At 42.2% G+C, this 144,179-nt stretch overlaps 1 protein-coding gene across 1 annotated transcript; it reads right to left on the reverse strand.

Annotated features, from left to right (window-relative positions):
• Positions 1–11,398: 11,398 nt before the first annotated feature.
• THBS2 (thrombospondin 2) lies at positions 11,399–77,861 on the reverse strand. Its single transcript, XM_061624419.1, has 22 exons — positions 77,533–77,861; positions 71,314–71,388; positions 66,418–66,974; positions 60,631–60,715; positions 54,602–54,798; positions 52,643–52,786; positions 51,466–51,562; positions 50,108–50,278; positions 49,428–49,604; positions 45,869–46,042; positions 45,218–45,345; positions 44,923–45,075; positions 42,754–42,972; positions 41,136–41,243; positions 40,569–40,728; positions 33,160–33,278; positions 28,938–29,172; positions 24,018–24,245; positions 22,245–22,516; positions 18,700–18,797; positions 16,129–16,268; positions 11,399–14,905 (listed from the first exon to the last, which is right to left on the reverse strand). Exons 1-22 carry the CDS (start codon positions 77,828–77,830, stop codon positions 14,898–14,900), a joined length of 3,843 nt encoding a protein of 1,280 aa, XP_061480403.1. The 5' UTR covers positions 77,831–77,861; the 3' UTR covers positions 11,399–14,897.
• Between the last annotated feature and the right edge of the window lie 66,318 nt (positions 77,862–144,179).

Genomic DNA, 144,179 nt, shown 5'->3' on the forward strand with positions numbered 1-144,179 from the left:
CAGGCAGTTAAATATGCTGAGCACCACACATTCAGAATACTTGTTAAAGGTACACACAGAGCTGCCCCTAGTCTCAAAGAAGTACTGTAAGAGAGATCCAGAGCCAAACTGTGGTTAGTAAGTCCAAAGGTAATACAAGTCAGGATCATAAACCTCAGTTTATTTATTATTATAAATGATGATTTGCTTATTTGAGCAAACCATCGTTTAAACTCACCAGAGTTATCCCAAGTTTGTAACTCTTAATTAGTTTAAAAGTGGAAGTACAGTAGGGCCCCACTCATACGGCGGGTTATGTTCCGGACCCCCGCTGTAAAGCGAAAACCGCTGTAAAGCAGAACTCATTGAATAGAATGGCGCGCAACGCCTGAAAACCGCCGTAAAAACGGAACAAGCGCCATATGAATGGGACTTTAGTCTAATTGTGTCTAATTGAGACTGCTGTATTAGTGAAGCACTGTAAAGCGAAGTGCTGTAAAGCGGGGCCCTACTGTAAAAGTTTCCAATATCCTCCTTCTGGCCAAGCCAGAGGAGGAGAGGGTAATGGAGAGCATGTGGGCCCATGCCTCTTGTGTATTACGCTAAGCCATAGTTTAATATTACATCCAAAGAGGCTGTGAGGCTTTTTTTCCCTGGAAAAAAGCCTGTATCCATGCCTGTCTCTATTTCACCACTTTCAGTCTCACACCTTGTAAATACCATTCCAATTGCTATGGAGTTTTTTTCTTCTTACTTTTTTTGAACAGCCACAACCCACTCTTCCTTCAAGAAATCCAGTGGGAACCTATCCTGGGGGAGGCAGACTCCATCCAGGCACTGTCCTGCTTAGCTTTAATAAAGCAACCTATCCCTGCAACATCTTTCTCTTGCATAATTTCTACATGGAGCAGACATATAATCTCTTCCTTTTCTCCATTTTCGTTAATGATAGTATGGACTGGATTGCAATAAAGATGTCCTTTCTTTCCCCAAATTGTTACCTGTTTAGCATTTTGTGTGCATACCTTGTACACACAGATCCTGTCATGACCAAGGTCACTCAAAGAATCCTTAGAGAAGATGGGCTTGGACTAAATGTCCTTTACTTTCCAAATGAGCATATTTTCCACTAGACCGCACAAGGACCCATTTGGCATATAAATCCATCCAATATAGATCAATTGTCAGCTATCTACACTCAGAACAAGTTCCACACAGGAATGCAACTGACTCTAATAAGTGTTTGACATGTTAAAGATATCTGATATCGGAAATTTTGCTTTATAATCCCATAGCAGATTTTTCCCCCCATGGCTTGGCAAGGTATTTCAGACTTTGAGAATAATTGAAAAAGTGCTCAGCAAAAATAAAAAAGAAGCTCTGACAGAAGGAAAAGCACAGCTGTTTCATAAAAATACAAATGATTGGCAATTTTAAAGTGTTCCCTAATCTACATTTTAGCAGAATTTTCAAAGGAAAACATTCAAACAATATTTTATTAAAACCTTAAAAAAAATCTATAACAACTGTGTGTTTCCATTATCTCAAGCACAAAATACTTTTGTGAGGATTTAGCAAGATTTAACAACAAAACAAAACCCAAAGCAATTTTTATTATGTATTTATTTATATCATACCTTTTCTCCAAGGAGCTCAAGGTGGTGTACATGGTTCTTCCCCCCCACACAACAATCCTGTGAGGTAGGTTAGGTTGAGAGGCAGTGACTGGCCCAAGATCACCCAGTGAGCTTCATGGCTGAGTGGGGATTTGAATAGTCCAATACCCAAACCACTACATGAATAGCATGAAACTGAAAAGTTGGCCTACATCTACTTTGGACTTGTTATTTTGTTGTAATTTGTTTGGAGCACCTGAAATAGATATAAAAAGTGAGTGGCAGAGTAGAGTTTAAGATCCAAGAATTAACAGTAACAGGATCTATGCAAGGTATTTGTGTGTCCAGTCCTGGAATGGATGAAATCCATCACCTTTACCAAGAATGTTTACATTATCTTGCCATATTTCTATTACATTATGGCAAAATGTTTATAAACCATTAAAGCAGCCAAACCCAGTCGAATATAACATGTTACTTCAAATATTGCCTGAATGCTGTTTCTGAAATATTGTAGAAATGTTGATCCGTTATTTTCGGCTTGTGGGAAACCAACATATATCATAATAATACAGGACAGTCTTACCACCCTCTTAACAAATACTACAAATTCTTCTTTGCAATACTGAATACACTTACGTTCTTTGTGGCCTTCTGTTGGTAGTTTACAAGTTCCACTTAGGAAATTGGGAATTGTGTTTATTGTGGACAAGGTTGGGATATAGGCTGTGATGTGGATGTGCATAAACAATCTATGGGTGGAAGGTATACCCCTGTGCTCATTCCTCCCAATAGTTTTACTTCTTTGCTCTCATAAAACCGTCAGCTTTCCTGTTGCAGACCTGCCTGCTTTCCTAGAATTTCTCAGGAATATTCCCCAGTGCTGGCATTTATTGTTAAAATGGAATGCGTGCTACATTTGGTTATATACTGCAACAGCTTTTGTTCCTGGGGATTTGCTTTTGAATTACAGTGTGCTTTTGAATTATTGAAGGGAGCTCTGGTTTGCACCTACTTCTGAAATAAAGTCACCACGTGTGAAGCCCATATGATAGTTTGCAGGACTCTCGTTTTGAGAGATGAAACAGAAAACAATGCAATATTGTCTTCAAGGGCAGCCTGATGTGGGCAGCTGCACTTTTAATAGGAGTGAAGCCTTTTGCTTCCTGTGAGTGAGATTTGCTTTCTGTGAGTGAGATTTATGTCCACAAAGAACTTTAGCAAATCTGTAATTTTTCACTGAAGACAAGGGTCATCTGCAAGGGGATCACTCAAAACTACCAAACAGGGACATTTATATGCTTACACTGAACATTAAGATCCTGTCACCAGAGCTGTCCCATCGTTTGGTGCTGCTAGTTGCTATGGACTGAAGCTTCTCTTGCTTCTACCAAACCACTTTGCAAAGTATATGCCTGCTAGCTTCCTCCCAGTTTCCTCAGGGTGTTCCCCACCCATTTCAATTGCTGTGTTTTACAAGCTGAGGGGGTATTATGTGGATGATGCCTATTTCTATCACTCCATTCCATCTGAATCAGGAGAGGAGGTGTATGTACTAGATTGGTGCTTGGAAGCAGTGATGGGCTGGATGTGAGCCAATAAATTGAAGTTGAATCCTGTTAAGACAGAAGTGTGTTCTGAGTTCTCGGGTTGAAGAGGTAGGGAAGTGGCCTGTTCTGGAAAGGGTTGCACTCCCCTGGAAGAATCAGGTTCATACTTGGGTATATATCTGGATCCAACATTGGCACTGGAGGATCAGTTGGCCTTGGTGGCTAACAATGCCTATTTCCAGCCATGGCTGGTTTGACAGCTATGGCCCCTTTTGTACAGAGATGACTTGGCCTCTGTACTCCATGCTCTGGTAACTTCACAACTGGATTATTGCAACTCGCTCTATGTGAGGCTGCGCTTGAAGACTATTCAGAAACTTAAAGAGCTCATACAACAGCTGCACTCTGTGCCAGTTTGTTTCCAGGGCCAATTCAAGTATTTAAGGCAGACCCTCTTGGGTGTTAAGACTGGAAAAGGGGACCCTTTCGTAGAATTCCCTCCCCACATGTCCTCCTGATGTCCACTGGAGACTATTCTGCAGAACAGTCAGTGCCATTATTCCACAATTGTTTTTGCAGTTTTTAAAATGTAAATTATACAAAGTGTTGCTGTACTTCACAGATTCACAGAAACAGAAGCAAAAGAAAATAGTTTATTATAGGAAACTTCACTAAAATTTCAAAGTAAATCAAACATATTTAAAGTGACTATCTGAAATATATAACTGTCTTAATACCTCCCTGCTAAAAGAAGATAAGCACAGGACATGTCTTGTTTCTGTTATTTGGGCTGATTGCAGGTGTTGCAATCACTCACCATATGCTCAGAGGCACCTGTTACCAAATTCTTCCAAGCTACACAGGAAGTGGATTGGACTGTGAAAGACCAACCCATATTGTGTTTGCATTTTGACAACTTTGTAGGGCAGTACAATATCTCAGAGAGGAGGTCGGGTCTCCTGCTCCCCTGGTACATTCACCATAGTTGCTCAATTTCCCTGCTTTTTATAGTTTGATAGAAATATCTGTGGGCTATAGGTACATTCTTAAACCGCAAGGAGTTTTTGCCTATTAGTGAATAAAGTAACTAACCATTTTCACCTCCTTCAACTATTTTCACAACAGGCCTCTAAAGTAGGTTTCTAAATATGCAAATATTACAATTCTGCCTAATAGATTCTTATAGTGAGAGTTACTGTTTACATTGTGGATCTAATAAATTTCAGCTCCTCCTATGCACCTTTTTGGTTTGTACATAGGCAGAATGTATGCCAGGAAGAAAGGTTTTACTTTCAGTGTACTTTCTCAAAATGATTGCACAAACATTGAACACCTATATTCAAATCCCACTTCCCCATTCTTCAGACTTGATTGAGATCAATACTTGATTATCAGCTTGGACAGCTGTTTTATTTATTCAGACTTTAAGTATATCATTATGTAATTATCATTAATAATAATAATTAATAACAATAATAGCATTCATCTTTCACCACAAGGTCCCAGGGCAGATTACAACAATATTAAAATACAATATTAAAATCCGTTAAAACAATTTACAATTGGAAGAATAGGGTGGGTCCTAAAATATATAGCTGTCAGGTTTGAAAGCCCAGAGTAAAGAGGTATATATTCAGCATACTGCAAAAGCTATACAATGAAGGTGCCAGAGATATCTTTGTCACCCAAGGTGTTTTTTTTTTGCCTCTTAGTGAATTCCTCTGCTTTTTAATCTAAGACATAAGAAATGGGATCCTGTGCAAGTTTGCTGAGAATGGATTGATCATTTGCATGCTTATTAAGTTCAATGGAATTTATTCTCCTGCAATCATGCTTAGGATAGGTGAAACTGACCATGGGGGAGGAGGAGGGTGGGGAAGGAGAGGAGAAGGGAAGACAGGAGGAGGGGGGAGGAAGGGCAGAGGGAAGGAGGGGGATGGGAGCAGGCAAGAGGGGGAGGGGAGGAAGAGGGAAGGTTTGATCATTTGCATGTTTATTGAGTTCAGTGGGATTTACTCATGTGCTTAGAATAGGTGAAACTGACCACAGAGGAGGGAGGGAGGACTAGAGTGGGCAGGGAAGGAGGAAGAAGGAAGAGAGGGAGAGGAAGAAGGGAGGAGGAGGGGAAATTAGAGGAGAGGGGGAGGAGGGGGGAGAGGGAGAGGAAAGGCAGGTGTGATCATTTGCATGCTTATTGAGTTCAGTAGGATTTACTCCCATGCAATCATGCTTAGGATAGGTGAAACTGATCATGGGGGAGGAGGAGGGGAGAGGAGAGGGGAGGAGGAAGGAGGAGAGGGGAGGAGGAAGGGGAGAGGGAGATGAGATAGGAGGGAGGAAAGGAGGGCAGGTTTATTTGCATGCTTATTGAGTTAAGTGGGATTTACTTCTGTGCAATCAGGCTTAGGATGGGTGAAAATGACCTGGGGCAGAGGCAAGAAGAGGAGAGGAGAGGGAAGGGGGAGGGAAGGGGAGGAAAGGTAGGGGTAAGGAGGGGAAGGGGGAGGGGCAGATTGTGTGGGTGGGCACTGTGCAGAGAGAAAGCCCCTTTCCTTTCCAAAAGGAAAACATTATTAACAGTATCATTTTTCTGGCTTGTCCCCACCTTTTTATTTTACAGCAGGCACATGTAATCTCTCACCCAAATTTAAACCAAAGCTGTCCCTGGCCGTATCCACACCAGACATTTATTCCACTTTGGCTTCCCCCCAAGAATCCTGGGAAGTATGGTTTGTGAAGCATGCTGAGAGTTGTTAGGAGATGCCCTATTTCCGTCACAGAGCTACAATTTCCAGAAGAAGGGATGACTGTTATACCACTCTGCTCACTGGAGCTCTGTTAGGGGAATAGGAGTCTTCTTAACAACTCTCAGCACCCTTCACAAACTTCACTTCCCAGGATTCTTTGGGGAAAACCATGACTGTTTAAAGTGGACTAAATGTCTGGCATACATGTGGCCCCCTGATCAGCCAAGCCAAACAGGTGTTAGTCTGGCTTTAGAACACTGACAGTTGGTTCTTACTGAGCATTCCTGCATTGCCATAGACTCCAATGTTAAGTTTCTTAAATTAATTAAAAATTAGCCATTCATGTTTTGCACTGCAGAAGATGATGGTCAGAGTATGGGGCAAGGTCTGTAATAGGATTACAGATACTCTGTGAGCATGGCTGATTTTTAATCAATTTCAACAAATTATGAGACCACTGACAGAAAAAAGGCCAACAGGGGTCTGGATTTTTTTCTCTTGTTTAACCTGTTGAACTCTAGATTCTCTCTGAATGTTTTGTGTATCACCATGAAAACTTAGAGGTTGTTAAGCAAGTGTTTGTGAGTTCAGAACTATGTGTTTTGTAAGATTTTGTTTTGAAATGAGTTTATGGGAAGCATGAGAATGTCATGGGGGGTATTTTCAATTTAACATTGCGGAATGTGAAAAATCCACAGTAGCTATTGTATACAGCCACTCTCGTAGTTGTATAATAAACTTGCTTCCATTTACCAGTCTCACACTCACACCATACCAAGGCTAGCTGACAAGTTATTTCACACCACCAAGCTGTCACAGTTCTCTCGTGGCTATATAATATGTAGAAAGTGTGACAGAAATTTTCAATAGTAGTTCAGATTTTCTCTTTTTGTGTGATATGCTTGACAAATCCATATCTCAAAGTGAAACTATGAGTTGACAAGCAACTATATATATGCCAATTTGGCCAGCTCCACTACATTTGTTTCATAATGTAAACTTTCGCACAGTGAAATGAAAACAGATGTAGTGAAGAAAGAATCCATCACTCACGTTTCTTTAACATTGACCTTCAAGAATATATATTTAAGAATTGTGCACTGGCAAAAGAAGAGGCAAAAGTATTCTGTGAAGGCTGGGTTGTTCTATAATTCTGTCTTGATGCTCTCCAAAGTTTCATATGCTTTAACAACAAGGATTACGTGACACTAGATTTGCTGTCCAAATGACCTTTAAACCATTAAAAATTATGTAGGTTAGTGCTCTACAATCTCAGAGTATGTGAGCATGACTAATACTTGTTATAGATCCAGAATTATGTGGGCCAAACATTTGGACGTTAACCAATTTGGCTAGTATTTCCAATAGTAATACGTTATGCAATGCCAAGAAATGCATTACCATATTTAGAATATTGTACATTAAGAATAGTATGCTATGAAGTGTTTGCACTGTAAATTCCTATTAGCATTATCTTTAACTACACATTTGGATTTCTTAGGTGTCAATAGGAACAATGAAAAGCACAGAGCAGAAAAACAGACTAATGATTTCCAATGATGATATGTCAATAAATTGTTCCAATTTTCTCAGGCCCCTACACTTTGTGCCAGGATTTTTAACATAATCTTATTTAAGAAATTTCATTGTCTCAAACACAACATTAATGACTGTTTGTTTACATGTTAGGTATCAGTTTTGCTTCAGCTGTTGAGTATGCAAGTGACTCTTGGTAATATCTGGCACATTAATACCTGCATATTGAGTTCCAGTGGTTGGAAGGAGGTTGTTCATAGTAGAATGCTCATTCATTAAGCATGCAAATAACTGGATAAGTGTCCACTACTAGAAATTGTCAGGTGATCAGTCTAGGGATAATAAATGTAAATGTACATGATTACAATAAATGTAAGTTGGGGGAGTGCTTCAGCCCATAACCTATGTGCATTCATTAGAACTTCTAGAGAGTTCCACACATACCACTATGGATGGAGGGCACTACAGATTTTGTAATGTGCATACATCAAGAGGGGGAAGAAGCTTGATGTCCCCACTGAAGGTATGAAGACCCCAGAAAACAAACAGAAAAAAAATCAGGGAAAGTTTTTCCCCTTAAACATTTTGAATCAATTTAACAGGTCTAATAAGGTGCACTTGAGGGCCAGGGTCTCTATGATTATATGGTTAACTACATGAATTAAAAGGACCCATCAGTCATTTTATTACCTGGTTGTTCTTGGCAAGCAAGAACATTACCTGGCAAGCAAAAGTAGTAACAAATACTGGTTAAAAACCCTTTCCATACTCATCTGGAACTACCATGATAGGACAGTCAGGATATGCAAGGAAAGTAATACTATTTTCCTTAAAACACTAGAAAAATGTTACCAATGAAACCATTACCAGTATATTGTGACTAGTGATAGACCCATTGTTAAAAGCCTGCGCTATGAAAGAAATGAGATAAAGATATAGAAATATTTTGGAAAGTGAGAATGAGGATCAAGTAAGAGCAGCATTCAGAGGCTGCAGTTGCGGATCATGATTATTTTGGAAAGATCTCTGATCAGGGTTGCAACCTTGGCAAAGGATTTTATCCTCTTTAAACTTAAACTCCAAGCTTGGAATTTCAAAAAGAAATTCCCAGCCTTATGGCAAATATGAATCATCTGTATGTAGCTAAGCCTGGAAGCAATACCATAAAAGTGCAAATTAAAACACCATCATTGAAGGAAGGAGATCCCAATATGGAATTAATGGCTAACATGTAAACTAAGAACCCTGGATGCAGAGAAAGGTAAATCAGGGTTGCCCAAGAATAGTACCCTGTTAACTTCTATGCCTGGAAAAGAACAAAGAGTTGGTTTTGCAAGGCATTATCAATAACACAAAGGCTGGGAGGTCTCTCATGAGACAGTTTTAGACATCATAAGAGGCTGGATCAGGTCAGTGGCTCATCTAATCCAGCATCCTGTTCTCACAGTGGCCAACCAGATGTCGATGGGAAGTCCACAAACAGGACCTAAGGGCAACAGGACTCTCCCCTTCTGCAGTTTTCAGCAACTGGTATTGAAAAACATACGCCTCCAACAGTGGAGGCCAAGAATAGCTATCGTGGCTAGTAGCCATTGATAGCCTTATCCTCCATGAATTTGTCTAGTCTTCTTTTAAAGCCGTTTAAGCTGGTGGCCGTTACTGCCTCTTCTGGGAGCAAATGCATAGTTTTGTATTTCCTGAATCTTCCATCATCCGTCTTCATTTGATGTCCATTGGTTCTAGTGTTTTGAGCGGAAGAAAAACTTCTCTCTATCCACTTTCCATGCCATGCATAATTTTATATGCTTCTATCATGTTGCTTCTTACTTGCCTTTTCTCTAAACTAAAAAGACCCAAAGACCTTTCCTCATAGCAGAATTGTTTCATCCCATTGATCATTTTGGTTGCCTTTTCTGAACCTTTTCCAGCTCTACAATATCATTTTTGAGTTGAGGTTACCAGAACTGTACACAGTATTCCAAATTCAGTCACACCATAGATGTGTATAACAGCATTATAATATCAACAGTTTTATTTTCAACACTTTTCTTAATGATCCCTAGCATGGAATTTGTATTTTTCACATCTGCCACAAACTTGAGTCGACATCTTCACTGAGCTATCCGCTACAACCCCAAGGTCTCGTGCATGGTCAGCTACTGCCAATTCAGACTCCATGACCGTATATGTCCTGATGTGTATCACTTTATGCTTGTTTATACTGAATTGCATTTTCCAGTTTACTTCCCTTTCACTCTGTTTGGACAGGTCCTTTTGGAGCTCTTCACAATCCCCTTTTGTTGTAACCACCATGAACAATTTGGAATCATCAGCAAACATGGCCACCTCACTGCTCCCTCCTAACTCAAGTTGTTTATGAGTAAGTTAACATTAGGAAAGCTTAGATTCTGACAATTTTAGATAATGTTGACTTTTTAGAGGCTGTTCTTCCTTTGACACCTATGCAATCTGAGTAAGAACGGCAAAGATGTCAGGTCCTGGAAAATCATATCACAAATACCTTGGAAGCCTGTAGGCCTGGCATCCTAACCCTTTAGAGAATGGTAAACCCACAAGATTACTTTGAAGGCACATTTAATTTGGGGGAGGGGTTAGTTCATATATTTATATTCTGCAAGGTAGCTTGCAATAACCAAAACACAGGATATCATTTTTATTGCTGAAGTTGAACAAGACTGGTCCTGGGAGCAGGTTGGATGGGAGTCATCTGAGCTCTTTGCTGGAAATGTGGGTTATCAGTATGATCAGTCATCCCTGTGATGGTTCATGAAGAAATAGTTGTGGTATTGGCTGCGAGGTTTGTCAGGATCAATCAGGTCTCTGGCAGTTATTCCTTCTATGGTAGAGTAAAAAACAAAGTTCCTTCCAAAAGAAAATAACTCACTATGTGCTAAAAGGAAGTTGGTCTAGCGATGCCTTTGAGAAACCTTAACTCCTTGTTCTGCATTCATTTGCAGAAACTGCCGGTAGTCCAAGCTCAATGAGGCCCAGGCAGCCGAATTAGTCTCAGCTGTGACTCAACTCAACTTAATGGGGCAAGAATCATGCATTTTCCTGTTGTATACTTTCATTATATGCTGATGGTGAAATTGTTTTGTGATGTATGTCAGAACTAGTGGGTGGTAGCCAATTCCAGGTTAATCAACATCAGTTACAAGATTGTAAACTTTCCTGTGCCATGATAAGATTATTTTTTGGTAGTGCATTAACTATACTGTAGTGGACTGTGAGGTCTGGCTAAATGGATTCTTATAATTCTTTTCTTGTATGCAATCTTTCACACTGTGAACAACCAACATTAGTCATAGAAAGCAGGTAGAGTGATGCAGTGGACCTGTCCTCTTGACACCCGTCACTGCTGCTTATTGGGGTGGGGCAGGATGGGACTGCATGCATGCACCAGTGAGAGTACCGGATTGGCTCTGCCAGCGCACCCTCCACTGTCTCATCCTCACCATCATCTCATCCTGCCCTACCCCAGTAAACAGCAGCAACACCAGTCTCAGAAGCTCCTTGGCAGCATGCCAGCTGCTCCTGATACATCTAGGCATCAGTTCGAAAAGCTGGCCTAAGTTTAGTGAAGATATCCATGCACTATGCTGATGCTGACATCTACAACAATACATCTCTTAATTTTTTGAACATTAAAAAATAAAGGAAATCCTGTCCACCATGACTGTCTCCAGCACAAGTTCCATCAAAATTAGTGGGGTTCCACAAGAGGATAGTTGTGGCATTGGTCAATCCTCAGTGAATATACAAAAGGCTCAAGCTGAATTCTGTTCCTACCAATACTGGCTTAACAAAATTATATAGAGAATGCTTGGTTTCAATAATAGGAAAATTCCAAAAGATGGGCTTCTAGGGTTTCTTCTTCTTCTTCTTACATTAAGCTATGCAAAAGTAAAGAGAACACTTTCAATAAAACCTTTTTATAGTTTATTGTCTATTATTAAAATGTATAAAAAGGAGAATTTGAATAACTGAGGGACATTAAATGGTGAAATTCTATCCGTGCAAACAAATAAATAAGTTATTTACAGTCTTTGGCAAAACAAAATGTTAAGCTTTGTTGGTCTCTGCTCATATCCACACGTTCTTTCTCTCTCCCCCACTCTCTCTCACACACTCGCACATACAAAGGGAAAAGGAAACTGTCATAAATAATTTACATAGTATAGGCAAATATGGTACAATCTAAATATTAACATCTTAGTCCCATCACCGATGTCTTCTTTTTATTTGAAGGATACATAAACATTATTACATTAATGAAATTTCCCTCACTTCTTCTCTCTGGGACTAGGGGCTACACATTTAAAAACATTAAAAGCGTGAATTGCGAAAACACCCCCAACAAATTTATTTTAAAAAACAAACCTCATAAAGAAGGCTTTAAAAAGTTTGTTGATATGACAAAACTAAGAATGTGCAATAAAATCAGAAACACTGGATTCTTTATGAAGGTACGTAACATCAAATTCTATTTAAATGTTCATTTGAAAACAGCTGAACTGACATTTGGCTCACTATATCCTCAAACAAGGCAAGAGATTCTTACCCCAATCCCACAATTGGCTGTGGGTGTAGCAGCTGAGATGCATACATCCACATAAGCTGCCTCATTCGTTTTGATGCAGGGGTAGGGACAGCCCTGAGCTTGAATTGCATGCATGAAACTGCTCTGTCCATTATGTGAATGGAGCCACTCATGTGAAGGAATTCCATCCTCACAGTCCTTCTTCCACATCCATATCCCTGGCTGGATGGGAAATCTTGAATGTGATTCCCCAGCCTGGTCCAGCAGCCAGGGTTGCGGATGCACAGCTGAATATGTATGTTTAAACTGATTCCTACTTAGCAGCTGTTTGTGACAGGAGATGGATTCTGTCCTGTCTCTAGCCAAACAACCAATTGGTGGCTTTCCAGATTCCTTTCCACAGCTGTACACACACAGCCCTCATGCTGCACGTGCTCTTTCTTCAGTGTAGCAGAGTGCACAAAGGACCCAGGATCAAGGCCATTGTATTCTTCTCTTAGTAGAGCTCATCTGTGAATAAAACTACACCAGCAAGTATACCTCATGGGTAACGTTCATTCATCTTAAAAGAACAATAAAAAAGTGTTAAATATGTGCATACTATTGTATAATTGAATAACTGTTGTATCTGGTTAGGATAAAAGCTGACATACCTTCAGCGCTTTCTTCAGAAGGCCTATATACAGCAGACATACATCAAAATACAAAAATTGTGGGCAACACTAAATAACAAGGTTCCACTTAGAAGGTCTTGATGGTTACTTAATTATTTGGCAATTCAAAGCATTATCTTAATATATAATCACATATATAACATATCTACCAGTTGGGCCATTAAAGGCAACATGTAGCCATCTTTTTCGAGATCTTTCATTGCTAATGTGCTCTATAGCATGCTTTCAAATAAATTACTGGAGAACATACACATTACAATAATAAATAGCATCAATAGCCTTATAAATGGAACCATAATAGTAGATTTAGTTAATGGTAGCATTGCCACCTTATCAGAAACCCAGATCAAGGTTTGGGGTATCAAAGTGCTTGCTGCAACAGTGTCAGGAAAAATGCTTCACCTGGCCAGGAACTATTTTCATGGAAAACTCATGCACACAACCAGACAGCTCTTCAAAAATGGCTGTTCATCATGTAAATGCCATCGATCATGTAAATTAGTGCAAATTTAAGTGCTCACCATTGCTTATCTTCCTAGATAAAAGGGCTGATTATACACTTTATATGACAGCCACTTTTTCTGCTTTTCCACTCTGTGAGTTATAACCAGTTACGTTTTACTGTAGACTCACTGAAATGAATGAACCTAAGTTAGTCATGGACATTCATTAATTGCAGTGGGTCTACTCTGAATATGACTAATGGATATAACTGTGTATCTCCCAGTAAGCACCCATGCAATGCCTAAGGTGGGGAAAATGTTTCTAAACTCAGTGGCCAAGCACCTGGCATTTTCCCAGACAGCCATTCATAATATACCATATAGCATAAAATAAAATGTTAAGTGGGTCTTTGAGGCAAAGGGTGAATTCATATTGAAAAGGCGTCATCAGCCAAGTTGAACCCGTTTATAAAAAGGGGCATCTACAGGCTTTTGCTGACATCCACAGCACCTCTTTTTTCATTTATTCCAGAGCAGTCCTATTTAAAGTCAAAACAACAGTTGTAGAGTGGAGTAGCTGTAGAACAGAGCAGAGCTGTAACATAGGAAGCTGCCTTATACTGAGTCAAACCACTGGTTCATCTACATCAGTATTGTCTACACCGGTTGGCAGCTCTCCAGGGTTTCAAATGAGTCTTAACTAGTCCTACCTGGAGATGACAGGAACTGAACCTAGGATCTTTTATATGCAATGCATGTGCTTTACCATTGAGCTGCAGCATTTCCAACTATTCCTTTGGAATATGCACAAAACATTTCATGAGGTTGGGCTACTGATGTAGCTTCCCTCCTCCACGAATTATCTGTGAGTAGGATACTTGACTCCTGTCAGCCCCTACTTATGAGGTATCTTCAGAGTAGCCCTATACTAGAATGGATTCATTGATATCCACATGCACTGGATGAACAACTTTGAAATAACTGATGTTATGATCTGTATGTCTCATTGAGAATAATTCCAAATTCACTTCTATAGAATAGGATCAAATTTAAAATCTGAAGATTCCTTCTGGGTTGTCACATAGGATGTTAATCTGTGATTCAACTGTAAGTGTTTTCTCTGGAGCCTGCTGAAGTGCTGGTACAAGAGGGACATTATTTTAAATTTCAAGTGTATGGTTCATCTAAAAAGGTGTGAGAAATTTAATAACAATAAGTATATTGAGCCATCTTCCTATCTGGCTGTTGCCTTAGTTTTCCATGGCTTCTTAATGATCAGGATATTTATGGTTTGGTCTTTTTTAAATTTGCTGAGCTATATCTCCCAGACTTTGTATTAGCAAGGCCCAGCCCTGAACTGAGCAAGTAATGTGGGCTGAAGATGTGGTCTTATTTCTATCCACTTTCCCCCTATTGATGTAAGACTCCCCCCTCACATTCTTCCATATCTATATAAATACATTAAGTAATTACACTTTATATGTAAACGTCATTTATAAAACAAACAACCCTAAACAAATGGATGAACAAATGTGTCTGCCAAGTTTTCACTCTACACATCAACCTGTTTTTGCTTCAGTGGTGGGTTCAAAGCTCACATTTAGGCCCTATCAGTCCAAGCTCTGAGAAGGCACCGGGGCGTTGGGTTGGAGGGATCCCTCCTGGCAGCAGGGAGATACAGTGCCAGAAGGAGAGCTGAAAAGAGAGTGAGGGATTTGAAGTACCAGAATGTACAGAGGTGTCTAGTTGAATGCATCTACAGTACTTCGCTGGTTTTGCAGCAGCTTTTGCTCAGATATCTGCAACGAAAAGCAGCAATTGATTAGTACAAGTCCCACATTTGGACTGCATAGCAGTAATCATGGAAAATTAGGTTACTTGTGTTTTGTCATATTAAACTTATTTTTAGAATGCTTTTATCCTGTTTTTTTAAAAAAAAGACTCAAAGAAACAGACTACTATAATACAACAGAAATGCACAATAAAAATCAAGTTAAAACCTATGGGTGGCATTCAGTGCTAGTCTTACTCAATGTAGACCCATTGAAATTAATAGACATGAGTAACTTAGGTTCATTAATTTCAGTGGGTATATTCTGAATAGGATCTAGTTGAATACAACCCAATGTATTCTAATGGGCTGTTATTTATCACGTTTGCATTTTCCCCTCCGAATCAAGGAGTTCAGGGTGGCCTACATTGGGTTGTCTCATTATTCTTACAACAATCCTGTGGTGTAAGTTTGGCTAAGAGATTGTAACTTGCCCAAGGGATACACAACCAAAATTCCTTGTGCAGGAATTTGAGTCCAGGTCTCCCAAGTATGACACTCTAGTCACCCTGCCACATTTGGCTCATGGTGGTTGTGTTACTCTAGTCCTTCAGCAATGTTACTAGCAACAGATTATATGATTAATTAATGATTTGTGGAAATGCTTAGCCTTATGTCTTAGTCCACTTTTGTAACAGAACTCAGATATGAGGATTGGAGTGTATATAAATGCCAGTCTGCAAGTCAAGTTGCCTGTTGTGTGGAATCTGACTCTGCTCTGATGATGAAGCTTGCTCAAGCCTGACACTGGATATACAACCTCCCTAAGCATGTTTGTTGTTCAGAAGGCTGTTCTACTGACTTCACTGTAACTTACAATGTAAATACATATGATATTATATAAAGGCATTCAGAAGGTTGCTTCACACATGCATATTCATCACTTGATATTGCAAAAATCAGAAAATGACTAAGTTTGAATGAGTCATCTCGTGCCTAACAGCACAGGTAAAATTTTGCATCATTTGATGCCCCATCAAACATCCAGTACTTTCCAGTGGCATCAATTCACACATTCAGCTCAGCATTTTCAAGGGTATAGTGATGAACATGCAAGTATGAATCAGCACAATTTTGCATCCACTGCATCCCCTTCTGCAGACATTATAGGGCCAGAAAACCTCCACGCTGCCCTGTGCATTTGACAGCACAGCAATTATTAATGTTACTATTATTATTACATCAGCTTACCTCTGCATTCATACTTGAGGTCAGAGAAGTATACCATCTCTTGCGAAAAGACAAAAAGACCTAACCTCCCACCAGCATAGGTTTTGTCATAGATCGGTCCAGAATCTGCCATGACCTGCTTCCCTTCATACACCAAAACCCTATGAAGGAAGAACAAAATCTAGATTAGTTGTAGTGATTGAAATGATACACCATGTTTCCAGCTGCAAGAAAAATGGCTTTAAAGAAAAGCAAAGTAGCATTAAATTCCCACACAAGTTTTTAGGGAATATGACTGGTATGTGTATAACACACAACCTACTCCACAATTCCTCACATGAACCAACCACTAGCATATACAGCTCTTTTACTATTGCTGGTGGGAAACTAGTTTTATGGACACATTTGCAAAGGATTTCCCAGTTCTTAGTTAGACCAGCCAAGTACAATAGGGTGGACCTACACTGAGAAAGAATAATGTACATTTGATGCTGATTGTGTTTATAGATGAGTGAAGCTATGTTCGCACAGATGTTAGCTGTGAGATCTAGATATATAATTTAAGTCTGACTTATCCCTTTTTATCTCACCAATAGAAATATTTAAAATTTGGAATGTAAATCTATACAATTTATGGAATTTACTTATGCACATAAGTTAAAGAAACAATTGCATAGCCTTAATATCACATTGCAACCTGTGTAATCTCTGACAGATGTTATTAGGCGCTTCAGCTGAAAGTGCTAAATACTGCAAAATATATTCGCCAGTTGTTGGGTTTTTTTAAAAAAAATCCCCAAATCTCAGACAGTTAATAGTTGGCTTTTGCAATGAAAGAAGTGGTTTACACATTTCAAAGCTCTAGGTTCTGTCGAGACCATGATGATTAGGATTTGTTTGCTGCACTGCTTTCTCTTCTCCTCCAACATTAAGGGTTAGCACAGAAAAAGATAACTCTCAAAGAAGAGCTGATTTAATGTGAGAGAAACTCATGCATATATTGCTCCCACCAGAATACAGAATGGTAATGCCATGCCAGACTTTGACACCAACCCAGCCCCACTGAAAGGTAGCCATGATTAACTTAAGCATCATTTATTCCAACAGGGCATAAAGATAACAAATTTTCTTGGAATCTGTTCATCGGCATTGTGCATTGTGGGTGTAGTGTGACTCATGGGGATTGAATGCACATCAGAACACATGTGGTGTACATCTGACTCCTGAAAAATGTTCAGTTATTTGTAGAGTCAAATTAGAACCCAAAAGCTACATGAAATACAAAATATTAAAAGTGTAACGGTTCTGGATCAGCTATGCCATGAGCAGACAGAAGGCCTGCATCTGGCTACATGAAGAATGGACAGGTCTAGAGTATAACTTGGAGCAGTAGAGTGATGTCCCTCCATTTGGGTTTCTTATGAGGTATTACATTCTAGTTATATGGCTAATAGGTCATATATTATGGCCAGAATGCTTCTCCTACATCCTAAAACAACATAGCTAGGCCCAAGAGGGAGACTGGTATGCTGCATAGTTATATATGCATCCACATCTGCAACAGCTTTATTGAGGTCAGACCAATCTCCCTAGGTTCCCATCTTCAAAGATAGCCATTCTGGAGGGAAAAAACATAATAACTACACCAGGTTAAATGGCTTACCATGATATAGCAATGTCCCCTATAACTCATGACATTGCATCTGTGAGTGCCCTGCAAGTTATTTTGAACTGCCAGGATCTTTAACCTAGAGGCATTTTTTAAAAATGCAGACATAGCCTATGGACAGCCCTCCCCGGAGGGTTCTGTAGTAGTAAATAAGAGAATTATCTGGTTGAGTGTGCTCCATGTAAAAAGCACCCAGCATGAACAGATTTATTTGTTTATTTAATTTGTGAAGCACATGGTCCTCTACTTGTAATCAGAAGTGGTACATTCCACAAAGGCCTGTACTATATACTATTTCTTGAGAGCCTGAATTTGCCTAATGGACCCATGCAACTAAATTTCCTCATGGCCAGAATGTCCCGTTTTATTTATTTAATAAATGTATTAACCTGCAGCATTCTCATACAATGCCATATTAGCATGGCAATGCTGACATTGCATGTATCCTATGATAGGAAAATATGTTGTGAAAATAGGGTATTTCACCAAAATAATTTGTCTGAGTGAATCATTGTGTGCTTACATTTCTGTTAAGGCTGGCTTCATATGAACAATCAGTGGTAGCATCAAGTCTAAGGAAATATTTGGAGCTGCTTTAGTTTTAATTCTTAGTTCTAAGAGCAGAGGAAATAAATTCTTTCAACCTTCATTTTAGCTTTGTTTTGACATTTTTCTTTTTTCAAAGTTGCTTAATTCAGACAAACAGTCCATTTCCAAGAATTCTGAGGTATTATTTTTATGTAATAATGGCTTTGTTTATATGAGCCATTCAAAGGAAATTGAACACATCTGATGGGATGGAAAGCTGGGGAATCCTCCCAAATCTTCCAGTGCAGAAAGCTGCCATGAATGAAGTTACAAACCACTAAATAAAACCTCATTTATGATCAGATGGAAAAGCAATACCACAAGAAATGTCATACTTGATTAATCCAGTCTTAGGCCTGTGGATCAAATGCCACCTATAGGCAGTGTAATCTTTCCAGCCGATATTCTTGGGGTCATGCCATAAGGTACGCACCTGTGTAGAAGTAAAGAGAGAAAAAACACCCCCAGTGAATGTTTTGCAGTAACAGCTGGGAGAGATCTAATTCCTATAGCTATATTTTAGATCAAGAAACAAAAAAGGGGGAAAATCAATTTAAATATGCTGCTGTTAGTTTCTGTGTGTCCCACACAGTTTGGTCAGGTCAGTATGAGATGTTCATACTTTTGCAGCTTTACCAGCTAAACGCTGCTGTGATAGATACAGGAGCAGAGAGAGTTGCATATTATGGGGAGCCGTAAAGAGTGCACTGTGTCTTTCTACCCAAGGTAACCCTCTCATCAGAGAACCTGGATGTGGGAGGTCCTTTTGGCTCCCACAGCTAAAGTATTCTCCAGTGCAGTGCTTTTTCCTGTACAGAGCAAGTGGCAGCAGTATGGGAGAAAATGAGTGCACTCAGGGACACCAGTGAGATAGAAGCTAAACCTGGAGCTGGAGGCTTCTTGGTTGAGACAGATTTATTTATACCACCTGGAGCTCTATCACTTTGGCTTATAAAATGTAATGAGAGCCGCAAAAACTTAAACCTGCCCCATAATCTGCCTGGGCTCCATTCTTGGTAATTCTGAAGAGCTGTTACATGACACCCCTTACTTGGACATGACAGCTTCAAACCTGAGACCTTATACCAGGGGTGAGGAACTTTTTTCAGTGACAAATTCATCTCAGACATTTTTCAATTTATAAATCAGTTTCCAAGGCAGCATCAAATTAAAAATAAATACAAAAAATAAAACAGCAGAGTAGGTTAAAAATAAAGTGAAACGATAGCAGCAGCATTAAAGTTTTAAAGTTTTTTAGAAACTTGATGAGTAAATAAGAACTTCATTAAATACTTAAAAGTAATAAAATCTGATGCCAGGCAAGCCTCCCTGAAGAAAGAATTTCAGAAACGGTACCACAGTTCAGGAGGCCCTTTGATAGCAATCTGGGACTCTTCACTGGGTAAAGATTCATGTGGAAACAGAAAACCCTTCAGTGAGTTACCAGGCCCAATTCAAGATTGATTGATAGATTGATTAAATTTATATCCCGCTCTTCAGGGCCGGTTCCAAGGGGCGGCCAGGTGGGGCACTGGCCGAGGGCCCCTGAGGCTACAGGGCCCCTCCCTTCCGCGATTCGCGGCAGGATCGCTGCCGCGGATCGCAGGGTGAGAGCTTCGGGGCTTTGCCATTCCCCTCCTTAACTTACCTTGTTCTGCGGTTGCGCACACAGCGGTGCCCTTAAGAAAGATGGTGGCTGAAGTTTTCCTAAGGGGCTGAAGCCTCTGCTGCCATCTTGGCTGAAGGCATGCATGCGTGCTGTGTGCTTGCATCCCTGCCATGAACCAAGATGGCGGCAGAGGCTTCAGCTCCTTAGGGAAACCTCAGCCGCCATCTTTCGTAAGGGCACCACTGCGTGAGCAACTGCAGAACACAGTAAGTTAAGGAAGGGAATGGCGGAGTCCTGAAGCTCTCACCGTGTGCGAGTCGCGGAAGGGGAGTGCTGGGGCCTGGGGTAGGCCTTTGCCCAAGGGCTCCAGCGTGTCTGGGGCTGGCCCTGGGCGTGCGCATGCGTGTATGTGTGTGTGCGCACATGCATGCCAGGACCCAGGGCAAGCTGGTGCCCAAGGGCCCCGGCATGTTTGGGGCTGGCCCTGCAGCTCTTCCTCCCAGGTGGAGCCCAGGGCGGCAAACAAAAACACTAAAAACACTCTAAAACATCACAAAAACAGACTTTAAAATGTATTAAAACAAAGCATCTTTAAAAACCTGTTAAAACATATATATATATATATATATATATATATATTAAAAAACCTTTAAAAACATCTTAAAAAACAATTCCAACACATACACAGACTGGAATAAGGTCTCTGCTTAAAAGGTGCCGAAAATATAACAGAGATGGTACCTGTCTAATATTTAAGGGGAGGAATTCCGAAGGGTACAGGATGTTTCTTGTAGCATATAAAGGCCTAAATGACTTGGAAAACAAGTATCTAGAGGAGTGCTTTTCCCAGTATCAACCATTTCAGACCCTACGACTGGCAGATGAGGCCTTTTTGGTGGTGCCACCACTGGAGGCTGCCTTGTGCCACTGACCCATGATGGGGGTCTTTTCAGTGGCAGTTCTCCATTGGTCCCCTGGTGAGGTGCATCTGTCTCTGTCATTACTGACTTCCAGGAGGATTTTAAAAACGGTCCTGTTCACCCAGGCATTTCATGTCTGAAAGATGCTGTTTCCTGGCAACCCTGAAATCACTGGTTGATCGAATGTTTTTGATTGTTTTTACAACACCTTTAAAAAACTTTTTTTTAATTATTATTGATGAGTTTGCAGCCCTGGGCTCCTTCGGGAGGAAGGGCAGAATATAAATTCAACAAATAAATAATAAATAAATACCTGTGTGGCATAGTGATTAGAGTGTTGGTCTGCAACCTGGGAGACCAGAGTTCAAATTCTCACTCAGCCATGAAGCTTGCTGAGTGGCCTTGGGCCAGTCACAGTCTCTCAGCCTAACCTACCTTACAGGGCTGTTGTGATGATAAAATGAAGAGGGAGGGGAACCATGTATGCCACCTTGAGCTCCTTGGAGGAAAGGTGGGATAGAAATGTGAAAATAAATAAATGAATTTCCAGGCCCGAATCCATAAAGGTTCTACTCACCACCAAGCTATAACTCCTAAATAATTGCCAAATGAATATGTAGGGAATAAGGAACTTCTTGTCCAGAGGTGGCTAACTTGTGACTCTTCAGATGTTGCTGGACTACAATTCCCATCATCCCTGACCATTGTCCATTCTGGCTGAGGCTGATGGAATTGTGACTCCAACAACACCTGGAGAACCACAGGTTCCCCATCTCTGAACTAGTCCAAGCCACCATTTCATTAAGATTTCAATAAATGTACATGGTGATCCTATGGCTTGGCTTATTCTGCAGCAGCCAAGTAACGAGTGAAGAACAATCCCATGCTTATGGGGTCCATTGGTTTTGTTCCCTTCTCTGGAAATCCTTCTCTTTTGCCTGACTAAAAGGCAGCCAGTACATGTTTATGGTTTGACTGCTATTGGCCAATAAAGATGCATATGATATTGTCATGCAATTATGCAGTCGAGTTTCCCGCATTTGGGGAAATCGCAGGGGTCAGCACACCCGGATTTTGCTCCCAACAGAGTAACACAGTAGCACTTACTTGTTGCAATTATGCCACCAGAGCCTAGAAACAAAGGAACAGCATGGCAAGGACGTGAGCCTGGGACTAACACACTATGCTCTTTCAGTTCTGAATCATTGACTACATGCATTATTCATACGTTGATTGTTGTCGTGAAAAATAGGGCCAAAACCATGGTTTTCAATACTGCCAGCTCAATAATATGTTTGGGTAGGGACAATATTGACATCACTTTGCTGAATGGGACTTACAAACTTCTTACCTGTCCAGGTGTATTTCCTGTATGCCAGAGGGCATTTCTCAAATGTTCACCAGTGCCAGTGGTGGAGTTCACTACTTTAAGTGATACCCCTGAGTAACCATAAGCTCTGGTAGGCTTGTCCTCCCAATATGTCTGAGTAACTTGTTTCCACATCAGGACATAGAAGCGACTGCTGGACTGGTAGCCAAAGACAAAACCAGCATAGTCATCATCCCGGTCTGTGTTGACATAGAATGTACCACTGAAGTCAACAGAACTGAATTCATCATAACCTGAAGTAGGGTGGAAAATTGTAGGTGTTCAGTTTCCGTAAGTATTGCAGCTTGTTGAGAATTTTGGTGAAATGTTACTAACTTCACTGTAGAAACAATACCAATAACCTTGCAGGAAATGATGCTGCTCAGTCTAGCTTCTAGACTGTCCATTTGATATCAAACATGTGTCATTACTTTCTATCATTACATTATTTGATTTGGTAAATCCCTTATTTCCTAATGTGAACAAGCCACGCTATCAGGTGTTTTTGTTTCTTTGCTTTCTTTATTACTGCCCTTTCAGTTACTTTATACTTGCTCTAAAATGAATTCACTTTTGAAATAGGCATATTTATTAATCCAAATGCAGACCTCTGGATACAGTCAAGAGCCATCACATTTTTCAGTTCAGTTCTATGGCCATGAGGAATAAAACCTCAAAATATTTAAGATGGGGAGACTGACAACGGCAGAATGCTTTTGAAAAGGTCTTGAGGCCAAGAATAGACCATTCATTTACTACATGCAACACCAATGTTACGGAGTGCATCCAATAGCGTCCCACAGTCCAGTGCAGAAAGATAAGTACATTCCACCCAATCAATGCCTTTTTTTTAGCATCTGAGAATAGCAAAGCACATTCTTACATAGAATTCTTAATTATATTAATTATTATTCTGATTACATTAGAATCTTTGCGAACTGATAAAAACATTTTGATTGGGGTTGATATACAGAGAAATAATATTCACAATGAAATACTATAGATGCCTACGCAGAAGCAGTGCAGTGGGGCTTACTCCCAAGTAAGGAAGTCTAGGATAGCAATCTCAGTCTATTTGCAATTATTGTGGACCAAATTTTAGGAAGTGAGAAAGGTCTATAGGAATGTGGGAGGGGAGGATTTTTACCATTATTTTTATTTATCCGAAGATACAGGTAAAGAACATAAACACATTATCTCATTAATTATAAGAAAAATACAGTTATTTTATAATTTATTTATTTGTAAAGCTACAATGATAAGCATGTACTGTATATGTGGTGTTATTGTTAGCAAGCTTGTTGTTAGCAAGTTTCTCAGAAGCTATCAGTGCTTCTAACTTTTCCAAATCAATATTGGAATCAATATCTCAGAATATTAAGTTTATAAAGACTTTCTTAAATCAAACATAAACTGGCTCAAATACTTATGCTTTTTTTATTAGCAGTTTGTACAATATAATATATACAATATAATTTCCAGATAACAGTTAAGGGCACAATTGAGAGAACCATGTGACCATTTCCAAACATTCTGTCAGGCTCCAAGTTTGCACTCCCTAACCTACAGCCCCCAATATAATGCAATTCAGAGGAGTTTCAAGAACAGTTTATAATATGGTACCGGCATCTGTTCAAGGAATACAAATCCCACTGGTTGCATGGAAGCCCTTGTGGAAAAGCTAAACTTAATCCTGTAATTCTGTACATATTATAGTCAGGAGGACTACTACTGATTAATTCAAATTATACTCACCTACAGCTATGCCAGGGTCTGAGTTAGCTGTCTGTACCAGTTCTTTGCCCTGATGACGAATAACCCAGTTTGGGTCAATCTGAGCTGTTCCTTTAGGATCCAGGTGGACCATCTGAAACTTTCTGAAATCAGTTTCAGTAATGGCATCATTTTCAGGACACACATCATAAATATCTAGGACTTTGTCATTGTCAAAGTCATCTTTGCATATGTCACCTCGTCCATCACCTAAAATGTATATATTGAAACACACAAAACATAAATGGTTTTAACGTTATATTCACACTTCCCTCTTTCTGCAAAAAGAAGCAGCATTCCCCAGAAAGAATTATGGAAGCTTATAATGTACATCAAATGTTTCTCAGCATTGACATAAACATGCAGCATCCACGCCACCTTCTCTAGACATTGGAATCAACTGTAGGAGAAGAGGGGATACCGTGCTCTGTTCCAGGGAGTGGGTGAATAATACCTGAGCCATTTTTACTATACCTAAGTGGGTGTAGTGTTTTAGAATGCACCTCTAGAGCAGCCTTTTTCAACCAGTGTGCCTCCAGATGTTGTTGGACCACAACTCCCATCAGCCTCAGCCAGCATTGCCAATGGTTAGGAAAGATGGAAGTTATGGTCCCACAACATCTGGAGGCACGCTGGTTGGGAAAGTCTGCTCCAGAGACACAAGCAGGCTGGTCAATTAGATGGCCATTATCTCATTCATAGAATTTTAGAGTTATACGGGACCTTCTAGGTCTCTAGTCCCACCTCCTGCACAACATGGAGTCTGCACTGCAGGATAGCATCTCCATCTGATGGCCATTCAGCTTCTGCTTGAAAGCCTTCAGCAAAGGAAAGCTCACTACCTCCCCAAGACAATCTGTTCCACTGTTGAATTTCATCACTGTACTGCTAGGATGTTTGCACTTCACCTTTGAAAACTCTTCCTACTCAAGCCATTGGGGCTTGCTTTCTGATGGGAACTGCATGTACCCCATGTGCAGACAGAGCAGTGTGATATGTATATTGTGATGCAGCTCTAGAAACTTTTTCTGCACAAAGTCTTCCATTAGTGCTCATGCAACAATAGCGCACCTGTGATGTGGCTGTGAAGGACAGGCCTAGGTTCCGCCCTTTTCTGTCATTGGCCAGTCCTGCCATTGGAATGTTGAAAAGGGGGAGAGTGTTAAAAGGGGACTGTTTGGTCAGTTAAGGAGTTGATGAATTTGGGGTTTTAAAAGACACACAGAGAGAGACAGTTAATTGGGTGCTGGATGAGAGTAGATTAATATAGAGACATTGAGAAACAGAGTTCAGGGAAAGGTGAAGAACTATAATAGTGGCTTCTCCAGCCACTGCAGCACTGTGATGAGAAATGTCCTTAGCAACATTTGATTTTCCATACAATTATTAAAAGGAGACCTCTTTCAGAGTCTGGACATGTGGCATCCCAGTCTGAGCTAAATGTGATGTAAAATATCTTATAATTAAAATCTATAATATCTCAGCAGCATGTGAAGGGAAATATCAGTTGATGAGAAAAACAAATGACTCCGTCATATCCTAACAAGCCCTGAGTACCACAATATTAAAAAGGAACTTTGGAATATTTCAATTCCATTTTATCTCCATGTCATCACATGCCTTCAGCAATGTTCTGTCACAAATATTAAGATTGTGACCATGTCACATCTGTATCAAATGAGTAAAGAAGGCATTAAAGTAAATCATGTAGAAATAGCTCTTGGGCACTCTTTGTTTATGGGGGAAGTGTGTGTGTGTGAGTGAGTGAGTGAGTGAGTGAGTGAGTGAGTGAGTGAGTGAGTGAGAGAGAGAGAGAGAGAGAGAGAGAGAGAGAGAGAGAGAGCGCACGCACACAGCGATGAGCTATGGGGAAAATAAGCATTCTTCTAACCTTGGAATGTGGCTATAATGAAATCTTGGTTGATTAATGTGGCATTTAAGACAGAGCTATGCAAGTGAATAGAAGATGCAACCACCAAGTCTGTTATAGAGAAGTCCTGTTGTTGGCAGTGTGGTAAATACTTTGGGAGCTGTGCCTCAGAATGTAATATTTATAGTGGTTTGAGTTAAAGAGTTATTTGAGTTGAAGAACAGCAGACATTATAAAGTAGATCCCAAAGTAACAAAACTGAACTGGCAAATCCCATTCCAAAAGTACTTAATTTTTTAAAAAAGGCACACACACGCACATTCTGTGGCATTTTCCCGAAGCTTTTTTCTTTCCTAGGAAAATGCAATTCATGTGTTTTTAAATTATATTTGTAACCCACCCAGGGATAAGATGATGAAGGGTGAACTTCTTAAAAATTAATAACAAATAAATGTTTGATTTTCTTGTCCCCTCTGGCTTTTCAAACCTCTCTCTCCAATCATGAGGACCAGAAACTTGCTTTTAAAAAGAGAGAATAAGATCCTCAGCCAATTATATACAAGTCAGTTATTGTTGTGAGTCTACATTAATTTATCTTATCAGTAGAGACCCATGCCACATGCTTCAGAGGCATGTTTCCTTAGAACACTGTCTCTTCACTCTAATCTTCTTCTATTCTAATCTTCAAGGACAGACCTTGTTATGAAACAGACAAAACCCTTAAAAAATACAGACAGAAAGAGTCAAGCATCTCAGATGCTTTTTGTACTTCATCTCTGTGAGAAAATGGCTCCACATTCCATAAAGTGGCTGGCTGGCTGGCTGACAGCCAAGCTGAACTCCAAATTCTGACCAGCTGTATACTTCTGAATGTGTTTCTCTTAACACTTAAGGGGGGAAAGTGGGTGTTCCCAGTTTTGTTCTCTCTGCCAACATCAAAAGGAGCAATTTCTTTGTCCAAATGAGTTTTTAATTATTCACTGCGTATGTTGCTTAAGTTTCCTGTGATGCTGATTTGTGACAAGGCTGTTTTTTATTCAAGAAATTTAGAAAGCATCTGCACTATCAGCCATGTCCATAGGTTCTTTGGAGGTCTGCTATCTCATAAATAGTTGCTCAGGTCACAAAACAAAAGTACCATTCTGGTTTATTTCTTGAGCCTTAACAATGGAGACAAATGAAGTCAGATACCCTATGGGTATCTGCCACAGAACAGCTAAGCGACAAGAAATCTATCTCCACCTGCTCCATGTGATTGGAATCACATGGGCAAAGCAGGTAAGTGGGTAGGATCTGCTGGGAAGTTAAATTGAGAGCCAATGTTGTGTAATGGTTAGTGTTATCAGCACTGTCAGATGAGGAGCAAGGAGACCCACATCCACACCATACATGTAAAGCATTCTTATACCACTTCAACAGTCACAGCTTCCCCCAAAGAATCCTGGGAAGCTTGTTTAGGTGCCAAGAGTTGTTATGAGCCCTCTGCTCCCCTCACAAAGCAACAATTCCCAGAATGGCTGAACAATCCATTCTTCTTCCCGGAGGAGTCTGGGAGTTGTGTGAGGAGAATAAGGAGTCTCATAACAACTCCCAGCACCCTTAACAAATTACAGATCCCAGGATTCTCTGGGGGAAGCCATGACTGTTAAAGTGGTATAATAGCATTTTAAATGTATGGTGCAGATGTGGCCGCAGATTCAAATTCCCCATTCAGCCATGAAGTTTGCTGGGTGACCTTGTGCCAGCAGGGGAAAAAGTATAAAAAACCAAAGTTTTATTGCCTTATTTTTAGCCAACAGAGGGACTGGGTCACTCATTTTCAAAGCACTACTTTCAAATTATTATAAGCTATTTAGTGTGATCACTCCAGTCAGCATACCCATATGAAAATTTCAGCAAAAGGATGAATTTATATGTACCTTTGAGGTAACCAATACTGAATGTTCTCATGCATCATTTGTCTCCCTTAAATACTGTGCTCAATCTATAATTCTTTGCAGAAGTTATTAATCCTAATTTCCTTCCTTAGTTTCTTCTCAAAGTATATTTTAAGAAGATATCTCATAAACAACCCATAAGGATTTCCCCCCATTATTGTCAAATTCCAGTACAAAGGTATACTCATAACAGCAATCATGCCCCTACTGCTTGATAACCTACAGAATCAGCTTGCTAATGCCAAAATATTGGAAGAGTACTCATTTAGCAAGATATTGCATCATTTTCATTAAAAGATTTTGGTACATCATTAAAAGAAGACCTCATGTGAACTCTCCAGGACTGAGAACAATTTGAGCACTGGATGCAGTACTACAGGAACATCCACAGCTATGGGTGAACACACCTAATGAGACTCATTTGTGATATAAACAAGTCAAATTTGGGTTGGCTTTCCAACACATAGACTCAGCCAGTAGTGGTTGGTTTGGTAGGGCTGCACCACTCACCTGACCTCCTTCTGGAGGAGTCATTGCTACATACCAGGACAGAGAAGGATGTGAGGTGGTGGTGAGGTTGGCACAGTGCAAATGTGCCAGCTGAGCCAATCTGGCACTCATGCATCATGCTGCAAATGCCACCACCTCACCCTCTCTATCCTAGAGGGAGGTCAGAGGAGTGATGCACACTGGGACGAGTGTGGAGTGAGAGAATCTTCATCATATGCATGAAGCAGGCTATAGCCAACAAAAGCTTATGCCATAATACATTTGTTAGTCTTTAAGGTGCCCACAACTCTTCATTGTTTTTGCTGTAAAAGACCAATATGGCTTCTCGCTGGAAATAATTACCTCTGTGAAATGGCCCAGATTTTGCATGTGAAAAACAAGATGGAGCTCTGCTGCTGGGCACTGTTCTTCGCAGACACCAGTGGTGGGGTGGCAGCACTTAACTGACCTTCCATTACTGGCATCACTGCAGCTTACTGGGGAGGGGGAGGGGGTGATGCGGTCAGCACAGTGCAAATGCATCAATAGACTGCCTCATTCCCTCCCCTTCTACTGGCAGACTCTGTTGCTGTGAAATAGTCTTACCATCAGAATCCTTCTGGTCAGGGTTGAATGTGAGTCGGCAGTTATCCCGGTCATCTGGGATACCATCATTGTCGTCGTCAGGGTCACAAGCATCCCCTTTACCATCCTTGTCATGATCAGCCTGATTGGAATTGGAAATGTAAGGACAGTTGTCTTTGTTATTCTGGTGACCATCTTCATCTATGTCTTCATTGTTGTCACACTGGTCACCAACCAGATCATTGTCCACATCAGTCTAAAGGGGGGAAAGGAAAAAAAGATTGGAAATGTTGCAATAGTAAGCTGAAAAAAGAGTGGGAGGGGCAGGGACACCATAATCACATTGTTAGCTGTTCCCTTCAGTGTATGTTGATGAAGGAATCCTGTTTTGTAAATCATGCATAGGGTTGGATCAGGTAACCTCCAAGGTACCTTCCAATTCTATGATGCTAATGCTTCTCTTAGTCCAAAGTATCCATCTGCAGAGGAGGCTCCCAATGCATCTCTGTAGAATCCTCTGCTTCAGTATTATCTCCTCCTAATCAATCTCTGCTTGAGGAGCATGATTCTGCGTTATCTCTGCATTGGATGCAATTCATTCAGTCCCTGTGCTAAAATGCAGAAGAAGAGAAATGTTCCCAGAGGAAGCTGACTGTCATATTTTTTAACAAATCATTGCTCTAAACTTTCCCCCTTCAAATCAGGAGGGACTTTAAAGCAGTGACTCATGCAAGAGATCCCACAGGGGTGGTCTCCTCTGAGTAGTTCCTATCCTTATATGGCCTAAAAGCAAACAGGTATAAGCATGCAGCATCTCTCCAATTCCGATGGATGAAGGAAGTGTGTCTTTTATCAGACATTTGGGAAACACCATTTTAAAGTTATCTCTTGCACAGAGCAGAGGTTGTATAAGCCCAATTGCTTGGCAGTGGCTCTGCTCCTACTTAGCGGATCGTCGCCAGAAGGTAGTGCTTGGGGAACATTGCTCGATTCCCTGGACTCTCCATTGTGGAGTCCCACAGGGATCGGTTCTGTCCCCCATGCTCTTTAACATCTACATGCAGCCTCTGGGTGCGGTCATCAGGAGTTTTGGAGTGCGTTGCCATCAGTACGCTGATGACACGCAACTCTACTTCTCCTTTTCACCTTCTTCAGGTGAGGCTGTTGATGTGCTGAACAGTTGCCTGACCGCGATAATGGACTGGATGAGAGCTAATAAACTGAAACTCAATCCAGACAAGACTGAGACACTGTTGGTGAGCTCTCTCTCTGCCCAGATGGTGGATGCTCATCCTGTTCTAGATGGGGTTACACTCCCCTTGAAGGAACAGGTTCGGAGTTTGGGTGTCCTTTTTGATCATTCCTTGTCGCTTGAGGCTCAAGTGGCCTCGGTGGCACAGAACGCGTTTTACGATCTTCGGTTAGTAGCCCAACTACGCCCCTATCTGGACAGTGACGATCTCGCCTCAGTTGTTCACGCTCTGGTAACTTCTAGATTGGATTACTGTAATGCTCTCTACGTAGGGCTGCCCTTGAAGACAGTTCGGAAACTTCAGCTAGTGCAAAACGCGGCAGCCAGGTTGCTGATGAGGACCAATCAATCCGCGCATATAACACCTGTCCTGGCCCGCTTGCACTGGCTACCAATTTGTTTCCAGGCCAGATTCAAGGTGTTGGTTTTTACCTATAAAGCCTTACACGGTGTGGGACCGCAATACCTTGTGGAACGCCTCTCCCGCTATGAACCTACCCGTCCACTTCGTTCAGTAGCTAAGGCCCTCCTCCGGGTACCAAATCATCAAGATGCCCGGAGGATTATTACTAGATCCAGGGCCTTTTCTGTAGTGGCCCCCGAATTGTGGAACAGCTTACCAGAGGAGATACGCTGGATACCAGAGGAGATACGCCTACGGTACTTTCTTTTAGGCGCCAGGTTAAGACCTGGCTATGCTCCCAGGCATTTTAATGTTTAATGTTAACGTTTAATGTTTCATGTTTAATGTTCTGGTTTTAAAATCTTGCTGCTATTTGTTATTGATTTTGTTGTAATGCTGTATTTTAACTTTGTACACCGCCCAGAGAGCTATCAGCTACGGGCAGTTTATAAATGAAATGAAATAAATAAATAAAAACTGGATCATTGGGATGGGTGGTGGTGAAATGCATAATGAGGTTTAAAAAGACAAACACTTTTAATTCATACAATTAACTGGAAAAAAAGTTAACATTCTAAATGTAGTGACAGCTCAGAACTAATTCATTCAGGACTGAGGCTTTTTTTTTGCATCTGCTTTCATAGTGTAAACATTTGGCATCTGCTCCACAGTATCCATTAAGAGGAATGCAAGATGAAAATGCAATGTAGGCATTTTAATGAATGAAACTGGTGCCAACACACAGGAAGACCTTTGACGTCCTCAACAAATCTCAGTTCCAGTCTTAGGTCCCTTTGTAAGATTTTACAGATGAGGAAAGTGGTGCTGCTCTCGTGAGAAACTCTTCCTGCCAAGGCAACATTCTTATGGTATGAGTGGCTGCTACTGACCTCAGCTGCGCTCAGGGTTTTTATGTGTATATATGAGCCCTGAGAAGGCGAAGGCAATAACTTTGCACAATTAGAAATTCCAGACCATTCATCCAAATCAAAGACAAAAATTTGCTTTGAAAACTTGGAAAGTTGCTTTTTTTTTTTTTTAATAACCTGGGCATTCAGTTTACCTCAAACCATACAGTTTGCCACTAACATTTGCCTTTAATATAGTCATGCATCCTGTGACTGAACAGAACCATCTCACTTCTATGTAAACTAGGCGGTTTCTTCCCTTCCCGAATAGAATTACAAATAAGTATAGAACGCAACATTTCTGTAACGCAAGGCTGGAAAGCCCACTGTGGTCTGGGAGTTATGTTACCAATTTTAAAGTGCCTGGTGAGCCAAATAGAAACACACACACACAAACTCTCCCACAGACACCCATTTGTTTTGTTTTATTTATATGCTCAGAAATCTCATGCATTCCCTGCCTTCCCCTGCATTGGCACCACCTTAGTGAGAAACTAGTTTAGTGGAAGCAGAGGGCAGAGAGAGTTTGCTTCAGCCACTTTGTTAGCCACAAAGGTGTCACTACCCTGAAAAGTCATAAAACAGACTTCTTCTCTACCCCTCCTGGGCTGGACCTACCATTAGGCAAGGATAGCAAATGGGAAGGCATGGTTCATGGACATATTATGCAGCCACCTTGCTGAAGCTAAGTAGGTCTGGGTCTGGTCAGGGCTTGGATGGAGACTGCCTGGGCACCCCAGGTAAGTCACCTTGAGTTCCATGATGGAAGAAAGGTAGTATATAAATGTACTAAGTAAACATGATCAATTGCTTAGTTTATATTATATCTTTAGTGCCACAGGAGATGCCATTTGTATTTTTTGTCATAGACACCCAACAGTTTTGGGCTGTCTCTGACCCCTCTCATAATATTGTCCTACCAGGGAGTACAAGCTTTCGTAAACCACAAGAGCTTTGCAAAAATAGCAGATGTTTGCAGAACAGAAAATGTGTGGTCAAAACTCTAAAGCTAGAGGTAAAGAAGATTCACACACTAAAAAGAGTGAACTGGGAATAAAACTACTTCTGCTATACTTGCCCACTTAGGGCTGATTCACACACGCAAGTACTCAAGGCCACAGTCCTATTACACCCTTATGTGGGAGTAAATGGGTCTTCTGAGTAGACATGCATAGGCTTAGAACTGAACATATGAGCTGCCTCCATGGGGAAATATTTCAGGAGGGGGAGGTTCTGTGGAATCTCCATATGTGATGTTGGGTGTATGATTTCACTTATATAAGTGAAATCATGTGGCAGATGCTGAATAATGAACATGCATGTGTGAATCCACACTCAATGCAAAAGACTACCTGGTAGGAAGAGGGATGGAAGATTGTTCATGAACAAAAGTCCTCATTTCCTGTCACTTTCCTACATCTTCAAAGGATTTCCCCCAGTAAGCAGATAATGGGAATACTGAGTACCTCTGCAACAGCAAAACCTTTTTTACCCTTGAATTCAGCCAGGTGTGAATTTAGATCTTGAAAAGGGGAAGGGGCAGCAAGCTTTCCTAAAATAAAGCAGCCTTTTAACTATAATAGTCTGTCTCACCTCTACAGTGGGTGAAGACAGAGGTTCTTTAACGCTATTGTAAAATCCTTCCATTCAACTCCCATATAGTAGTGCTAGTTCACTTACTTGGTCAGGATTGTGCACCAGCGGGCAGTTATCACAGTGATCACCAACTCCATCCCCATCTGTATCTATTTGGTCTGTGTTGTAGACATATGGGCAATTATCTCGTTCATTGAAAACATCTGCCAGGAGGAAAAAGCAATACTAATGAAGCCGTATGTTCAGCTTCCACTTGCATGAAGCAACATCCACCAGTTTTCGAGAAACTAGCGTAGCCATTAATGGAAATTTCCCCCATGTTGATCTCAGAAGAATCCCGTGAAGTAAGGAAGAGCCCATGCTCACCCAAAGAGCTTTATGGCCAATTTGGGGTCCAACCCTGATCTCTCCATGCCAGTGGCACACATAATATATTGAAGTGATGCTTGTTAACTAGGGCACGTTTGCCTTTCCATGCCTCTCCTAAGTTACAATCCCCTTATAAAAGGTTACAAATACTGTAATGTCTGTAGGTTTGTGCTATCTTGTTCCATGCAGGGCTAAATACCTTTAGGATGACACCTCAGTGAGACATTCCTTAGTTCCGCCCTGTGATGATCCCTCTCTGCCCAGCTCTCTGCCACACAGAAAGCTTTGTCTGACATGTTAACTGGTTTTGGCGAAAAGGTAAGACTAGAACCAGCTTGTTTCATGGCACATGCATTGGTGACCTATCAGATTCCATTCTCAATAGAAGGTGCTTGTTTTTTCCAGACCTTTCAAGTCCTCCACAGACTAAGTACAACAATGCTTAAATGACCCTCTATATGACAAGTAAATCTGGTCAGCCAGGTGATGTAATAAGTAAGTCTGATGACGGCCCTTTCATAGTTTCAGTGTCTTTTCGGTGCCTGCTAAAGATGTTCCTCTTTCAACAAGCCTTCCAAAATGAAGATATTTATCCCAGTTGATATGAATTGATTTTGCTGTTGTATTAAGCTGTTTATATATACTTTTTAAAAACATTTTATATATGCAATTGTTTATATGCATGTTTATTATATTGCAAATCACTTCAAGATGCCTCATGGAAACCTATTCAAACAATAACAATAACAATAACAATAATATAGAACTTCTTCTCAATTAGGCCTGCCAGATCCCTGTCCTTTAAGCTTTTGAAACAACATAAAACACACTTATTTATTTATGACAAGGTCCTCTAGGTGATTCAAGCAATAAAATAACTTTTTTAAGTTGGAAATATTAAGAATGCGTATTTTACAGCCACAAGAGTGACTGTAAAATGTTACATTGAAAATACCCCCATGACATTCTGCTACTTCCCATAAACTCATTTCAAAACAAAACCTTACAAAATTCATAGCACTTAACTCAAAAACGCTTATTTAACAACCTCTAAGTTTTCATGGAGATACACAAGACACCCAGAGAGAATCTAGAGCTCAAAACAAGAAAAAAAATCCAGACCGCTGTTGGACTTTTTTGTCAGTGGTCTCATAATTTGTTAAAATTAATTAATAATCAGCCATGTTCACAGAGTATCTGTAATCCTATTACTGACCTTGCCCAATACTCTGAACTTCATCTTATGCAGTTTAAAAGTTAAAAAAAAAATGCCTGGCTGATTTTTAATTAATTTAAGAAAATTAACATTGGAATCTATGATAGCAAGGCATTCTTAGTAAGAACCAACTGTCAGTGTTCTAAAAGCCAGACTCACAGATTATCTGACTTGGCTAATCACGTGGCCACACCCACGGTGACATTTATTTTACTTTCAACAGTCATGGCTTCTCCCAAATAATTCTGGGAAGTGTAGCTTGTGAAGGGTGCTGAGAGTTTTTAGGAGACTCCTATTCCCCTGACAGAGCTCCAGTGGCCAGAGTGGTTTAACGATCAGCCCCGCTTCTGGGGATGGTAGCTCTGTGAGGGGACTAGGGCCTCTCATAGAATCATAGAATAGTAGAGTTGGAAGGGGCCTATAAGGCCATCAAGTCCAACCTCCTGTTCAATGCAGGAATCCAAATCAAAGCATCCCCGACAGATGGCTGTCCAGCTGCCTCTTGAATGCCTCCAGTGTCGGAGAGCCCACTACCTCTCTAGGTAATTGATTCCATTGTCGTATGGCTCTAACAGTTAGGAAGTTTTTCCTGATGTGCAGTCAAAATCTGGCTTCCTGCAACTTGAGCCCATTATTCCATGTCCTGCAATCGAGAAGAGATTCCGGCCCTCCTCTGTGTGACAACCTTTCATGTACTTGAAGAGTGCTATCTAATCTCCCCTCAGTCTTCTCTTCTCCAGGCTAAATATGCCTCTCCTAGAAACTCTTAGCACTTCACCAACTACACTTCCCAGGATTCTTTGGAGGATGCCATGACTGTTTAAAGTGGAATAAAGGTCTGGTGTGGATGTGGCCAGGGACAGCTTTGGTTTAAATTTGGGTGAGAGACCACATGTGCCTCTTGTAGAATAAAAACATGGGGGAAACCCTGAAATACAATGATATGGTTCACAAAGGTTTCTTTTTGGAAAGGAAAGGGGCTTTCCTTCTACCCAGTGACTACCCACCCAACCTTCTCCCCTCCCTCCCCTCCTACTCCCTCTACCCTCCCCCTTCCTCCCTCCCCCTCCCCTTCCTAAGCATGATTGTACAGAAGTAAATCCCATTGATCTCAAAAAGCATACAAATGATCATACCTGCTCTCCCCTCCTCCCTCTCCCCTCCCTTTCTCCTTTCCTATCCCCTCCCCCTTCTCCTCCTCCCCCATGGTCAGTTTCACCTATCCTAAGCATGACTGCATGGGAGTAAATACCATTGAACTCAATAAGCATGCAAATGACCAGACCTGACTTTCCCCTCCCCTCCCCCTCCCCTTCTCCCTCCTTCCCCTCACCTCTCCTGTCCTCTCCTCCCCCTTCTTCCTCCCCTCCCCCTCTTCCTTCTTCCTCCTCCCCTGACCACTCCCCTCCCTCCCTCTTCTTCTCCTCCCCATGGTCAGTTAGCATGATTTCATGGGAGTAAATCCCACTGAACTCCATAAGCATGCAAATGATCAAACCTCCCCTCCCTCCTCCTCCTCCCCTGCCCTCCCTCCTCTTCCCCTCCCCCATGGTCAGTTTCACCTATCCTAAGTATGACTGCAGGGGAGTAAATCCCACTGAACTCAATAAGCATGTAAATGATCAATCCATTCTCAGCAAACTTGCACAGGATCCCATTTCTTACCTCCCGGATTAAAAAGCAGAGAAATTCACTAATGGGGGGGGGAAACCCTTGCTGTTTAAGAATGTATCTATAGCCAACAGATATTTATCTCAAACTTTTAAAAGCAGGGAAATTGGGCAACTATAGTGAATGCACCAGGGAAGCAGAAGACCTGACCTCCTCTCTGAGATGCTGTACTGCCCTACAAATTTGTCAAAATGCAAACACAATTTGGGTTGTTCTTTCACAGTCCAATCCACTTCTGTAGCTTGGAAGAATTTGGTAACATGTGCCTCTGAGCATATGGTATAGGGGGTGAAGGGAGGGGAGGAAGATAGAGAGCTTTGCAAAATCCAAGCTTATATCTCTAGCTTATCTTTGGGATAAGGAGCTGAGAAGGGGATATCATTTGCAACTGAAAAGTCTAGCTTGTAATCAGAGGGAAGGATTTCATCAGCAATCTGCAGTCCCACTGCTTTGGGGGAGGGAACAGTTTTGCCAGAGCAAGACTTTAAGCTTAAGGAAGATACCAGGATAGGGAGGGAGAGGGTGAAGGGAGAGATCCATTGTGACTGACAGAAAGAACAATAATTTATATGGAAAGTGAGACCTTTTTACTTCTTCCTACTCAAAAATCCTTGGACCTATCTATTTGCAATTTAGCATATTTACCAAGGGTCACTGCTCTTATGTCTGCAATTTTCAGACCAATTGCTCACAAAACACCAAAGGAGATAAGTGAACCCTTTATTACCACCCAAAAACTGTAACCACTTCTCTTACAAGAAAACCACTGCAGCTATCCTGAAATCTGGAAGTAGTCAAGTTCTCAGAACCTCAGCTTTGTCTGCAAATTTTATCAGATTCGGCCCCTATTTTAAAAAAGTTATAGATTTAAGGGGGAAATGTTAAAGGTGTCTAACACAAAAGCCCCTGGACCTATTCGTCTGCCATCTGAGAAACTTTATCCAGGCTCGAGGGGCTAGTCTGCATGCAAATTCCATTCACTTTTGTGAAAGGGGGGGGACAGCTATCTTTTAAAAATTCCTAGTAGTGAATGGGGGAAGCAACAAAGTAGATTCAGATGGACCTTGAGTCAAATAGGGCAGCTTATGAAGCACCTTGGACGGAGGCGGGCTGTTTCCCAAAGTGCCAAATTGAACCTTGTTTGTGCACACCGCTAGTATATTTTTATTATTTGAACTCTATGTGAACAGTTGACTGGGCACTCAACAAATGTTCTAAATGAATAAAATAAAATAGAATAACTTTTACTATGAAATGTATCCCCTGAGCTGACTTGAGGTTTATATGGTTTTGTTTTAGATTTCAGCTTTAATGTTTAGTAATAAAAGTTTTAGCTGATTCTTACAATATTTCCAAGAGAAGAAAAAAACAATTCCAGGAATTTTGGTTTATTTATTTTTAAAATTTGATATGTATCTTCATAGTAAGCTGCCTTGGAAATTTAAAGAAGATAGGTGATAAATGTCTAAATAAATAACTATGAGTTATTTATAAAAACTGTACTATGGAAAACCTTCAAAAGTTTTAGGGAGCTACTGATATACATACCCAACATTATACACATTTATTGAATCAAATCCAAGGTGTAACAGTGTTTTCTTTTCTGGGACTCCACTGCCAGGAAATGCAACAGTAACATCCCTTCTAAGGACATTGATGCTTCTGCTTCTAAGTCATGCCAAAATCCACAAACACAGAGGCATTCCAAAAACACCAAAGGTATTTGGATTGTACATATATATATATATAGAATACTGGGCTACCGTTCAGGTCAGTTTTGCCAGTTTAATAACCTGAAATGTTGGTACTCAATTTTTTTTCCCCTGCCAGAGCCAGAAGTGTAACTTGGTATCCTTATTACTCTAGCATTCAAAAGAAATTTCACTTCTTCTCCCAAGGCACTTTGGCAAACACGTTGGGTGAAGACATTTGATTTGGCTGGGACTTCAAGTGTGGCTCTTCATGCAGACATATTCAACATAAATAATAACCAAAGACTATGGGCACTGGTAGACCATAATTATATTTTCATTCCCTGTGAAATTAATATAGCAAATGAATATGATATTCTTAAACAACACCTCTGCCACTATAAGCTCATTAAGATCTTGTTTAGAATCCGTTCTGTTCCAGAATTCTTTTGAGGACTTGGCAAGGACTCTACTGTAGTGACCCCCACCTCCTCCAACACTGGAATTATTTGTCCTGTAAACTTCACCAGAGCCTACATTTTATGTACACTGCTTAGGTATGATTATTATTAAGAAGTTTATACAGGTTCTTCAACAAATAAATCTGCAGGCTTTTATAAAATTATGTAAAATGTTCTTGTTGCTTTTTTTCTTTTTGAGGCTATATGGTGAGTTGGCTGGTTTTATGTACAAATGGAATTGAGTTTAGCATATTATTTTTCTAAGGACTATTTCTGAAGAATATGTTATCATTTTAATGACATTTTGCATTTTGCAGTTCCTTTTCCTTAGCTACCTTAGGTAATAGCAAATTAAAAATTCCTGAGTAAATAAAAAAATCAGTCTAAAAATCTGGAGGGAGAGTTTTAAAGTAAGAAATAATATCTAGATAACTGGTTTAACACAAATGAATAAAAGTAAAATAAGGGCACAGCCCCACTTTTAAACCCCATTTATTTTTATGAAAATGATTTAGACACATGCTTAAATCTTCCATTGAAATTAATGTATGGATTTGGCAGTACTGTGTCTTAGGAAACTTTAATACATGTGGTGAACTTTTCAGACACAGAAAAGATAACACTTACCAGGAAAAAGTGCCTCCCAGCAAGGAGTGTGAGAAGAATATGCTACAGTTATCACTTGTAAGCTATTGCCATTGTTCCAGTCTCAGGAGGATTATGTGCCTGTAGCACTACTGAACTAGAAACTATGGACATAAATTCAATGTACCAGGGGTGGACAACCTGCAACCTCTAAACCCTTGTGCAAGCAATCAGTTCAGACTTATCACAAGAGTGATCTATTCCCAGTAGCTTACTGGGCAAGGAGGAAGGAGGGTACATAAAGAGAAGATGTGTCAGAAACAGAGAGAGAGAGGGGGGGGGGATGGTACAAAGAAAGAGGGAAAGGGTGATCTCACCCACTTTTGGATAAGGCCATATGAGACCACTGATAGATTACCCACAACAGAATGTGGCCCTAAAAAAAAAAAGACTCCCCACTCAGCTATGCCTCCCAATAATCATTAAATGAGGGTGCAGTCTATCTTCTCTATATTGCTTTAAAAGTGATGTGTGTTCAGATGTGAACGCCCAGTCACATTCTTGTGATATTAGTCACACATTGGATTGGGGCCTCTATAATATGGCCCAAGGAGCACATAGTGTCTGCATTCTCAACAAGCACAACATTATATTTGCAAAAGAGTCACAATGGGTTGTATTCAATGCTGCCTTTCTGTTCATGGAAGGAGTCCTTCCATTCATAAAAAGCTCTTTGAGCTAATGGAGTCTTCCATGAACAGAAGTAGGGGAGGGGATTTTTAGTGATTTCCCAGCAATCCCTTGTGCCCCCAAAAACCTGCTCTGCTCAGGGGAAGAGGGAATTTGCAAAAAAAAGTGGCTTCTGTGAACAGAAGGGGAGGCAATGTCATTAGTTGTATTGCCTCATTAGTAATTTCCACCCAAAGCATTCATTTGTTACTGGCCATATCCACAACATACATTTATTCCACTATTATTCCACTTCAGACAGTCATTGTGTCTCCCAAAGAATCCTGGGAAGTGTAGTTTAAGGGTCCTGAGAGATATTAGGTGACCCGTATTCTCCTCACAGACCTGCAGTTCTCAGAGTTCTCTGGGAAGAGGGTCTGACTGTTAAACTACTTGGAATTGTAGCTTTGTCAGGGGAATAGGACTCTCCTAACAATTCTCAGCATCCTTCACAAACTACATTTTCCAGGATTCTTTGGGGGAATCCATGGCTGTTTAAAATGGAATAATAGTGGAATAAATGCATGGTGTGAATGTGGCCACTGTAACAGAAACTCTTAAGAATGGACAATAAGCCATCTAAGTTTGAAGACAGTGGTCATAAACAAGAGAATTGGGGACACTAACATCACATGGAAATTAATTACATATGGACACATCTAACTTCTGGATTCACAAGGGAGAGACCTAAGTATGGAATAGCAACTTATTCTGAACCAGCTGCTACAGTGCTGAATAAAAACAAATGTATGAGAATGAATAAGAATATACCATCTCCATCAATATCCACCGCACATGCATCACCCTCTCCATTATTATCGGTGTCAATCTGAGCAGGATTATGTATATAGGGGCAATTATCACAACGGTCACCAACTTCATCCTTGTCATAATCAAATTGACGGGGGTTAAAAAGAAGGGGACAGTTGTCCTAAAAGGAGAAACAAGATTAAAGAAAAAATATGTGTAAGCATAGTTCAGAGGCTATTATTACATTCCCAGTTAAGATTTTCCCTTTCTGTAAACCAAATCAAATTATGAACCATGTTGCTATTGGGATTTCCAAATGGTCTCATCATGATGCCAGTAATAATAACTCAATAACATCCCTTCCAATACTATATTGTACAATTCAATAAAACAGCTGTAACTGGCCAAGACACAATGTCCAGCGACATCTGTAAATAATAGTGTGGCAGCCCAAACAGTACAGTTTAAATCCTAATATCAGACAACAGGCTTAGAGAAATGAGGGCACATCAAATACATCAACTTCTTAATGGTGTTCATATTTCTTTCTTTCAAAAAGAAGAGGATGGCTTCACGAAAACAGCTTACTTTATCATCCTCAACACCATCATTGTCATCATCCTCATCACAGGCATCACCCTTTCCATCTTTATCAAAGTCTTCTTGTCCAGAATTAGGCAGAAGAGGACAGTTATCCTGTAAAACAGACGAGTTTTATTTATTTATTTATTATTTGATTTCTATCCCATCCTTCCTCCCAGCAGGAGCTCAGGGGGCAAACAAAAGCACTAAAACACTTTAAAACATTATAAAAACAGACTTTAAAATACATTGAAACAAAGCAACTTTAAAAACATTGGCACACAAGATTGGCATACACTTCTATTGCACAAGCTGATAAGAATTTCAAACTTTGATGAAATGTTTATATGCCCTTCAAGAGACTAAAATACAGCACTGTGCAAGATCAAATTGAGAATACTGAAGCCTTTTCTAAAGTAAAAAAAATGGAAAGGTATTCAATTAATTTTCACACCCTTTTTAGGTGGTAATGGAAGGCAGCCTTTGTTTGTGTTGGATGATATTGCTAACTTGGAATGATATCTGATGGTGGTTACCACCTGATCTTTGTGCTTGATTTTTTTAAAGGAAGACATTTAACCTTTATTAAATTCATGTATGTACTGCAAAAATAAAAGGTCTTGCTTTTGGGAAGAACCTCTTCTAAATGGATTCTTCAGCATGTTAGTTGTTGTTGTTTTTAATGAAAGCAGATCTTAAGTATTGCTCCTTGAATCAGATGAAGTATGTCCTGATGAGAGGAACTAAAAAAGAAATATGAACTATAACTGCTGAGTTGGCTGCATTAACAAATGAGCAGATATCAACCAGGCTGAAGGAATTCAACGTCTGAATTGTATGCTCAGTTAAAGTCTAGTATTCTCTTTCTATTCATAGAACACAAAAGAGAGAAAATCATTCCTAATTCCATTCACTAGTCTTGTAAAGTCACACCCAGCTTTCAAATTGCAACCATTTCTCATAGCCCCAGAAGTTTAAAGTAAAGCACAAAAACCTTGTCTGTTTTGGGGAAATCAAGTTTCAGTTCAGTTGATGTTGGGTTGTGATATACTTTGGTATTACATTGTTTTTGGCTTTATTGCTTTGATAAAGGTTCTCCTTGACACTTGTTCATTTGCTATAAGTTGGTTATTTGGCTAACTTGTTGAGAGGGTGAGTTATCAGTGACCAGACTGACGCATGCTGTATGATGAGGGATGATGTGATAGGTGGCAGAAGTACCATCATTGCATGAATTCCAGAAAACTTGCATTCTGTGTTCAGTTATTTCAGTGGAGTGGCCCCCTAGTGAATTTTACAATTCACCAGACAAGCCTATGATTCTTACCAAATCTGGTTCCAGCAATTCTTGGGTGTCTTACGTCTCTTTTTGGTTCATAAGAAGAATATAAGTTTTGTAGACTAGGAACCAAGAAAGGATAAATTCTCTAGTTAAGATACCTACCAGCGTTTTGGGAATTTTTATCCAAAGATAATAAGGAAAACCAGGGAAATATTTTTATTTTATTTAGCAGTTTTTATATCTATTTGACCTAACTAATTGTTCAGGAAGAGCCATTTCTTGGAGGCTATCAAGGGATGTTTCATTAAGTCATTAATGGCATTTCCATTATTCCTTACTTACTTTTGTGCAGTGATAAGTAGCATTGGCAGCACAGACCAGGTTATTATTGGGCCACCCATCCAGATCAGAATCTTCACCACAGATGAATCCATCGCCAGCATAGCCTGTCCTACATTCACACTTGTACATGGGGTCACTGAAATGCCCCAGGTAGATGCATTCTGCTGACCTATGACAGTTGTGTGTTTTGTCATTGCAAGGATTGGCAGGTTCACATACCTGAAAAAAAAAATCAAATCAATCATTTAGACCATGCTTCGGTAATAACCTGAAGGTACCCCAGATTGGGGGTTAGACTAATCATTAGGCTCAGTAAATTGCAACACAGGATCCCAGCTAAACTGGGGAAGGAGGCTGCTTTGAGGCAGTGTATCCCTTTTCTTCTTTTAAATAAATGTAATGTGAGCTGCAGGCAAACATAGTTATTTATTATGTATTTGTTTGGATGTCATTCTCATCATAGCAGGATACAATACTTGAAAAGGAGAAGCACAATACAGTCTGCAGATTTTAAGAACAGGGCAATATATGTTGGCTGGGGCCAGAAAAATCTGCAGGATCTACAGCACGATCTGCAGGTGGAAATGATTATTTATTAAATTGATATCCTGCCCTTCCTCCCAGAAGGAGCCCAGGGCAGCAAATTATAATAGCAAATAAAGTAAAGAGATGCTTCAGATGACAAGACCTAGTCACTTCTATGTAGTGATGGATCAGTCATTCAAAACAAACTTGGAATTCAACTAAGTTGACCAAAATGTCTTTTTTTTTTTTGAAGCCTCACTTTGAAAAGTTTTTCAGTACCTGTAGTCAAGCACACTACATTCCTATGGCACACAAGCCATCCAAAGCTTCTGACTAATAAGAAGGGTAGATAAACAGAGGTTTTAGCTTCCCATAATATTGTTGAGCTTTGGGCCACACATCCTCTAAATAGGCCCATATGTAAAAACCTTTCATTAAAATCCTGGCCAAAAACTGAAGGAACATTTGCTTACTGAATGAGCTAATAAGCTATGCACATTTGTCAGTGCATCATTATGAATAATCCTTCATCTAAATAAAGAATGACCTTAAGCAGAATTACATCTTCACAAATTTCTCTCACATCTCCAGACTTCTGGATGTCATTAACTAACATAAATCTACTCCACCCATTTCCTTTGCAGCAATTTTAGGACGTAGCACCCAACAAGCTAGTTAATGGCCTTTAGAGGCAGCCTAATGGACTGATTTCCTTTCTCCAAGTCCTGACTGGTACTTCTGTATTGCTATTGTTTTGACTGACAAATTTGCTTGAACGGTTTAATCTTAATCGATGTTACATTTGGACTTCATTAACTGCATTAACCAGAAAACAGAGAACTATGAAGAGACTGAGTAAAATCCAAGGGAACTATTTCTTTTAATGAAATTTAATCTCTCTGTATCATCTTCTCATGAATATTGGATAAAGATCTTTCAAAAATTAGCTATTTCAGACAGGTATCTGAATATGTTAAACAGTTTCACAAATATCCATTATATTAATTGTGTTGGTTCCCAAGAGCAATGCATTAAGAATTACTAGTAATGAAGAACATGCAGCTCAAGGGTTAACGTAAGAACAGGCTTGCTAGATCAGACAAAAGACCCTTCGAGCCCAGCCTCCTGTTCTCAAAGTGTCCAACTGAAGGCCCATGCAAAACCCAAACAGAACAGCACTCTTCCCACTTGCAATTCCCAGCAAATGGTATGCAGACAGAAGCATACTACCTCTGTCATGACTAGTAGCCTTTCCATCTATTTGTCTAATCCCATTTACAATCATCCAGGTTGATGGCCATCACTGCATCTCGCACTGTGTGAAGTAAGCACTTTTGCATGGCCCTTTTCATTTGGTCCTAATCCATTTTTAAGACCCAGTACTTTTGAAATTCCTTTTTTCCCCATAAAGAAATGACTTTCAAGATCAATTTCTCAAGTTTGTTGGTTTAGAATGTTGCACTCCAAAACCAGGGGGTACATTTTAAACATTAAATTTTACACTTGTTAATTGCAAGATACTTTAGGACAATGAAGTCTTTAGGATTGATACGTCATCATTCTCTTTATGCCATATTTTTGTAACAGATGTATCACATTTTCCATCCAGTTACTGGCCACTGGCCTTCTTTCAACAGCACTTACTTGTTTTTCTTTCTTGGCAAACTCTAGGCCCACCCCATAAGGCTGACTTCCTTTGTAGCGGGGAGGGCATGGCAAGCAGTGGAATCCTGGATTTGTGTTTACACAACGGTGGTTCTGATTTAACTTAAAGCAAACGTCTGGCACTACCGCACACTGAAAAAAATGAAAACAAAAATACATACAAGCAGAAAGAAGTATTGAGTTATCTCACTGAGAAATTTTCAGCAAAGTCAGCTAAGTAGTTCCATGGGTGGGGTCAAAGTAGTATTTCTGCACAAATTGAACCCTCGTCTACCTCATCAAGGTCCTCACAGAATGTTCCATTTCCAAGGTAACCAGCAGGACATGTACCACAGGACCAAGAACCATCTGGGTAGCTGTTGCATTCTGCTCCAGGAAAGCAAGGATTTGACAAACATCCATCTGCCAAAGCAGGACAGAAGAGCATTAGTTGTGGCAATACTGTGCTAATCTCTTTATCTGGATAAAGAGGGAACAAAATAGTCTCACATCATTTACACATGAAAGCCCCCCCTTTGAGCCAACTGTATTAACTGTATTAACAATTACTATGAAAATATTTGATACCCATACCAGATCTACCATGCTACAAGAAGACACAGCAGTGAGGATAACATATATCTGAAACATATTGAGTCACAGTCCAAAATGTCTAGTCTGGACTGGAAGCAGCTATCCAGCATTTCAAGCAGATGCCTTTCCTAGCCAACCTAGCCAAGATCCTTTAAATTGGGGGTGACAGTGATTGAATCTTCAGACTCCTGCATGTGCTCTACCACTGTGAAATTGCTGCTTCCAAAATCTTAGGCTGGCCTAGCAGAAAAGTTTGGAGTGTCAGATCTCACATGAGGCATGAAGTATAAAGACTTGGATATACATTATTTGTTTAGAACACAGCTAATTATTCAATGCATTCCATACTCACCTACTGGACAATCCTGCTTGTTGCACATATCATGCTGTATGACATCTCCCATACATGTCTTTCCACCATACTGAGGCTCTGGGCTATTACAGAGACGAGATCTCTCACGAATCCCTCCTCCGCAGGTAACAGTGCATGCAGACCATGGAGACCAAGGGCTCCATCGACCATTGACTGGAGTAGGCCAGACAACAGGAGCAATTAGCATAGGAAATACAGCACAATCAATCAAGAAATCAGTACAGTGACCACATAGAGTGGTGTCATTCATTGGTTTAAAGATGTTATTCCAACTTCACTAGTATTATGAATGCAAATCCTCTTTCTGGTCTAGTCAAGGAACCTGAAAACTATCCATCCACACAAATGAATGTGCTCAAATGGCAGATTCTATTATGGCCATAATCCACAATCTTACTGAGATTTTTACGAGGGTTGGACTTAAAGGCCTTATAGGCCCCTTCCAATTCTATGATATCCCATTCAGCTCAGTGGGATAACTAGAACAAAGGGGATGTGGACTGCAGCCTCTTCAGTCCTCCAAAACCAGAAGACAAGTAGCAGTCGAGAAGGAAAATGCAGTGCAAGAAAGAATGCACATTTCCCATGAAAGTGACAGATTTATAGTGTGCCATGCTAAATAACATATGAGTGTTTTTAAAAGATATTTGCTGTTTTTAAAATATCTACATTTAAAAAAATAATTTTCATTGTAAAACAGTAAGGTTGTTTACATATTACCTTACACATGTGCTCAGCTGCTCATGAGAGAGCCTTCTTGTGTTGATTTTAAAAATCACCATGTACAGCTGTTTCCTGAAGAAAGTGGTATTTTGCTCACTTTATTCTCTCCACATGGCTTTGGCCATGTGTAGTTTCCTCCCACACAAATATAAGCAACAAATCTGAATTATGTTGCTTTCATTGAAAAGACTCTGGACACTTCCAGACTTTTGCTGTCTTGCAGGTGGGATTCAACCGTACACTGACAAATTCAAGTTGGACAACTGAAGTGGATTTGATGCTCCTGCACAACAAACCTGCTTACAAAACCCCAGACTTTCTGTAGTTAGGAAATTTATGGGGGAAAGCACTGAAAATGTGGGATAACAATTGTTTGACATAATGTTGTGTAACCTCCCTGTAAACAAATCAGAATAAATTCTCAATAAATAAGCAATATTATGCAAACAAATTAGCAAGAATGATCAATAAGCAGGTCATCTGCAAAAAAACCTTCTCTTCCTTCAACCAATTGGTAGTTGAAAGGTAGACATAACAGTTTCAGTCGTATTCATTTACCTCTATGAAGTAAGTATGATAGGAACAGGCAAATTACAAGAAAGAGATTGAGGTTTTTATGTTAGAATTTCAGTACTGAGTGAAGTAAAGAACTGGACTTCACTCTCCTGGTAAAACATGCTTTTCATGTGGATCTTACTGAACAAAAATCATAAGAGTAATCTTAGCCTTCTGTTGTAGAACAAAGAACACCTACGCTATCCAGGATAAACCCTGCTGTTTGCTAACTAGGAAACCTCTATAAGCAAATAGCCCAGTCCTAAACAGGTACGTTCCACTGACTTCACTGTGACTTACTGTCTAGTAAATGTGCATAGAAATGCAGCCTAAGTTGTCTAGTATGGTGTTATGATAATCTGTTCAGTAGCAGATGGCATGATGAAGCGCCACCACTTGCCTGACTTCCAGTAGGTCACATTGCTGCTGCTTATCAGGAGGGAGAGGCAAGAGTGAGGTCACCACCGTGCAATACAGCAGCGGAGCCAATCTGCCGCCCCCACCAGTGCATTTGCACCATGCCAACCTCCCTACCACCTCATCCTTACCCCTCTATCTGCTGGTCAGCAGCAGCAATGCAACTGACTGGTGGTCAGGTGAGTGGTGCCACCACTCCACACCATATGCTACTGCACTGTTCTTCAACATTGAGTCCCCAAATGTTGTTGCACTACAACTCCCATCAGGGCCGGCTCTAAAGGGTGGCCAGGGGGAGCCCTGGCTGATGGACCCTGTGGCAGGATTGCTGCCGTGGATTGCAGGACAGGAGCTTCCGAGCCACCCGCCATTCCCCCTGTTCACCTACCTTTCTCTCTGCTGTTTTTTGCAGCTGCGTGCACTGTGTGTGCAGTTTCCCTTAGGGAAACCTCAGCCGCCATCTTGATTGGTGGCAACTCTGCGCGCGCAGTGCGCGCAGCCGAAAAGACAGCAGAGAGAAAGGTAAGTAGAGCAGGGGAATGGCAGGCGGCTTGGAAAGCCCCCCCCCTGCAATCCATGGTACCAGTCCTGCCATGAATTGCAGAAGGGGAGTGGTGGGGCCCGGGGCAGGCTGGGGCCCAACGGCCCCGGCATGCCTAGGGCCGGCTCTGACTCCCATCATCCCTGGCCATTGGCTAAGCTGGGTGGGGTTGATGGGGAGCTGCAGTCCAACAACATCTGAGGACCCAAGGCTGAATAACATTCTATTGATGAATCTATTTATTGCCTTCCTCAGCAATCAGCTTTCCTAAAGGCACACTTTGAAAAGCGAATATGGAGTGGGAGTTCAAGGCAGGCCCTCTGAAGTGGCTTGCTGGCAAGTTCTGTTCCCATAGACTCCTTTATGGCATGCATACTTTTTAACCTCTAGGTTGGCAATTGAAGGGTGAGATGGATTTGGCCCAAAGAGGCTCCAGTTAATGATCCCAAATGCATAGGACAGGTTCTTTTAGCCTGACAAATGTTAATATCTAGGCCAGTGTTTCCCAAAGTGTGGTACGAGTACCCCTGGTGGTACACGAAAGGGTTTCAAGGGGTACGCGGCCGAATGTTTTTTTTGTACTTTATCATTAGTTTTTAGCGGCAAAAACCATGTGCGTGTGTTCTTTTAAGAGAAAATACAGTTCTTGTGATTTCTCCAGTTTCTCACACAATCATGTGAGGGAAGATCAATATAATAACAGTGGTTTATCCCAATGTTATTCAACTCGTAGTCTCTTTCGCTCTCAATGCATTCCTTGTCTTTTCGTGCACCCCTCCAGTTTCTCATAAGACTCGGACTCCCTCGCAATGACTTTGGCTACCAAAAAACACTTTTACAAACAGACAGATGGTGCCACAAAGATATTTATGCGTATGCTCGACTACAAAAATGTTCACACCGGGAAGCAGGGAAGTGGGGTTTTTTCTCTATCTTCAGCCCTGCAATGGCCATCTCGCCAGCCACTTCCCTCTTGGGGAATCTCCCGCTCTTCGGCTGCAGAGCAGTTTTTTAGTATATGAATTATTTCTATATTTTTGAATATATATTTTTGTTATATAAATATTATTTCTATTATTAAAATGTTTATTACTTACTTTGTATTTATTTTTTTACAAACATTTCATATAAAATTATAGGAATTACGAATGTGTTATAATACCTTACCCCTCTCCCAATTATTTTTGTGTACGCCGGTAAAATCAATGTCTCAAAAGGGGTACACGCATGTTGAAAGTTTGGGAAACACTGATCTAGGCTGTTGGCATATCAGAAAATAGACATTTGAACCAGCACACTTACTAGGACATGGGACTCCTTCACATTCTTTAGTTTCACGTCCACTTCCTTTGCAGTTTTTCCCATTCATCTGTGGGATGGGGGAATTGCAGAGACGTATGCGAGTTATGTTGCCTACTCCACAGGTCACAGAACAGGAAGACCAAGGGGACCAGTGGCTCCAGCCACCATCTTGATGTACTGATCAGGGAAAGAAAAATAATCACAGTTCAAGTCCCTGTCCCTTAATCCTAAAAGACTCCAATAGGAATTCCCTTTGATGCCTAGAGAAACTCACTGCATTTACAGGAGAATACCCATGGCAGCAACAATTATCTGTCAATCCACACAATGCTTCAGCCATCTCAATCCACGGCAAGGTGGCCATGTGTTTACTGCTGCCATGCCCTAAAGGTAGCTGGATAGTTCTATGTGGGTCACCCAGAGCAGTATCTCCACCTGCCCATTATCTATGATCTACCTCTTTTCAAAGCGGGAAAGTGGGAGAATCCCAAAGCAGTTCAGATCATAACATTTGATGAATCTAACAAAATGTTTGATGTTCAGCTCTTTCAAACCTGGATGCATTTCTTTTGCATACAAGATTCCAGGTTAGTTAAGTTTTTTGTTGTTGCTGTTTGTTTGTTTGTCTGGGAAGCAAAGGAGAAGTTGCAAATGAAAGCAATGAAGTTACAAACACTCACTGCGATTGTCACATCTGCCAAGGGAACAGGTTCTGGTTTGAATGGACGGGCCTCGACAAGTGTTGCTGGTGACATCACATGACCTTCCTCGCTGCTGAGTTCCAGACCCACATGTGACAGAGCATTCTGTCCACTCAGACCAAGGAGACCAGCCTTCTTCACTGTCATCAGCTGTGAATCAGAAGAATCATAGAAGTACTCCAATTTGCCTTGTTTTCAAGAAAAAGCCGGCTTAAAATTGAAGATGGTCTAGGAAGCTCCCCTCTCCCCAAACCAGAGAGGCAGATAGTGCCATGTATCTGTTGGGTTAGCTCTCCAAAGCTTAAGCCCACATGCAGCCTAAAGCACTGGACAGCCACAGCTTAAACAATCACGTACCACTGTTGCTGTTTATCTTACATAGCACCATTAAGGCATATGTAGTCCATTTGGTCTCTCAGACTTTGTGCTCCAACTGTGTTCTTGAAAGTGTCCCATGTGAAAATTTTCTCCTGACATGAAATTCTTAATACGTCTGAGAGAAAGATCATTTTCAAGACTTCTCCCTGATACGCTTTGGGTTTTTTCTCCATTGAGTGCAAGTTTTACACATAGAGGCATTTTTAAACAAACAACCACTCCCTCCTTATGAAAACTGAGGGAAACTGGGAAATTCCTGTGTGAAGTACAGCTCCTGTCGTCTCTAACCGCTGGCCATGATGGCTGAGGCTGATGGAATTCAACAGCATCTGGAGGGTCACAGGTTCCCTGTCAATGCCATAGCATAAAGGCAACCCTCCCAGAAGACACAATCTTTGCTCCTCTCCCCTACTCCTTTTTCTCTTTCTGACCTTCCTCTTTCAACAAGTCTTTTAAGTAGAGACCTTATCCCAGTCTGCATCTGTGCTGGAATTGCTTTTTAATATGTTTTTTAAAGGGGTTTTTTTTACAGATTTTTGAAGATGTTTTGTTTTAATATGTTTTTAAATATGTTTTAAAGTTCTTTGTTTGTAAGATATTTTAAAGTGCTTTTAGTGTTTTTGTTTGCTATCCTGGCTCCTTCTGGGAGGAAGGGCAGGGCATAAATTTAATAAATAAATAAATAAATCTCCTACCCTGCCCTACTTCTAGAGAGACTTTCACCAACTGAAGAAAATGATGCAGGTGACCAGACATTCAGGGACTACCAAAACAGTGAGAGTTGTAACAATACATAAAGGATAGCTCATTCAGTGGGCAACACTGACACAGGAAGTCTAGCTAATACCATTTTCAGTCTAGCTTTTCCTAGATCCTGCAAGAGGTATGCAAGCTGAGGCTTCTCTACCAAGCACTTTTTAAAAAAAAAAAAAACCCGGATCCTTGCCTGTCATACTTACTGTGAGAGCAGACAGGGCAGCACTCGCCTTCAAAAAATGTTGGGCTGACGCAATGGACAGCTGGGCATGTGATTTTGTTGCATATCATTTTAGAGTTCTATATACAAAGAAAGCAAAAACATATCATTATTCAAATATTAGGCAAACTAAATACTCTATCTTTTAGCAGGGCATTCTTCTTACACAAGAAACAATATTAGACTATTGTAGAAATTGTGTATAACTACCTGAGCTTGCCTTATTGAAGAAAAAAATCAACATCAAACAGTATAACTGGCACTGTGCTATTTTCCATCAGAGATTTGTACCATGAGATGTCGCCAACAAAAGAACAGGTCATAGTGTCCCCTATTGGATCAATACTACTACTTTTAGTGTTGCAACAGTGACAGTGGGTGGCCCAGACTGCACAAATGCTTCACCAATAGGATTGATGGCACCAGATTTTGCTACTGGTGCAAGATGAGAAAAGACGAAGAAAGGGCCCTGGATGTCAATCCAATGTAACATAAGTGGACTTTTATTCACTCAACAGGACTTCCCCTTCCTCTCCACCCTGCAGTCCCCTCCATGCCCCCCAAATCTGCTCTGAAGGTTTGAGGGGGGACAAATTTGGGGGGCACACAGTGAGAGGAGAGAAAGGGGGAATCCCATTGCATGAATGGCAGCCTGCTCCACACATGTATGGATTCAACTGGAAGAGTATGAGCAGAATTATGTACATGGCCATTCTCAAAGAAGCTCCCACTTACTGAAAGATCAAAGTCCTATATAATCCCTCATAATAGATTTTCAAAATAAAACCTGCCAAATTCCTTTGACTGCATGTGGAAATTGCAGGCCAGCCCAAAGCTCAATAGAAAGAGATGGACACTTATTCAAAGACCCCATTAGTATGCTTAATTCCAGATTGGATGCTGATGCAGAGCTAAAAATAAATGGAGTTAGATGGACCAATCGTCTGACTCAGTATAAGACAGCTTCCTGGCTTCCTAAGTATGACGGGGGGGGGGGAATCATAGATGATTTGAAACTGTGTGTGTCTTATGTGCCTTCAAGTCGATTAGCGACCCTATGAATCAGCAACTTCCAATAGCATTTGTTATAAACCACCCTGTTCAGATCTTGTAAGTTCAGGTCTGTAGAAACTGTAGAAACACATTTATTGATGCCTTACCTGGCAGTGACATTTTGTGCAGCTGTCCACAACCCAATGTGAATTATTTGCAAATTCACGACCATCTTGCCAACAAGCTGACTGGTTCCTGAGCGTTCTGTTGGGGCCGAGCAATTCTGACACAATTTTTTCATTCACCTCAGACTGTACAATAAAACAGGTACATCAGTAGAGACAAGTTGGCCTTTATGCAACACACCATAGGCAAACAAGTGTGAAACTATGCCAACCTTTGGGTTAGAAAGCTAGAATGCTCATAAAAGATTGCTTCTTTTACCCAGCTATGTCAAAGCCCAAGCCAAAAAGGAAGCAAACAATTCAGTGACTGCACTATTCCTCTGGGTGCAAACATTGCAGCTAATGTTACAATCAGTGCTTGCCAAGCTTACATAGACCTCAATAAATTCTACTGAAAAATTTTTCTTCCAGGATCACTAATCTTCCTTAGAATGAAAGATGATTTCACTCTTGAGACATGCATTAGATTACTTCAGGTCTCTTTCAAATGTGTGAAGTTGATCCATAAACAGAGGGAAACAGACAATGAAACAAAAACTGGGCAATGACAAACAAGGCACATGCATGTATTTCTATATGATTTATCAACGTGATTATATATACATGAAGACGATGCAGTGGCATTATGTGTAGCATACAAACACTTCCAGAATTAGCCACATAGAGCCCTTCCAAGGACTGTAGTTTTCCAGGACAGAGGAAGGAATAGTCAGTGGTCATTTATTCTTCCTCCTTCTGCCTCAATTACATTGTTCCAGCATGCACGGCTACTTTCGGCAAGTCCCTATTTCCTGGTAATCAGACTTATTCAATGCAGTTGCTGGGATACCATTTTTGCACCAGCAAGTGCAACTATACCCCCACACACTCTGACGTAGGGATGTCATTTCTGCCAGTGTCACAGGCCTTTAGCACCTATAGCAATTCTGCCCTTCCTCACCTAACCACACCATCTGGGCAGGGAAGCCAGTCTGGTTTGATCCATTTTTACTCTCCCTGTCCTCCCTTCCCATCCCCCCCAAAAGCTGTGTGATCATTCTCTCCAGGCTTGCATGCATATCTCTGGCCATTTGTTTTTTAGAATAACCAAGCTGTCTCCCATGGCAAGGCACTGCCTCAGCAGCAGCGAAGCTGTCCTTAGCGAGGATCACATGAATCCTTCCATGTGCTGAAAGAACACGCGGAGGGGATTGTGGAGCTATGTAGTCTAGCCCGTCACTGCCATACTCCACGGATGTCTGCATGTTCAACAGACATCAAAAGTTCTCTGCATGTGCAGATGTAACCTGGTACACCTCCTCCATATGAGGAGGAATCCTGCCCAATCAGGGTCCCTCTTCACATGGAGCTCTACCCATGTACATTAAAATGCACATAGAATTATTTCCAATATCCTTCAGCATGTGTGTTGGGCAATAACCGCCCCCACTCCCAAAGAACCCCACGCCCCAGCCAAATGTGGACTGATTATGCCCAGTAGTGACAGAATGCTGCAGGGGTCAGTGGGTGGAAAATTGAGGGAGAGGGCAATGGAATTGAGTATCCTGGAAGAGGACATTGCTGGCTGGCTGAACAGGAGCACTCTGCAGTGTAACATTTTGTTGCAGGTCTCACTTGTAATAAATTAAATAAATAATAATAACAACTGTCTGCCACCCTGTAAGAGCACTTAGAACCTTAGCACTTAGACTGCCACATGGTGGCAGTCTGTATCATGGCAAGACAGGCCTGAGGTGACATCATAACTAATACACCATTCCATTGTTCTCTGATGTTCTCAGACTGGAAATGTTCTCATTAGCAGTGCTTGGTAGGTACACAACAAGAAGGTTTATGATAGTACCAGTGACCTGATTGTTCTGGTTTTTACTAATCTTGATGAGCCATCACTGTAAATGAGCAACCAAACATCTAGAACACAGCAGACTGGGGGCTACTCACCATTTTTTCTAACTTTTCTGTTAAGCTGTTGACAACGATGCGCAGCCCAGTGAGTTCGTTAAACATAGACCCAAGCTCTTCACAAGAGCGATCACAGAATTCTGCCTTTTTCTCTGTGTTTCCACCAACATACTCTGTCACAACAGAAGGGTTAAGGTGAAGGATCTCAGTTCTCTCATTGATGGTGTTCACTTCAGCTAGCAAGAAGAAAGAAAAACTCATTATGCATATGCAACAGCTTTCCCCTGATTATAACTTTTGACCCAAATTATATATTAGTACTATAGATGGCGACTGTATCTCTTTTGGAATAGTTTGATGCCAAATTATACCCAAAAGAGATTGGGTAAACAGAGAAATTGGATGTTGGCTCCTTCCAATTATAGCCATTCCTTTTCACAGTTTAGATGCCAGCTCTAAAAGAGCCTTATCCGCAGGCTTAGATGCAATGGGAAAGAAAAGTCCTTTAGGGACACAGGGCAGGGCAAGTGAATATATGCAGTGTTATACCCTTATAATCCTAAGAACATGTTCCCCAAGGTTTCATGATCACTCTGAAAAAAAATGGGTTGAAGGCTTGTTGACATTCTAATCCAAAGAATTATAAAAACACAGTGTTTATAAAATGAACATTTTTGCTTGATCAGCTTCTTCAAAAACTAACAATATTTGTAACAGGAATGCTTATACACACACCTATTAATGAAGTTGTTATCACCGTTTTCAAGGACTTTAATAGGATCTCTCCAAACAAAATAGTTCACCAGCTGTTTGCACAGCAAATACCCTTGAGTTCTCAGTTGTTGGAGACATTTCTCACCATAGCTAAAGGCTGTCAAGACTAGGGCTGAATAATAATGAGAGGCACTTTGTGCTAAGCTTCTTGGCTATGACAATTAGGACCCTGTTTCTAGTGATCTTCAGGGATCACATTGAAAGTGGATGAAATTGTGTCCCCATTTGGAGTGAGCACAATGCAACATGGGAAGTGTTGCCCTCAGACACTTGGCTTCATTTGCTTTCAGTGATATGATCAAATAGCCAAATTTGATTCACTACATACGGCTGTGATATGACCATTTCACAACGTGATCCCTGATTGGTTTGGATCATTGGAGGAGGAGGAGCAGGAGGAAAACAGAGGGGGAAGTGGAGCCAAAGCAGCAGGAGACAGGTAAAAAAAGAGCTATGAACAGCCACAAGAAGCATGAAAAAGGTTGGATTAAGGTTCCAATCCTATATTTTTGCTTTGGAGTTTGCCCCATTGAGCAAAGTGGGACTTAATTCTGAGTAAATGTGCATAGGCTTGTACTGTAAAGTTCCTTTTCAGGGAATATTTTATCTTCCAAGTACTACTTTCTGCCTCCTGAAATTCAAGGGATGAAGATTCAGCACAGCCCTACCTAGGACAATATATTTTTAAATATGCTTCTTCAATCCCTTCAAACAAACAAATAGCATAGCTCTTTCTCAACTAGATCATGTTTTCAGCAGATGCACTTGCAGACAGCAATGTACTTCTGTCAAAGCATACTTGCTGCTGACACAGTACTTATGCCAAGAGAGCATGCACAGACAACAAAACCAGACTATAAACTCAAGCATACTTCCTCCCTTATTATTATGTTTCTTGGCATAAACCAGATCACTGAATGGTAAAAGAGTAGCAAACATTTCCCTTGTACATATTGAGCCATGTTACTGTCATGCTCTGGAAACTCAGCCCATGTTTTAAAAGAGTACAAATTCAAACAGGCATCTAATTGTAGATATGAATTAATAATGAGGTTACTCTGATGTCTTTAAATCATAACACTTAGAGCAACATTCAGTATGACTTGTAGGAAGTCATTGTCTACTATGGGAGAGTCACCTTCTGTATTCTTGGGAGCCACTCCATTCTTCAGTCTGTGGTTTGAGGGTTGGGGGTTTATTTTGTTGCACAAACTAACCCCCTCATGAGTGGTCAGGCTCTACAATATAACTGGCACCATTTAGCTACAAACAGAGCACATATGTTCAAGCGTAGTTAGGGGACTATATACCAAATGACAAATAAAAATAAATGCATTCCTATATATCAGCAATGGGGAACCTGTGGCCCTGCAGATGTTGTTGGACTCCAACTCCCATAAGCCTCAGGCAACATGGTCAATGGTCAGGAATGATGGGAGGGAGTCCAACAACATCTGCAGAGCCACAGGTTAGCCACCCCTGCAATACAAACGTACTTCGGGGCATTGAACACAGGGGGTGCTACTCCCGAGCAGGAATGGATGAGAAATTCAATTCACATTTGGAGCTGAATGCATCAAATGCACACTTTCTGAAACAATATGAGAACTGAAACACAGCCATCTTTCAACATTCACACTTATTCAAATTTTGCATTATAGTTTGCCAACCAAACAACGTGTACAAAAATACATTAGGGGACAGCGTGCATAAAAATGAATATGTGAGTGAAAGTAACATACAAAAATACTTAATGAGAAATTGCTTGCAAAAATGTGTATGAGTCAAAACTGTGTACAAAAATGGGATTATTAGAAGAAATTTGCACTAAAATGCTGGAGAGTCAAAAAATCATGAGGTTTTTCTTTTTAAAAATCTCAAATTGCTGCAGAAATGCAGAGAACTGAATTCAAGATTGGAAAAATGAGAAACTGAGAGAACTGAAACTGACAGACCTTTCCATCCCTACTCCTGAGTGAACTACATAGAATGAGGGTCCATTTAAAGCACAAAAAACGCCTCTTTTCTCTACAAGGATACCTTTTTCCTCTTTTTGTGAGAACTTTGCCACACTTCTTGCATTTGCCACACTTCTTAGATTTCATGGGCAAGTAGACAGCCATACCTGTTCTATGATGTCAGATAGACACCACGCATTCTTACAGTGGATGTAGGACCCATTGAAATCCTTGGAGACCTAATTCTCCAACACTGGCTCTGCACATCATACTTCATATTTTTTCAGTAACACTGATCTCTCTTAAGGTGCCACAAGAAAGTATCCATATAGTTAGTGATGCTGAACAGAATACAAACTTGTTTACAGAAGTGTCAACAAGTTATAAACATGTAGTTATGAAGGCTCATTCACATGACATGGTAAATCAAACTATGGCTTACCAGGACCATGCAAACACGTGGGCTCTCAGAGAGAAGCTCACAGCTCCTTTGCTCTTCCCTGGTCTTTTTTTACTCTCATGCTGCACTGAGCTAAGACAAGGTTTGGCTTAGCCTGTTGTCCAAACCTGGGCTCTTGGTTAAGCGCTCTCCTCGCTAACCATCAGCCGTTGCCAAGAACAAGCCTTAGCAAGGAGAGGGCTTAACCACAAGTCCTGGTTCAGATGACAAGCTAAGCCAAATTGTGGCAGTTCAGCACAGCCCAAGATTTAAAAAGACTGGGCAGGAGCAAACCAGCTGTGAGCTCCTCTCCGAGACCCTGCACGTTTGTCTGGTCCTGATAAGCCATAGCCTGGCTTACCATGTCATGCAAATGAGGCCAACGTGTTTTTAATTTAAGTACTACATAGAGACGGCTGGTGCTCATTGGGACTCCTTGGGAGGGAGGGAGGGAGCCCAACAGTAGGTGGAGCCAGAGCCAATGACAGGCAGGGCCAACTAATTCTAATTTTACCTCCTCCTCCTCCCTGCTATGAGGGCAACACTGAGGCTAAGGAGGAGGAAGGAGGAGGAAGCTGACAGCCAGGGCCACCCCCTGCAGACCTTCTGCCTGCAGGAAGAGGAACATTGCGCTGCCAGGGAGGGAGAGCCCCTTGTCATCTGCTGCTGCTGTGCTGCTTCCCCTGGCGGTCACCACCACCACCCTTCCTGCTGGACTGCTGCTATTGTATTTTATTGTATTTTAATGCTATTTAATTACTTGTTCTGTTGAGTTTGCTATTTATTTCTATGTTTTTGTATTTTATGCTGTTTTACTCTTATGTATACCGCCCAGAGAGCCTTTTGGCTTTGGGCGGTATAGAAATTAAATAAAATAAATAAATAAATAAAATGTGTGTATGTAGGTGGGGGTTGGCTGAGTGCAGACTGAGGCTGGTTGGGCAGTGCCCTAATGAACCAGCCTCCACTGGTACTACAACAAGAGGAGGAGCCCACTAGAGGTTGCCACTTAAAACTGATTCATAAATCAATCACTACTTTTCTTCATTTTACTACCAGAAAACCAATAGAGGTATGTCATGACTCATGATTTCACTCCTAATGTAATGTAAATCAGGAATACGTTGAGGACAGAAAATAAAATTATACAGTATTATAACAGCAGAACTGGGTATTGGATCTGTAAATAATCAGAGGCATAGAAATACAGTTAAGAATCAACAAAAACTGTTTGGCAGGGAAAAGGTTAGTTACCGCTAATGAAGCTTATCAATCTAATCATGGTGACAATAGTTAAGTAAACAGTTTCCCAAAGCCTATAATGAATTGTTTCCAGCACTGAGAACTTTAAATAGTGTGACTTTCTTAGCTTTTGGACCAGAAACCAAAAAAATGCAAATAGACACAACAGAGCAATTTGACTGTCATCTTGATTCAATGAAAAGAGGTCTTCTTGCCAGGTAGACACATGAAAACGTATGTACTTCCCACATTTGACATTTTTGAAATCACTAATTTCAGATGTTGACACCAACATCTCTTGGGCTTAGACCAAGTGTTTGTAAGGTTATTAAGCTTAAAGTCACTATAGTAGCTATGTAGGTGGCACAAATGTCACCCGCGGGATATGTAGTCAGCACACACTACAGCAAAAACATCATTATCATTCTTTTTTAAAAAAACAACCTTCGTTCTAAGAGTACACTGCCTGCTAGCTGTAGACGTCTGATGGCAGTGAATGGTAATATCTGGAGTTAGCCTTTGCTGGGAGTCCTGTATCTTTTCACTTTCTTACAACAGATATGATTTGGTCTCCACGTCAAAATGGTTCCAAGTGAAAATGGTACAACTAATGTGTATTTCTATTTATCTCCAAAATATTTCCCACCCTTCTGCCCAAACAGGCTCTCAATGCAGCTCTCCAAAAAATTCCCAAATGATCACAAACATTGGAGTTTGCTCGTTTTGGATCTTCATGTATTTATTGAAGATTGCTTTAAGGGGCGGACCAGGCAAAAAATATTAGAGACTTTAAAAATAAATGATAAATTAGGTTGCAGTGACCAGACATTGGATCTAAAATCCTCCCTTTTGGACATTGGATTACCTTCTCCCACATGACATTTGCTGGATTATTCTCTTCTTTCTCAAGGGCCCTTCTTTAGTCCCTTGCCACCCAAGGTGAGATTGGTAGTGGCCTAGGATAGATGTTTTGCTGTTGAGTCCACTCCAACTCTGGAATGCTCTCTTGAAAGGCTTGCCTGGCTCCAAGTCTAATATTGGTTTTCACTCCAGGCAAAGACTCTTATTTGCACAAGCCTTGAGAGTATGCAGCTTTTGCTGACTTTTGATCTGAATTTCACACTCTGGCCACAATAAAAATGTGTCTATGCAGTAAAAAGGAAGTAGTAGAAATTAATATATAGATTGCATCACTTATAATTTTTAATTTCTGGTTTCACTACTTATATATGAATTTATATTCTTGCCATTTTGCATACTGAGATGCAACATTGTAGTACTTTGAAAGCAAGAAGAGGAGGTCAAGCATGTTTGTATTGGGAGCTATTTAATACCTATCAGTATACTAAAGCCAAAAAAAATCATCAATTTGTCTGATAAATATCAATCTAAAAATAACTTTATCCATGCAAGGAACAGATCCCCCCCCGTTTTCAGCCATAAACCCTATAAAGCTCAATAGGGCAAGCAGAGAAAAAATTCCAAATGGATTGTGTCCAATTCTGTACCAGCTATGCTAAAATTCCCATTCATAATTGTCAGTGGAGGCTATGGGCATTCACATTTTCTCCTCGTTCATCTATGAAAGTTAGCCTGTGAGAGAAGCTGCCTACATAAATAAGCCAAGAATTAAGGATGGGACTTTTATTTCTTACCTGACTGGCTTCTCTGGCATCCTTTGTTGCGCAAGACATCCTCCACTGTAGTTCCAAAAACCAAATGAATATTTTGGAGGAGACCCTACAAAAAAGGACACACAGGGGAGGGGGGAGTTCATATCATTTAAGTTAACAGCAGATTGTGGGTTAATCACAACATAAATGTTACCATACAATAAGCAATCAGAACAAAAAATTACCTAGGTCCACGGCTTTTTTTGTGATGAAACTGGCACCTCCTTTTTGGCTGCCCATGGTAACCACAGCACTTTTATCAAGGTATGAGTAACAGCACCTTATTTCTTTTATTTCTTTTACCAAAAAAGCAATGCATAGGTCAAAGGCTTCATTGTCCACAGGCCTGGCCCCCAAAAGCAGATCAAACTGGCGTACAAACTTGGTGTGGGGGTGTTCCAAAGTCAGGGTTCCCATTGCCAAAGAGACTCTCCTGCAATTCACAGAACTATAAAACCCACTCAGATATGGTTCTGCTAACAGGGTCTCCCCAGCAGACTTTAATCCTTGTGCTGGACAGTACAGGGTGAGACATTTAGGGAATTGGGCCCAGTGACACATCAGCAACCAGTGAAAGTATTTAAGAACCACTATAATATGGTCTCTTGCAGTCTGGCTTATCAATATTCTGTCTACAGCATTTTTGCACTAGTTGCAGTCTCCAGACCATCTTCAAGGACAGCCCCATGTACAGTGAATTACAGCAATCTTATCAGGAGGTTACCTGAGCATGGATCACTCCTTGCCACTGAGGCCACCTGGGTCTAAGTGACATAGTTAAACACAAGAGTATCCTCAGACAATGCACCCAGGGCTAGCCTTAGAGATGGTGAGCTGGGTGGCCACTGAGCTGGGCACTGAGTTGGGGGAGGCACCGAGCTGAGGTGAGGAGGTGCCAAGCTGAGCTCAGTGGCTGTGTTTCTTGAAGTGAGCTAGGGTGACAAAAAACAAGTGTCTGTAACATTTTCCCCCAAGATTCTACAGGTTGATTGGGTACTAATTACAGAAGTGATCTTCCTTCTGTTGGGTTTAAAGTATGTTTCTTTTTCAATTTCCACTTTAATATCATTTGTGCTAGGTAAAAATCAGTTGAACACAGCTTGACTTTGGGGCAATGTTACCAAGCACTTAGCACTTCAAATACTATAAATGATATAAATGGAAAAGGACTGCCTTCAAGTCGATCCCGACTTATGGCGACCCCATGAGTAGGGTTTTCATGGTAAGTGGCATTCAGAAGGGGATTACCATTGCCTTCCTCTGAGGCTGAGAGTCAGTGACTGGCCCAAGGTCACCCAGTGAGCTTCATGGCTGTGTGGAGATTCGAACCCTGGTCTCCCAGGTTGTAGTCCAGCACCTTAACCACTACACCACACTGGCTCTCAGCAATAAGCACTATATAAATAATCATAAAATAAAGCCTAAGCTGTAAGAGGTCAGCTGGATACCTTTTTATTATTATTTTTAATAAAATTATAAAATAAATAAATAAATATAAATAAATATAAAATAAAGACTCACCAAAAGATTGACACTGTTACAAAACAAAACATTAAAAATAAAACCTGTGATAGCTGAGGAGGGAGTGTTGGAGCTCAGGGAGGAGACCTTGCAGCAGGAACCGTTTTTGTGTGTGCTGAATATAATAAAGAATATAAGCCTATAACTTCATGAGGTCTACAACTCCATGAGAGTCATTGTTTGAGAGCCACCCACACCACATGAAAAGCCTGGGAGGAGCAGGGCCTGTTACACTGCCATGTTTTGCAATCCTGCACAAGATATACAAATTAGTAACACTGCAAAGCTGCAGAGCTGTCCCAGACCCCTACAAAGCAAGAGGTGCCTTGCCTCAGTTCCTGTGTGTACCATTGGCCCCTGCCCTGACTCTGCCACACTGCTCACCAGAATTCTTGGTATTTTGTTTTACATTTTCATATTTTTAAGTTGTATATTAGAGTGTAAGATGACACTGAATCTCAACATGTAATTGTGATAAAATGGGACCTCTCCCTGCCCATGATGAAGAAAATATTTTACATAGTTGTGTTTGAAATAGAATAGATACTAGTCTGAGGCTTAAGCTGACTGTAAAATGTATCCTTGGGAGGCTGGAAGGGAGAGGTATGCTTAATAGCTAGCCTGCAGCCCAACTATAAGGGAGCCCAAACCAATCATCATAAATTAAAACCTTTTTTTATATCTGGGCAGCGATAAAGATTAGTCAAGCAGGCTTATGATTGGCCCCATTCAAGTAGCCCAGGTTACAGAGTTTGTTGTAAGGAGAGCAGGGACAGGAAAGATGTTAAGGGGGATTCTGCAACAGAGTAAACAGCCTATTATTGCAACAGAAATAACTCCAGGCCCACCAGGGGTAAGAGTTCAAGTAGTGAGTGAGTGAATGCCACCTAAGGTTTCTAGGCAAGGTGCACTGGAGAGTAATTTCTGTGGCAGTTTGTCAGAGAAAGGCATAGGAGAGATGTGAGTCAGGCTTTAACGGAGGAATCCTTCCTGAGTAAAGAAGGCCAGCAGCACTCCACAACCAGAAGACCTGTGAGACTGAACCCCAGGAAGCAGAAAGAAGCTCTGCCAGAAGGGACTTGGAATTTGGAGGAGGTACTCAAGAGTAGCACAACCTGATCCCTTATCCCCGTGTAAAAAAAAATGAAACACACCTATTATTCTGTTGGTCCCAGGGCAGGGAGGAGCTGCAGGCGAAAATTCTCATATATAGGCTGTGCATGCAATAATTCTCATATGAGACCCCCAGTATGCACACACATGCACAGGTCCTTCTAGGGGGACATTACACCTGCACCAGGCCTCACATTTTCTGGGTGGCTCTGCAAAGCTAACTGGGTGCTATTTATCCTAGGGCTGGCTCTGTATGCACCTGATCCTTCAGAGGGAATGCAACCCTCTCCATAACAGATCACCTTCCTAATTCCCATACCTGGACATTTCCTATTCATAGTACCCATCTTGTTAGGATTCAGCTTCAGTTTAGCCTCATCCAACCCAGTGCTGCCTTCAGGCTCTTGTCAAGCACCTTCACATCACCTGATGCCAATGGCAAAGAGAAATAGAGCTATTGTCTGAATATTGAGGATGCCTTGCCCAAAATCTTCAAATGATTGCTCCAAACAGCTTCTTATAGATCCATAACACTAATGTCCAAAACCAGGCATAGAAGTGGAACTACTGAAAAACCCTGCCTCCAACTCTCAACTCACAGTCAATGGTATCAAAAGCTATGGTGAGATTAGAGGAGAACCAACAGGGTTGCACTCCCCTCTCCCTCTCCTGACACAAGTCATTGGTCAGGATGACCAAAGTTGTTTCAGTACTAAAACCAGGTCTGAAGTCAGATTGAATTGCGTGAAGAAAATCAACTTTCCCCAGCACACCTGCAGTTACTCAGCATCCACCCTTCTCAAATGCCTTGTCCAAAAAGGAGATGTTCTTTATTAGACAATAGTTGCTGCAATCTTCAGGGAGGACCTACGGGGCACAACATCATTTCTTTAATGCAAGGGGTACAGCTACCACCAGTCCAAACCATTATGATAAATATTATCATATATATCTAATCCTTTGTATGTATGTAATACATTGGTTTAAAGCAGGAAATTTTTCAGTATGGGAAAGAATATTCAAACATCTCCCTTGTTAGTGCATTGCCAAAAGTTCTAACTGTATTGTTACTCAGCTATACCATATGAGATCCAGTATGGTGTGGTGGTTAGAGGGCCAGACTTGGAACTGGGAAATCCCTACTTAGTAACTCAGTGAGCCTTGTGGCTATATCTCAGCCTGATCTACCTCACAGAGTTGTTGTGAGGATACATGGGGAGGAGAACCATGTTCACCACTTTGAGCTCCTCGGAAGAAAGATGGGATTAAAATGTAATGAATATATCTTCATGTTGGTTTTATACCTTATTCCCCCCCCCCGAAAGAACACTGGGGTGGCAATTTGATGATAGAGATGTCTAGCAAAAACACAAAATCATGCTGCCCATAATTCCTTGGGGAGAAGAGATAGCTAATTCAACCCCTTAAGGGAGCAATCCTATCCCTACCCTAAGGCCAACTGAGAGATAGAAGAGGAGATAAAACTCTACCAGCAGCATGAAGGACTGCTGGTGGAATGATACATAGGCCACCAGAGGTGTCCTGATAGGTGCACAGAAAACTCCACCACTGTACTTGTTCCCTCCAGCAATTTCCTGGTAGCAAAGTGGGGGGGGGAATTAGGTGTGTTTGATGGAGACATGATTACACCCCATCCAAAGCCCCCTTCATTTCCCTGACATGCGCTCTAGAACTGCACAGATCTACACCAACCCTGGGGCTGGAATAGATAAGAGGGAAGGAGGAATAGCTGTCCTACCCTCCCACCTCACATTCCACTCTGGTGCAGCAAAGCAGCAGGGCACTGGGTGAAGCCTTGACTCTGCCAGTGGATCCCTCCTCTCACCACTGAAAGTGACCCTTAGGATTGCTTCACTCATTTATAACGTAAATTAACTGCTTTTCATTCTCCTTGCGAATAAATAAAGGGCTAAGGGGACTGAAAAGAACTGAAATGGCTTTTTCACCACCAGCTATCCAGGGGTGTAATCATCCAGGGTCATGGGAGTCATAGATCCCTTAATTTTTTGGGAGCAGGGTCCCAGCCAGGTTCCTATGTATGAGCCAATCAGTATGAAAAGGGAGCACGTTAGCCATGGAGAAAAGTCCTTGTCCTTTCATGTTGTCTGGAGCCAATCAGAGTGAAAGGAGGTGAGTCGGCCACTGAGAAGACTCTTCTCAATAGCTAACCCACAGCCTCTACTTTCATGCTGATTGGCTCCTAGGGACGTCTGTTGTAATGCAGTGTGGACTTGTGAGATGCTAGGGAGAGCAAGGGCGATGAGAGAAAGTAGAAAAGGAACTGTGGCTGTGACAGGTGATGTGATTGTCATGAAGGGACCCTGCACTTCTGCTTTGCCACTACACTGCAGCATCTTTCAGCTTGTAGAACAGGAAAAGGCACACATATTGGCAGCAAATAGGCAAGGTATTAGAGACAAGTAGGCCTTTCTTAAGTCAACACAGTAATTAAAGGAGTGAAAGCACTATTTGCAAGGTACCACAGCAGATCACATGAACTGACCTACTCTCCCTTGTCCTAATGCCTTTTCTTCCCCCTTCCCAGACCCGCTGAAGTGGCCTGGCCTGCACAGAATGCCAAGTCAAGCCATAGCATAGTGCTAAAGAGCAAACATGCAGGTTCCTGGAGCAAAGATCGCAGCTGCTGCACTCCTCCCTTGGTCCTGCTCCTGCTGTACTGCCTGATTTGAATCCCATGTAGTTCTGGCCAAAGAGGTTACATGGTTAAGCTTCCTTCAGGCAAACTAAGACCCACTGAGTTCAGCAGGACTTTCATCCAAATAAACAGGTTTGGAATCCTCTGCTGTCTGAGGCAGAGCTGCCACCATTTCACCACATGCCTCCACCACTACCCCGCCACCAGTCTCCCCAACTGCTGCACAAATTCACCACCCTTCCCATCACACAGCTTCAGGCAAAGGTATCAGTGAGCTAATAGAACTAGTAGCTAATGGATCCCCTGTTGGGATCTCATTTTGAGCTTGCAGTCCTATTCACACTGTCCTGCGAAAAAGCCTCACTGCATTCAGTGGTACGTTCTTCTGTGTAGACATGCACAGGGATTGTACTGCATGTCATTGACCTCGCAGGTTATATCTCTTGCAGGTTACCTACCCTGAAGTGGGTTTCTCTGACAGATCCTTTTACCACATACATTCTACTTTTCTCTGCTTTCACGTTTTCGTAGAAAGGCTCTTCCAGGCTCAAGCTGTCAATGAGGTCACAACCAACATAAAGACTGTAGTTTTCTCCTGTCACTTGCACCGTGATGTTCTTCCACTGCGAATCAGCAAGGTCCACGTCTTCCAAAGGATACCCCTTCCGTGAGCCATCGACCCAATAGGAAAGTTCAAGTGTATTTTCTCGGCCATTGGAAACGATCTCAAACTGCCGCTGAGTGCTGCCAGGGCCTTCCAGTGCAATGATGGTGCCCTTAGAATGCCTATCCTGCCTGAAGGTGGCTGTCAGGAGGAAGCCCTCATGTTTCTGGATCAGTTTAATAATCTGCTTTAATTTTTCTGAGTTAACCGGAGGTATGTGATCAAACCGGATGAAACGGTATGCTGGGACACTGGAATTGTAGCCCCGAAATACTTTGGCTCCAGTTGTCTTCCTGTTTATGTTGCTGATGTGCAGTAAGTCAAAAGTGGTCTCATCCTCTCGGTCATCATCTGCAAAGCCATCAGTATGGAGGAGCATGATTAACAAAGAAATGTATGGCAGAGGGTTAACTCATTCATCCTCACAATGGCCTTCTGGCCACAGAAATCCATTTTACACATGGGGGAAACTTGATGTGTTCAAGGCCAGCCAGCAGAACAGAAATGTACACCCACGTCTCCCTGATCCAAACCCAACACTCTTTCCATGAACCACACTGGCTAAATCATTAACCTGACATTTAGGTTAATAGAATGTTCAGGGCACACCTTAAAACATTCTAGGGAAACAGCAGTAGCTTTGGGTTGCTCGCCTGCCTTTTCAATGCCAAACATTGCTGCTGGTTGCTGTGAGGAGGAAGGGCAAGGAGCAGGGAGTTCAGAGCAGGCAGACACAGCAGTGGAGCCAACACTCCTGCGGCCATGCCATGCCTTGGACCACACCAAGCTCCCCATGCCTCATCCCTCCCCCTTGGTAAGCAGCAGCAACACTCGGCACGGGGAAGCCAGGTAAGCAATGGTGCCCTGCCTGCACCACACAGCTGACTGGTACTGGGAAAGAGCAAAACCATTGCCTGGTTTCAATGGCACTTACCTCCCAGGCCCATTTCTTACATTACCATGAGAACTATTAAGATGATGCTCCTTCCTGCACCACTCATCATGATAAGCCAATGACGTGGACAGCTCACATGGTACCTTCTCCCCATGCTAGTGTTGAAGGGCTGACCCTGGTGTGGAGAACAGTCTCAGCATAAGCTCCTCCCATAGGTTCCAGGGCTTCTGATGTTACCTTGAGACCCTAAAAGAAGCAGCACTGTAGACTCCCACAACACTGCCAAGTTAGTATAACACCAAGACCTCCAAATGCCATAAGATGATGGCATATTATTTTTGCAGAAAGATATGACCTGAAGGTTATTATGAAGTATCCACTGCCATAGATAATTTTCTGCACTGCAGGGACAAATGAATGAATGAATTTATTGTTACGGTCGATAGACCTCTCAAACATTAGACAATACATTACAGTACTATACATATAAAATTAGTCGGGTAATACCAAACAATCTGATATTGAGCCCTGTCAATAAAATAGTTAAAACCGTTAACATCTATTGATAAATTATGTTACCTCTGGGTTAGTTTTAATCGTTTTCCTATAATGAATGGCAGCTGCGGTATAATTAGCAACTGCAAAGGTCACATCCGGTAGATGGTCACCTAATAGATAGTCTAAGTAGAATGATTGGGTTCTACCTGGGAAAGGTGATAAAATAGGTAGGATTAGTTGGTTTCTTAGGTCACGATAGTAGGGGCAGCGGAGAAGGACATGCTCATTAGATTCTACTTCACCCTCAGCACATGGACAGAGTCGTTCGGAGTATGGGATTTTATTGTATCTGCCATAAAGGACAGCAGAAGGTAATATATTTAGCCTCATTAACGTGAAGGCTCTACGGTAATTAGGAAGTTCCAAGGTTGAAAGATAGGACATTAAGGTACAGAACTTGGGATTGTGTATTTGGTTCCTGACAAGTAGTAAATGATGTTGGAAATCAATATCCCTAAGCCGTTTTTTAACTAATTTACGAGCAGATTCAAAGCCCAGTTGTAAAATATAGGATAGAGATAGACCTAAACTTGATATTTTATCAAGAATCAGTTTTTCCCAAGGAGAGTGATAATTATCTATAAGGACATGTGGAGCCAACCCAATGGGGTTAAAAATCAGTTTCAACCATAGTAGTATTCTCAGCTTCCAAACACATGATTCAATAGATTGGAGTCCACATTCTAATCGCAGAATATGGTTAGGGACACAAGTGGGCACTCCTAATATAGATCTTAAGAAGGAATTTTGGATAGTTTCCAGCTTTGCATAGTTCGTGAAAGTGCTAATTTGAGTGCCATATAGAAGTTGGGGAACGATTTTAGTAACAAAAACTTTTCTGGCCGGGGAGACAAGTTGACCCCCTTTAGTATGGAAAAAGGATAATAGGGTCTTTGTTGTACGCCTAGCGTTTAACAGACTGGAGGTAATATGCTGTTGTTGAGAGCCAGATGATTGAAAGGTAAATCCAAGATATTTAATGGATTTAACCTGATCAATAGGGCGCTTATCAATTCTCCAGATATGTTTTATCTTTTTTTTGGTAAAGACTAGGACTTTGGTTTTTTGGAGGTTAATTACTAGTTCTTCTTCTAAACAAAATGATGTTACAGTCGCCATCAGTCTTTTGAGACCAATAGGGGTCTGAGATAACAAAACTATATCGTCTGCATATAATAGACAAGGTCTCAAAATACGAGAGAGCATTGGAGGATGCGATGAAATAGGCGCAAGACTAGTCACTAAGTTGTTTATATAGATGTTAAATATAAGGGGGCTAGTACGCACCCCTGTTTAACACCCTTTGAAGTAGTTATTTGCTTCGTTAAATGGCCTTCATTATTACATCGTATTTGTAGAGAAGTGTTTTGATAGAGACCTTGTATCAGTACTAATAAACGCCTGTCTATACCCAGATTTTGTAGTTTCAGCCAGAGTCTTGGTCTAGATATTGTATCAAATGCAGCTTTTAGATCAACAAAAGCTGCAAATAGAGCACTGCCCTTAGAGCTACTATATTTGGAAATCAGATGCTGTAGGACCAAAGTGTGGTCGCAGGGAGAACGTCCAGCTCGAAAGCCAGCTTGCTCTGGAGCTAATAGGTCTTCTTGATTTATCCAATCTGCAAGTTTTCTATATAAAAAGGTAGCATAAAGCTTAGTTATTATATTCAGCAGACTTATTGGCCTATAGTTTGCTGGGTCCAGATGAGATCCTTTTTTAAAGATAGGTATTATTATTGCAGCGCCCCAACCTTCTGGAATGACCATTGAGGAGTTGATCTTGGTAAATAAGTCAGCCAAAAAGGGAGCCCACCAATTGGCATTTAATTTGAAAATTTCCAGGGGTATATTGTCAGGCCCTGGTGCCTTATTTAATTTGAGAGAGTCTATAAGATCCAAAATATCATCAATGGTGACAGGTGGCCAAATTGGAAATTCCATTAAAGGGCTTGGTAACATCTCGACTTCAGGGGAATTTGTTTGATACAAGGTGGCATAGTATCTTTCCCAGATAGCTGGGGGTATGGCAGGGACTATCAAGAGCCACCTTACATCCAGTCAAACAGGTGGTCCATCAAGCTTGGTGGTCTATCCAGCCTGACAGACCTTTTAAGGGTCTCATAGAGAGTTCTCTCCCAACTCTGCTCTCTGAGATTGAACCAGGGACCTTCTTCAGGCAAAGTTATGAGTCCTGTCACTGAGTTAAGACCCCCCATGCAATTGTGCTAATGGTAGAACTGAAAATGGCAGCTCTTATGTGGCTTTGCCTATTACTTCTTCCTGATGGGATAGGAATAATTGCTGCTCATTTGGCACAAAACAGCAGATTCAGCAACTCTGTATATTTGGTATTGCTTCTTGGAAAATGTATGGAAAATATCCTTCATGAAACTGAATAGCTTGGATCTAGTGATGTCTTGCGCAAGACGGCCCTTCCAAATTCTCCCAATTTCTCTGTCCTTCCTCAGACTTCCATACTCCCATCACATGCCATTCCAGAATGTGCCTCGACTCTCAGGAGTGAATTGGGAGGGTGCATTGGGGGAGGAACCCAGGAAATCCCATTAGAGTTGAGGGAGGAGGCAGGAAATGGATTGGCTGAGCAGAATTCTGCTTGCCCTTCTCTGGATACAGTCCAATAAGATTTCACATCAGTAACATTGGGGCCAGTGAACTGTCTGGGAATATCCAAGCTGACAACCGGAGTGCCACTGGGAGCCCCACATATAAGCTGCTCTGGGTTTTCTCAGGGAATAGTAGGATAGAAGTACATCAATAATTGCAAAGCATTATTTATAGTTGTTTTTCAGATTGTTAGCTGAATCTTAGTTCTCAGCAAAGAGAACCAAATTATAAATACACTTTAGGCAGCCAAGCAGTTAATGTTTTTAAAGGGGAAGGTCTTTACACCACAAACTAATTTGACCCCTAAAACTATAGGTTAAATAGCATTTGGCCAATTGATGCCAACCCTGAATTGGGTCCTCTTATATATTCTCTCCCCCACACTTTCCTTGCTACATTTCTAGAAAGGCATAGTGTCTATACAAGCTTGTTTCATATTTCAGGCATGCCATGGAAAGAAATAATTGAGCAATTATTCTCAAGCCCAAGCCAAGTGAGTGAGCATAAGACCATAGGCTAGCTCCTTTTAAGAATCAGGTTACAGTTGCCACAGGTTTTATCCACTGTGAAAATACTTTGGTTCAAACGATGCAGATCTCTGAAGACCTACCTTGAGCATTTGATGAAATCCACAAAGCTAGCAAGATCGTTAGCCATAACAGCCAGCTCCTATGCAACATAATGCCTATGAACAAACCAAGATGTACACATTATTCAGTCTTCTTTTTGCCCGTTTTATATATGTGTCTCCCATATATGTGCATTGGAAGCAACTATTCTGAAAGCAAGTGCTTCTTCTTTAAGGCATTGCTTTACTATTTATTTCATCTATTTACCCTTCATCATTCAATAAATCATTGTTATATATTCATATTTTGCTGTTGTGTTTGTACTTGCAAACCACTGAGATAACTTTTGTTATTGCATGCTCTATAAATATTGAAATTCATTCAATATATAGGGCATTTTAATGAATACTGTCATTTACTGCAAACAGAGCATTTATTCCTTACTAGAGTGGATCTAGTCATACATTTTGTTTGATGTCATGATAGTTTCTAGATTTCCAAACTTCTTGCACCGATACAAATTTAAATCTTATCTTCCAAGTTTACAGCTGCAATCCTAAATACACTCACTAGGTGTCCCATTGAACTAAGTAGAATTTACTTCTGTGTAGAATTGGACCGTACATCTATCCCATTCACAGCTTGCATCATTATTAACTGCAGTTTTCCAAAGATCACACCAAAACTAGGGAATTTTGTCCAAGTATTTCCACAAGCAAATTTGTGCAGATAATTAATCCCTCTGCTCATTTATGGTTGATTGTAACACTAAGGCAAAGGTGACTCCACTGTACTTTGAAGTCATCTTGTCAATCCATTCACTTATCATAATGGAAAACAATCAGTATGTAAAGGTTTAGTGTGTGCCATCCCTAGATAAAGTCCATAAGGATGCTATAGACAAAGGCCAGAATCTTCAAGGAAGTTCTGTGTAAACAGTGAAATGAATGGTTTTTTTATGTAGTTCCCATTTCTTTCACAGGAGTTTGTACAAAAGAACTGCCTCATCAGCAATACTCAAAAGGTGTTTCTGCATCTTGTGCCTTGAATGCTTTTGGCTTTCTCCTCTTTTAGGCTGCAATCCTCTACGCACTTACCTGGGAGTAAGTCCCACTGAACTCAGTATGACTTACTTCTGCATAGAGAGGTCTAGGATTGCGTCGTCAGATTTGTACATTGCGCTAGACTGTACTGAAGACTTGAAATCTACTTGATGAGACGTGAGCACGAGCTACTCGTGTTCTGACACGACGAGGGCCATTCCTGCAACGGGGCTGGCACAGGAAAACGTCCCAGTGGTGGATCGCACTCTTTATTCATCCTAAAGATTGATTCTCTTTCGAATCCAGTTTAAAAGTTCTTCTTGCAAGAAAGAATTGGGGAAAGACTTTTGATCTTATCCTCATTTCCAAGATCTTGGACTTTACTGAAACAAGGGCTGCCTTGATGCAAGCTTAGACTCTGTTTTTGACACAGAGGCTGCATTTTAAGATCCAGGCACACTCTTCACCCTTTCCTGATGACTTTACAACAATAACAAAACCTTTCTTTGTTGGGATTTTTGATAACAATTACCTGAAGTCTCTGCTTTAAGGGAACTGGGTTAGCTGCAATGAACTAGTAGTTGGTACAGTGTACTTACTCATAAATGATTTCCTTCCCTTTTGCAGAAGGATATATGCAACAGTGAGATAGGAGGCAAGAGCCCTTCAAAGGGATAAGAAGAAGCCCCCAGCATAAGCTGCTCAAGGACATGTGTCCCTCCATGGTTAGACTCAAGGTACTACGAACTTTGCTTGCTGGCTACCCGGTTTAAGGGAAGGTTTGTCTGTGTTATGGTGTTTTCCTTTTGGTTTCCTAGTCCCATACTCCAACTCCAGACTGGCCTTCATGGCCTCCATCTCCAGGCTGGCCTTCATGGCCTCCAACTCCAGGCTGGCCTTCATGGCCTACAATCTTTGGTCTGTTTTCGTTATGGCAGTAATTTGCCAGGGACAGAGTGTAAAGATGCAAATTACACCTGATTCACCACCAGTCTTATTGAAGGGGTTCGGCTGTAAGTGATTCATACCTGATAGTCTAAGTACCATGCGCTACACTTCACTTAACATGGTGCACGCATGTGGCCAAGGTGCCTTATGCATTTATGCGGCAGAACATTGCCTATGGACTGCTATATTTCTTACATGGAGTGCTTCAGATTCTTCTGGGAGGGAGCAATCAGGAAACATGTGGGCCCAGAAGTAGTGGGGCACTATCTGTGTGATTGGCTGTTCAGGGGTATGGCAGATTTTGGGATGCATGTTAGCACCTGAGGTCACAGCTTATAGTATGGCTATGTACCTGGGGATTCCCTTGACAGCTGGGGATAGGGAGGATCTGCCCCAGTCGGAGATGGCCATAAGCCTATCCATTGCCCTAGTGTGATCACCAGCTATCGGAATGCTGAAAGGGCTGTAGAGGCTGTGCAAAGATGGCCTATTCTTGTGAACTGCATGCTGGACTTCCTGTAGATTCCATTGCCCCCAGCACGCTCGCCAGCTACCACAGAGCAGGTAGGGCGATTCAGGAAGTCTGGGCCGGCAAGGGCTATGTGACAGAATGGCCTTTTCCGTTGTGTCACCTGCTGAAATTCCCAGTGGATGGCAGGAGTAGGGGCCTGTTAGTCTAAGCACTTCAAGGTAAGCTGGCAGGACTTTCCTTCATAGCTAGGCTGGTGGTTTTTTCCCTATCCCCGTCGCCCTTTCTCACTGGACATTTTACTGGGTATGGTGAGCCAGTGGGAATACAGTATGCTCCTCTGGCTATGAAGCCAGACTTTCCAGGCAGTAGCCCTTATGCTGGGCTTTTTTGGAGCTTTTACGATAGGTAAGGTGATGGCTGGATCCAAGTGAGACCTGTCTCAACCTGCCCTCCAGCTATCAGATGTCTCCGTGGATGGGGGGGTTGTGCCCATATACAATTGTGAAGGTCTCAGACGGACCAGAGATGTATGGGGCAGACCGTACATTGGCCAGGGGGATCTGAAGAAGGATATTTATTCCCCAATGAAAGCAAGGACCCCCTAACAAAATACCAGTTTTGGGTGCTCACAAAGCAGGCTTTTACAGCTGCTTCTACGGCAGCAGGTCTTGGATTTTCCCAGGCAAAAGTGCAGGCTGTTGGACACTGGTCCTCAGGTTTATAAGGGCTATATTCACCTCTTTTAGAGGGCCTGGGAATTTGGAAGCCTAACAAGTTATAATTATTTTGACAGGCTGCTGGACGGGGACGGAGCAGACGCGCATCCTAATAGGCGGCCACAGCATGGTCTTCTGGGCAGCCAGGAGTGCCTCGAAATCAAGCATGGGCTCACAGCTGGGCCTCACTCGATGGGCTGCAATACAGTGGCTTGGCTGGAGAGGAATGCATTTGGATAGGCTCTTACCCACTTTGTTCCAGCATAATTCAGTACAGACGGTTTCACAAGTGGTGGTCCTTCCACGGGTGGGAATGACCTCAGTTGCTTGAGGCAAGACCCACAGATCGCTGGCAGGTGACGACATGCAGTTTGAGAGGCTACGACAGCCTCTGTTATTTAAAGGCAAGACCCTCAGTTGGCAGGCATGGGACAACATGCAGCTTGAGAGGCTACAACGACCTCGGTTACGTAAGGGCAAGGCCCTCAGTTGGCTGGCATGTGTGACATGCAGCGGAGAGGCTGCGACGGCCTCAGTTACTTAAAGCCAAGTCCCTCAGTTGGCAAGCATGTGTGACATGCAGCAGAGAGGCTGTGACGGCCTCAGTTACTTAAGGGCAAGACCCTCAGTTGGCAAGCATGTGTGACATGCAACGGAGAGGCTGTGACGGCCTCAGTTACTTAAAGCCAAGTCCCTCAGTTGGCAAGCATGTGTGACATGCAGCGGAGAGGCTGTGACGGCCTCAGTTACTTAAAGCCAAGTCCCTCGGTTGGCAAGCATGTGTGACATGCAGCGGAGAGGCTACCACGGCCTCAGTTACTTAAGGGCAAGACCCTCAGTTGGCAAGCATGTGTGACATGCAGCGGAAAGGCTACAACGGCCTCAGTTACTCAGGGCAAGGCCCTCAGTTGGTAGGCATGTGTGACATGCAGCGGAGAGGCTACGACGGCCTCAGTTACTCAGGGCAAGGCCCTCAGTTGGCAGGCATGTGTGACATGCAGCGGAGAGGCTACGACGGCCTTGGTTACTCAGGGCAAGACCCTCAGTTGGCAAGCATGTGTGACATGCAGCGGAGAGGCTGCGACGGCCTCAGTTACTTAAAGCCAAGTCCCTCAGTTGGCAAGCATGTGTGACATGCAGCAGAGAGGCTGTGACGGCCTCAGTTACTTAAGGGCAAGACCCTCAGTTGGCAAGCATGTGTGACATGCAACGGAGAGGCTGTGACGGCCTCAGTTACTTAAAGCCAAGTCCCTCAGTTGGCAAGCATGTGTGACATGCAGCGGAGAGGCTGTGACGGCCTCAGTTACTTAAAGCCAAGTCCCTCGGTTGGCAAGCATGTGTGACATGCAGCGGAGAGGCTACCACGGCCTCAGTTACTTAAGGGCAAGACCCTCAGTTGGCAAGCATGTGTGACATGCAGCGGAAAGGCTACAACGGCCTCAGTTACTCAGGGCAAGGCCCTCAGTTGGTAGGCATGTGTGACATGCAGCGGAGAGGCTACGACGGCCTCAGTTACTCAGGGCAAGGCCCTCAGTTGGCAGGCATGTGTGACATGCAGCGGAGAGGCTACGACGGCCTTGGTTACTCAGGGCAAGACCCTCAGTTGGCAAGCATGTGTGACATGCAGCGGAGAGGCTACGACGGCCTCAGTTACTTATGGGCAAAACCCTCAGTTGACAAGCATGTGTGACATGCAGCGGAGAGGCTACGACGGCCTCAGTTACTCAGGGCAAGGCCCTCAGTTGGCAGGCATGTGTGACATGCAGCGGAGAGGCTACGACGGCCTCAGTTACTCAGGGCAAGGCCCTCAGTTGGCAGGCATGTGTGACATGCAGCGGAGAGGCTACGACGGCCTTGGTTACTCAGGGCAAGACCCTCAGTTGGCAAGCATGTGTGACATGCAGCGGAGAGGCTACGACGCCCACCCCGCCCTCCCTCTTTTATGGTGTGCCTAGGGGTTGCTTCGGGGCAGAGTAGGAATCTTTATCCTGCCCACCCTCGTTGGCGGGCAGGTTTTTTGCCTGCTCCACACCATGGCAGTGGGACGGAATTGGGTTAGGGGGCGTTGTGTTTAATAGGTGGTTTTGGCTTATTTGGCTAACTTGAATGTATTTGACAGGTCAATGCCCTACCGGGCTATGCATCTTGCACTGGTGCGGGAAGGGAAATAGGTAAGGACAGCTAGGTGGCCCCCTTAGGCACCTTTGGAGGTGATTGGCGGTTCTGGAGGCCTGTCTGTAAGGGCTTTACGGCTCGAGGGCAGGATATGGGCTGCTTCTGGGGCCAACTTATCCTCATCTACCCAGGGGTTATCCGGCCCCGGGTGGGGATGACGTGGGAAGGCCCCCTTACTCACCTACAAGGTGTGGCCGGGGTAAAGGGTAAGCAGATGGGCTTGCCCTTGCCCCAGCAGGGGCTGGTCGCCCGAGAACTGTGTGGCAAGCTACTTGCTTATAGACAGTTCCCGCACCTAGGTTTCCCTCTGCAGGTCACTTTAAATTGGGTTTTGTTTGCTGTAATTTAATAAAGTGGCCCTTGTTCAACCCAAGCTGATGTCTCTGTGTCTTATTTCGCCCCTTGACTGCAACTCCTATAAGTAGCTTGTTGACCAGTGGGGGCTGGGGTTGAAAAGAAAAGACAGAAGGTTGGATCCAGACTAACAGCGCGATGTTAATCATGTCTACTCACTCAGAAGTAAATCCTATTGAATTCAATGGAACTTACTCTCAGGTAATGGGAGTCAGGAATGCAGCCTTTGTACGTCTGAAAATGACATGTATAGGATACTTGTATTTACTTTCCCTTCAAATCAATGAGATTTAACTCATGACTAACTTGCCCCATTGATTTGAATGCGTCCGCCCAACTTCAAGTTATAGTCCGGATCCAACCCCTATTCTTTATTATGGCTGCCCCCTTCCCTAGGGAGCAAATCTCGTTGACCTCCGCAGGGCTTACTTCCGAGTAAACGCGCTTTGAGATCGCGCTGCCCAGGTCTTTTTGTTACTCCCTCCCGAGAGTGCTTCCCGGAGAATCCATCCGGCTCAAAATCGTCCCACCGGTGGGTCCCAGCCGCTTTACCTGGCATCCAAGTCTCCGGCGATGCTCTTGACAGTGATAGCTTCCAAATCCAACTCCAGAAGAACGCGAGTTTCAAAAGTTTCGGTGGAAGAGCGCGATGCCAAGCCCCCTTCCAAGGGCAGCCCTCCTCGGTGGGGAGGTGTGTGGAAAAACCCGCTTTGCCTCTGGCTAGGATTTCTTGAAGTGGCTTCCCAGCGGTTCGCTCGCCTGGTTTATATAGGCTCTTTTGTATGCGCTGCCTGTCAATCAGCCAGCAGAGGAAACGCTTTTGGAATCCATTCCTCCACGGCAATGACATAATTCCCAATTCGAATCCGAGCGGACAATTTGCTCTCGTCTACCTGGAAGGCGATCCCACATTCAGCCACATCCTGAACCACAATCCTCCTCCCCCCTCCCGATCTCTCGTTCCCCCCCTCTCTCCCCCTCCCCCCAACTGGCAGCTCCTAGTTTAGGGAAGGGGAGGAGCCAGAGAGAGAAAGGAATGAGCCAGTGTCACCCCCCATTCCTGAACACTTCGAAGGAATTTGTTTTTGCATCAAAATTGTAAGTCCACTGATTTAAAGTACATTTAACGCATATCCCTCCCAATCCTGGGAACTGTAGTTTACCCGTCCCAGTGCTACAATTCCCAGCACCCGTAACAAATTACAACTCCCAGGATTCTTTGGGGCAGTGCTTTAAATGTGCTTCAGCTGCATGGTGTGCAGCTGAAACAATGAGTCTGCATTCTAGGTGTAACACAGAAGACTAAGCAGCTATTCCAGTAAGAGAGAGTCAGCCTCAGGGCAAATTAGCTATCTTTTTAAATCCTTTATTTGACTGTGATGGGTGGGGGATGGGGAACTTGGACTACATTCACACCATACATTTATTCCACTATGACTCCACTTTAAACAGTCATGTTTCCCCCCAAGAATCTTGGGAAGTATAGTTTGTGAAGCATGCTGAGATTTGTTAGGGGACTCCTATTCCCCTCATAGAGCTACAATTCTCAGTTTGCTTGGAAGAGGGACTGACTGTTAAACCACTCTGGGAATTGTAGCTTTATGAGGGGGATAGGGGTCTCCTAACAATTCTCAGCACCCTTTGCAAACTACACTTCCCAGGATTCTTTGGGTAAAACCATGACCATTTATACTGGAATCATAGTGGAATAAATATAGGGTGTGAATGTGTCCTAAATCATGGCCCTCAGTCTTAAAGAAAAGCTGCCTATCTGTGCACTGCAGGCATGAAGTGTACAGAGGTGATGCCAGGCAAATTCAGGAATGGGAAGAAAAACAAGCATGGAATCAGAACTAAAGACTATTGCTAGACAACATAGTATATAAGCCTCTTAGCAATGGGTTGTATCCTGTGAAGTTCTCCCGCACTGCTTGCACAGTGGAACTTCTCCTCTCTCTCCTTGTTTCAGAGGGTTGTGGGGGAAACCCTGAATAGATGCAGAGGGAGAGGAGGAGGAGGAGGAAGGGAAGTTCCGTTGCACAAGCAGAGGTCCTGTCACAAATAGGGCGACTTTGCTGAATAAAACCCAGTGACTTGTACCTCGCTGTCCTCTGGGTTTTTTATTATTATTTTTATTTAGAAATTGTTATTTAATAATGATAATGATGATGATGATGATGATAATAATAATAATAATTAGTTCCCAAGATTAAGTGGCATTTCCACACATTATTTTGAAGAAAAGGGGGGGGAGATGAGGAGAGAGAAAAAGAATATGTAGGCATTTGTTTATTTTGTTGATGAGAAATGTAAGAACATCAGAAGAGCCCTGCTGGATTAGGCCAGTGGCCCATCTGGTCCAGCAGCCTATTCTCACAGTGGCCAACCAGATGCTTTATGGGAAGCCTGCAAGCAGGACCTGAATTGCAGGGTTGCATGCTGAGCTGTATGCGGCTTTTCAGGACTAAAGGCCTTTCAGAGCAACCCACAATCAGGAAATTATGAACAAAATTTTAAAAATCAATAGTTATATCCAGTCATTAAAATCACAACCATTTATTATGCATTATATTATGTCAGACATTTAGGTCACACCCTTCCTCTAAGGATCTCAAGATGAGCACACAGCTCAGTCTCCTTCACCCTGACACTTTATCCACACAAAAACCATGTGAGATAGATTGGGCTAAGAGATACTAGTGACTGGCCTAAGATTACAGGTTGTGCCTTCGTCTCTGATCAGCAACTAGTTTTAGGGGAGGGCAACTTAGGAAGGCAGTGAGCGCACTCCTATCCCTGTCCCTAGACTGTCTTTGTTACTGTTGTTGTTATTGTTTCTATAAGTTTTGTTCTTATGTGCCTTCAAGTCAATTTCTACTTACGGTGACCCTATGAATCAGTGACCTCCAAGAGCATCTGTTATAAACCACCCAGTTCAGATCTTGTACGTCCACATCTGTGGCTTCCTTTATGGAATCGATCCATCTCTTTTTTGGCCTTCCCTTTTTTCTACTCCCTTCTGTTTTTCCCAGCATTATTATCCTTTCTAGTGAATCATGTCTTCTCATTATGTGTCCAAAGTATGATAGCCTCAGTTTCATCATTTTAGCTTCTAGTGATAGTTCTGGTTCTAACACCCAATTATTTGTATTTTTCACAGTCTATTGTATCCACAAAGCTCTCCTCCAACATCACATTTCAAATGAGCTGATTTTTCTCTTGTCCACTTTTTTCCCTGTCCAGCTTTCACATCCATACATAGAGATCGGGAATACCATGGTCTGAATGATCCTGACTTTAGTGTTCAGTGATACATCTTTGCATTTGAGGGCCTTTTCTAGTTTTCTCATAGCTGCCCTCCCCAGTCCTAGCCTTCTTCTGATTTCTTGACTATTGTCTCCATTTTGGTTAATGACTGTGCCGAGGTATTGATAATCCTTGACAAGTTCAATGTCTTCATTGTCAACTTTAAAGTTACATAAATCTTCTGTTATTACTTCAGTCTTTCTGACATTCAGCTGTAGTCCTGCTTTTGTGCTTTCCTCTTTTACTTTCAACAGCATTCTTTTCAAATCATTACTGGTTTCTGCTAGTGGTATGCTATCGTCTGCATATCTTAAATTATTGATATTTCTCCTTCCAATTTTCACACCTCCTTCATCACGGTCCAATCCCACTTTCTATATATGTTCTGCATATAGATTAAACAAATAGGGTGATAAAATACACTCCTGTCTCACGCCCTTTCCAACTTGGAACCAGTCGGTTTCTCCACATTCTATTCTTACAGTAGCCTTTTGTCCAGAGTATAGGTTGTGCATCAGGACAATCAGATGCTGTCCACCCCCATTTCTTTTAAAGCACTCCATAGTTTTTCATGATCTATACAGTCAAAGGCTTTGCTGTAATCTATAAAGCACAAGGTGATTTTCTTCTGAAATTCCTTGGTCCGTTCCATTATCTAACATATGGTTGCCATATGATCTCTTGTACCTCTTCCCTTTCTAAATCCAGCTTGGACATCTGGTATTTCTCGCTCCATATATGGTAAGAGCCTTTGTTGTAGAATCTTGAGCATTACTTCACTTGCATGAGATATTAAGGCAATAGTTCGATAATTACTGCATTCCCTGGGATCCCCTTTCTTTGGAATTGGATGTATATTGAATGCTTCCAGTCTGTGGGTCATTGTTTAGTTTTCCATATTTCTTGACAATTTTTTGTCAAAATTTGGACAGATTCAGTCTCGGTAACTTGTAGCAACTCTATCAGTATGCCATCTGTTGCTGGTGATTTGTTTCTTCCAAGTATTTTAAGAGCAGCTTTCACCTCACATTCTAAAATTTCTAGTTCATCATATGGTTCCTTCATGAATGAATCTGTCATCCTTGCATCTCTGTTATATAATTCTTCAATGTATAGCTTCCATCTTCCTTTTATTTATCTTGGTCAATCAGTGAGTTCCCCTGGAGTTTATTAAACATCCCTACTCTTGGTTTAAATTTCCCTTTCATTTCTCTAATCTTTTGAAATAGGGCTCTTGTTCTTAGATTGTTGTCATCTTCTATTTCTATACAGTAGCTATTGTAATAGTTCTCTTTGTCCCTAAGTACTAGTCACTATATTATTGCATTTAGGGTTCTGATTGTGTTTCTGTCTCTTTTTGCTTTTGCTTTCCTTCTATCTTTAACCGTTTTAAGAGATTCGTCAAAATCCATTCAGGTCTTTATTTCTTTTTAATTACAGGTATTGTCTTTTTGCATTCTTCCCAGTCCATAGTTCTTCTGGTTCTCCATCAGCTATGTTTAAAGCCTCAAATCTGTTCCTTATTTGATCTTTATATTTTTCTGGGATGTTATTTAAATTGTATTTTGTCATTATGCTTCTTTAGCTTTACTCTGATTTTCAGTATTACCAGTTCATGATCTGTACCACAGTGTGTTCCTGGTCTTGTTTTTGCAGAAATCATGGAACTTCTCCATGTTTTGCTACCAATTATATAGTCTATTTGATTCCTATATCAACCATTTGGTGATGTTCATGTATACAGTCCTCTTTTTGGTTGCTCAAACAATGTCTTTGTAAGAAACAAATTATTGGCTTCAGAGAATTTAATAAGTCTTTCTCCTGATTCATTTCTATCTCCTAAGCCCCATTTCCCCACAATTACATCTTGTTTTGGGGTGTGATCAATTTCTTCTTCTTCTGCATAAAATCTCTCTGATTCCTCTTCTTCTGTATTTGCCGTTTGAGCATAGACTAGGATGATGGTTATGTTAATAGGTTTCCCTTTTAATCTCATTGATATCACTCACTCAGACCTTGCGTTATAGCTCTTAATTGCTTTTGCCACATCACTTCTCACTATTAAAGCAACTCCGTTTCTTCTTAATTTCTCATTTCCTGCATAAAATATTTTGTAGTTGCCTAATTGAAAGTGTCCCATTCCCATCTATTTTAATTCATTCATGCCAAGTATTGTAATGTTGATGTGATCCATTTCTTGCTTGACAATTTCTAACTTTCCCTGGCTCATGCTTCTCACATTCCATGTTCCTATTGTGTACGTTGTAGAGCTCCGGACTTTTCTTTCCCATCTATGCACATCAGCCTCTGGGCTTCCATTAGGCTTTGACCCAGCTCCATCATTAGTCACAGTGCTACTTGTACTTTTGAAGCACTTCCCCCAAAAAAGAATAATGGGAATTGTAGTTTGTTAAGGGTGCTGGATATTGTAGCTCTGTGAGAAACAAACTACAGTTCCCAGGATTCTTTGGTGGGGGTTCCTTCAAATGTGCTGTAAAGGTATGGTATGCTATGTGACTCTGGCTGTTCTTACACATTACCAGCTAGGTCACTCTTTTTCTCAATCCGGATCAAAGCTGGTTTAGAGAAAAATGTATCAAAACACAGGATTTGTAAGGAGAGATATGGATTGTGGCTAACGTCATGTGTATACTGCTTCCCAAACCAGCAGTGGGAGCACACTGCATGCAGAGTAAATGGAAGTTGGATACACGCTACACAGCCTCTGACTTTGAAGAACAGGATGGCTCATAGTGGCATGTGTAGCACAATGTGAGATAAAGGAAGAGTGCTTGTGAGTATCTGCAGAGTGTGTTTCTTTCACCATTGAGAATCCCAGCCGTCTTGCACATATCAGCAATATGGGAGTGCTTCTAGGAAAATTTCTGGATAAGCTTGTGCTATAGCAGCCCTCTTTTTAGAAATTAAACATGGGGCATATCACACATATAGAGCAGGATTTGAGTTCTTGACAGTGCAATCCTTTCATGCTTGTTTTCTCAGACTCAGAGGTCCATCCTATTCATTTCAGCGGGACTTATTTCCAAGTAGTTGCAGCCTAAAAGTCCGTTTTGCTGCAAATGATGATTAATGCTGAGGATATATTTTCTGTGCAAGAGCAAACTAACAAAGAGCAATGGATGCCATTGTGTTTGATTTGCATGCATGCCTACCACACTGCTGACTGTTCCAACTGCCGAACTTACAAAGTGGTGGGAAGTTGTGCCTGACGTGGATTCCTACTCCCATCTTCCAGCAACATTGTCTTCTTGGCAGCCGCACTAGCGTGTGGAATAAACCTGGCCCTCATTAGCTGGGTCGGTGCAAGGCTTCAGGCCAGAGAGCAGCAGCAGCAGCAGCAGCCCCTGCCTCCCCAGCTCCAGCGTCAGGATAGAGATGGGGGAGGTGTGGAGAGGGAATAGGAGTGGGGGGGCTGCACATTTTAGTTCTGGAGATGCTGGCACGCTGAGGTTGGGGGAGAGCTGCAGAGTAGCAGGAGCCCAGAGAGAGAGAGAGAGAGAGAGAGAGAGAGAGAGAGGCAGGATCCAGCTGCAAGGCAAGAGCCAGAGGGGACTCTCTCCAATGCATCACTCTTTGCCATACGGGCAGCCTCTGAGCTCCAGACAGGAAATTCTTCACCTTCTTCTGCCTCACCTCTGGATTCATAGACTGATTTTATAAAGCAGAGAAATGCTGAAGAATTCAAGATTCCTTTTGCCCTTTCTAGTTCAAGTCTTCTGCTCCTCATTCATACAAACAGCAGATGGTGGTATAATTATTCCTCAGCTGTACCGTAAGAACCATCAGAAGAGTCTTACTGGATCTGGCCAAAGGCCTAACTAGTCCAGAAGCCTCTTCTTACATTGGCCAGCCAGGTGCCTATGGGAAACCCACATGCCGAACATGAGCGCAAGAACAGTCTTCCTTCTGTAATCCCCAGCCACTGGTATTCAGAGGTACATTCCCTCTGAAACTAGAGGTGCTATACATAACTGTTGTGACTAGGAGTTTTTCCCAGACTTGCCCTCCTCAAATTTCCAATAACCCCTTTTAATGCTGTTCATGTTGGTGACCCTCACATCTTGTGGCCATAATTTCCATTGTGCTGCATGAAGAAGTACTTCCTTTTGAATGTCAATCTTCCAACATTCAGCTTCATGGGATGGCTCCCTGTCCACCTTCTTCACACCATGAATCATTTCATGCCCCTCTATTATATCCCCCTTCCTTAATTTTTTTCTAACCTAAAAAGTCCCAAACCTCGGCATCCCCTTGATTGTTCTGATTGCCCCTTTGCTTGTTCGTGGATCATATCCAGGGACATTGTTAGGGGAGCCTCAAGACTTTTACCCTGGGGCCTAGATCTCTTGCCCCTTTCCTTTTATTAAACTTGATGAATTAATAAACTTCACTTTGTCAAACTTACAGAATTTTATTTATTTTATTTCACTTTGCTTACACAATGGCTGAGTGTGTTACAAAGTCACGGCCATCTTTATTTGCCCAGAGGCACCTATACATATATAGTATAGGAAAATTTGTGTCACAGGACTGTACCATGAGTCCTTTAAGTACCTTGCAACACCTCTGATTCAAAAGGTATTTGAATGCTTTCCCATGGGGGGGGGGAGTGTATCTGCAGTGGATATACAAAGCGAGAATATCACAGAGACGACTAGAGTGGAATACCATGCCCTAACATCTAGCTTTGGTGTGTGCATTGAGTATTGTTGTTATTTTTAATGGAGAAAGAACAGGAACAGCCCAAGACATTACTTACTTACTTAAAGACACTTATCTACTGCTTAATCATTCATATTTCTAACCAGTGTACATAAAAACAAACCATACATAAAATGAAACAATAAGATCACAATAAAAGCGGACGCTACATTAAAATGTCTCCTGGAACAAGAAAGTCTTAGTCACACCTGAAGTTCAGTAAGGAGGATACCTGTCTAATCTCAGTTGGGAGGGAGTTCCACAGCCTTGGGCCCACAACACTGCCCGAGGTGAAGGACAAAATGCCATCACCGCCACCCCATATTTCAGCTAGACTAGCTGTTGAATCTTATTTCATCACTGGTGACAGGACGATATCTTCCACCATAACTGAGGGCAATTGGTTAGTTTAGGGGACATATGGAAGCTCATGTGACACACACACATCTCTGCCCTTCAACAATTCCTCACTGTGCCTTACCACCACAGCATCCACTGCCTGGGGTGGCTGTCTCCCACTGATCGGGCCCGCCCATGAAGTCCTTCAGCCTCCCTACCTGACATATGAAATGGGGCACTCCATGCATCATTTTACAAAATTATCTGCTGTAATTGAAATTGTAGAGCTGGAAAGGTTTGGAAAAGGGCAACCAAAATTGTCAATGGGATGGAGCAACCCTCATGAGGGCAGGTTACAGCATTTGGGGCTTTTTAGTTAGAGAAAAGTTAGAGGTGCTGAGAGAAGGAAAAGACACACATAATCAAATTAGAGTGTTAAATTTTTTCCTTTCTTTGAGATAGGGAGAAATGTTTTATTTATAACATCCCTGGGAATTTCGTGTAACCTGTCATGAGACAGAACAGCAGTGATCTGAATTTTTTTAAGGAGTCCCATTCAAGAATCTCAGCCTAGTTTATAAAGTGCTAGATAGTTTGTGCATTTAGTAACAGTACTATAAATAGTGGACCCTGGTGGTTCTGATGTCAATGGAGCAATGAATCCACTTTGGGGTTTATTCTGAACTTTCAAGGAGCTTTCCAAGGTGCTTCAGCAAGTTCAGACTAACACCTGGAGCCGATTCACTGCTCCACTGACAATGGAGCCACCAGTCTTCATTGATGATAAAGATAAATAACATTCCTGCCATTACTACATGAGAAAATGAAGTTGTGATGGGGTGACTCTTCTGACCCTATCACAAGAAGCCAAGGAGCTCTGCAATCATGAGGGGTTGGCACAGCAAGAGAAAAAGCAATGACCCATCTCAGTCAAATAAGCCTACATAATATGCGTCACTCATTGCAATGGCATTAATGTTTGTAATATTGCCTGGTGTGAATTCCCAGCACCATTTGAGACATCAAGGAGCCAATTAGGCCCAAGAGAGAAGGAAAGAGAGAGATCTAGATAGTGGTTACCATTGTACCAACAACACTGGCCCAGGTAAAGCCACAAAGGCTTGGGGAAGAGAATCAGAAAAGAACGTTCCATTCCATATCTGTGATGAGACCCAGAGAGAGGAAGGCTACCATGATGCCATGAGGAGCATGAAGAGGAACAGCCTTTTTTGGGCATTCATAGCTTATATATGAGGGGAAGAATCTGCTGCACCCCTGCCAACCACTCATTGGTCACTAAGGTCCAGTGAAGGTTCTAAATCCTGTATGGAGCCACACACCTAGAATAAGACCCCAATTCTGTCCTTTCCCCTCCAGCACATGGAGGGTGTTGGGACCAGGTGAAAATGATGCTATGCAGGCAGGGCCGGCTCCAGGCATACAGGGGCCCTTGGGCATCAGCTTGCCCTGGCCCCCCGGTGTGTGTGTGTGTGCGCGCATATGCGTGTCCGCCGCGTCCGCCCCCTCTGCCCCCCCGGCCCCCCTTACCTGTCTGGGCATTAGCATTGCCCTTAATGAAGGTCTGTTGTAGCATTGCCCTTAATGAAGATGGCGGCTGTGGCTTCCCTAAGGGGAATGAAGCCTCCACCACCATCTTTGTTGATGGCACACGTGCGTGCTACTCACACACATCTCTGCCATCAACTAAGATGGCGGCAGCAGCTTCAGTACCTTAGGGAAGCTGCGGACGCCATCTTCATTAAGGGCAATGCTAAAAAGCCGGCTGACAGGTAAGTGGGGGCATGGGGGGGCGCGGATCGCGTGGGTGGTGGGTGGAGGGCCCCTCAGGGGCCCCTCAGGGGCTCCTGTAGCTCCGGGGTCCTCGGGCCAGTGCCCAACCTGGCCGCCCTTTAGAACCAGCCCTGTATGCAGGGGGTGAGACCAGCGACTATGGCCCCTTTTCTCCCTAATAATGTAAGCTATGAATGCCTGCAAGGATGCTCAGTGATATTGTTCATGGATTGCAATGAGAGTAATTAAAAGAGAGCACTCTTTTAATTGGCTCAGACCAAAGGCTGATCTAGTCCCACATCATGTTCTCACAGAGGCCAATCTGATGTCTATGGGAAACCCACAAGCAGGACATCAGAACACTCCCTACTTGTGTTTTCCAGCAACTGGTATCCAGAGATTAGTAGCCATAGATAGTGCTATCTTCCTTGCATTTGTTTTAACCTCTTTTAAAACCATCCAAGTTGCTGACCATTATTACATGTTGAGTTCACCCCTCCTGTAGAAAGCCTGGTTTGGAATCCTAAATATAATTCTGTGAGGGAACTGGATTTGCCTCAGGACTAAAAATATAAGACACTTTGCATCATAAATCCTAAAACATTTGCTTCAGCACCTGTTTAGCTTATTTGGGCATTTGTCATATTTTATCCCCAGATACGCTGTGCTGTACAGGTCAATAATTCCAAAACATTCAGAAAATCATGAAGAATGGTCTCCTGCTAAGAAAGCTTGCTTTGCATTTGTGCATGGAGAATCCTGGATGGAACCAATATTGTTTTGTTGCCATAGGTTCCAAGCTGTATTTTAAGTTTCATCTGGAGGGCTTTCATCGTCCAATGCCATACATTTATGGCGCCTGTGCTACATGATTCTTCCCACTGCTAAGAAGACAACAGGCTGTATTCAATTAAAATAATTGCTCCAATTGCTATTTAGTGGAAAGTAACTTCAAGTTTTGAATCCCCATTCTGAAAGAGATTCAAATTCTGCCCTATCAGCCATGTGTATAAAAGGCCCCCAAGCTGTGAATTTTTAATTTGTTCTTTCTCTGGCTTGATTTTGAAAATCAAATTGGGAAGCAGGGGGCGGACAGTTTTCTAGCACTTTTCTTCACTGTTGCTGAACTATTGATGTAACCTTCTTAGTGCTTAGTAACAGCTCCATATGGCCTCAAACCCTTATTCGCTATACCTATAGCTCTTCTAAATTATTCCACATTTTTACCCTTTTCTGTTTTCACAGCTGTTCTGATGTTGGAATATGGTTTCTCCAGCATAATCAAGGGAAAGTTTCTGTGTGGCATCTGTGGGACATTACTATGCTGTGACCATACCTGACACCACCATGCATGTTCTGGGACTACGCTATCTCATAGCTTATAGTTTAAGAATTACCCAGATGGAGAATTGAGTGCTATTCATGTTTTATCCATGGGCTAATCCACCAGTATCTCACCTGGCAGTTTTATGTAGATGGGAGTATGGGACACAAGGTGGGCCCTTGGCGTTACGTGCTCAAGGCCACAGGGTGGAGTAGTTCCCACCATCTATGAATGATCAGATGGGCCTCCCTATTTCAGCCTTCAGCTGATGGGAGTTGCAGTCCAAAACATCTGGTGGGCACCATGTTGCTCTACTTACTGCTTTTCCTTATTCATTGAGGGCCTCACAAAGGAGCAACCAGTTTGACTCACATGTCATGGGCCCAGCTTCCATGCTGTCAGTCAGGGCTGTCATGATCAAATGACAGCCCTGTTTCTGTTAGATCTATTAACTATTTGTGAGATTGCTCTGTTTTCTAGGTTCTATACTAAGCTTCGAGCAGGGCATACGTGCCAGCTCTTGCAAATTATTGTCTACTCTTGGCCTTTTAAAATTGATTTTGCATGCTACCCAATTCATTCTCTCACTGGCTTCAGATCAATCAAGAGACTGCCAGGAGACTACAAAGGTGTTTTTAATATATATAACAATCCTTTAGGAAATGTATTACTTCTGCTACTACCCACACATTTTTTTCCTAGGGAAATTACACTTGTGCTGTGTGACATAATGCCACCCACCATTCATGGTGATACTACAAAGCTTGTCCATTTATTCAGCATTCTCCTGTGATTATAGATTTGAGAGAAACCAATGATATCCCTTCCTAATGACATAATCTCTGCCCCAGCCTCTTTCTTTTTACACAAGAGCCAACACTGATATGCTAAACAGCATGTGTGGGTGTGGGTGTGGGTGTGTATATGTGCATGCATGCACACACACACTCATACACATACTCATTATACTAGCAGGCAGGGCAAAATATAAGCCATAACCGGATCAGTAATGTCATGGGCCTTGTTGTAATCTGTAAATTCAGTCCAGTAAATGAAAGGAAAGCAAAACAGAAACAAAAAGAAAGTAACAGCAAGGTTTGAGAATGCTGTGGATTAGGACCTGGAGACACAGGCAAACAAGAAGTCAACATCCAGTTTCTGCAAGTCTTCACATTGTGACATTCCCATTGGGAATTCCAAATTCTAATAAGCAGTAGCTGTTTCCCCTTTCCTTGCTTACCTGTGTGGGATTCTCTGGCCTGGCATCCACAGTCTTCTGGCTCCCACCGACAGATTCAGATGCGGGACTCTTGGCTTGATCATTGGCAATGGCTTCAATCCACAGCTCAGCGTAGGATTAGAATATAGACATGGCTGCAGATCATGCAGCATTCAGATCATAGCAAGGCACTACTAGGCATGGCTACACAAGCAAAGATGTCACAACACTTGACATGCCCCCTGGAGGCACATCTACTTGCACGGGACTTACCTCCCAACTCAGGACTAGGCAAGCAAGCAGGAAATCCTACAAGTAGGCTGGTTAGCAGGCTCAGTCTATGCCTGTGTAGCCACCTGTGCATCCATGGCAGCAGGGACAGAGATGACTTGGTCAGCACATCTCCCTGCTCTGCCTCTGGCCTCCCCTCTGGCTCTGAAGACCCATCAGCCATGGGAGACATTTCAGCGAGTGGCTCATCCACTGAAGGCAGGGTCTGGGTTGGACAAGCAGTTCCCTATCATCCAAATTGATCAACACCTCTGGGGAGGGTCTGTCAGCCGGCAGATCACTAGGGCCCTCCCACTAATCCTCTTCCAACAGCCCCTTCCCTGGATCCCTAACCTCCTCCTCCTCTGTCCAGTCCTGCCAAAAGATGGGGCTCATGGCACCCAGTTGTTGGAGAGGAGATTGGCTGTTCATATACCAAAGTTTATATAAAGTTATATCCAGAGCTTGGAAAAGTTACTTTTTTGAACTACAACTCCCATCAGCCCCAGCCAGCATGGCCACTGGATTGGGCTGATGGGAGTTATAGTTCAAAAAAGTAACTTGTCCAAGCTCTAGTTATACTGGGAGTTAAATAAGGACATGCTCAACAAATCAAAATGCATGTGCAGAACCCAGTAGTATTTGTATCTTTTACTTTTGTTACCAGATCTGGCATGAATTAGCCCCTCATCATTCAAATACTGAGGACAAATTCTGCCAATGAATGTAGCAACCCAAATATCTGAAGTCATTGTTTTCAAGAAAAGGCAGTAGCTTACTGATAGCTCAGATATTTGGCATGAGAAATCACTGTCATGCGATAATGTGTGAGTCATTGGGGGGGCGCAGATATCTCAGTTGATTTGTGGAGTTAATGGGAGACGGTCATCCCTTTGGTCTGCTTAGAAGACCAGTTTTCTTAGAAATTTCATTTCATTGTCTCATACAGTTTCCGCATTACAGAAGCTTGTGTAAGTGTGCAGTGACAGCCAAAAATGCTTTCCAGAGCTTCCACAACAGAAAAACCTGCCAGAGATTCAGTTGTGTTTTCATCTGTCTGGCACTTGCTAGAATGCTTTGTGTATTTTTATATACTGTTTATATATTCACTCATAGGCAAAAAAAACCCCTTACGGTTTAAGAACATACCTATAGCCCACAGATATTTCTATCAAACTTCAAAAAGCAGGGAAATTGAGCAGCTATGGTGAATGCACCAGGGGAGCAGGTGACCTGACCTCCTCTCTGAGATACTGCACTGCCCTACAAATTTGTAAAAATGCAAACACAATTTGGGTTGGTGCTTCACAGTACAATCCACTTCCGGTGCAGCTTGGAGGAGTTTTGTAACGTGCCTCTGAGCATTTGGTGAATGGTGGCAACACCTGCCATCTCCAAAGATAATTACATTTTTGTAAGTTTGTTGGTGTTCTTTGCTTCTTTCCTGTGTTACTACTGTTTCGACAGAGAATCTAACCTAGAAAATTACATTTCTCTTATTATTCATTCAGAGCTTGGAAAAGTTACTTTTTTGAACTACAACTCCCATCAGACCCAGCCAGCATGGGCACTGAATTGGGCTGATGGGAGTTGTAGTTCAAAAAAGTAACTTTTCCAAGCTCTGTATTCATTCTAGAAATCTGTGTCAAATTTATTTATATTAATTTCAAAGCCTTTTTATTGGTCAGTGTCATATGAAGGTGAAGACAACCTTTTGTGTTTCAAATTGGAAGTTATGTTCTATTTCTATTTTGGGTGCATTAACAGTTGAATCTGAAACTGCAGTTTGATGTAAAATCAGACTGATTACAATCTGTTGCTACTTCAGGAATGACTCTAGCTGTTGGAAAAAACAAACTTAGCCTGCCCAAGATGCATGTTTTCAGCCTGCTATGCTTATACCGCTCCACTTAAGGAAAGGTGGGCATTGTCAATTAAAAACATAGAGCACATCTAGAATTTTGCTAGGATATATTTAACCTCCCACCAGTTTATCTTGTGCAAACTACGACACTCCTCATGTCCATTGGAAACTATTCTGCAGAACAGTCAGTGCCATTATTCCACAATTGTTTTTGGAGTTTCTTTAGTGTTGCAAAGTGTTGCTGTACTTCATATATTCACAGAAACAAAAGCAAAAGGAAATGATTTACTATAGGAAACCACTAAAATTGCAAAGTAAATCAAACATATTTAAAGTGACTATCTGAACTATATCAATTGTTTTAATATACAGGCATACCCCACTTTAACGTTCACAATGGGACCGGAGAGTATACTTTAAGTGAAAATCTACTTTAAGTGAAGCAATTGTCTTCACTTGTACTGCATGCAATCACCACTAGATGGCAGCAGCATCATGCCAATAAAATGTACATTATTGCGACGCGCGCAAACGTTAAGCGGGGTATGGGGATGTATGGAGCATGTACGTTATAGCGAGGCAACGTTAAGTGAAGCAACGTTAAGTGGAGTGTGCCTGTAGTTGCTTCCTCCCTGCTAAAACAAGATCAGCACACATCCACATCAGACCTTTATTTCGCTTCAGACAGTCATGGCTTCTCCCAAAGAATACTGGGAAGTGTGGTTAGTGAAGGGTGCTGAGAGTTGCTAGGAGATGCCCTGTTCCCCTCACAGAGCTTCAGTCAGAGCGGCTGACTGTTAAACCACTCTGGCCACTGGAGCTCTGTCAGGGAATAGGAGTCTCCTCTCAGCACCCTTCACAAACTACACTTCCCAGGATTCTTTAGACATGACTGTCTAAAGTGAAATAAAGGTGCAGCATGGGTGTGGCTCCCTGATTAGGCAAGCCAAGCAGCTGAGAGTCTGGCTTTTAGAATACTGACAGTGATATGCCCAAGTATATCATTGACCCCAATGCTAAAAATCTGCCAGGTGTTTTGTTAGCTTTTAAACTGCAGAAGATGAAGGTCAGAGTATGAGACAAGGTCAGTAATAAGATTACAGGTACATTGTGAACATGGCTGATTTTTAATTAATTTCAACAGATTATGAGAACACACAGAAAAAAGTCCAACGGGTCTGGATTTTTTCTCTTGTTTTGCACTTTGAACTCTCTATTCTCTCTGACTGTTTTGTGTATCACCATAAAAATTTAGGGGGTTGTTAAGCAAGCATTTCTGAGCTCAGGACTATAAATTTTGTATGGTTTTGTTTTGAAATGAGCTTATGGGAAGCATCAGAATGGCATGGGGGTATGTTCAATTTAACATTGTGGGATGCGAAAAATCCATGCTGGCTATAGTATACAGCCACTCTCATGGTGATCCATATTTTGGAGGCATGGGTGTGCCAAAGTCACCGGCAAATCGGAGGATAGCATCATTTCAGTGTATATGCAGCCCATATAGGGATGGGAGGAATATGTCAGGTTCACTTTCTTTCAGTTTCTCTTTTTTCCAATCTTAAATTCAGTTCTCCACAACAGCTTGCAATTAAAAAAAAAAAGTCCTAATGGAAAATTCATCAACATTTTAGTGCGAATTTCTCCTAATATACACATTTTTGCATGCAAGTTTGCCTTATATACACAATCCTATAAAGCAAATTTCCCCTCACATAATAATGCACGCTGTATATTAATTTCACTAATACAGTGTATGCACTAATATGTGCACTTTACCTTAGCATATGCATTTTTGTACACATTACTTGGCTGCAGAAGTGCATTGTAACATTCAGAGAAGTATGATTTTTGAAGGATGGCTGTGTTTGGTTCACATCTTCTTTCAGAAATTGCAAATTAGGTAAATTTGCCTGTAAATGTGAACTGAATTCAATTTCTTCCTCATCCCTAAGCCTTGGTATGGTTTTGCTTCTGTTTTTCTGATCCGGGGTAGCAGGCAACAAAGAAGCATGGGAGAGGCACCCCATGTTACTGATGATTTTGTGCAGGTAGATCTGTCAATTTCAGTTCTCTCAGTTTCTCATTTTTCCAATGATAAATTCAGTTCTCTACATTTCTGCAGCAATCTGAGATTTTTCTAAAAAAAATCCTCATGAAAAGTCTCCATCATTTTAGTACAAATTTCTTCAAATAAACACATTTTTATAGACAGTTTTGACAAAGATACATATTTTTGCAAGCCATTTCTTATCACATTATGCCTTTTTCCTGTTATTTTCACTCATGTGTTCATTTTTATGCACACTTTCCCCTAATATTTGCATTTTTGTAAATATTGTTTAGTTGGAGAACTGCATTCCAAAATTCTAATAAATGCAAATTTCAAAGGATGGCTGTGTTTCAGTTCTCATATTGTTTCGGAAAGCGCAAATTTGATAAATTCTTCTTGAAATGTGAATTGAATCAAAATTCTCACCCACCCCTAGTCCAGGCAAGCCACAAATCCCCAAAATTCCATGTCCGTTCAGTCATCCGTGCTGCAGTTTGGTCTCTCATTTTTAAACAGGTGAAAATTGTCAAGACCAGTAGTGTAGTGGCACATTCAGAAGTGCAGGGTCCCTTCATAATAGTCATAGCCACATCCCCTTCTAAGATTATTCAACCTTCTATGATTATAGAATAATCTGGCCAGGTTTGAATACAGGCGAGCCCCGCTTATACGGCAGGTTCCGTTCCGGACTGCCGCTGAAAAGTGGAAACCGCCAAAAAGTGGAACCCATTGAAGATAATGGTGCGCGTTGCGCAAAAATGACGCAAAAATGGTGCGCAACGAGCAGAAATCACCGTAAAAGCAGAAGAAGCGCCGTAAAGCAGGGACTTTCCCTAATTGAAAGCCGCCACATTAGCGGAACGCCAAAAGGTGAAGCGCCGTAAAGCAGGGCCCGCCTGTACTTCTTTTGGCTTCTCTATCGCTGTCACCATTTCACTGTCAGAGAAATTGCTTGAATTGGTGAATTCAGTGTCTGCACATTTTATCTCCTGCTGCTATTCCAGAGAGTACAGAATTCTGTTTCTTGATATCCACACTCATATAAAATGTTATATGTTCACAGCATTTCTTTTTTTCTTTATTCAGAAGACTCTCTATATGACATACCATCCATGTCACAAAAACTCCTGAAGTAGCAGAAAAAATAATTCTGACAGCAGAGGCCTAAACCAGTGATTTTTAATAGCGACTGAGGCGGTGGACAGCATATAAATTGAATCTGTTACAAGAAAGAGAAACAAGGAAGGCAGATAGAATAAATAGCTCATTATAAGGACAGAAATCTTTCATCACTTTTTATTTTGTCATGTTCTATTCATGGAAGATAATTCTCTGGATCTTGGAAAAAGGAACATCATTTTTGGATGAATCTGATATTCTACCTCAGTCCATTTGGTATGTAGTATAATCACAACAAATGTTTTGGAGCAATATTGTGCAAGATATCAACGCTGTCTATTTCACTTGTGTCAACTTGAAAACCCTCCATTCCGTTCTTTCCACTGACACTGATACCAATATTGACTGTCATAAAAAATTTTGTTTCCATATTAGTATGTATAAACTGTATTGCTGAGATTTTCTTCTTGTCATCCAAAGCTTTTCTGTAACTGATACTCTTCTTTCAATGAGATAATCTGTTAACAGACTGTTATTCCACGAAGCTGGTGAAGTACATGCCACACATTTCAATAAGGATGAAAAAAAGCTTCTGAGATGCAAGCAAGTAATTATACTCAGTCTTAAAAACACACTGGGTGGTATTCAATGCTAGTCCTACTTAGAGTAGAACTATTGAAGCTAACAGACATGACTAACTTAGTTTATCAATTTCAATGGGTTGTATTCAACTAGGGCCTGCCCAGAGTAAACTCACTGACATTAGTGAACCTAAGTTAGTCATGTCTATTAACTTCAATGGGTCTACTCAGAACTCAGACCAATGGTAAGTAAGGTTCCATGGCAAGCAACCCAAATGAGAAAAAGAGGCCAAGATGGGTGGGAGTTTCTAAAAAAAGAAATTCTAAAGGCACACAGGCAAACAATTCCAACTAGGAAAAAAGGGGGAAGACAGCAGAAGAAGCCAATGTGGCTTCACAAAAAAGTTAGAGATGACCTGAAAACAAAAACCAACACATACAGGAAGTGGAAGGAAGGCCAGGCCACGAAAGGAAAACTACAGACAGGTAGCATGGAATTGCAGGGATGGTGTCAGGAAGGCTAAAGCTGAGAATGAGCTGAGGTTAGACAGAGATGCCAAAAGCAACACAAAAGCTTTCTTCAGGTACATCCATAGTAAAAGACAGAGAAAAGAAATGGTGGTACAGCTACTCAGTAAGGATGGCAAAATGATAACAGATGACAAAGAAAAGGCAGAAGCGGCTCCATCTTCTCCCAAAAGAGGATCTATGACCCTTCTAGGAAACTTGAAGTTGAAAGGGCAGGACTGGAGCTTGAGATTGATAGACAAGTGGTCAAGGAATACCTAATCCCTTTGAATGAGTTTCAATTTGCAGAGCCTGATGAACTGCATCCTAGAGTATTGAAGGAACTGGCTAAAGAACTCTCAGAACCACTATCTATTATCTTTGCAAAATCATGGAGGATGGGTGAAGTGCCGGATGACTGAAGGAGAGCTAATGTCCCTACCTTCAGAAAAGAGGAACCTGGGAACTACAGAAAAATCCACCTGACATCAATCCTGGGAATATTCTGGAGCAGATTATAAAGTGGTCAGTCTGTAAGCACCTTGAAAACTATGTTACTAGAAGCCAACATGGATTTATCAAGAACAAATCCTGCCAGACTAATCTTATAATTTGATTGGGTAACCTCCCTGGTAGACTGTGGGAATGCTGTGGACATATTATATCTTGACTTCAGGAAAGCTTTTGACAAAATGTCCATGATATTCTGATTAGCAAGCTAGCTAAATGTGGGCTGGATGGAACAACTATCAAGTGGATCCACAGTTGGCTACAGAATCGTACTCAGAGAGTGATTATCAATTGTTCCTTCTCAAACTGTGGGGACATAATGAGCGGGGTACCACAGGGCTCAGTCCTGGGCCCAGTGGATGAGGAGGTGCAGGGAATGCTTATCAGATTTGCAGATGATACAAAATTGGGAGGGATAGCTAATACCCTTGAAGACAGAAACAAAATTCAAAGGGAACCTGATAGGTTGGAACATTGGGCTGAAAACAACATAATGAAATTTAACAGGGATAAATGCAAAGTTCTGCACCTAGGAAAAAGAAACCAAATGCACAGTCATAAGATGGGGGATATTTGGCTCATCAATACTACATGCGAGAAGGATCTTGGGATTGTAATTGATCACAAGCTCAATATGAGCCAACAGTTCAATGTTCCTGCAAAAAAGGCAAATGCTATTGTAGGCTGCATTAAGGGAAGTATAGTTTCCAAATTGCATGAAGTATTAGTGCCCCTCTATTCAGCAATAGTTAAGCCTTATCTTGAGTACTGTGTCCAGTTCTGGACATTGCACTTTAATATGGTTGCAGACCTGGAACAGGTTCAGAGGATGGCAACAAGGATAATCAGGGAACTGGAAACAAAGCCCTATGAGAACAGACTGGGGATGTTTATCCTTGAGAAGAAAACACTGAGGGGAGACAAGATAGCACTCTTCAAGTACTTGAAAGGTTGCCACACAGAGGAGGTCCAGGATCTCTTCTCGATCTTCCCAGAGTGCAGGACACGGAATAATGGGCTTAAGTTTTAGGAAGCCAGATTTCGACTGAACATCAGGAAAAACCTCCTAACTGGTAGAGCGGTATGACAATGGAACCAATTACCTAGAGAGTTGGTGGGCTCTCCACCACTGGAGGCATTCAAGAGACAGCTGGACAGCCATCTGTCGGGAATGCTTTAATTTGGATTCGTGCATTGAGCAGGGGGTTGGCCTTATAGGTCCCTTCCAACTCTACTATTCTATGTTTCTACTCTGAGTAAGACTAATTTTGATTATCACCCAATGGCTTGGCTCTGAATAAAATTTAGTTGAATACCACACATAATATGAATATGCCTCACACTAATCTCAGCCATTGGTCCCTCAAACCCAGTAACACTTGTTTTATTCAAAGGCCCCAGAAAGGATTTTTCCTACCCTTCTACATGGTCCTGCAGAACAGAGACTCCAGGGGCTGAATGTAAGATCTTAATGTGTGCATAGCATTTATCTGAATGCTGAGTTACAGTCTTTCCCTTTATTATGAAGAGCGGAGATAGAATGTGTGGACACTGTTATTCCCCTGCCCCCCCCCCCCATGGAAGTCGTTCCCGTGCTTCTTGTTTGTGCATAATATAATGAAGGAAGTTTTAAGTCTGTAGTTTGACACACTGGCTTAATAAAGATCTTTCTGGCATACTCAGAGATGTTTTCCCGCAGAAGGTCTGAGTCAAGCTTTTAGTGGGCTAGACTCAGGGCCTAGACTTTTTAGCCTTAACAACAGCCATTAGCTATTAGAGAGCAAGAAAAATGTGCCTCTGAAGTCCAAATTTTGGCACTGGAGTTCAGCTCTTGCCAACCGGACCGAATGGGTCATATGAGAAAATATCTGTCCTGGATTGGTTGTGTGACAATGAGGGCCAGTCCAGGCAGGGCTGGGCTGAGGGAAGGAGGAAGAAGGCAAAAGAAGTGTAGCCCAGTTCTATCTCAGAAGAGGTTTTTCTTAATTTTCATAGGTCTACTGGTAGGGATGGAAGGATCCATCAATATGTCAGTTCTCTCATTTTCCCAATATTAAATCCAGTTCTCCACATTTCTGCAGTAATTTTTTTAAAGAAATTCTTATGAAAACTCTTCAGCATTTTAATGCAAATTTCTTCTAGCAAACACATTTTTATATGTTGACTGATGCACACATTTTTGCAAGCAATTTCTCTTAATATAATGCATTTTGTGTGTTATTTTCCTTAGTATAGTCAATTCTGTGCACATTGTTACTTCATATATGCAGTTTTGTAAATGTTTGTTTGGAGAACTGCATCACAAAATTTGGATAAGTGCAAATTTCAAAGGCTGGCTGAGTTTTAGTTCTCATATTGTTTCAGAAACTGTGAATTTGATACATGCAACTTTAAATGTGAACAGAATCAAGTTTCTCCCTCATCCCTACCTCCTGGGGAGAACCTGGGTAGATGATCTGTCTTTTTCCATCACCTATTATCTACATGCATCTCATCTTATGACACAGCACAAGAATGGCTTTAATAAGCCCACTCTGCATGGCAGCCCTGCATTGCCATGTGGATTGTGTGGAATGTTTCCATGGTACCATTTTGTCATTCCCCATGGTGGCTAGCGGTGGCGCTATGGAGTAACTATGTTGTATTGGCAAGCATCTTCTATATATTACATGGAAAAGCCACTACAGGGAGACTATGTAATGCCTCCCTGTAGATGCCATGATCTGTATGCTACTCTGAAAAAGTAAAGGAACAGGCAAGCAGGCAAATCTATAGTTGCCCTGATTATGCTGGTGGAGTTTCTGTCTTTAGCAAATCTTGTGAAGTTCCGTGGACTCTTAGGACTTGTCAGTCGGGTGTTGTATCTTTTAGAAACTTGGGGAGTGCGGGGGGGGAGTGGGTTGTTTTCCTGTGAGGCACATCCATGCTCAGCTTAGACAGTCATTATCTGCATTGTATCATCCATGTTGGTTCCTGTCTATTGAAAAAAATTGGACAGGGCCAGGCCAGGCTTGAAGATCTGGGTTGCGAAGATCAAAACAGCATAATCAGAATCTCCTGTAAATGCCTTGAACTGGGCAAGGACCTCAAACGCCAAAAGATAAGTTTTTTGTTATCTGTTTCATTTATTTCCTTTCATTTGAATATGGTAGAACCACAGTCTGAGCTGGGGGGAAATGAATGTTCTTTAAGGATTTTTTACTGTGAATTATTTTATTTTATTTTACAAATAGACTCCACATCTCTCTGCAACAGGCAGATAAGTAATCCAAAAATACAGGCAAGCTGGGCAAAACAAAGCTCCTTAGGCTGGAGCTATGTGTCCCATTTGCTAGGGACTTGCCTGTTTGATTTTAACTGTTAACTGTGAATGGAAAGGCAAGCACAACAGAAACTGCTTAACAAGTAGCATTTGAGGTGAGGAATAAAAAGAAAATATGGAAAAGAGTGATCCTGAAACAAATATTTTTGGCTCACTATGAAAATCTTTGAGAGCCAAAATAGTCCTTTTTTTTTTACTCAATGGATTCTGGAGAAAATGTTCTCAGAGCCACACTTTCCCACTCAGACATTTATTGCTTAGCATCCCTGAGTTTGGAAAAAAAAAGTGTGCAGGTTTTTTCTGTTTTTCCATCTATGCCTTTTCTCAGCCCTTCTAATTCACAGCACCTGATGTTGCTTTGGCTGATGTAGGCTCTATGTTAAAACTATGGATTTTCCCCCCAAAGTCAGAAAATGTCTGTTTCGCTGTCATATCATGGTTGGAGGTCTGAGACACTCCAAGGACATATAAATATGTCTATAAGAATTACAAAGGGGGAGGGGCTCCTACTGATATCTTAAATGTGAAATGGGGGGGACCCTCCCCACTCTCTGATTGCTAGGAAATCATACAAATGATTGCTGTGCTGAAGAATAGCCCCCACTATAGCTTCTTCCAACACTAGCACCAGCTGCGGGAAGAGAGAGTTGCCAGCTTCTCATTTGGTATGAGCTTCTGTACTTTTAATAGCTGCAAGGCAGGGATGTGTTTGGCCGCTTTGACTTATCCATTCCTGATGGCTTCTGAAAATCCACAAGGGAGACTGAAGCCCCTCTCCTCCCAGCTGTGAAGTCCCCCCTCCATCCCAGCTCAGGCAGTAAGAACAGCCAAGGAAACCAGGTGTCAGGGCCTTAGTCATCACTGAAGGGGGGGAACCCTGTGTCTTGGCCGTACCATTTCAGATGGGGGTTCCTTGATGGAATGCCTCCCTTATCAGGGAAAAATATGGGTTTTACAAACTCAATGAGAATTAGGCCAAATTCTCTCAGGTGTGAAATGGGAAAGGTAGGAGGCTAGGACCTAGCCAGGTCTGCTCAATTCTCACAGCCCTCGTGCATTTTAAGTGAGCAGAGGTGTGCAATTTCACCTATCACCAAGAAACAGTGTAAGGACTTGGGACTGGCCATGCCTGGTACAGGCAGAAGGAGCCTGACTTTCTCGCACCTTTGCATGATCAACAGGAGGGGTTATGGCTCAGTGGCAGAGCATCTGTTTTACAAGCAAAAGATCTCAGGTTCAATCCTTGGCATCTTCAGGTAGGCCTGCGAACATCTCTAGTCTGGAACTCTGGAGAATCACTGCCACTCAGCATAAGGAATACTGAGCTAGATGGACCTAGTTAGTACGTATAAGGCAGCTTCCTTGCTCCTAACAGAGTAGTGAATTTGGCTTTGATACCAATTCAGGCTCCAGCTTCCAGCTCAAGCTGCTGACCTTAGGTACCCTGAGGTGCCACGTATACCCTCCAGGTCTGAAATCCAGTATGGCTTCCCACAGCTCCATGGTATATGTTTTAATGTTTGCATTTGTTGGATTTGTATTCCTAACTAGAAAGGTTTAAAGAAAAAAAAAGGATGTTCAAAGAGCATTTGCTTTAGGGCTCAATAGTGAATGATCTGCATTGGCTATCCGTTTGTCAGTTTCCAGGCTCAATTCAAGATGCCTAAGCTTTCCTTTAAAGCTCTAAATGGCTTTGGGTAGATTAAAGAATGTCTTCTCCTATATGTGCCCCCCCCCGTACACTCCATTCAACATCTGTATTAGACTTCTATGAAAGTTTCTTAATCAGTTTGGAGTTCATTTCAGTCCCCCAATTTCAATAGGATAATATTCAAATTCCCCCTTTCAAACTTTTTTTAGAGCAATTGGGGTGTTTTGAGATATGCATGTACTAACATCAGGCTTTTTTAATTTAATGAAGAAGGGTGTTATCAATTTGGAGACACACTTCAAGACTCTGTCTGAAGAGAAAAGTGTGCAAATGCCCAATTTCCAGACTTTCATAGTAACTAGATTGATTTAGATGATGTGTACTAACTTCAGGTTGGTTAGTGGTGTGAATGTGCAGTAACAATTTTGATATCAGGGAGTGCGTCAGCCAATGAATCCCAAGCAAATATATAGTGATTAAGTCAGCCATAGTGCTGTTCTGCCATGTCACCATAAGAGATCAGTCACTTAGGGTTGTGCTAACCTAGCTGATTCTGTGTAGTTGAAAATCGAGGTGGATTACAGCCAGTTTCATCCCAATCCTCTGGGCCGGCGCTAGAGGGTGGCCAGGTTGGCCCCTGGCTGAGGGCCCCTGCAGCCCAGAGAGGCCCCTGGAGGGCCCCTCCTTAGGTTGGGAGGGTGGCATTCCCATTCCATGATCTGCGGCAGCATCAGGTCCTACAACCCAACCCTGCTCCAGATCAGACAGGGAGTTCCCAGACACCCCCTCTCAATACAGACAGCTCTGGCTTCAATAAGCCTGCATATACGCCCCACCTACCTCTCTCTCATCGTGTGAATGCTGTGCATGCTGTACGCACATGCCTGCCATCACCCAAGATGGTGGTGGGGTCTTCTCTACGGGGCTAACACCCCCACCGCCATCTTGATTGATTGCAGGCATCATTCGCATGACAAAATAGGTAGGTGGGGCACATGGGCAGGCTTATTAGCCCCATGCCACCTGTATGTGGGGTGTTGGGCTATGAAGCTGCAGGCCCAGGGCAGACAGGTGCCCAAGGGCCCAGTCATACAAGGCACTGGCCCTGCTAATCCACCCCCTGCACTATTCCAGTGCAGATCATTTCTTGCATCTCGCAACAGCTGTTCTTGTGCTGCCAAATGCCAAATTGCCAATACACGATAACACAAAATCCTTATCAGCACAAATCATACATGCACCCCATGAGTTATAATTTTGCACAGACACTGCAGTCGTTGCATCCATGCTTTTTTGCCCTACAAATCAAATGACTGGGCTGCAAGGCATTATTTTCTTAGTCGTACTGAGAGCCAGTGTGGTGTAGTGGTTAAGGTGTTGGACTTCAAACCCCCACATGTCCATGAAGCTCACTGGGTGACCTTGCAGCCACTGCCTCTCAGCCTCATGAAAACCCTATTCACAGGGTCACCATAAGTCGGAATCAATTTGAAGGCAGTACATTTACATTTTACTGCTGTACACTTCTTCTGTATTTTAAACATACCATTTTCACATTTTTAAAGGAACAAATACTAATATACTGTATATCATTACCAAACATATCTCTGGACTCCGGCTGGGAGGAAGGGCGGGATATCAATCAATCAATATCTCCTTTCTGTCCACAAGTTAGAAGTAAACCTTTAATGAGAGCCATTTTAACGAGGTTTTTCTTCTTCAGCCCTTGGAGGGATCTGCCATTTCCATGCATTCATTACTCCAGTTGTGGATAGACAGCTGCCTCTCAACAGTGTTGTTTAAATCCCATTTTATGTACACCTGCAGTGGAAATGGTAGAGGAATCACAGCATGAATCAGACTTTTATCAGAGAGAAGGGAGTTTTAATTCTTCAGGTTTGACAATGTCCGTAATTACAAAATGAATAAAAAAGTCAATCTACTCCCAGGGCCGGCTCTAAAGGGCAGAAAGGTTGGGCCCTGGCTGAGGGTCTCATGGCCCAGAGGGGCCCCTGAAGGGCCCCTCTTTAGGGTGGGGGAGTAGCGCTCTCCTTCCGCGGTCCGCAGCAGAATTGCTGCCAAAGATAGCATCATCCACCTGTTCCCTCACTCCACCTACCTTTCCTGTAGTTTTGTGGCTGTGTGCGCAGCGCTGCCCTTAACCAAGATGGCAGCCGAGGTTTCCCTAAGAGGCTGAAGCGTCTGCTGCCATCTTGGTTGGTGGCAGCCCTGCATGTGCAACCAAGATGGCGGTGGACGCTTCAGCCTCTTCGGGAAACCTCAGCCACCATCTTGGTTAAGGGCAGCCCTGCGTGCACAGCCGCAAAACACAGGACAGAAAGATAGGTGGAGTGAGGAAACGGGGGCAGTGTGATCCCCGCCCCGTTCTGCCTGTTTGTCAGCCCTCTTAGAAGGCTTCTGCTCCATCTGTTATTAAGAGGCCTCTCTAACGCAGCTGTTATGGCAAATTAGGGAGGAGTCAGGGAGGAGTCTAGACTGCTTCAAGAGCAGCCCACTCTATAGTCTGAGCCTATACCACAATCACACATTGGTTGTGAGCATGCTCAGATATATAGAGATATATCAGTGAGAGGAGTGATGGTTTCTTCGTAGGGTAGACTGGACCCTATTTATTGTAGGAGGTTAGAAAGGGAGAGGAGATTCCTCTTGGTGGCAAACTGCCCCAAAAATGTTTAGCTGGCATCATAAGGTGTGTGTGTGTGGGGGGGGGAGAGGATCTGGTTTCTTCATGGGTCAAGGTAGGCCTTTTTATTGTCAGGGTGAGAGGGAAAGGAGATTCTTGGTGGCAAACTGTGCCAAGAATAGACTGGGCTAGACTGGACCTTTTGTATTCATTAAAAATATCTGAAAATTTGATGTGGGCTTATGCAAGAGAATTAACCCCCATGGGGATAAGAGCAAGAACTTATAATTATTTTAATTCAAACAAAAAGCTTAGACATATTCTGAAGATCAGATGTTTATTTTCTTTCTGAACTCAGGACTGTGACTATCATTATGGGGGCTAGGGGAGAAGACAGCAGGAAAGTAGTTGATAACACAGACATTCTGGCATTGGTAATCCAATTAGCAGAGCATGTGTCAGGTTGTTGCACACTTCCAGCCCCGATTTTACTTTGAGAGGGGAGCTGGAACCTGTGTAAATGTGGTTGATCAAAATGAGGAGGAATTTTGAGTTAAGCAAATCCCAGCTTTTATAAAAACCAAGAGATTTAAATATACTTTGTGTGAATGTCTGAGCCCCCACCAGTGGAATACTGGAGGACCTTGTGGAATATCCCACTACAGTATTTAGAACACATTATGTGGTATGAAAGACTCCTTTTCCTAACATTTTGGCTTCTTGTTTTTCCCTACCTGCTTTATCTTTTTCTCTGAGCAACAGGAGTTTACAGTACAGAATTGGTTTTATTTTTTAACAAAGAAACTCTGGAGATCTTTAAGCAGTAACTATTATACATAATACTTAAATACACTATTCTAGGTCAGGTAGGTTCTTTCTGCATACCAGGCAATAAGCCAGGCATAACTTAAATAAAACATAATAATCCTGGACATAGAATTTGCTGTTTTCTCCATAGAAGTGACACATATGTCTCACATATGTAATGGTTAACTAAACTGAGGAGGAGGTATGATTTCACTATAGTAACTCAGTAATCCTATTATTTTTGCTTAAAAGTAAATGCCACTGTTTGTTTAAGTAGGTGTAGAATTGAACTCTAGTCTTCCAGGCAGGGCTGGATTTACGTACAAACTAAACAAGCTACAGCTTAGGGCCTCACATTAGGAGGGGCCTCGTGTTAGAAAGAAAGAGGGAAAAAACATGTATCGATTATTCCTTAGCCTGATGATTACAAATTGTTCAGGGGAGCAATCATTCAGCAGGTTGAAGAGAATAAAAAACGAATACTGCACAACAATACATCAAGAGAAACTTTCATCTCTAAGCATTTTGTGCATTGAAAGCAACAAGCTTCGCAGTGTAATGACGTAATTGATGATTTTGCAATTATTAAATCGCATAAAATGTTTTGAATGTGCTTTTTCTAAATTTATACTTCATTAATATAACTTTTGTGTTATACATGGTTTAAACTTTTGATTTACGTGTCTTACAAAAACCAAAGAAAATGTGCAACGAATAATTACGTATTGTGATTTACATCTAATTTATATATTATAACCTTATGATATTAATTGTATGTGTTTGACAAACTCCTAAATAAAGGATGTGCACACATATAACTTGCATTTTTAATACCTATATTACAGGACTATCCCTACCAGTCAATGCAGTTAAGTGAGAAGCCCAAGAAAACCAAGACGTGGCCACTCCTCCATGACCTTATTGGCCACACACCCATAAGAGCCTTACAAGGTCTAGTGGGCACCACCTACTATTGCCTAGATGTTTTGAGCTATAACTCCCATCAGCACAGCTGTGTGCTGCCATGGCACCATAGCAATGTACCAAACTGAAGTTGCTACTTCATGACATAGCCATTCCCACATAATTCCTGTTGATGCTGCTTTTCTGGAACCGAGCAAAGGTTTAGCACATCAATCACAGACTGAACAGTAAAAGTGAAAGTATGGTGCTGGCATGGTGACACAGCACAAATAACCTATGCTTAAATAAAAAGCGGGGGAGATAAAATTGCTACATGATGAGTGTCAAGAGTTTGGGGGCAACTCCAAAAAGGGGCAATGAATGAGTTGTATCTGCATGATATCCCAGAAGACTGAACTAGGCAGGAGCACAGTGGATATTTCGTTGCAAATTGAGATTAACAGGGAAAATGTATTAAGTTTATGCTAAGCAGAAAAAACACATTCAAAAATTATTTATGAGCTGTCATGTATTCAAAGCTATAATTTAAAAGGCAGAAAATGCTGTTAGGGATTCTACTCTAGAGAAGCAATATATTTAGCCAATGCTGGCATTGCTAAAGATAAACACATGCAGGGGTCAAGGATCGGTAGTAAATAATCTTCTGTATTGCTCATCACTCCTGTCAACGCATTAGCATCCCTCATAAGGAAATGTGTTTATTTCTTAAACATGGTGTTTCACTTTTATATGCCATCCAAGACACAAACAATCCTTGTAACAGGATTTGAATTGAATGACAATGAAGTCATTACATGCAAATAGGTTACAAAAAATCAGGGGTGTTGCTAATTTGATCTGTTTCATAAACTGACATAATTATCTTACTCTATTATTATATAGGCTGAATAGCCAATCAGGTCTACCTTTTTTATTATTATTATTTTAATTTCTGAGTTCTTTCGAGCCTTGGAAGCAGAAAAAGCCCACATCTGATCTCTCCCTCAAGATATATAATTTTAACTTTCCATTTACAGTCAGCGTGTTTTATAGCCACTCAGTCAGTTCATCATCTAATGTTTACAGATATTTTATGTCATTATGTAAACATTTCGTTTAAGTGATCATGCACCTAGAAAAAAAATGTCTATAGTCCTTCAGGGAAGCTGCATGCAAAGTGCTAATTTTCAAGGCTTCATTGACCTTTGACTGTGGGGTAGGAAGTAGCCTACTGAACACAGAATGAATATTCCACAGGATTTCATCCAGGACCAGTTGGTGTAAGGTATTGGGATCTCTTTTATAGACTGACTTTGAGGCTGTTGCACAATAGCAATCACATTATGTTCTTTATTTTTAATGTATGGCTGTTTGATTGCTATGAAAGCTTCCAGTAATATCAAAGTAAAACACACCAGCTCTGTTTCATATGCCAGGTATTGATGGATCCCACCAGTTCCCATAAGTGTCATCAACAACCAGCAATAAATTAAAGTACTGGTGGACTGGCAGATGGCACGAATTTGGGCTTCTCACTTAACTGCATTGACTGGTAGGGATGGACAAATTATCAGTTTCAGTTCTCTCAGTTTCTCATTTTTTCCAGTCCTAAATTCAGTTCTCCACATTTCTTAACAACTACTGCAGCACAAGATCCTAGACTCCAAACTCTTGGCAGTGGCTCAGAAGGATTTGGTAGCCAGTGGTATCAAATGGCATTCAGGAGCCACAGAGACTAGATAGGCATACTCCTAAACCAGATCATTTATCAAAACACAACCTGAAATCCAGCTGAAAAGGTTCTAGAAAATTAGTATCTTGCCAAGAATGCTTAGAGGCAAAACAAATTTGTTGAGGTAATGCATTATTTCTGATTTGGGGGACACAGTGTCTTGCTTGGATTTACGAAGAGTTGACTGCTTGCAGTCTGGGCCATAATTTGATTTATTGCATTTATATCCTGCTCTTCCTCCCAGAACGTTGTGTTGCATCATTTTGTCTGGGCTCCTGCTGGGAGGAAGGGCGGGATATAAATCAAATAAAAAATAAAAATTAAGTAAGCAAGGATGGCTCAACAAGATCATTAGTAACGTTGTGGAAAATGGGGGGGATCAAATATTAATTGTACATTTTAGGAATATTTTTGCAGATCTTAAGTGATGCAATATCCAGAATTGTTTGGTTGAATCCACTAGTGCTTGTCCATTCAGTGGACACTTCCAGTTATGTACATGAAGCCATTTTTGCTGATTCCCTCCTCCCTTGCACCTGCAGCCTATATGCCCCCCCCTTGCTCCATATGTCTTCTAGAACAGTGTGGAAGGTGGCACCAGGAGGAAGGCCTCCCTTCCATTTTCTCCATAGCAGACACCTCCACTAGCCCAAAGACTCTTTCATGAACAGCAGGATACAGTAGTTTTTTCTTTTCTTTCTCTGTTATGGAAATGCATTTCTTACCTTTCCCCATGGCATAATGTTTGGTCCCCTTGTTATCTTTTCAGCACTTACTGAACACCTTCCTCTTTTAACAAGCCTTTTAAGAACAGACCTTATCCCAGTGTGCGTCTGTGTTGGTTTGGCTTTGTAAGATGTTTTTAAACATTTTTTTTTTACAAAAGATGTTTTTAAGATGTTTTGTTTTAATATATTTTAAAGATGTTTTGTTTTAAGATGTTTTAAAGTCTTTTGTTTTTAAGATGTTTTAGTGTGCTTTCAGTGTTTTTGTTTGCCGCCCTGTGCTCCTTCTGGGAGGAAGGGTGGGATATAAATTTAATAAATACAATAATAAATAATGGGAGTTTGTTGTAAGCAATGTAGTTGTTAAAGCGATCATGCAAATGTGCCAAAGATCAAACTTTTCTTTTTCTTGAAATGGAATCATGGGGCCCCAAACCACTGGGCAACAGATCTCTTTGTCTCTTGTATTGGTATTATATTACCTGGTCATGCAGGGCACCAAGCAGGCAACCAATGAATAACTTTCCATAACATCATATTAAAATGCAGCTGCCTCTCTATCAACATCACAATGAAACACTTGTATTGGAATTGGTGCATTGATAAAATAATCCATTAATCATAAAGGTATGTGTAATATGTTGTCACAGAAAAGTGCAATACTTTCTGCAGCTATCCCATTATTATTTCACACTTATAAAGCACTTAATATCTTGTGGAATGGCCTTCCTGGTGAGGTGTATCTGTCTCCAAGATTGTTGACTTTCAGGACTAACATAAAGAATATTCCTGTTCACCCAGGCATTTGATGGCTGATAGATACTGGCCATGGCAACCCTGAAATCAGTAACTGTGAGGGTGTGTGATTGCTTTTAAATCTTTTATGATGGTTTTTAATTGATTTTAAACATATTTCTATTTTATTTCAACCCTGAGCTCTTTTGGGAGGAAGAGCAGGATACACATTTGACAGGCAGACAGACAGATAGATAGATTCCTGTCCAAAGACTCATGATCTAACAGACATTATACAAAAGGAAAAAGGAGTGGGGAAGAGAAGAAGCTGCTTCTTCACTGACCACCAGGGATGTGGGAGAAATTTGATTCATTTCACATGTAAAGCCGGATTTATCAAATTTGCACTTTCTGAAACAACATTGGAACCGAAATGTAGCCATCCTTCAAAATCCCCACTTCTCCGAATTTTGCGATATAGTCCTCCAACCAATGTTTACAAAAATGCATATATTGGGGGAAATTGCTTGCAAAATCTGTACATTAGTCAGAACTACATACAAAAATGTGTTTAGGACAATTTCGCACTAAAATGCTGAAGAATTTTCATTTCTTTTAAAAAAATTGCAAATTGCTGCAGAAATGAATTTAAGAAAAGAAAAATGAAAAACTGAGAGAACCAAAACTGACAGATCTTCCCATCTCTACTGACCAGTGGATGGGGGCCTGATTGGTCTCCCCCCTTGCCAAGATGTTCCTGCTGGGAGGCACAAGATGCAGCAGCTTCCCAGCAGCCCTTAGCGTCCTGGCTGGTGGCAGAGGCCAGAAGATGCCTAACTTTGGTTCTTCAGTATTAGTGATAAGCAGTAATTTGAGCAGAATGTCTTTTCTTAGAGTAAGGGGAGAAGCACACTCCCTGTAGCTGCTCCTTCTCTGGCTGATTGATAGGTCTCTCCCCTGCCATGATGTTCTTCCTAGGAAGCAAGGAGTGTAGCCTCCCAGTGGTCCTAAGTCACCAACATCACTTGCAATTTAGAGTGATGAGTAGAATGCAGTTGTGAAAGTGTCACAGTCATTTAGTGGACAACAATTTATGCCCACAATTTATCACAGCTGGTGTGGAGGAGCAGAGCTCTGCGTCACTACACGAGCTGCAGCTGGTCCACAATATTTTAATTTGTTTTGTTTGCCCACTTTAATTTTTCATTTTATTTTATATGCTTCCTTTCTTTGAGTGCTGTGTGGCTCCCCCGTAATGCCACTCAGTTGGAGAAGATCCTATGTAAACATAAAACTAAGACCAGCAAGGCTACCTCAGACCAGTCAGCAGCATCCTCTCTCCTTCCACTGTAAACTCCTCAGGGCAGGGGCCTGTTGTAGTCCGTAAGTTACCATACACATTATTACACAGCCACGACAGTTGCTTTATACTATAGCCAGTGTGGATTTTTGCACATTCTGCAATCTTAAATTGAAAATACCCCCATGCCATTCTGAAGTGTCCCATAAGCTCATTTCAAAACAAAACCTTACAAAACTTAGAGTCCTGAACTCAGAAACGCTTGCTTAACAACCCTCTAAATTTTCATGGCAATACACAAAACAGTCAGAGAGAATCAAGAGTTCAAAGTCTAAAGAGAGAGGGGGAAAACAGACCCCTTTTGGACTTTTTTCTGTCAGAGTTCTCATAATCTATTGAAATTCATTAAAGATCAGCCATGTTCACAGAGGACCTGTAATCCTGTTACTGACCTTGCCTCATACTCTGACCTCCATCTTCTGCAGTTTATACATGATTGCACAGAAATAAATCCCACTGAACTCAAAAAGTATGCAAATGATCAAACCCACCCTCCCTTCTCCTCCCTCCTATCCCCTTCCTCTTGCCCCTTCCCTCCCCCTCCAATCCCCTCCCCCTCCAATCCCCTCCTTCCCCCTCCCCTCCCCTCCCCCGGTCAATTTTACCTATCTTAAGCATGATTGCATGGGAGTAAATACCATTGAACTCAATAAGCATGCAAATGATCAAACCTTCCCCTACCCCTTCCTTTGTCCCTCCCCCTCCAATCCCCTCCTTCCCCCTCCAATCCCCTCCTTCCGCTCCCCTCCCTTTCTCCTTCCCTCTCCTCTCCCCTCCCCCTGCTCCTCTTCCATGGTCAGTTTTACCTATCCTAACCATGATTACATACAAGTAAATCCCACTGAACTCAATAAGCATGCAAATGATCAGACCTGGCTTGCCCCTCCTTCCCCTCTCCTCTCCCTTCCTCCTCCCCTCCCCTCTTCCTTACCTGCCAACTCCAGCCATCCCTCCCTCTCCCCCAGTCAGATTTACCTATCCTAAGCATGATTGCACGGGAGTAAATACCATTGAACTCAATAAACATACAAATGATCAAACCTGTCATTCTCCACTTCCCCTCCTTCCTGCTCCCATCCCCCTCCTCTCCTCTGCCCTCCCTCCCCTCCCTCCTCCTCCTTCCCTCCCCATCCCTGTGGTCAGTTTCACCTATCCTAAGCATGATTGCAGGGGAGTAAATCCCACTGAACTCAAAGGGCATACAAATGATCAATCCATTCTCAGCAAGCTTGCACAGAATCCCATTTCTTACCTCCCAGATTAAAAAGCAGAGAAATTCACTAATAGGCAAAAACCTTGCAGTTTAAGAACATACCTATAGCCCACAGATATTTCTATCCAACTTTAAAAAGCAGGGAAATTGGGCAGCTATAGTGAATGCACCAGGGGAGCAAGAGACCTGACCTCTCTGAGATATTGGACTGCCCTACAAATTTCTCAAAATGCAAACACAATTTGGGTTGTTCTTTCACAGTCCAATCCACTTGCTGTGTAGCTTGGAAGAATTTGGTAACATGTGCCTCTGAGCATATGGTGAGTGGTGGCAACACCTGCAATCAGCCCATATAATAGAAACAAGAGGAAGCAACATTATTAAGACAATTGACATAGTTCAGATACTCACTTTAAATATGTCTGATTTCCTTTGCAATTTTAGTGAAGTTTCCTATATTTATTTGTTTATTGCATTTTTATACTGCCCCACAGCTGAAGCTCTCTGGGCATTTTGCAACAATTAAAAACATTAAAAACAAATGTACAAATTTAAAAACACATTTTTAAAAAGCAATTTAAGAACACATGCTGAAATGCAGGGCCGGCTCCAGGTTTCTTGGGGCCCCTGGCCATAGGGTGTCAGAGGGCCCCTTGGCCCCACCCTTAAACCACACCCTTCCATCTTGGCTCCTCCCCTTTAAACTTAAAACCTGGTTAAACTAAAACAAAGAGAACCAGTGTGGCATAATGGTTAGAGTGTTGGACTATGACCTGGAGACCAGGGTTCAAATCCCCACACAGCCATGAAGCGCACTTGGGCCAGTCACTGCCTCTCAGCCTCAGAGGAAGGCAGTGGTAAACCCCCTCTGAATACCACTTACCATGAAAACCATATTCATAGGGTCACCATAAGTTGGGATCGACTTAAAGGCCGTCCATTTCCATTTTCCAAATGAAAACAAAATTTTAGTTATGATATGACAACACCGTATTGTAAAAACAAAAACAAAAAACGTTAGTATCTCATTAGGTGCCTTTTAAATACCTCTAAGTTATACTGTTGACAAAAATTAGAGGTATAATTTACAGTGCAGTCCAATACATATCTACTCAGAAGTTAACTCCATTGGATTCAATAGGACCTACTCCCAGGTAAGTGTGTATTGGATTGCAGCCTTAATCTGCAATCCTATGCACACTTACCTGCCACCCTGGGCTCCTTTGGGAGAAAGGGTGTGATATAAACTGAATAAATAAAAAAATAGACTGATTGGGACTTATATCCAAGTAGACATAGGATTGCACTGACAAGAGATAGAACTTGAGACATAACTTAGATGTAAACAGAAAATGTGCATAACTTAAACAACCATCATAAATTTTACCTCTTTCCCTGCAATTTTCAGAAAATTAACAGGCAACTAAAACACGTTCCGCCCAGTTTTTTCAGTAGTGCTTGCCTCCAGACCATGAGAAAAGCACACATGCTGGGCTAGCAAGGGGGAGGCAACCAAAGGACTTCTGCCAGATCAGAGACAGGCAAGACAAGAGAGGACTTAGTAGCATCCACCTACCAACAACAACTCCAAGAAACAGTACAAGAAAATAACACCACCACATGCAAATACAGAACTCCTCAAGTTCATCTGCACGCTACCTCCACCCGCTTCAGGAAGAAACCAGAACAAGAAGCCAGCCCCCTTTCATAACTCTCTTCACCATGTAATAAAGGAACAACACAGATATTAATTTTAGAAAGGGAGTGAGAGAGAGGAAGAAACATCTGCCAGTGAAAAGTGTTTGTTCCTTTAACTGGGGCTGCAGTCCTATGCACAGTTGCCTGGGAGGGGGGGGAAGCCCTATGAAACTCAGGCATATAAGGATTGTAATTTTGTGTGTTTGCTTTAAAGTTTGCTTCCTCCCCCTCTAGCCTGTCCCGAGTCCCTGCCTCTACACATGCACATTGGCAAGGCAAAGCCCCCTCCACCTCTTAAGGGGGGGTAGGGAAGAGAAGCATCACCAGCCTGAGCCTCTCTTGAGCCTTGATCCAGGCACGTGTTGAAAGCAAATGCAACAGTTCCAAAAAGGACACATGTGAATGGGCTTTCAAAGTCACAAAGGCTAGGCTTGCCCTTACATGGAAGGACTTTAGAAAAAAGCCGTTAAAAGTTTGCAAGGTGGTATGCCAAATATACATGAACAGAGGCAGTGCTTTTTTGTTATTGTTTTTTATATGAAAATGAAATGGACTGCCTTCAAGTCGATTCCGGCTTATGTTTTCATGGTAAACAGTATTCAGAGGTAGTTTACCATTGCCTTCCTCCGAGGCTAAGAGGCAGTGACTCGGCTAAGGTCACCAGTGAGCTTCATGGCTGTGTGGGGATTTGAACCCTGGTCTCCCAGGTCGTAGTCCAACACCTTAACCACTACACCACACTTGCTCTCTGTTTATATATATATGAGGTAGCCTCTCCCACCCCTGCCTTCTTCCTGCACCCCTCCCCCTTTGATGAACTTTTAATAAAAAGGGGGAGAGAAAATATGACTTAAAATACTTGCTTTGCAAGAGGGTCCCTTGCCTCACTGTGCTTTTCCTGGCAGCTGCTATTGCTTTCCATTCCAGCAACTGGAGCGCCCCAAAAGGTCTTCCTTGGGCCCTTTGAGTTCGCTCGAGAGCCGGAAGTGTATGCATGCCTCTCCTTCTTGCTTGATATGGTGATCCTTCCCTCTTGAAGGAGGAGAAGCATCCAAGCCAACTCTGAAGGGAAAGATCGAGGCTTTGAGGGGAAAGAAGATAGAGGTGGCAGCAGCAGCAAAAAGAGAAATGCAATGAATTATAGCGCTCCAAAACAGCTTCCTTGTGCCTTTTGCAACTGCTCCTCTCTCGGTAGCACAACAGAGAGCTGGAAGTGTATGTGTGCCTCTCCTCCTCCTTCCCTCTTGGAGGAGGAGAAGACTAGGCATGCGCAGAAGAAGGAAGCTTCCGAGCCAGTTCTGAGGGGAAAAATCAAGATTGAGGCTTTGAGGGGAAAAGGAGGAGAAGCGCTGGGGTGGCAGGGATGGGCTGAGGCTGGTGAAGGGGCCCTGTGAGGCTCCTGGGCCCTCGGCCAGTGCCCAACCTGGCCGCCCTTTAGAACCGGCCCTGCTGAAATGCCTGGGAGAAGAGGAAAGTCTTGACCTGGCACCGGAAAGAACAGTGTCGGTGCCAGGTGCACCTCGTCAGGGAGATCATTCCGTAACTGGGGGGCCACCACTGAGAAGGCCCTCTTCCTTGTTGCCAGATTCCAACCTTCCCTCGGAATAGGCACCCGGAGGAGAGCCTTTGATGTTGAACGTAGTATACCGATGGGTTCGTGTCGGGAGAGGCGGTCCATCAAGTATTGTGGTCCTAAGCTGTGTAAGGCTTTATAGGTTTAAACTAGCACCTTGAATCGAGCTCAGAAACATACAGGCAGCCAATGCAAGCGGGCCAGAATCAGTTTTATATGTTCAAACCCTCTGGTCCCTGTTACCAATCTGGCCGCTGCATTTTGCACAAGCTGCAGTTTCTGAACCATCTTCAAAGGCAGTCCCCCGTAGAGTGCATTGCAGTAATCTAACTTTGAGGTTACCAGAGCATGGACAACTGAATCCAGGTTATCCTTGTCCAGATAGGAGCGTAGCTGGTCCACCAACCAAAGTTGGTAGAAGGCACTCCATGCCACTGAGGCTACCTGAGCCTCAAGTGAGAGAGACAACCCCCAAGCTATGAACCTGCTCCTTCAGGGGGAGTGCAACCCCATCCAGGACAGGTTGGACATCCACCATCCGGTCAGAAGAACCACCCACTAGCAGCAACTCAGTCTTATCTGGATTGAATCTCAGTTTATTAGCCCTCATCCAGTCTATTGTCACAGCCAGGCACTGGTTCACCACATTGACAGCCTCACCTGAAGATGAAAAGGAGAAATAGAGCTGTGTGTCATCAGCATACTGATGGCAACGCACTCCAAAGCTCCGGATGACCGCACCCAACGGTTTCATGTAGATATTGAACAGCATGGGGGACAGAACTGACCCCTGCGGAACCCCATACTGGAGAATCCAGGGTGCTGAGCAATGTTCCCCAAGCACCACCTTCTGGAGCCGACCCGCCAAGTAGGAGCGGAACCACCGCCATGCAGTCCTTTCCACTACCAACTCAGCCAGTCTTCCCAGAAGGATACCACGGTCGATGGTATCGAAAGCTGCTGAGAGATCAAGAAGAATCAACAGAGTCACACTCCCCGTCTCTCTCCCGACAGAGGTCATCATACAGGGCAACCAAGGCTGTTTCTGTGCCAAAACCAGGCCGGAAACCCGACTGAAATGGAACCAGATAATCAGTCTCATCCAAGAGTGTCTATTACAGCGGGCCTCAGATGGTTCTACCATGTCCTTGGGGCCAGCGTGTAATAGCCCCCGGACAATTCTGAAGAGCTCCGCTGGGCGGCAAATTGATGATTTGATAGTGGCAGCAAAATATTGGCCCCTAAATACATCTTACCATAGGCACTTACCAGTGTGTAATTGCATCTATCAGGAGTCTGTCTCCATCTGCACTCAAGTCTTTTCCTATATTGTTTCATCGCTCTCAGCTCTGGGGTATACCATTTAGGAAATCATTGTCTTTTGCTTCTGTTTCTGTGAATATGTGAAGTACAGCAACACTTTGCAAAATTTACACTAAAAAAACTCCAAAAATAATTGTGGAATAATGGCACTGACTGTTCTGCAGAAGAGTCTCCAGTGGACATCAGGAGTATGTCATGGCCCCGTCAGAGGACTCCTCAGATGAGGACGACTCGGGAGTAACAGCAGCAGACCCAGGAGCAGCAGGAGACACGGAGGAGCCTCCTGAGAATCCAGCTCCTTCTGCCCCTCAGCTGCAGAGCACCCCAGGGACAGCAGAGGCCCTGCAGCCAGACACAGACAGTGAACAGGATACTCCCCCCTCACCTGCAGAACGTAGACAGCAGAAGGTCAGGCAGAAGAGAGGCAGGCCTGTCTCCTTAAGGCCCAAACACTGAGGGCTCACACCTGCTGTCCATCCTGCTCTTGATAAGGCACACCTTGGCTGCAGCTTGTGGCTGATTGCAACGTCAGGCGTGGCTTTGTGTAGACCTAGTTTCCCTGCAGCATCTCTTTGACTGACCTCCTTGGCAATTGATCCCGGACCTCCACTGACCTCGCTTCTGGACTTCTGACTCGGCAAGTACGCTTCGGATAGGCCTGGCAGATTTACAACCTGACTGCTGGCTAAGGACTTTCCTTCCCTGCCAAAGACCCAGGAATTTCCAGCCCCCCCTGACACTGCTGATGCAGTATAGAGCTGACAGAGTGTCTCAGTTTGCACAAGATAAAACAGTGGGAGGTGAAATATATTCTAGCAAAATTCTAAGTGTGCTCTATGTTTTTAATTGACTGTGCCCACCTTGCCTTAAATTATTTATTTATTTATTATTTTATTTATACCCTGCCCTTCCTTCCAGCAGGAGCCCAGGGCAGCTAAATGAAGTGGTTTAAACATAGCAGGCTGAAAACATGCATCTTGGGCAGGCTAAGTTTGTTTTTTTCCAACAGCTAGAGTCATTCCAGAAGTAGCAACACATTGTAATTAGTCTGATTTTACATCAAACTGCAGTTTCAGATTCACCTGTTAATGCACCCAATATAGAAATAGAACATAACCTCCAATTTGAAACACAAAAGGCTGTCTTCACCATCATATGACATTGACCAATAAAAAGGCTTTGAAATTAATAAAAATAAATTTGACACAAGTTTCTAGGATGAATAATGAGAGAAATAAAATTTTCTAGATTAGATTCTCTGTAGAAACAATAGTAACACAGGAAAGAAGCAAAGTAAGAAGAACACCAATAAACATACAAAAATGTAATTCTCCATCTTTGGAGATGACAGGTATTGCCACCACTCACCATATGCTCAGAGGCACGTTACCAAATTCTTCCAAGCTACACAGGAAGTGGATTGGACTGTGAAAGACCAACCCAAATGGTGTTTGCATTTTTACAAATTTGTAGGGCAGTCCAATATCTCAGAGAGGAGGTCAGGTCTCCTGCTCCCCTGGTGCATTCACTATAGCTGCCCAATTTCCCTGCTTTTTAAAGTTTGAAAGAAATATCTGTGGATTATAGGTGCATTCTTAAACCCAAGGTTTTTTGCCTATTATTATTATTATTATTATTATTAAATAAATAAATAATTTCATGACCTCTTTCTTCCTCCTGTGGCTCAGTGGTAGAGCACCAAATTCAGACCCTGACATCTCCAGGTGAGGCTGGGAAACACCCCTTGTCTGAAACTCTGGAGAGCTGCTGCCAGTCAGTGACAATACTGAGTTCAATGAACCAATGGCTTGACTCTGTATAAGGCAGTTTTCTATCATCCTTTGCTCCTTTTAATGTAGCTTTTACAAGGCTCTGTGCTCCCCTTCCAACGCTGGCATCCACATTGTGCACATTGTACAAACACACACACAACCCTATCCTTTCTATGCTTATAAAAACACTTTATTGTGTCAGGTACACCCAATTAAGTCATAGGTTTGAAGGGGAAAAAGATGTTTTTGGCGATCACCCCAATTTAATGAAAAACCCTGTGAAATAAGGTTGTCCTTTATAATACAGTGGTGCAACTACTAGGCTCTGTAATGACCCCCATATTAATTTCTTACAGAGCTCTGAAACTTATTTGTGCATTTATGCCTTCAACTCAAAACCTTCTGGCGGTAGGAATATAATGCTAAATGGTTAACACCTCCTTATTTTAACTACTGTAGCAATAATACTGTCTTGTTAAATATGACTTATCACCATGATTGGGCCATTTAGAGCCCCAATAAACTGTGGATCTATAGGGTTTTCATTCACCCGCCCTCAGTTTAATTGGGAATAACCTGGCCATTAAAAAAGCACAATAGCAGGGAGTTTGAAATGCCACAATACAGTCAGTCCTTTTTATTGCAGAATAGTGAATACCTAGAGTATGAAAGTTAGCAAGTTAGTAAGGAGCAGTTGATATTTTTAATACACCTTTGGGACTAGTTATGATTGTGTATGACAGTAGAGCTGTGAATAGCCTCTCATTCTCCCTTCTCCCTCTTCACTCCATCCTCAGCAGCAAAACAGCACGAGGATGAACTCTACTGGGCCACCAGCATCTGATATGGACTAGCATTAGAAATATGCTAAAATAAATTGGGGTGACATCTGGAAAAGCCCTGCATCCCTATTTAGCTTTTCTAGCTGTGGACCCTTTCCATCCCAATGTTGATCTTACAATGTAAGGAGTATCTTAAACAATGAGTCAGGAGCAATGCTTTCTTTCCTAAAATAAATAAATAAATGAGGTGCCACTTGTCATATATTGATAAAAATGCTGTGAATTTCAACACAAAATGGCTGACATGGGCAGCAAAAGAAGCGGTGACAGTACTCTGTACTGGTGAGTACTGTTTTCTGTTTTTTCTGAACACCCTGGTTAGGATTGTATGAGAAGCTTCCAGAATAATGCCAGACATCACTGTTGGCTCTAATTCAGTTTGGAGTGCTGCTGGTTTCCCAGCCTAGAATTGAGTGACAAAACACACTGGCTGTAAACAATAAATATGCTCCTTACAAATGAGTCTTCTACAAATTAATATTCTAACAACCCAGATCAAATGCTTCCATGTGCTCTCTTAAAAGCCACAAAGCACCTTCTCAATATCATGGAGCCAAAACTGAGTCCAGTACAGTACACTGAAACAATCTTTTCCAGCAGGCAGCCAACTCCCCCGCCTCCTCAGTGTTACATAAATTACATAGACAAGTTGTCAATGGAAACTAGAATGAAGATGATCCCACACAGGTCTGTAGCTAACATAAGCGATGACACAAAGAGAAAATATTTGATTGGACTCTTGCAACTGCAGTGCTGACCTGGAGTCAGTTTTCCTGGCTATAACTTAGCCCACGAGCATCTATGGAAATGGATACTGTTGAGAAGCCAATTGGCCCATGCCACAGCGACTGCTATATAAACTATGTGGAGGAGTCAAATGGGTGAGGCAGTGAAAAGTGGAAGCTGGGAGTCTGCGATGTGAGGAGTGAAGAAGAACCAAGAAAAGCTTTGGATCCCAAAAAAGAGGTTACAGAGCGACAAGGCAGATTTATTGAGCTGGGGAGTGGGTACAGTAAAAGTTTTGGCCTCTGTGATGATGAGTCAGCCCTCCTTACACCAAGGTCAAGGCTGAGAGATATTTTGTTCTCTCCAGGATTGCAGAGATTCTTAATACAGCAGTCTTATCAGAAAGAGAACTTTTCACAACTACATTATTCATTACCCTTCCCCACATGCTTAGGACAGGTCAAAATTTAAAAGCATACAATGCGAGAACATATATCACCTACATCAGGGGTAGCTAACCTCCGGTCTGCAAGCCAAACTGGCACTGGCAGGAAGAAGGTTGGCAAAGCCCATTGTGCTGCACTATCCAAGAGTCTGACAACCAGCTAGCTTGGGAAGCTTGTGCAAGAGATGGGGGTGGCAGCACAATCATCTGACATAACAACATTGGGTGATTAGCAGGCGAGGTGTCCGCCCCCATGCCAAAATTGGCCCATAGGGGTGGGTAAAGAGGGCTAGGTCTACATGGCTAGGTTGAGCAAAGGCCATTCCTCAGAGAAAGAATGCTACCAGGATGAGACACTCTTGCCTCAATCCAGCAGTTCCTTTGGAGTATAGGGGCTCTGGTAAGCACATGAAGCTCCTACGCCTGCAAGTTCTTTCCCACACCCCTGAACCGAGGAGGAAGCACCACACCTTTAAAGCAGAGGTGGCTTCAGTAAGACAAAAAATGAAAAGATTGGAATAGACAGAACAGGGTAGATTCTGGAGGTGTGGCCTCTGTCTTGTGCATTACAATAGTCCCAAACACAAAGGAACCTCTTTTCACAATATTTCTAATTCAGATAGGGTGGGCACATGTGCAGGCAAATAATTTGTAGTGTGGATATTTTCTCACCTTTGCTTCCCCCGTCTGGTGTTGCCTGTGATACAAAGGGATACATCCATGCAGCTTCCCTTTCTATAGAAGTAAATGAGGAGCACCAGGTGAGCATTCAAGCATATACAGATTTCTCGATCAGGATGGAACATCTCAGGGTCTATGTAGTAGAATGAATGGTGCTTGATGGCTGTGGACATCCCTTCAGCCTTACCTATGTTCCATACATGGCTTGATTTTTGCAAATATCCTTGAAACGCTTGGGATAACTTCCATTTATGTCCACAGAAGCTTTTACCAACAAAATAATAGAACCATAGAGTTGGAAGGGACCTCCAATGTAATCTTGTCCAATCCCTGCTGATGTAGGAAATCTGCTGCTACAGCATGTCTGTCGATCCCACTGGGTGCTGCTTTGCCAGTGTGTTCTCTGGGGGGAAGACGCTGGCAAAGCAGATCCCTACAGAGAGCAGGATTGTAACCTCCTGGTGGGTGCTGCTTCACCTATGCATTCCTGGCAGGGAAGCTCTGGCAAAGCAGATCCTATAGAAGCCGCCTGCCTCTCCTCATTCCCCCTGACCAACACCAGGTGTTCGCCACACTTTTTTACAGCCCTAGATCACTATAGGTAGACTAAAACGACCCAGAGTGATCTGGGGCTATCTCAACTCAATCCAGCAGAAGCCTGGACCAGCTTGAATTGGACTGATTTGGTTTGATATTTGGGCTTTGTCCAGATCAGTTACACTGACCTAATTTGAACCCACTGATTTGGAGCAACAGAAACCAACTTTGTTCCATCATCTATGTGACCCTTTCAAGTACCTGAAGTATCAGCTCACTTCTTACCTGTCTCATCCAGGCTAAACATACCCAACTCCTTCAACTTTTGCTCATACGTTTTTTTGGTCTCCAGGTCCCATCATTTTAGCCATTCTCCTGGGGATATGTTCCAGCTTGTTGATACCCTTCTTAAACTGCACTCCAATTTATAGATATCCTTCTTAAAGCTGTGAATAATTTACATTTCCTCCATTATTCCTAGTGCAATCATTTTGTATTGTTTATTTGTTCTAATCATCAGATGGCAGGCAGTCTGAGCACAATGTTCTCACAGATGTCTAATAACCATGATCCCTTAAGTCCTTATTATGTTTTCAACTGAATAGATGTAGGTTTTTATTTTTACTTGTTGCCAGGTCAGTGCTTTTAATATATGGGCTAAGAGACAGAGGAGACCCAGATAAAATGTTAGCACTCAGCACTCTTAAATCTGACCACAGTTTGGATGCAGATCTGAGGTTCACACTGACCCCTCAAACACTGAGGCGTGTGACCATCTCTATAAGCGATTAAAGTGATTTACTGTTTCCAAGGATAGGATGTATTGTCTAGCTATAGTTGTCTTTCTCTTCCATAAATCACAGTTGTTTACAATCCAGGGAGTAGCAAAGCAAGTATGAACTCTGGGTTTTAGAAGGTGTTAGTCAAATATTATTTTATAGAGCAACACAAGGGGTTTTCATTCTTGGTTATACTCAGGACTTGAGCTTGGCAATCAAAGATCTAGCTGGTTCAAACTCCAGCCTTCTAATCCTCTGCCACTCCTGGTCATGTGTAGTTTTCTTTGACCATTCTTAAATTCTTCCTAGATTGTGCTCTGTGGCCATCTTCACTTCTCCTCAATCCTTTCCGCTTCCCCTCTCTGAATCCCCTCATTCCTATCCCCTTCCAACTTTCATTTATTCTTCCTTTGGTTCTCCCACTTCCACTGATCTTATAGACAAATCATGGAGAATAAGGCTATCAGTGGCTACTAGCCATGATGGCTATGTTCTGTCTTCATAGTCAGAGGCAGTATGCTTCTGAATACCAATTGCTGGAAACTGCAGGAGGGGAGAGTGCTCTTGCGCTCAGGTTCTGCGTGCGGGCTTCCCACAGGCATCTAGTTAGTTGGCCACTGTGTGAACAGGATGCTGGGCTAGATGCTCCACTGGTCTGATCTTATGATCTGCTGCCTTCTCAGGTCTCTGGCTTTTCCTTTCAGGACCCTACTGCTCCCCCTCTTCCCTAGGCTCAACTATCTGCTCTGTCCCTCTGTAGAATCAAAGCAGCTTAGAAAATTGCAGCCAGAGACCTTTCTACCTGGCCAGCCCTTCTGTGATACCAGGGTAATTCAGCCAACTATTGCCAGAGGCTTCATCACTATCATCGCTCCCATTCACACAAAATCACTATGTGCATTCTAGTAAAGACAGTGTTATGGGGTTGGACTTGAACTAAATATCTCTTGGAGTCTCCTCCAACCCTGTGATTCTCTACTTGTAAAACTAGAGAAGAGGAAGACTGCTAAAATGCTCAAACCAGTTTCTTTTGTTAAGTAAATAGCCTTAGGAAGCCCTTTTGTTATGTAAGCTAGGGGCAACATGCTGCCACAGAAACTAAACAGCTGGAGATATTTCAGAAAGGAGACAGCCACTTTGGCGAAAGAGGACAGATATTTCTTTTCCTTCCCCCTGCCCTGGCTGGAAGTGATATCACTGAGGTGTCTGTGTGAAAGAGAATAAGAGACTGGAAATGTTGGAGTCAGAGATGAAGGCTGAGTTGTAGACTCTGAAACCTAAAAACATTTTAGGGGCTGGTTGTATCCTCCTGAGAGCCAGTGTGGTGTAGTGGTTAGAGTGCTGGACTATGACCTGGGAGGCCAGGGTTCGAATCCCCACACAGCCATGAAGTTCACTGGGTGACCTTGGGCCAGTCACTGCCTCTCAGCCTCAGAGGGAGGCAATGGTAAACCCCCTCTGAATATTGTTTACCATGAAAACTCTGTTCATAGGGTCGCCATAAGTCGGAATCGACAAAATTTCCATTTTGTGTCCTCCTAGGAATCTGATGGGATGCTATGAACTTTGGGACATCTGTTGGAGTTAAGCTTTTTCTCCGCCTATGCTCACTTGTATATATGGGCAACTAAAACCAGTTTTCACAAAAAAGAAGCAGAACCTGGGTAAGCACTGCACCCCTGGAATTATCACTGGTCAGAGAATAGGGGTTAGCATAACAGTGTGGAGAATTAATGGCAGTTTGTATTTTAAAATGTTTTCAAGTTTTATTTTATTTTTCCTTTCACAAGCAACTTTAATTGCAGCAAAGACTGTAACAGAATGATTGACTGATCTGCAAACTTTCTACGTGCCAAAAAGCTGAAAAGAAACAGTCCAGTACATTTTCTTTGGACACCATTTCATGATGGCTCTGGCCTGTTGTATTGAAATCTAAAGCCAACCAGCCACTTTAGAAAGAAGCATTAGGTTTCTCTAGTTAGGCAAAGATAAGAGCATGCCTGTACCAACAGTGTTTTTGAATAATACATTTTTCAAGAGTCATTTGGGTTGTATTTTTAAAAAATGTGTTTAAGTGCAGAACATATCACAAAATGGAAGCTACTTTCTCATGGGAAAACAAACATGTTAATTTGGGAAGATAATTTAATCCATGCTTCACAGTACAAACTCATTAAAAAAAAGCAATATACTTTTCTTCTTTTTGTGGAGTCTTATCTGAACTCAGACTTTTATGGTTCATATACTCCACATTTAACCAAACTAAGATTTGCAAGCTTAGGATACTTGGGGCATAGAGAAAAGTAATTTAATATAAACATCAGCAGGGCTATTTGTATTTTCATGATGGTCCCTCTTTTTTCATTGTGTTTGAAATAAATAGGTTATTGATTGGAGGTACAGTCTTGAAAAAACTACTAATTTATTTTGTGAAGTAGCACTTGAATATTAAATTACAATGACTGTCCCATTCGAAGATCATTTTTCATACACAAGCGATGGGGACTGTTGCTGATGATGCGTCTAAATTTTTTCTGTTGGTTTTGGGTTTAAATATGCTGTTATTTGAATATGTTTGTGCCTCTGATTTTGAAAGGATGAGTGAATGAGTAAACACAAGATTTCCAGGCAAGGTGCCACTGGAGAGTAATTTTCTGTGGCAGTTATGACTGGGAAAGGCATAAGACTAGTAGAGGCCAGGCCTTAAGGTAGAATCCTTTCTGAGTGAGTAGTGGAGAAGGCTCTTCTTTTCTATGCCTGTTCCCCATGTAGATGCTTAGCTAAGGTAGGAGCTCCCAGTATTTAGCTATATAGCGCCTTTTAAAAGTGTGTTGAGATCCTTGGCACCTGGAACAGGGCCAATAGCATCCAAGGCACAAAGAAGAGGGAGGGAGAAGTGGAACAGAGACCTCCAGTGACATTACCCCACCTAGGGTTGCCAGGAGGCCGGGCCTGGCAACCAAGAGGTCTTCTGTATCTTTAAAAGTTGTGGAGGGGGAAGGGAGAATTCCACCTTATGGTTTTTCCCATTACAGAGTTGCAAGAACACCTGCACTTTGCTGACTTTCTCTTCTCCTAAAGATACAGGATCAGTCTCAGGCCATGAACCTGGTAACTCTATAAATCAGAAGCTTTGTAAATCCAAGCCAGAGAAGAATGGGAGGGAGGAGAGAATAGTGTTTGATTCATAATGCAGCTGAGCATTTTGAGCTTCAGACGTTTGTATTCTGAGTTCATATTCCTCCTCAGTTTTCTGAATATGAACCAATGACATAAGTTTTTTTTTTAATGTGCACCACAGATGCTTTGTCTCTCCAAAATGTGTGGACAGAGCTAGACTTAGGATAAATAGAATCCTGGGAAAGGAAGGTGGTCAGTGCCCCCCTGCTCAGCATTGCAGGGCCACCCAGAGGGTTTATGAGGCCTGACGCAAGTGTTATGTTGGGGGCCTGCTGCTGCCCCCACAAGGCCTCATGCATGTCTGTACAAAGCTGGTAGCCACATGCAAGAATTATTGCATTCATGGACTGCATGTGAGAATTCTCACCTGAAGCTCCTCCTTGGCCTGGGATCAACCAGAATGATAGATATGCTTCATTGTTTCTTACATGGGCATAAGGGAATAGGGATCAGGTTGTGCTTCTCCTGAGTACCTCCCCTCCAAATCCCTTCTGGCAGACCTTCTTCTGCTACCTAGGAAGGTCTACTGTTTGTAGCTTGCTGCTGGCCTTCTCCACTACTCAGGAAGGAAGGATTCCTACCTTAAGGCCTTACTACTAGTCTTATGCCTTTCCCAGTCATAACTGCCACAGAAAATTACTCTCCAGTGGCATCTTGGTTGGAAATCTTTGTGTTTACTCACTCTCTCACTCACTCACTCCTTGAACTTTTCTCCTGGTGGGCCTGGAATTCTTTCTGTGAAAATTAGAGGCCACCAGCTCTGCCAAAGAATCCCTCCTTAAAGCCTTCCCTGTTCCTTCTCTCTGTACAACAAGCTCTGTAACTGGGGCTGCAACCATAAGCCTACCTGACCAATCTTATTTCTGTTGCTGCCCAGACATAAAGAAATATTTTACTTTAACATGATTGGTTTAGACTACTTTACAGTTGGGCTGCAGGCTAGCTAATAAACAGTCCGTTTCCTTTCAGCCTCCCAAAGGTATTTTTTACAGCTAGCTTAAACCTCAAATTAGCATCTATTCTGTTTTGTACACATCTATGTAAAATATTTACTTCATAATGGCCAGGAAGAGGTCCCTTTGTGTCCCAATTACATGTTGAGATTCAGTGCCATCTTGCACTCTTTACATCTTACACCATTTCCTCTCTTTATGAAATCTTTAGACAAAATACCAATTTGTGAGCAATGTGTCAGGGTCAGGGCAGGGGCCAATGGTAGACACAGGAATTGAGACAGGGGACCCCTTGCTTTGTGGGGACCTGAGGCAGTTGCCCAGAGTGGGCTACCTCTTACTTGCTGCTCTGCTTTCAGTGCACTCGGCTCCAGTTCTAGGATCCCAATATAGCCTCTGTCATTTGGTGTGGGTGGCTCTCAAAAGGATGACTTTCATGGAGTTCTAGGCCTATATTCTTTATTATATTCAGCACACGCACAAAATGGCTTCTGCTGCAAGCTCTCCTCCCTGAGCTCCAACACACCCTCCTCAGCTACAAGAAGTAGGCCCTCTGTCAGAATGGTATAACTAGGGACAGCATCACTACAGTCTACAGTCTCCCAGGCTATAGCTTTTTCTTCAGTCTTCTTCCCTTGCAGACAGTACATTTCAAAAAGCACAGCCACTGAGCTCATGTTCACACCCACCTCAGCTTAGCTGGGCAACTGCCCAGCTTGCCCACCCCTAAGGCCAGCCCTTTGTGTGGAGTGACTTTTGGAGTACGGATAGGCATCTGTTTTAACCAAAGAGGTGGACTGGCTTTTGGAGTACAAATCAGTAAGGCAGGGCTGAGAAACCTTTGTGTGTGTGTGTCAGGGAAAGTCTACTGGAGCCCACATACGAAGGGCAGGCATGGCTTGAGGTAAAGGTGGGCAAAACTGAATCTAAAAGTGGATAGGCCCAGAGTTGGCAGCCAGACACCCATTTTCATTCTCACATCACCACCCTCTCTGTCACTCCTTTCTCCTCTTCCCTTTCTCTCTCCTGTTCCCCTTCCTTCCCCACCAAAAATAACCTGAGTAGCAATTAAGCCTTATTGCCATATGAAGGGATTTGTCACTACCATAAAAAAAACCCCTGCAGCAATGAATCATCACTAGCACTGTCCCTACCAGCACAACGCTTAAGGTATATAAAAAGGATAATACAAAAGGCATCCATTGCCACCCAGGACCACTAGGAAATGAAGTTTCCAAAGGTTTACAATTTAATGGATATCCTAGACTGCCCAGTAGCAATGGGGGCTTGGCTGGTGGCTAAATGCACAAGCAGAAAATCTTATTTATTGATATTAATTTAATGTAATAATATGTCAGTACCTTATAACTGTGTATTTGGTTTCTTTTTCCTAGGTGTAGAACTTTACACTTATCCCTGTTAAATTTCATTCTGTTGTTTTCAGCCCAATGCTCCAGTCTATCAAGATCCCTTTGAATTTTGTTTCTGTCTTCCAAGGTATTAGCTTTCCCTCCCGATTTTGTATCATCTTTCCAGCGTTACTTTTGGGCGCTACTTGGGGGAGATCAGGGGAAGTCTTCTGCTCTTCTGATTTGTGGATAAAAATCATGTGCTTCAAATTGGGCTTCTGTGCAGCATCGTCATTCTTCCCCCGTGCTCTACGGGTGTTTAGGAGGCGACTAGGGAGGAGATGGAGAGTGAGACGGGATGGAGTGGAGAAAACAATTGTTTAACAATGGACGGGAGTGGAGGAAGAAAAAAGCCAGAGAGCAAGGCGGCAGCAGAAAAATAGACATGAAGAACTGGCTGCGGAGGTGAGAGACGATGATGTGTGTGTGTGCGCGCGCACGCGTGGGGCATGCAAAGCTCCAGTGGTGGCTTCTGCCTCCCTTTCTTACCAGTGGAGAGACACGAGCCGAGCCAAAAACACGGCTTCAGGGTGAACGAGGGGCAGGCAGAAGTTCAGCAGCAAGCAGCCAGAGTCCTAAAGAGCTGCCAGTTTTCTTTCCTGCCCTTCCTTTCCCTAACAAGCAGGATGTATCTTCGTCTTGTGAGGAAGATATTTCCTGGAAGCTCTTTTGTGCAAATCCTTCTCCCCATGGCAAATGCAAAGAGTTCCAAACAGGCACTTGTTAAAAATGGTTGTACAGCTGACTTATACAAGTCTATTCAGAAGTAAGTCTCTTTATGTTTAATGGAGCTTACTCCCAGATAAATCAAATTGGGTATAGGATTGTACTAATTAGGCAACATAAGGACTGGATGAAGCTGTACCAACTGGCCGGGGGGGGGGCAGGAGAAAAAATATGGCCCTTTATAGTACAAAGATGCAACTTCCCAGGAGGATCCCTCCGCCTGTGCTGCCTCTGAGACGGGCTCCCGTCTTGGATGAAACTTATCCAGTTTTAAATTCAGTCAGAAGGGTTTTTTCTGACTGGGGATGTTTTCTTCCGGATAAGGAAGAAGCGTGAGATCTGCCACATAGTTTTGTTTTGATTGTTGGAGCCTGGAATTCATCAGAATTGTCTGTCTTCCAGCAGTTCAGACAGAGCGAGGATTTTATGCTAGCTCAGCTGGATAAGTGACCCGTTTTTTTTTAACAGACTAGCAGGCAAACCTCCTGTCTACATTTATCATTTTCTTATCTATATAGCTAAAGAGATTTGTCAAAGTAACAGCAATTAAGATAACCTAGATGAGGTAAGACTTTCCTTTATTTACGGAACTAAGGGGGAAGAAAATATAAATAGCTTATCTTTTTTTTATTATTATTGCAAAAAGCTGACATGGAAAATTGCGTTTTAAAGATTACAACGGATGAGAGCTTTCTGATTGGGAGAGATAAGAAATCTTTTTGATTTACAAGACTTTTGTGTAATATATATAAGGGACTATTTTTTCTGATCTACTTTTTTTTTTTTGTTGACGAATCTGCTCATTCTCTCTGCTACTAGTTATTTGAACGCTGTGAACTAAAAGCTGTTTTTGCACTTCTGGACATTTAAGAGATAAGGACTGTCTAGCGTGTGACGTTAGTTGGTTGGAAAGATTAACTCCTTTGTAACTGGATAAAGAAATAAACTGCTCTTTGCTTGGGACATTGAAAATTGAAGGAGTTTTGTTCTTTTGGTTTTAAGAATGGCAATTAAGAAGATCATGGATGTACAAGAAGGGACTTTATTTCTAGACATGCTTCAGAAAATAATGGATGGGATTAACTCAATAAAACAAGAACTGAGAAATAATAGACAAGCGTGGAGAACTGAATTTCATGAAATGAGACAGGAGCTGAAAGAAACTCAGGATTCTATGAGAAAGGAGAATAAAGATAGATCTGGAAAACAAAAAAAGGATGAAAGAGAAATTAAAGGCAAGGTTCAATCTATGGAGATTGGCTTAAATATGGACATGAAAAAAGATTTGGATTTCCTGGTTGTGACGGATCCTGGAGATAAATATTACAGTTTGGAATACAGCGCTGTCTCTGAAGGAATTGAAGAGATTGGAGATAAAGATATTATCGGTTCAAAAAAATTCCTGGACTGGAAGGATTTGATGGAACTTGAAATGGAGAAAGTTAATAGAATTAATCCCTGTTTTGTGTCAATGGAAAAACCTTCAAGAAATGTACTAGTGTATCATGTGGAAAAGAGGAGCAGAGATGCGGCTTTGAAACAATACTTCAGTGTTACGTTTGGATTTGATGGTAAGAAAATATCTGTGATGGAGGAAATTCCTATCAGACTTTTATTATATGACTATGACAGCAAGATTTTTGGGTGCGTAAAGATGGAAGATGGACCCAATATGGATAATGACAGAAGAGCGATTTGAAACTACTGGACTCAGTAGATTTGATGAGTTGGATTAATTGACATGTTTATTTAGAAAAAAAAATTGATTGACATATATCTCAAGGATTGGAAACTTCTCTTTGACTTTTTGTGGAAGATTAAAATGATATGATGTTAATGAGATTTGAAACCAACTAAGATAACTGCTGGAGGAAGGTGATTTTATAATCTATTAAGAGATAGGTCTGTTATATATTATAGATTTATAGTTGAATTATAGTGTTTTGAAATTACTGGATTTAGTAGATTTGATGAGCTGGATTAATTGGCATGTTTATTTAGAAAAAAAATTGATTGATATATATCTCAAGGATTGGAAACTTCTCTTTGACTTTTTGTGGAATATTAAAATGATATGATGTTAATGAGATTTGAAACCAACTAAGATAACCGCTGGAGGAAGGTGATTTTATAATCTATTAAGAGATAGGTTTGTTATATATTATAGATTTATAGCTGAACTATGACAAATCGGAAGTCAATATTTTTATATATATGTATTTTTTTGTATTGTATTAGTTATTGATTTGTGTTTTCTTTTTGTATTATTTTGGTTTTGAAAATTAGAATAAAAATTAATTGAAAAAAAAATAGTACAAAGATGCATCAATCTGGTTAAGGCAAGTAAAATTTGATGCATGTAATACAAGGACTAACCTGCAATCCAGTACTTGTCTACTCAGAAGTAAGTCCCATTGGGTTTAATGGGACTTACTCCCAGGCAAGTGTGTATTGATTACACACTTACCTGGGAGTAAGTCCCATTGAACCCAATAAAGCTTACTTATGAGTAGACATGTATTGGATTGCAGCTTTAGTTTCCTTCCCCCCCCCATTTTAATTCTGCCTTCTGTATCTTCATAACAGCCCTGTGAGGTAGGATAGGCTGAGAGTTAGGGACGGGCCCAAGGCAATAAATAAGCAAAAACAATGATGAGTAAAAATTTAAAATATGAAAATGCTCATGCTCAGAGTATTTTTGTTGCTCTTTGTCAAGGCTTTGTGTGTGGGCTTTTATGTCTACTGTCTCATAACTTCTTTTTGCCTGAGAATGTAGTATTTCATGCTGTTACAGATTTTTTTTATTATTAAAAATGCCCAAATCCTGTGGTTTTTTGTTTTTTTTACTTGAGTTCATTGCATGGTTCAGGGGTAGCATTGCAGGTGATCAGGCTCTTATGGACAGCTGTAGGGCAGGTAGAAATTAAATGGAGTAAGCCTTCTCTACTATGGAAATACAATTATGGGGAAAGCCTCACCTGTTAACATTCTATCTGTCAGACATCTTATTACTTGTGTGCGCCCCCCTCCCCAGATTTATCTTTGATTTGTGAATGCCATGACCATTGTCATTCCCTCCCCCCATTTATCTTTGCAACAACCCTGTGAGGTAGCTTAGGCTGAGACAATATATGTACATAAGCAGCAGTTGGTAGTTGGTAGTTGTAGTTGGTACAGCATTAATAAAGTATAGTCCCTGAAATGTATTCTGGTAGAGTCCAGTCCTATATATGTGTGGGGGGGCTTTCCAGTGTTTTGCACAGCCTGCAGCATGTATGACTATCTGCCTGTTGGACAGCAGTCGTGGGTGTGCTCTCGGTGCAATGAGCTCCTGGCTGTCTGGGAACGACTTCATTTCCTTGAGGCCAAGGTGGCAGACCTGGAAAAGCTGAGAGGTGTGTGGAGGAGGCCTTCAGGGACGTTATAGCTGTGTCCCACTCCAGCGATAATAGCTCTCCTGCTATCATGGAGAACGATGGTCTCGGGGAAGGAGAGCATCCAGCTGAGGAAGAGGGAAACGATCCCTTAGAAGGGTCACATTCCTTGGGGGATGAGCAGCTATCCTCTCGTGCCGAGGATATATCTCCAGGGGGTGGAGGGATCCTTGTAGTGGGTGATTCGATCATTAGGAACATAGACAGTGGGGTGTGTGATGGGCGTGTAGACCACAAGGTGTTTTGCCTGCCTGGTGCGAAGGTTGCGGATATCGCCTGTCGTTTAGATAGTTTGGTAGACAGTGCTGGGGAGGAGTCAGTGGTTGTGGTGCACGTTGGCACCAACGACATGGGGAAATGCATCCGTGAGGTCCTGGAAGCAAAATTTAGGTTGCTAGGTAGGATGCTGAAAGCCAGGACCTCCAAGGTGGCTTTCTCTGAAATGCTAACGGTTCCACGCACAGGACCAGCCAGACAGGCCCAGCTTTGCAGTCTCAATGCGTGGATGAGACGATGGTGTCGGGTGGAAGGGTTTAGATTTGTTAGGCACTGGGGAACATTTTGGGACAAGCCGGGCCTGTACAAAAGGGACGGGCTCCACTTGAACCAGAATGGAACCAGACTGCTGGCACTTAAAATTAAAAAGGTAGCAGAGCAGCTTTTAAACTGACTGAGGGGGGAAACCCGACAGGAGCTGAGAAAGGTCCGGTTCGGAATAAACCTCCCCCCTGGGATAAAAACCAAAGAAATGATGAAATTTTAAAAGGGGTAGGCCTAGAAGTAGGCATTGTGAGAGCAGGGGCACAGGATATAAATTCAGAAGAGCAAAATTACCACAGGCCAAACCACAAGTGCCAAAGACACTTGAAGAGAGACACTGCTTACAAGTGCCTGTACGCTAATGCTAGGAGCCTCCGAACCAAGATGGGAGAACTGGAGTGCTTGGTCTTAGAGGAGAGCATTGATATAGTGAGCATAACAGAGACCTGGTGGAATGGAGAAAACCAGTGGGATACGGTTATCCCTGGATATAAACTATATCGGAAGGACAGGGAAGGACATATTGGTGGCGGAGTCGCTCTATACGTGAAAGAAGGCATTGAATCCAGCAAGCTCAAAACCCCAAAAGAGGCAGACTCCTCCACAGAATCATTGTGGGTGGTGATACCATGCCCCAGGAGGGACTTAATACTGGGAACGATCTATCATCCCCCTGATCAAAATGCTCAGGGAGACCTTGACATGAGATATGAAATTGAGGAAGCATCCAAACTAGGAAATGTGGTAGTAATGGGTGACTTCAACTACCCGGACATAGACTGGCCGCATATGTGTTCCAGTCATGACAAAGAAGCAAAGTTTCTAGATATTCTAAATGACTATTCCCTAGACCAGTTGGTCATGGAACCGACCAGAGGGACGGCAAACCTGGACTTAATCCTCAGTGGGGACCGGGACCTGGTGCGAGATGTAAGTGTTGTTGAACCGATTGGGAGCAGTGAACACAGTGCTATTAAATTAAACATACATGTAAATGGCCAATTGCCAAGAAAATCCAACACGGTCACATTTGACTTCAAAAGAGGAAACTTCACAAAAATGAGGGGATTGGTAAAAAGAAAGCTGAAAAACAAAGTCCAGAGGGTCACATCACTCGAAAATGCTTGGAAGTTGTTTAAAAACGCTATATTAGAAGCTCAACTGGAGTGCATACCACAGATCAGAAAAGGTACCGCCAGGGCCAAGAAGATGCCAGCATGGTTAACGAGCAAAGTCAAGGAAGCTCTTAGAGGCAAAAAGTCTTCCTTCAAAAAATGGAAGTCTTGTCCGAATGAAGAAAATAAAAAAGAACACAAACTCTGGCAAAAGAAATGCAAGAAGACAATAAGGGATGCTAAAAAAGAATTTGAGGAGCACATTGCTAAGAACATAAAAACCAACAACAAAAAATTCTATAAATACATTCAAAGCAGGAGACCATCTAGGGAGGCGATTGGACCCTTGGATGATAAGGGAGTCAAAGGTGTACTAAAGAACGATAAGGAGATTGCAGAGAAGCTAAATGAATTCTTTGCATCTGTCTTCACAGTGGAAGATATAGGGCAGATCCCTGAACCTGAACTAACATTTGCAGGAAGGGATTCTGAGGAACTGAGACAAGTACTGGTGACGAGAGAGGAAGTTCTAGGCTTAATGGACAATATAAAAACTGACAAATCACCGGGCCCGGATGGCATCCACCCAAGAGTTCTCAAAGAACTCAAATGTGAAATTGCTGATCTGCTAACTAAAATATGTAACTTGTCCCTTGGGTCCTCCTCCGTGCCTGAGGACTGGAAAGTGGCAAATGTAACGCCAATATTCAAAAAGGGATCCAGAGGGGATCCTGGAAATTACAGGCCAGTTAGCTTAACTTCTGTCCCTGGAAAACTGGTAGAAAGTATTATTAAAGCTAGATTAACTAAGCACATAGAAGAACAAGCCTTGCTGAGGCAGAGCCAGCATGGCTTCTGCAGGGGAAAGTCCTGTCTCAGTAACCTATTAGAATTCTTTGAGAGTGTCAACAAGCATATAGATAGAGGTGATCCAGTGGACATAGTGTACTTAGACTTTCAAAAAGCGTTTGACAAGGTACCTCACCAAAGACTTCTGAGGAAGCTTAGCAGTCATGGAATAAGAGGAGAGGTCCTCTTGTGGATAAGGAATTGGTTAAGAAGCAGAAAGCAGAGAGTAGGAATAAACGGACAGTTCTCCCAATGGAGGGCTGTAGAAAGTGGAGTCCCTCAAGGATCGGTATTGGGACCTGTACTTTTCAACTTGTTCATTAATGACCTAGAATTAGGAGTGAGCAGTGAAGTGGCCAAGTTTGCTGACGACACTAAATTGTTCAGGGTTGTTAAAACAAAAAGGGATTGCAAAGAGCTCCAAAAAGACCTCTCCAAACTGAGTGAATGGGCGGAAAAATGGCAAATGCAATTCAATATAAACAAGTGTAAAATTATGCATATTGGAGCAAAAAATCTTAATTTCACATATACGCTCATGGGGTCTGAACTGGCAGTGACCGACCAGGAGAGAGACCTCGGGGCTGTAGTGGACAGCACGATGAAAATGTCGACCCAGTGTGCGGCAGCTGTGAAAAAGGCAAATTCCATGCTAGCGATAATTAGGAAAGGTATTGAAAATAAAACAGCCGATATCATAATGCCGTTGTATAAATCTATGGTGCGGCCGCATTTGGAATACTGTGTACAGTTCTGGTCGCCTCATCTCAAAAAGGATATTATAGAGTTGGAAAAGGTTCAGAAGAGGGCAACCAGAATGATCAAGGGGATGGAGCGACTCCCTTACGAGGAAAGGTTGCAGCATTTGGGGCTTTTTAGTTTAGAGAAAAGGCGGGTCAGAGGAGACATGATAGAAGTGTATAAAATTATGCATGGCATTGAGAAAGTGGATAGAGAAAAGTTCTTCTCCCTCTCTCATAATACTAGAACTCGTGGACATTCAAAGAAGCTGAATGTTGGAAGATTCAGGACAGACAAAAGGAAGTACTTCTTTACTCAGCACATAGTTAAACTATGGAATTTGCTCCCACAAGATGCAGTAATGGCCACCAGCTTGGACGGCTTTAAAAGCAGATTAGACAAATTCATGGAGGACAGGGCTATCAATGGCTACTAGCCGTGATGGCTGTGCTGTGCCACCCTAGTCAGAGGCAGCATGCTTCTGAAAACCAGTTGCCAGAAGCCTCAGGAGGGGAGAGTGTTCTTGCACTCGGGTCCTGCTTGCGGGCTTCCCCCAGGCACCTGGTTGGCCACTGTGAGAACAGGATGCTGGACTAGATGGGCCACTGGCCTGATCCAGCAGGCTCTTCTTATGTTCTTATGTTCTTATGTCTACTCCAAATTAAGCCTCATTGAGTTAAATGGATAAGTATATAGGATTGCAAATTAATTTTTATCTCTGAAAGGAATGCACTGTCAGACATAGAATTTAAGAGACATACTTTTCTGGATGTGTCTGAAACAGACGGGTAGGTGGGAAGGAAGTTGGGTCTTTAACATAGTGCCATCCAGATGTTGTTGGACTACAACTCCCATCAGTCTCAGATAACATAATGATGCTGAAGTTGGTTCCTAGTTCCCAGTTCCAAGTTCACAGCTGCAGTAACTCCAAGCCAAAGTTAACATGTCTCTGAACCCCAAACTATATGTTGGGGCACCCCATATCATATATCACTGTGATCTGGGGACTCTCCCCGTCAAGAATAACAACAAATGTATTCAATCAAAATTATCAGGCCTCTGAAATGCTCATAAATGCATAATGATGTCATAAAATAATAAAAAAGAAGTAACTGGGTGTGCCCACCCCACAGTCTGTTTTGGGCCAGGACAACTCATACACCCCAGGGAAGGGGAGGGTGTCCTCTACAAGATGCCTGGCCCAGTGCTTTTCTTGGGTGCAGGGCAGGGATAAGGGCATCTATGCACAACCCAAACTGACAAAAATATGCAGAAAACAATAAGAAACTGGGGGTGCCCCCCCAAAAATCTGCACTGTGCCAGGCCTGGCCTCCAAGAGGTCTTCTGTATCTTTAAAAGTTGGGTAGGGGGAAGGGAGAATTCCACCTTATGGTTTTTCCCATTACAGAGTTGCAAGAACACCTGTACTTGGCTGACTTTCTCTTCTCCTAAAGATACAGGATCAGTCTCAGGCCAAGAACCTGGCAACCCTATTTGTCCTAGATGTCACTGAAAGGCCAGAGAGCCGCTGCCCATCTAGGCTGGTTGACAATACTGCCTGGATTAGATGGACAAATAATCTGATCTGGTTTAAGGCAGATTCTTATGTACAGTCTGATTTCATCTGACAAAACAGAAATTTACCTGGTAATAACCACTTAAAATAAATAGATGCTTTGCTTTATATGCCAGGATAACTGGTATAATAAACACAATGTTGTGCAATCTTGTACACAGTTACCTGGGAACTCATTGGGGCTTACTTCTGGGCATTCATGTAATTGTACTGTAAGACTGTAATCTATACATACGCACCTGGAAGTAAGTCCCATTGAACCCAAGTAGACATGCATATGATTGCACTCTAAGCAGGGTTTTTTAAGCTGTGGACCATGGATGGGCTTCAAGGGATCTGTGAAACAGGCGGAAAAAAATATCAATTTTCAAGGCAATAAAATAAATTTTATTTATTTATGGGCATTCTTAGCTTTCATCAGATTCTCAAAAGGGTCCATGACCCAAAAAAGTTTAAGAACCACTGCTCTACAGGAATTTATTAACACCCAAATCATAGGAATGTCTTTATAGGGCATCATCTTAATAGTGGCTCTAAAATATTCTGGGATAGACATTGTGTTTGGTTTCTGCCACTTGTTGCAAAACTAGCATACTTTTCTTCATGCTAAAAAGCTGTATTGCATCATATAACCCAAGTCAGAACACCTAATCCCCTGTGGTTAGATGGCATCTTGCAACGCATGATACACTTCTTCCAAAAATATAACTATGTGAAGATATTTTCCTTCAAAGAGTTATGATGTTCACCTTTCCACTATCATCTGTCTTGTTGTATCCCAGGCTTTTTGGAGTCCCAAAAACATCTAGAAGGGTGCAGGTTCCACATCCCTGTGCTATAGCGTATGATTAATTGTGGGAAACATTAGCAGGTGCAGTCTCATTGTATTCATTAATACTGCTTCAAAACTGACCAGAGAATTCTGTTTCCATTTAACTGTCTTTCCTTCATTGCTAATGAGAGTACAAAATATATTAGTGGTGGATAAACCAAACAATCTCTCCAAGCTTCCTTTAAATTTACCCCAGTTTGGTACTAACAGTGGCTGCTAATTAATAGGCATTCAGTGCTTCAGATTACCTTGACCATCTGGATGGTCAGCTGCCTCCCATTCAGTAGGAGTGGTAGAAGACTCTGAACTTGATTTGCTGGGACTGAGAGGGAGCTGAAAATGAACCATTTGAGGTTGGAGATGCCTGTCAGAGTTGCTGAGAGATTCAGAGCAGTGATGAGAAGCTGCTGTGGGATTTTAGATGCTAATAATGTTGCTTTGGGAATACTGTTTGGGTGTGAAGAAGCAGAGCAGCCTAATATAAAATCACATGTATTACAAGAAGTGGGAAGATCACAGATGATGTATGCATTGGTGGGCATTTGGTGATTTTGCTGTTTTCAATTGTTTAGACCAGCCTTTCCCAACTGGTGTGCCTCCAGCTGTTGTTGGCAATGCTGGCAGAGGCTGATGGGAGTTGTGGTCCAACAACATCTGGAGGCACACTGGTTGGGAAAGGCTGGTTTAGACTGATTGATTGTACTTTTATCATGTCTTTTATATTAATATTCTGTCCATTGCTTTGAGGGTCTTTGGGTTGTAAAGTGGTATATAAATAAACCAAGAAAACAAGATAGTGCTTCTGCTGTGATAGTAATATAGAGACAGGGGAAGGGCTGTTGCTAGTGCAGATGCAGAAGCACTGAAGTTGGCATGATAATGCCCAACATTACCACAAGAAGGTGCAAAGTGCAGCAAAGGTTGATTTTAAATTTGTCAATGAAATCAGTAGAAATCAGGAAATGGGGAAGAATCTTTGTTCTGGTCTTTGGCATGTATATTTACATAGAACATGAAGCCAGGGGGAAGCCAACAGGGGGGAAGTGGGGTTGGAATATGATGACCACTTGCAAGGGACAGGGGCTCAATTTGTGCTAAGTCATGTCCTTGATATCTGTTTTCAGTGCTTGAATTCAACCACAATACCTGTAAAGTAAGAATACAAGGAAGCGTCCCTGTGTGTGAGTGGAGCCCATTCCCTTCAGTGCTAAGTAACAGCAGAATGTTCCTCCTCATCAGAGGGCTGATTCACACGGCAGGTGAACTTCAGATTAAAGATGCAGCTTTTGCCTTCGCAATAGATTTGCAAGATTCACACTGTCTTCCAATCTGCTGTTTTCTATTCACATTTAGTATCGCTGTTTCCTTGTGGCCCTGTCCCCAAATGTACATGTTTACTCCCTCCAGAGTATTGCTAATGGAGAAGGGGAGGGGTTTTTTTGTTTCATTGTTTCTTGTCAATTGCATACTGAAGTCTGGACAGCTGGGGGGGATGCAATTGACATGCAAAACTTTTTTCTGTCAGTTTCATTTCCTCCTGACATATTTATATCAAAAACCCCTTTGTTATTAAGTACTTATGTAATACAATTTTTAGTGGAAGAGAGTGTGTGTCACATTGATAATTGGTTGGTACAATGATGTTGGGGGGTTCCATTGACCATCACATGCAGGGGACTGTTAAACAACACACACACTCTCATGATGTGGTTGGAAAAAGAGACTATGGGACTCAGAATGGAGAGGGGGGTGCAATCCCCATGACTGTTCAGGCTTCAAGGCTGAAGCCAGGAGAGCCCCTCGATGTGAACTTGACATGACACCGACTAGAGCCCCACTCCTATTCCTAGTAAAAGCCTTTCTTCCTTTTTCTTTTTTTAAATTAGGTATTCAGAGACAGGTTGTGTGTGTGTGTGAGAGAGAGAGAGAGAGAGTGAGTATGTGAGAGAGAGAGAGAGGCTAAAACGATGCTGCAATGAAAAGTAGATGCTGCCGCTGCCCCCCCCACGCTTCACAGCCCAACATTCCCTTCCTTCCTGCAGATCAGTGGCACTTTGTGGGAAAGTCGAGGGGGTGGTTCAGCTTTGCTTTTGCAAAGCCCAAGGGAGTTTGGGTGGAAAGAGTTTGAACTATGCCCAAGTGTTTTTTTTTTTAAAAAAAGAACAGTAGTAAAGGAAGGCTATTTACTGGACAAGAAAGGGGCAAAAGAAAGGAGGGCTGCAGCAGTTCAGGAGCAGTCAGTTGGAAGTTGCTTGTTGAGCCACTGGAAATAAAATGGAATTTATGGAGAGTTTAGTGGGCGGAGAAAGTGAAGTATCTGAAAGTGACGATTCACCCCCCAGCAAAAAACATCAGAGCAAAGTGCCTACATGGGAGGAGTGCAGCGAAGTGGAGATGGTTTTTCCTTCACTTTTCACATTTTCAGTGAGTTGGTTTAATTAGGATTTAAAAGGGAAAGCAGTGACACACCTTCCCTTTGCCTGCAACATCATGTAAACCCTACGAATTAAACTGGGATGTAAGTAGCACCTATCTCACATTAAATCGCTGTGTGAGCCAGCCCAGAGATGAGAAGGAAGCTTTCCAGAGGAGATGGTGGTATTTCCAAAAGGACTCGAGTCTTGACATCTTTTTCTAGAAAGAAAGCACAGGGTGAGGATTGGGTTCCAGAGGGTTGCTTGTTAACGGAAGCCACAGGAGCCAGCAACATCTTTGGGAAAGAAGGATAAGGGGGGGGAAGCAAGAGAAGGCTGCCAAAGTCTGAGAAACAGTCTGGCCTCTCTCCCCTGCTCTTGGAGAAGAGGAGATTGCACACCACCAGCTGCTGCAGACCAGGCAGTTATACAGAGGCCCTAGCTTAATATCTTCGCAGACGAATCTAGGAAAGCATGAGAATGAAAGGACAAGGAAGAGAATCGGGGACATTCTGAATCGGGGAATGAGAACAGAGCTCTTTCTTAAAAGCAGCAAACATAAAAACAGCAATCCATGATGATTCATACAGCGTACAGGAATGGCATGGTTGGCATCTGTAAAAAGAAGGTGCTGGGGTTGGGCTGGAGAAATGTTGTGGTTTCTTCCTGCGCTGGCACTGCTGCTCTTTGGGGAGGAGTGATGTTGCCGTAGAAGGAACCCAAGTTGCTTCTTTTTACCTACGTTAGTGGAGTCGCAGAGTATTCAGTCATAGGGAAGTGGCTAATGTGCCACTCCAGTTAGGATGGATGGATTTGTCCATTTCAGTTCTCTTCATTTCTCTTTTTAACAATCTTAAATTTGGTTCACCACATTTCTGCAGTTTTGCAATTTTTTAAAAAAACTCCTCATGAAAACTCTTCAAATTTTAATGCACATTTATCCTAATAAACACATTTTGGTATGTGGTTTTGACTGGCGTACACATTTTTGCAAGCAGTTTCTCCTAATTTAATGCATTTTTGTATGTTATTTTCACTAATATTCATTTTTATGCACACTTTCCTTTAATATATGCATTTTCATAAACATTCTTTGGTTGGAGAACTGCAACACAAAATTCAATTGTGAATTTCACAGGATGGCTGGGTTTCAGTTCTCACATTGTTTTGGAAAGTGCAAATTTGATAGATTCGGCTTTAAATGTGAACTGAGAGAATTTCTCCCCCAACCTTACACTCCAGTAATGTATTGTTAAAAGATGGGTGGGGGGTTGGGTTTAATTATATCTTTGGGCCCCCTCCAAGCCTGTGGTTTTGTATGTGTAAGATGGAAGTCTGTAGTAAAAGGAACTGCTGAAGTGGTCAGACCCGTCACTTTAAGTTAGTGGCCCTAGCTGAGCCTGTTAAGCATCCTTTTTACATGTCTAAAGAGTTGATGTGTTGCCATAGAAATAACTAGCTAGTGATGCCTTCAGAAGGTGGGGATAGGCCTTTTCCTGCTCACCTGGTGAGAGGCCACATCATCCTAGGGGTAAGAGAACAATAGGCCAGAGGCTAGCCTTTGTCTAATCACCTTTGGAGGTGGGAAGCCACAGAGACTTGGCTTGCTCTTGCTTCTAAAAGTGAAGCTATAGCATTGGGCAGAGCTTGGAAAAGTTACTTTTTTGACTACAACTCCCAGCAGCCCAATCCAGTGGCCATGCTGGCTGGGGCTGATGGGAGTTCTAGTTTTAAAAAAGTAACTTTTCCAAGCTCTGGCATTGGGGACCCGCCTCTAGAAACGTAAGGGGGAAGGAAGATCTGTTTGAGTGTTAATGCTGTGTGCCCTTCTACCTTATGCTCAGGTTGTATATATGTATAAATAAAACTGTATATCATAAAGACATCATAGTCTCCAATGACCTTCATTGCAAAGAAACCAAAACTGAGGTAAGCACTGGCACCCCTGAAGTCTCTCACTGTTCAGAGACTGGGTTGTGTGTAACAGTATGAATAGGACCTAAAAGGAAGAGTAAACAACAACTGTAAAACAGCAACCTCAGCCAATCTCAAAAGATATTATAAGGTTCCTGGAAAGACCAACCTATATCAGGGTCCAATGATGAAAAAAATCCTGTACCCTCCCAAGAAAAACCTCCCTAAAGGAAAGGCCCTGCAACAGGACACAATAAACTGCAAGGAGGGTTCATCCTGAAAGAGGAAAAACAATACACTGGTAACTCAATTTGGTGTTTTAAAGGTAAATGCAGGCAGTTGTGTCCAGAAGCAACTACTAACCAGTGCAGCTGAAAGTGATGAACACAGCTCTTAGGTACTTTCCAAAACCACTTTCTGCTAACTTGCCAGTAGTTACATTCTACATCAGGTGACGCTTCAAAGTAGGGCTGCCTGCAAGTGAATATTTTTGGAGCAACAGGAGAGCTTCTAAAGCACCTAGAATATTCCATAGAAGAATTCCCCACACCTAACTTTACTGCCTCTGTTTTTTGCTTTTCTTGACAGCTGCATCCTTTCCTTTTAGTTGTTTACATGCGAGCTGCTTCTCCCTGGCTTTGTGATCCCAAACTACCATGGGTTATTTAGCCAGTGTGATGACATCACAACACCATAACCTGATCACATAGCCAATCAGTTTTGGTTACATGACTGTGTCATTTAGCCAGTTTGGAGTGAGGGCATTGCTCTCTGAGTAAGGGGATCACCACAATGACATGCAGCCAATCAAGCTGTGTGGTAAAGTTACAAAGACAGTTCAAAGTAAAGACAGTGCTTCCTATATTCCCTTACAGTTTGTAAACACTCCTGTTTTCTCCTGCAAAAATGTCTAAAAAGGGGGTTCTTTTCACAACGTTGTGCATGAAAAATGATTCCCATTTCAGATCAACAATACTTCAAATAAAATTTTGAAGCCATGATGACCAGAAATTTACTTTTATTTTTAAACTCTAAGCAAGGAATTGTGACATTAAAATCAAAGTCTATGTGCCACACACACAATTGTCTCATGACGTTAGTTAGGTGTGTTAGCTGTAGCCTCTGGACCATATTTTTTTTACATCTAGGTCTTAGTCCTTTTATCCTTTAAGGACCATCTGCCTCCTTGACTCCTGCCATCTTGGCTTCTTTGAGCTACCCATAGGGGATTGACTGGGTGGGTCCAGGGAGTGGTTAATGCTTCACTGGAGGAGAGGGAGGTACCATCCATGTTGAAGGAGGCAGTGGTGTGTCCTGTCATTAAGTGAACCTCCATGGATATGGAATTGTACAAGCAACTATTGCCCAGTGGCAAATATCCCCTTTTGGAGCAAGGTGCTTGAGAAGGTGATTGCGGTCCAGCTTCAGGTACACTCGCAGGAGACTGAAAACCTGGATCCATTTCAGTCTGGCTTCAGACCCAGTCATGGCACTCAAACTGCCTTGGTCACCCTGGTTAATGACATTTGTCAGGACAGAAATGGGGGGAATGCAACCCTGCTTGTTCTTCTTGATCTCTCGGCAGCTGCAGATACCATTGACCATGATATCCTTCAAGTGGCTCAAGGAGGTAAGGATGGGCGGGAATTGTACTTCAGTGGTTCTGCTCCTATCTCCAAGATCATTTCCAGAATGTAGTTATCAGGGGCCACTGTTTGACACCATGGGAGATTTCCTCTGATGTTCCACAAGGTTATATCTTGTTCCCTATGCAATTTAACATCTATCTGAAACCACCTGGAGCTGTCAACAGGAGATGTGTAGTGATGTGTCATCTACAGGTAAATGACACACAGTTCTATCTCTTCATTCCATCTCTTCGTTCCATCTGAATCAGGAGAAGTAGCTGAGATGCTAGACCAGTACTTGGATGCAGTGATGGGCTGGATGTGGGCCAAAAAGTTTAAATTGAATTATTTGTTTTAAACTGTTTTTAATATTGAAATTTAATTGTTTTAACCTGTCATGGGATCTTAAGATGAATGTTGAATAAGAAATCAAATTATTATTATTATTATTATACATATTCCACTGAATATATTCCACTGAATACATTTACTGATTTCCTTGTTTTAAAAGAATCTGTCTTGAAATACACACCCATATATCTAATTTGCTATATACTCCAGCAGACTGCTGACTTCACTTTGTTTCTGGATATAATCTTTTCTCTGTTCCTGAAGATGATTTCTTGGAAGTAATCTGGTCTAGTTGTCACAAGTGGGCATGCAGATGAGAAAGCTTAAGAGCATTCCCCCGAGAATGTAAATCCTACATTCAGATGCAACACATGATACATCCTTCTTCGGACTATGTCAGTATAGGATGCAACTGTGGAACTGAATGCTTGACTTCAGTGCTTTCCTACATTAATAATAACTTG

The sequence above is a fragment of the Rhineura floridana genome, chromosome 4 (genome assembly GCF_030035675.1).
Source record: "Rhineura floridana isolate rRhiFlo1 chromosome 4, rRhiFlo1.hap2, whole genome shotgun sequence".
Classification (NCBI taxonomy): Eukaryota; Metazoa; Chordata; class Lepidosauria; order Squamata; family Rhineuridae; genus Rhineura; species Rhineura floridana.

Coding starts and splice junctions, on each gene's coding strand:
- THBS2 (XM_061624419.1), bottom strand. CDS start 77,830: ATGTCATTGCCGTGGAGGAATGGATTCCAAAAGCGTTTCCTCTGCTGG. Junction 51,563..52,642: donor GCACAAAATGTCACTGCCAG/GTAAGGCATCAA, acceptor CTTTGTATATAG/AACTCTAAAATGATATGCAA. Junction 46,043..49,427: donor TGAAGGAGTCCCATGTCCTA/GTAAGTGTGCTG, acceptor GGCCTACTCCAG/TCAATGGTCGATGGAGCCCT.